Below are 107,786 nucleotides of genomic sequence, written 5' to 3'. Positions count from 1 at the left end.
AAGAGACAAAACAGATGAACATAAAGGAAGGGAAACAAAAATAATATAAAAACAGGGAGGGGTACAAAACATAAGAGACTCATAAATATGGAGAACAAACTGAGGGTTACTGGAGGGATTGTGGAAGGGGGAATGGGCTAAATAGGTAAGGGGCACTAAGGAATCTATTCCTGAAATCATTGTTGCACTATATGCTAATTTGGATGTAAATTAAAAAAAATTAAAATAAAATAAAATGAAATAAAGGTTTTCCTCCTGGGGTGCCTGGGTGGCTCAGCCAGTCAAGCATCTGACTTCGGCTCAGGTTGTGATCTTGCGGTTTGTGAGTTCGAGCCCCACATTGGGCTCTGTGCTGACAGCTCAGAGCCTGGAACCTGCTTCGGATTCTGTGTCTCCCTCTCTCTCTGCCCCTCCCATGCTCATACTCTGTCTGTATCTCTCAATAATAAATAAATGTTAAAAAAAAAATTAAAAAAAAAAGTTTTCCTCCTTTTCTGTGGTTATGGTATGCCAAAGGAAACAGCATTCACCTTTGTTACTTTAACAGGTAGGGATCTGAACACCTTACAGAAAAAGTAATATTGAAAATTGTTTAGCCCCAAAATGATCTAGGGTACTTTTTCTCCTCTGTTGGCGATCAGAGATTGCAGTAACTGGCAACAACTTGTTCCAACAATGTGAAACTGTCCAGAAAGTCCTCTTCTTCAATTCCAAATTTTGTGTACTGATGAATGTAGGCTCTGATGAAAGAAACAGAAAATGTAAAATAAAAAAAATCTCAGAGAAATTACTAACTCCTAAAATCAAACCATAAATAGAACTGTCCTAATTCATGAATAATTGAAGATGGAAGAATCTCTTAAATGTCTTATATTTGTTTCAACATTTATTCCAAAGATTAGTAAACTTTGAAAGTTTATGTCAAGCTCCCCGCCTTTTTAGTATCCAAGAGAGTGACAGTAAGAAGCACATAGGAAAAAGAAGCTTATTCAGATTTGGTTATCTAACCAAGCACATATTGAACACCCTACAGAGATGACTGGGTTCAATACAAACTCTAAAAGGTGCCTGAGAATTTTTACCTAAGGCTTGAAATGCATTAATTTAGTGCTAGGAATGAAGTGAAGTCTCCCAAGTATTTTTCAGACATTTACTTTGCAGTTATACCAGGTGGTTCTTTGAATACCCCGTACCCTCCAAATGTTCTGAGGTAGGGCAAATATTAAAAAGAATGTCAGGGGCAGACATGGATTAAATTGATGTAATAAGAGCTGCTGCCATTTAAGGGGAGTGGGAAGTGAACAAAATCAGAAAAGGACAGAGTTCACTGCTGTCCTTTTGGACGGGGCTTGTGGAATAGCCACGCGTGGAAAGGGGGAGCCCTTGGGAATCCTGGATAATCAAAGTAGAGGCCTTGCCAATTAATACGAGGAATTCTGCTTTGACAAGTAATTGTGGCAGAGGTCAGGAGACCTGATAATTCATTTCTTAGGATCAAGCAGACATTTTGTAGTGGCAAATGGAGTTAAACTTGCAATATTTCTTGCTGAACAAGATCAGGATCTCTTCCATTCTTCCAAGGATCTTATTTTGGAATACTATTTTATTGTCCCAGCCTTATAATGAAATTTCTACTTTAATTTCATTTCATTTGGAAACTACTCCTTTTATCAACAAGAGTTAACAGCAATGTGGTAGGTATTCTTACATGATTATCTCACTTAATCCTCGCTACATATCCTCTTATTTTGGACCCATTGTGCAGAAAAGAAAATGATGCCTGAAGTAACATGACTGAATTTCACACCTACAAAGTAAGCCATGCTTACTCCATGTTGTAGGTTGAATGTTTGCGTTCCCCCAAAATTCATACATTAAAATCTTACCCCCAAGGTGATAGTATTAGGAGGTGAGGCCTTTGGAAGGTGATAGGTCATGAAGGTGGAGCCCTCATGAATGGAATCAGTGCCCTTTTAAAAGAGGCCTATGAAAGATCTTTGCCTCTTTGGCCATTTGAGGACACAGGGAAAGACATCACCTATGAACCAGGAAGTAGCTCCTCAGTAGACATCAACTCTGCCAACACTATTTAATTTGGACTTCCTAGCCTCTAGAACTGTGAGAAATAAATTTCTGTTGTTTATAAGATATGCAGTCTGTGCTATTTTTGTTAGAGCAAATCAAACAGACTAAGACATTCCAGATCCTGCTTTCTGTTTTAAGATTTATATTCCTAAGGGTAGAAAGACTTGTAGATTTCTGGGCACCTGGGTGGCTCAGTCGGATAAGCATCCGACTTTTGATTTTGGTTCAGGTCATGATCTTTCAGTTTGTGAGATTAAGCCCCCCATCAGGATTTGTGCTGAGGGTACGGAGCCTGCTTGGGATTCTCTCTTTCTCTTTCTCTTTCTCTCTCTCTCTCTCTCTCTTTCTCTCTCTCCTGCCCCTCCCCTGCTCACATACACTCTCTATAAATAAATAAATAAGTAAATAAGTAAGTAAATAAATAAATAAATAATACGAAGAAAGGTTTGTAGATTTATTTTTTACTTACTTTGAAGCAAACATATTCCATGCTTTGCCCACAATTGTATCAAGTGGCTTTAGTAAGAACTGGCTATTGCTGACCAATGCTGCAGACTTCTCATATTTGCTAAATGCTCGCTGGGTTTTCCACACATTGAAAGCATTAACAGGCGCTAACCAAGAAGTATAGAGTGCTGGATCTTTAAATCCTCCTAGAGTAAAACAACATTAAGCCATTGTTCATACCATAAATCATTAATTTTGGAAACAAATTAATAAACAGATTTTTCTTATTTTAATATTTAACCAGAAATCTTTTGTTTTACCTATTTAAAACTAGTTTATAGTGCTTTTAGATAAATGACCCATAGTCATTGTAAAAAAAATAGTAGTAATTCACACCACTCAGAGAAGTATTAAGAAGAAAATTTAAGTCAACTGAACAGGTGAAATGTCACCATCCAGAGAAGATTGTGAACATTTTGTTGACCCTCTTGTGTATATAATTTTACACACACGCTGTTCTGTAATCTGTTTTCATTCACCAGTATGGTGTAAACCTCTTTTTCATGTCAATAAATATCACTCATATTTAAAGCCTTAGTATGTGAATATACCATAATTTATTTAACACATTTCCTACTGTTGGGCATTTAGGTTGTTTCCACATTTTTGTGTGAAAGATACTACAGTGAATATCTTTGCAAGAACACCTCTCTGTACCTATGTCATTTGTTGTGGGTAAATTTTTGGAAGTTTGATTACTTTATATAACCTCTTATTAATTCTCTTGATTTAGAATCTAAAATGAAGACTATGAAGAAAACGTTCTGAGGTAGGAGAAAGTATACCATCTGATGGACCTGAAATGATCTCTCTTTAGTTTTCACTTTTTTATCTAAGGTGCATTACAGGGACTAGATTATTTGGTCTTCTTTCTATCATAGCTAGAAGCAGCCAATTTGATACTGCTAAAATCATCAAATAAGGATAATACAAACCTGGAGATTCGCCATAGAAACAAATAATAAGAGTACTGCTCTTTGAACCTCCTGAAAATTTTGTAACAAAATGCTTGTCACAGAGATCCTAGTTGTGCTACATTACCTGTTATCCCCTTCTTTAGTAACAGAGCTCCCCAATTTTAACTGTGCTCATGACACCCTTGCAGCTAGTTGTAGCACAAGATTCAGTCCCAATCAAAGCTATTCAACCATGAGTGTGGTGTGCGACCCTAGGAAAAGGCAGCATACCCTCCTTTGCTCATTCCTATGTGATTTGATGGCTGAAGCTCAGATGTCTTGGACCATGAGGAGGAAGCCATGGGACACCTGGGTGGCTCAGTTGGCTGAGTGTCCTACTTTATCTCGGTCATGATCTCACGGTTTATGAATTCGGGCCACTTGTCAGGCTCTGTGCTGACAGCTCAGAGCCTGGAGCCCGCTTCAGATTCTGTCTCCCTCTCTCTGCCCTTCTCCTGCTTGCACCCTGTGTGTCTCCCTCTCAAAAATAAACATTAAAAAATTAAAAAAAAAAAAAAAAAAAAAACAAGAGGAGAAAGCCATAAGGTGAGGACAGAAAGAATTTAATCTATATCTTGTTTCAACCACTTCTATTTTTTGGTGTCCAGTTACATATTACTGATACAATGCTTACACTTTGCTACTAAAACACAGTTATTATTTTCCTTTCTTTAAAAATAAATTCAGGGGGGAGGCTGGGTGGCTCAGTCGGTTGAGCATCCAACTTCAGCTCAGGTCATGATCTCATGGTCTGTGGGTTTGAGCCCTGCATTGGGCTCTGTGATGACAGCTCAGAGCCTGGAGCCTGCTTCAGATCCTGTGTCTCCCTCTCTCTCTGCCCATCCCCCACTCATGCTCTGTCTCTCTCTGCCAAAAATAAATAAACATTAAAAAAAATTTAAAAATAGATTCAGGGACTTCCTTTTTTCCTAAAATTTTTTATTTTTTTGAGAGAGTACAAGAGGGGGAGGGGCAGAGTGAGAGGGAGACACAGAATCTGAAGCAAGGTTCCAGGCTCCAGCTGTCCACACAGAGCCTAACATTGGGCTCGAACTCATGAGATCATGACCTAAGCCAAAGTCCAACGCTTAACTGACTGAGCCACTCAGGCACCCCAGGGGAGGAACTTCCTTTAAAAAACAAATGAAAAAACGTGTATATGAGCAAAATGTACATCTTAATTTTCACCTTAACTTCTGCTTACCCAGATCTGCACTATGCACATCTTTCCCACGAAGGATGACCAAGTTAGCAATGGAAGTGTTAAAATGAAGCTCCCTGTTGAGAGACACTTTACCAAGAGTAGGAAGTCCTGATAAAGGAGGCCGAACCTGCCAATCAATACCTACCAAAGGAAAAAAAGCAAGAAATTTTATAAATCACTTTGAGCAACAAGAGAAAGATGTATTATGGCAGGTATATTTTACATATATATATATATATTTTTTCAATGTTTATTTATTTTTGGGACAGAGAGAGACAGAGCATGAACGGGGGAGGGGCAGAGAGAGAGGGAGACACACAATCGGAAACAGGCTCCAGGCTCTGAGCCATCAGCCCAGAGCCCGACGCGGGGCTCGAACTCACGGACCGCGAGATCGTGACCTGGCTGAAGTCAGACGCTTAACCGACTGCGCCACCCAGGCGCCCCATACATATATCTTTATTTGATAAGTAAAAAAAATTTTTTTTAATGTTTTTATTTATTTTTGAGAGAGAGAGACAGAGCATGAGCAGGGGAGGGGCAGAGAGAGAGGGAGACACAGGATCTGAAGCAGGCTCCAGGCTCTGAGCTGTCAGCACAGAGCCAAATGCAGGGCTCAAACCCACTAACCGTGAATCATGACCTGAGTCCAAACTGGACGCTTAACCGACTGAGCCACCCAGGCTCCCCAAAAGTCGTTTTTTTCTACTAAATGTTTAAAAATTTTTACCTGGTTGACCAAAATGATTCAAACTATTAAGTCCCGAGAAAGGGATGAAATACTCTGCATAGGGTGTTCAAGGATGGTGGTAGGTGCATACAATGGATTTCTACTCAGGAATAAAAAGAAACTACTGATACACATAACAAACAACATGGACACATCTCAAGAGCATTATGGTAAGTGAAATGAGTTTGACTCAAAAAAATTACGTACTGGATGATTCCATTTATAGGACATTCTGAAATAGGCAAAACCATGGGAACAAAATTCAAATCAGTAGTTGCCAGAGGCTGGAGTGGAGGGAAGAGACTGCCTACAAAGGAGCATGAAGGAACTTTTTGGGATGATGGAAATACTCTATCTCAGTTGTCATAGAGGTTACTATAAGTTTGTCAAAATTCATAGAACTATACACCTAAAAAGGGTGAACTTTGCTCTATATGCCTGTATGAACAAACAAAATTCATACAAAAATGTTAAGGGATATAGAAACACAAAACAAAAACAGGATTGAAAATTGACTGGTCATAGGGAAATATTAAGAAAATACTTTAAAAAGTTTTTTTTCTTAAATATTTATTTTTGAGAGAGTGAGTGCGAGCAGGGGAGGTGCAAAGAGAGAAGGGGACAGAGGATCCAAAGAGGGCTCTGCGCTGACAGCAGTGAGTCCAGTTCAGGGCTTGAACTCATGAACTGTGAGATCATTACCTGAGCTGAAGTTGGAAGCTCAAACAACCGAGCCACCCAGGTGCCCCTAAGAAAATACTCTTAAATTATACATAGGATAGGGATAAAATTCAGTGTTCATAACAGACTGATTTTCAGCAAACAGAGAAATACAACAAACCAAAAATTTTGGCATGCTGAACTCAGTAAGAAGACAAGCCAATTTAAGAATTAGAAAAATGTTTGAATAAACATTTCACCAAAAAAGATAATCAAACAACTCTACCGATCACATTAAAAGATGCTCAACATCACTGTCATTAGGAAAATGCAAATTGAGGGGCATGTGGTTGGTTCAGTCTGTTAAGTGTCTGACTCTTGATTTTGGCCTAGGTCAGGATCTCACAGTTTGTGATATCGAGCCCCACATTGGGCTCTGTGCTGACAGTGTGGAGCCAGCATGGGATTCTCTCACTCCCTCTCTCTATGCCCCTCCCCTGCTCTCTTTCTTTCCCAAAATAAATAAATAAACATTAAAAATGTAAATTGAGGGGCACCTGGGTGGCTCAGTAGGTTGAGTCCGATTTTGGCTCAGGTCACAGTCTCATGATTCATGAGTTCGAGCCCTGTGTTGGGCTCTGTGCTGACAGCTCAGAGCCTGGAGCCTCTTCGGATTCTGTGTCTCCCTCTCTCTCTGCCTCTCTCCTGCTTGTGTTCTATCTGTCTCTCCCTCTCTCAAAAACAAATAAACATTAAAAATTTAAAAAAAAATGCAAACTGAAACCACAAGGAGACACTACTTCATACCTATTAGAATGGCTATAATCAAGAAGACTAACAATATCAGATGTTGGCAAGGATGTGGAAAAACTGAAACCCTCTTAAACTGTTGGTGGGAATGTAAATGGTGCAGCCACTTTGGAAGGGTTTAGCAGTTTTACAAAATGTTAAATACATACTTATCCTTTGACCCAGCAATGCTACTCCTAGGTATATAATCAAGAGATTGATGGGGTACCTGGGTGGCTCAGTCGGTTGAGCGTCTGCCTTTGGCTCAGGTTTGTGGGTCTGAGCCCCACATCAGGATTGCTACTCTCAGCACAGAACCCACTTTGAATCCTCTGCCTCCCTCTGTCTGCCCCTCCCCCACTTTCATTCTCTCTCAAAAATAAATATTTAAAAAGTTAAAAAAAGATTAAAAACATATGTGTACACAAAAACTTGTACACAGATGCACACAGCGGCATTATTCGTAACAGATACAAAGTGAAAACAAGCCAAACGTCCAGTCAACTGTTGGACATCTAATTTTTTTTTAATTTTTTTTTTTAACGTTTATTTATTTTGAGACAGAGAGAGATAGAGCATGAACGGGGGAGGGTCAGAGAGAGAGGGAGACACAGAATCTGAAACAGGCTCCAGGCTCTGAGCTGTCAGCACAGAGCCCGACGCGGGGCTCAAACCCACGAACTGCGAGATCGTGACCTGAGCTGAAGTCGGACGCTTAGCCGAGTGAGGCACCCAGGCGCCCCTCAACTGTTGGACATCTAAATAAAACGTCATATGTCCATCTGATGGAATACTATTCAGCAATACAACAAACAGATTGAACTACTGATACATACTACAATGTGGATGAACCTCAAAGACATTAAGTGAAAAAGATCAGGCCCAAAAGACTATTTATTGTATAATTTCATTTATATGATATGTCCAAAATAGGCAGGTCTGTAAAGACAGAAAGCACACCAGTGGTCATTTGGGACGGGGGGGTAAAAATGGGAGCTGACTCCAAAATGAATACAAGGAACTTTCTGGAGTGATGGAAACGTTCTACAGTTGGCCTGTGATAATGATTGCACAACTCTGCAAAGTTATGAAAAAAATCACTGAATTGTACACTTATCATAGGTGTATGTGGTATATAAATCACACCTCAGTAAAAATATTTAAAAATTTATGACACGCTGGGGCACCTGGGTGGCTCGTTGGTTGAGCGTCAGACTTCGGCTCAGGTTATGATCTCACAGTTTGTGGGTTTGAGCCCCGCATTGGGCTCTGTGCTGACAGCTCAGAGCCTGGGGCCTGCTTCAGATTCTGTCTCCCTCTCTCTCTGCCCCTCCCCACTGACACTCGGTCTCTCGCTCTCAAAAATAAATAAAAAATTAAAAAAATTAAAAAAAAATTTATGACATGCTATAAAAGCTGTACTTGTTAGATAATTCATCACTCTATATTACTCAGAAATAAAAGGTAATAAACTCTATCTAAAAGTTACAAAAAGAAAAAAAAATGAAGCCATTCTAAAGTTAGGCCCTTGAAAAATTAATGTTCAAAAGTGAAAAGGGGGAAAAAAAAGTGAGAAGGGAAAAGTTAAGCAAATAAAATTTAAAATGAGAAGAGAAGTAACCAAAAAAAAGCATTATCGGAAATAAAAATAAATCCAGATGGGTTAAAAAATTTAAACATTAAATATAAAACTATAAAAAATGCTGGAAAATACTAAGGAATATTTTATATCTTGGGCAAAGCTCAGAATCTATAACATAGGAAGATATATGGGTTTGCTGACATAAAAATGTAAAACCTCCATATGATGAAAAATACCACACAAAAGACAAAAATGATGGACAAAAATACTTGAAACCCATGTGACAAAAAAGGGTATAAATCCATAATATTATTTTCCTTCCAAGACACCACTGATTATAAGAAAAAAGATTATCAAATTATGTCAATTATTCACTTAGATTATTAAATTTTATACTTATTGAAATAGTTCTTTTAGAGTAAATTAGGTTTGGATTTTTAAAAATTAGATCATTCTTGAACATCCGTAAAAAATATATGTAACAAAATAAATTGGTTAAAGTTTTCCTAAAATGTTTTCACATTCAGTGGCTTTATCACTTTTGACTCAGCATTAATGATGCCAATGTTTTTCACCCATTATTATTCTCTGTCCCTCCAGAACATCTTTAAAGGAATCCATGAAAACACTAAGTCACTGGCTCCTAAATTAGCTTTCCTATCCTGTGGAGCACCACTGCCTTTGACTCCTGATCAAGGAATGTTGTTAAACTTGTCTGTTCAGCATGATTAACTACCTCTTCTGTACTGTAGCATAAAACTAAAGGTTTATTTTCTAGAGAGGATATGATTGAGGGTCTCTGGTCTGGAGAACACAAGGCAGAGTTAAGGGTAAGGAACTAGACAGATCAAGCAAAACTCAGAAAAACCATGACCCCTCTCCTCCCCTCTCCCTAGAACCCTTGGGCTTTGCCTAAACCTTCTGAACAGAAAATTCAACACAGGAGACAGGCAAAGAGAATATCCAGGATGACAAGTGTACCCTGGTTAGAGAGGGCAAAAAGTCCAGATTAAAGCAGAGCAGATGGCTTTAGGAGAGATTTCTTAAAGAAGATGAAACTGATACAATATTTGAACTTATCAAGAAAAAAATTCAGGGTACCTTGGTGGCTCAGTCAACTGAACATCCAACTCTTGGTTTTGGCTCACAGTTAGTGATTTCGAGCCCCACATCAGGCTCTGTATTGACAGTGCAGAGCCTACTTGGGATTCTCTGTCTCCCTCTCTTTCTCTCTGCCCCTTCCATGGTCATGCTCTCTCTCACTCAAAAATAAATAAACATTGTTTAAAAAAGTTCTTAGGGGCGCCTGGGTGGCGCAGTCGGTTAAGCGTCCGACTTCAGCCAGGTCACGATCTCGCGGTCCGTGAGTTCGAGCCCCGCGTCGGGCTCTGGGCTGATGGCTCAGAGCCTGGAGCCTGTTTCCAATTCTGTGTCTCCCTCTCTCTCTGCCCCTCCCCCGTTCATGCTCTGTCTCTCTCTGTCCCAAAAATAAATAAAAAAAAACGTTGAAAAAAAAATTAAAAAAAAAAATAAAATAAAAAAGTTCTTAGGGTATTTCTAATACACAACTATATTTGAAAACCATATTTAAAAAAATATATAAGGGATGCCTAGCTGGCTCAGTGAGTGGAGCATGTGACTATCATGGGGATGTGAGCTTGAGCCCCATGTCGGATATAGAGATTACTTAAAAAAAGTAAAAGAACATCTTTTTTTTTTTAATTTTTTTTTTTTAATTTTTTTTTTTCAACGTTTATTTATTTTTCTTGGGACAGAGAGAGACAGAGCATGAACGGGGGAGGGGCAGAGAGAGAGGGAGACACAGAATGGGAAACAGGCTCCAGGCTCTGAGCCATCAGCCCAGAGCCCGAGGCGGGGCTCGAACTCACGGACCGCGAGATCGTGACCTGGCTGAAGTCGGACGCTTAACCGACTGTGCCACCCAGGCGCCCCTTTAATTTTTTTTTTTAACGTTTATTTATTTTTGAGACAGCATGAACAGGGGAGGGGCAGAGAGAGAAGGAGACACAGAATCGGAAGCAGGCTCCAGGCTCTGGGCCATAAAGCCCAGAGCCTGACGCGGGGCTTGAACTCACGGACCGCAAGATCGTGACCTGAGCTGAAGTCAGACGCTCAACCGACTGAGCCACCCAGGCGCCCCAAAAGAACATCTTTTAAAAAAAGAAAAAAAATTAGGTAAGTTATTCAACTTAGGACTGAATTGACAGGTACACAGAAAATGTAAGCAAACAAGAAAACAAGGCAATTATTAACTCCAGAGAAAAGAAAAAACTATACAGGAAAGGAAAAGTAATTACAGGTACTACATGGCTCAGTTGTGAATAGCATTTACTTGGTCACAATAATGTAAAGCTGAATACTGCTTTAACCCAATGATGACACTACTATGTTGGAAGGGTGGGAAGACAGAAGGGTGTTTGCAGGGTTTACATTGTGGGAAAAAGCTAAATCCTAACCTTCCACATTTTGGAAGTAAATAGGTAATACCTAAACAATTGAAAAATCAATAGATGGCAACGAAGAGATAAACACAGTAAAAGAACCAGCAAAAAAGTTTTGAAAATGGTTGCTCCTGGGAAGGAGAAAATACAGGAATTTTATGGAATGATTGTTTTAACAACTGGCTTTGTAGAATTACTTGACTCTTTAATCTATGTGCACATAATAAATTATGACACATATATAGTAGAAAACTATGTAGCCATTAAAAAGAATAAGGCATGTCCAAATTTAATGAATTGGAAAGAAGTCCACAAAATATTGTTATATTGAAAAAAAGCTATAGAGCAAAAAATACATATAATGTGATGCCACTTTTATTTAAATTTTTACGTTTATTTTTGAGAGACAGTGTGAGTGGGGGAGGAGCAAAAAGAGAGGGAGACACAGAATCCAAAGCAGGCTCAGGCTCTGTGCTGACGGCTCAAAGCCTGAGCCGTCAGCACAGAGCCTGATGCAGGGCTCGAATTCATGAACCATGAGATCATGACCTGAGCTGAAGTCAGACGTTCAACCGACTAAGCCACCCAGGTACCCCATTTTTATTTTTTTTAAAGTTTACTTATTTATATTTGATAGAGTGGAAGAGGAGTAGAAAGAGAGGGGGAGAGAGAGAATCCCAAGCAGACTCCACACTGTCTGTGCAGAGCCCCGCACAGGGCTTGATTTCACAAACCTGTGAGATTATGCATGACCTGAGCCAAAATCAAGAGTCAGGCACTTAACCAACTGAGCCACCAGGGCGCCCCAAGCATGCAATTCTTGATCTTGGGTTTGTGATATTGAGTCCCATGTTGGGGGTAGAGTTTACTTAAAACAAACAAACAAACAAACAAAATTGTAATTTAGCTTGACTCAAAGAGCTAAGCCAAAGCCATGAAAAATTATTCCCATGTCTTATATTTTCATCAGGAGACTGCCAGGATGTGCCCTGCTGAATTGTTATGGACCCATGACTTCTTTGTGCCTTCCGTTTCCCCCTTTTTAAGGGGGCTGTCTACCAGTTATGCTATGCCTGGTCCACCATGGTCTACTGATTGGAGGCAGGGGGAAGAACTGTACTCAAAGAGCTATACTCAAAAAATCTCACCTGAGGAGTGTAAATCCACCATACCTGGACCTGCTTTTAGATGATAAGATTCTGGAATTTAGCTTGATGTGCTATACGGAAATAACTTTTGAAGCCTTTGTGAGGGGTTAGGTCTATTCTCCATATGGGAAGATGTGATTTAGTAGGGGACAGAGGGTGGAGTGGTAGCCAGCCTCCAAGATGAATGCCACTGATCTTCCCTCTGATACTGAAGCCCTTGTATGGTCCCCTCCCACATGCATAGGGCTGACCTTAATAAGCAAAAGGATGGTATAGAAATGATGTCGTGTGGGGGCACCTGACTGGTTCAGTCAGAAGAGTATGTGACTCTTAATCTCAGGATCATGAGTTTAAGCCCTACATTGTGGGTAGAGATTACTTAAGTAAAAATAAAACTAGGGCACCTAGGGGGCTCAGTCCGTTAAGCGTCCAACTCTTGATTTCACCTCAGGTCATGATCTCACAGTGAGTAGGATGGAGCCCCACAGAGGGTTCTGTGCTGACAGTGTGGAGTGTCTCCCTCCCTCTCTCTCTGCCCCTCCCCTGCTTGTGTGTGTGCGTGTGTGTGTGTGTGTGTGTGTGCGCGCGCGCGCGTGTGTGTGTTTCTCTCTCAAAATAAATAAACTTTAAATTTTTTTTTTAACGTTTTATTTATTTTTGAGACAGAGAGAGACAGAGCATGAACGGGGCAGGGGCAGAGAGAGAGGGAGACACAGAATCAGAAGCAGGCTCCAGGCTCCGAGCCATCAGCCCAGAGCCCGACGCAGGGCTCGAACTCACGGACCGTGAGATCGTGACCTGAGCTGAAGTCGGATGCTTAACCGACTGAGCCACCCAGGCGCCCCTCAAAATAAATAAACTTTAAAAAAATAAAAAGGGACATTTGGGTCGCTCAGTTGGTTAAGCGTCTGACTTCAGCTCAGGTCATGATCTCATGGTTCATGAGTTCGAGCCCCATGTCGGGCTCTGTGCTGACAGCTCAGAGCCTGGAGCCTGCTTCGGATTCTGTCTCCCTCTCTCTCTGTCCCTCCGCCACTTGCCTTCTGTCTTTCTCTCTCTCTCAAATATATATAAACATTAAAAAATAAATAAAATAAATAAAACTAAAAAAAAAATAATAAAAAAGATGGCATGTGACTTCCAAAGCTAAGTCATAAAAGACACTGTAACTTCTGCCTGGCCCCCTCTGGGATCACTCATTCCTTCTGTTGCTAGGACATATGGAAACAGATAAATGGCTGATAGTGATATTAATAGGGTCAATCTTCAGATGGAGTCGTCTGGTAATATACAAAGATTTTTAAAGCTAGTTGTTTCAACCTGGTTAGTACATAAATATATTTATTCATATATCTTCACATATATGAAGATATTTATATGTTCAAAGCTCTACCTATAACTATGAAGAAATGTTGATACTCAGAGTCCCGCATGAGAAAATGACTAAGCAAACTGTGTTTTACTGACCTAAGAGAGTTCAAAGCAGTATGTCTTCTACTATACTCTGAGAAACAGTGTGTTCCTTGGGATATTAACAGGTATTACTAGAAAAATGGGTACTGAGGCCAAAAAATTGGGGAAGCATTACTTTAAGATGTGAACTTCCTATTTATCTTCAAACCTCAGACACTATAATCTAAAATCTATAAGGTTTCACTAGTAAGTAAATGTAGAAGAAATCCACTTTCATATTATTGAAACCTAAATTGTTGTTATTTGTGGTAAAATATATGCTACTAAAATAATACATAGTGGTGATTTCTAGTTAGACATGACAGACTGAACATCAGCTTGTCATAAACAAGAAAAAAGGGAAGAGAAGAGGAGACAATAGCAAAAAAACTTTGGAATCTGGAAAGCAAATGAATCAGTGGTGACTGACTTAGCAAGCAGGGGAAGCTTAGAATGTCTGCCCACAGTGGAGAGGTCCTGGGAGCAGGCCAGCCACTTCTAAAAGAGGAGAAAACAAGAGGATTTAGTTAAAAATGTGTATGAGGGGCACCTGGGTGGCTCAGTTGGTGGAGCGTCCGCCCAATTTCACCTCAGGTCATGATCTCACGGTTCATGAGTTTAAGCCCCACATCGGGCTTGCTGCTGTCAGCACAGAGCCCACTTTGGATCCTGTGTCCCCTATTTCTCTCTGCCCCTCCCCTCCCCCTCTCCTACTCATGCTCTCTCTCAAAAATAAAATAAACTTAAAAATAAATAAAAATAAAAATCTGTATGAGAAGTGGTGAGAACCCTAGACCCTTCCCCACTCCCTGCAGCAGAGGGAGTGTCCCCCCTTCATCCTAAAAGGCTTCTGCTCCAGAAAGGCTAAACCAGTCAGGCTCTGGCCTCAGTAAAACTACCTGCTGGGCCCTACGTTCCAGGCTCTGAAGGTACAACAGTAAACAAAACAGAATCCCTGCCCTAATAAAGCTTACATTCTACTAAGCTCAATGGAAGATCCACATTAAGGAATTACAGAATTCCAGGGACAAAAAGGAAATCCTAAAAGATCCAAGAGAAAACAAAACAGGATTAGGAATCAGATTGATGTGAGACTTCTCGTGCATGTGTGTGTGTGTGTGTATAGCAGTGGTATAAGAAGATTCAATTCTCAATTTCACATTAGGAAGGCAATTGGTAATATCTAAACCTAGAACACAAAATAAGTAATAATATAAGCAAGATACTTAGAAATATGGAGGCAAATTCCAGAAGAGACAGCCAAAACCATTGACAGTATTTTCATCTGGGTAGTGGGGAAGTATAGGCCAGGGAGCTGCTCTTTTCCTCATTATAAATACATACTGGACAATTACTTGGCTTTATCTAAAAAAATTGAGATATGATTTACATACGATGCAAAGTAAAGATATAAGTATACACTTAGATGAGTTTTGACTATTTGATTTTTTTTAAGTTTATTTATTTATTTTGAGAGAGAGAGTGTGTGTGTGCACAAGCTGAAGAGGGGCAGAGAGAGAGAGAGAGAGAGAGAGAGAGAGAGAGAGAGAGAGAGAGAATCCTAAGCAGGCTTGGTGCTGTCGATGAGAGGCTCATCTCACAAACCGTGAGATCATGACCTGAGCTGAAATCAAGAATCAGATGCTTAACCAAGTGAGCCACCCAGGCGCCCCTTGACTATTTGATTAAAAAAAATTTTTTTTAATATTTATTTATTTTTGAAAGAGACAGAGCATGAGTGGGGGAAGGGCAGGGAGCGAGGGAGACACAGAATCTGAAGCAGGCTCCAGGCTCCAAGCTGTCAGCAACAGAGCCTGATGTGGGGCTCAAATTCACCAACTGTGAGATCGTGACCTGGGCCAAAGTTGGATGCTTAACTGACTAAGCCACCCAGGCACCCCAGACTATTTGATCTTTAAAAAAAATTTTTTTTCTTTTAATGTTCACTTATTTTTGAGAGAGAAAGACAGAGAGAGAGGCGCAAGTAGGGGAGGGGCAGAGAGAGACAGAGACACAGAATCTGAAGCAGTCTCCAGGCTCTGAGCTGTCAGCACAGAGCCCAACGCAGTGCTCGAACTCACAAACCGTGAGATCATGACCTGAGGTGAAGTCGGACGCTTAACCAACTGAGCCACCCATGGGCCCCTGATTTTTTAAATATTATGTTCATATATTACTTTGATAAAAATAAAATAAAATAGGGGCACCTGGCTGGCTCAGTCAATTGAGTGTGCGACTCTTGACCTCAGAGTAATGAGTGCGAGCTCCCTGTTGGGTACGGAGATTACTAAAAATCAATCAATCAATCAATCAATCAATCAACAAAACTTAAAAAAATGTTAAACTCCTCTGAAAATTTTTTTCATTTTTGGTTAATGAAACTGTGCAGTGATTAAGCAGTCCTCCTGGGATGTCCTGGTAAGTTTTTGCAGGAACCTCCCTGACCAGAAGTCACCATTATTTCAACTCGCCCAAGCCAGTTTATACTGAGAACTCCAGTGCAGGCTCTTTTCCCAGTTTGTGGCTTGCATGTTTTTAAAATACCCGTTACTGGGGCGCCTGGGTGGCTCAGTCGGTTGGGAGGCCGACTTCGGCTCAGGTCATGATCTCGCGGTCCGTGAGTTCGAGCCCCGCGTCGGGCTCTGTGCTGACAGCTCGGAGCCTGGAGCCTGTTTCAGATTCTGTGTCTCCCTCTCTCTGACCCTCCCCCGTTCATGTTCTGTCTCTCTGTGTCTCAAAAATAAATAAACGTTAAAAAAATAAATAAATAAATAAATAAATAAATAAATAAATAAAAAATAAAATACCCGTTACCTTCTTCCATTTTCGAATTAGAAATGAGCATTTGTCTCAGGTGCTTGAGGAGGCCAGCCCAAGTAAACGTACTGTAAGCCAGTGAGTTCTCAGACATCTGAGGAATGTTACGAATACCCAGCATCTTGAATTCAGGATGGGGGACTAAATTCTCCATTAACTCTCCTGTAAAGAAAAAAACCTGGACTGAATTTTTAAATTCCACAATGTTTCCATTGACCCTTACACAACTATGGTTAGATGGTTTGGGGGGCCAAATATGTTTTCTCCACCAAGGCCAGAATTGCTTAAATTTAAAAATGTAAATAAAATTTCAGAGACAATGTCTATTTCAGATCACATATTTGCTTCATTTTGGCACCTATTTTAGCTTGAGTGAGAAAACATACTTTGACAAAAAGGAAACAAGAATGTAGAAGCTAAGAAACTGGAAATATGAACAAAATATGTAGCTACACCCCAGGAATCTAAGTGAGCATCAGAGCTAATATGCTTTTATCATCATTCATATCCACTAAATATTCCTTTAGAAAATTTTCTAGATCTCTTATTTATTTTATCTGGTTAAAGGATAAGCAGGGCATGTTAAAGCAAATTCTACTAGGGAAAAAAGACAAGATTAGTGATTCCTGAAGACAGGAATACACCTATCTTTAGAAACATATTTGTAATGAAACAGGATTATGGAAAAAAGCTAATTTGTTTTGCATTCAGAGCTGTTTTATATATTTTTGGGAAAAAACTTGAGAAAAGAGAAAAATATATTATTATAACAACATGAAATATAAATTTTGTAACACTGAGTGCAAACTCATCCTATATCCTAAAGAAAAGAACAAATTTTGACACAAACATCTACAAAGTTTTGCACAAATTGATCTTATGACTAGTGGACTTTCCTCTAAACATGAATCTTTTTTTTTTTTTTAATGTTTATTCATTTTGAGATGTGCACTAGGGAGCGCACAAGTTGGGGAGGGGCACAGAGAAGGAAACAGAATCCCAAGCAGGCTCTGCACCATCACAGCAGAGCCTGATGTGGGGCTCGAATTCACAAACCGTGAGATCATGACCTGAGCTGTGATCAAGAGTTGGATGCTTAACTGACTGCACCACCCAGGCACCCCTGAACATAAGAGTCCTTTAATGCAAAATACCTACAGCTGAATTTTATTGCATAGCACAAACAACAGTCAACAAATATAGCCTGAGCACTGACACATGAATGATCATTCTTTAGAAAGGTAATTAATGATCTACCTTTAAATTTTTTTATTTATTTTTATTTTTTTGAGAGTGAGAGAAAGAGCAAAGGAGGAGCAGAGGGAGGGGGAGGGAGAGAATCCCAAGCAGGCTCCATGCTCAGCACGGAGCCTGACATGGAGCTCTATCTCAGGACCCTGAGATCATGAACTGAGCTGAAATCTAGAATTGGATGCTCAAGCAACTGAGCCACCCAGCCTCCCCAACACATGAATTATTAACGGTCACAATCTACTTTTCCCTCCAGCCTTCTTGTTTACCTACTCTCATTTTTAACCATGCCAAGACCTTGTTAAGACCCTATTATGGACTGAAGGTTTGTTCCCCCCTCAAATTCATATATTTGAAATCCTAACCCCCAAGATGATGGTATGGTAAGGGTGGAATCCTCAGAAATGGGATTAGTGCCCTTCTAAAAGGGGCCCCACAGAACTCTCTAGCACCCCCTGCCATGTGAGGACACAGTGAGAAGATGGCCATCTAAGAACCAAGAAGAAGGACCTCACCAGACACTGTACCTACTGGTGCCTTGATCTTGGACTTTCCAGCCTTCAGAACCATGAGAAACAATGTTATGTTCTAAATAAGTTACTTAGTAAATAGCACTTTTGTTATAGCAACCTAAATGGACTAAGACAAACTAATCCATGGACCTCCTGCCTTCTCAGTCCATCAGTCTTCCCCTTGCTTCACTTCTTTTCTAACCCAGCTATTTGCCCCTGTCTCTTCATCAAATCTTCTTTTTTTTTTTCAACGTTTATTTATTTTTGGGACAGAGAGAGACAGAGCATGAACGGGGGAGGGGCAGAGAGAGAGGGAGACACAGAATCGGAAACAGGCTCCAGGCTCTGAGCCATCAGCCCAGAGCCCGAGGCGGGGCTCGAACTCACGGACCGCGAGATCGTGACCTGGCTGAAGTCGGACGCTTAACCGACTACGCCACCCAGGCGCCCCTTCATCAAATCTTCTTAAGTGAAAGTCCAATCTTGGACCAGCCCCACTCCTCACATTCTCTGTTGCTGTCAGAGCATTGCTGTAGAAAGTCACCCCACATCACAGACTGGGGCCCCTCAGAATTTAGATGCCCACTAATGCTGATGCTTTGTTGTAAAGGTGACATCTCCTCAAACACCTGAATGGAGCCATGTGGGTATCTGAGGTCATTTAGTACAGAGACTCTGAGGCACAACAGACATATCTGAGAAAAAGCATGGAGGCCAATGTGGCTAGAAGAGAGAGAGCAGGATATAAGGTCAAGAAAGCAATGGAAACCAGACAGAACAAAACCTTGCATGTGATTCCAATTACTTTGGCTTTAACTCTGGGTGAGATGGGAAACCTCTTGAAAGTTTTGAATAAGAGAGTAACAGGATCTAATGGGATTTAACCTTTTAGACAAGTAAAGCCAGAGTTCAGTCTGGCTGCTACACTTTAGAAAAGGCTGTGGGCTGGCAAAGGTTGAAGCGGGAAGACCAAATAAACTTCCAGCTAACTTATCACGTGACATTTCCATTAAGATACGGCAAAGGCACCTCACACTCAACATGTTTAAGACCCACCTCTTTCTTTGCCCCATACTATGCCCCACAAACCAGATCTTTTTTTAGTGTCCCCAGATCCAGCAAACATCACTACAGACTACACTGTTTTGTAACCCAGGGCCCCATGACTTATGCTCTGCACCTCCCTTTCTGTCATTTTCCGGATCCAATCCATCACCTGGTCCTCTGCATTTTATTCCACCCCCAATTTCTCTCAAATCTATCCTCTTTATCTCAATGTGTTTAGTCTCATTTAGCAAGGACCTGTTATATGAGAGGCATTGTTCTGAGGATAGCAGACACAGTGGTGAGCAAGGTAGACAAGGCCTTACTTTCACAGAGCTTCTATTCTAGTGGTTAGAAACAAAGAACAGGGGCATCTGAGTGGCTCGGTTGGTTGAGTGTCCAACTCTTGATTTCCACTCAGGTCATGATCCCAGGGTTGTGGGATAGAGCCCCGCATCAAGCTCTGTGCTGAGCCTACTTAAGATCCTCCCTCTCTCCTTCTGCCCCTGTCCCATGCTGGTGTGTGCTCTCTCTCCCTCTTGAAAGAAAGAAGGAAGGAAGGAAGGAAGGAAGGAAGGAAGGAAGGAAGGAAAGAAAGAAAGAAAGAAAGAATAAAAGAGGTAATAAATGAACAAAACAATGTCAGAAAGTAATAAATGGTGGGAAGGAAACAAACAGGATGATATTATAGGTGCTCACTCCTCAAATAGGATCATGTAAGGCCATTTTAAGAAGGTAACAGTGAGCTGAGACTTGAAAGATGAAAGGGAAATGGTCAGGAGAATACTCCTGGTAGAGGGAGAAGGAAGTTAATGAGGACAGCAAGAACGGACACCCTGGTGAGAATGAGCTGGGCTATATGATACGTAATGAGGCCCCTGAGGCTCTGTTCATGAACAGGGGAGAATGGCAGGAAAGAAGGGAAACTGGAAGACAGAAGATAAACCACATACAATGGAGGCAATTATAGACTTTCCTGTAAGAAAACTGGATCTAAGATTTAAATTAAAAAAAATTTTTTTTAAGTTTATTTATTTATTTTGAGAGAGACAGAGACAGAGTGAGCAGGGGAGGGGCAGAGACAGAGGGAGAGAGAGGATCCCAAGCAGGCTCCACATCATCAGCACAGAGCCCGATGCGGGCTTGAACCCATGAAACTGTGAGATCATGACATGAGCTGAAAAAGAGAGTCGGATGCTTAACCGACTGAACCACCTAAGTGCCCCTAAAAAACTTTTTAAAAAATTTACTTTTGAGAGACAGAGAGACAGAGACAGAGAGAGAGACAGAGAGACAGAGAGAATGAATGGGGGAGGGGGAGCAAGAGAAGGGGACAGAGGATCTGAAGTGGGCTCTGTGCTGACAGCCCGATGCAGGGCTCAAACTCTTGAACCATGAAACCATGGCCTGAGCCAAAGTCAGATGCTTAACCGACTGAGCTACCCAGGTGCCTCTGGATCTAAGATTAAAAAAAAAAAAAATTAAAAAAAATTTTTTTCAACGTTTATTCATTTTTGAGAGACAGAGAGAGACAGAGTATGAGCAGGGAAGGGGCAGAGAGAGAGGGAGACACAGAATCTGAAGCAGTCTCCAGGCTCTGAGCTGTCAGCACAGAGCCTGACACGGGGCTCGAACTCACGAACTGCGAGATCATGATCTGAGCCGAAGTCGGACACTCAACCGACTGAGCCACCCAGGAGCCCCCCTCCCCCAATTTTTTTTAATGTTTATTTATTTGAGAGAGAGAGGATGAGTGGGGGAGGGGCAGAGAGAGAGGGAGACACCGAATCTGAAGCAGGCTCCAGGCTCTGAGTTGTCAGTACAGAGCTGGACGCGGGGCTCGAACTCACAAACTGTGAAATCATGACCTGAGCCAAAGTCAGATGCTTAACCAACTGAGCCACCCAGGCCCCTGCATCTAAGATTTTAAAACTGAGTAACTGAGGGAGTGAGAAAGAAATGAGCTTCTGGGGGAAAGCTCTCTGTTTTAGACACATTATGTTTGGGATGTCCATGAAATGTGTACATATAAATGTCATACAGGAAAAGGCTACTGGATATAGAAATCTGGAGCTTAGGGAATTGGTCAGAGTTGGAGATAAACCAGCAAGTTGGAGAATACAAATGGTGTTTAAAGCCATGGAACTAGGCCAGTTATCAGGGAGAGGGTCTAAGACCAGCATTTAGAGCTTGGGAAAAAGAAAAGGAGCCAAAGGAGGAGAAAAGAAGGGAATAAAAGGTGTAGTCAGTGAGATAAAAGGAAAATGAGGAGAGGGCTGTCACAAAAGACAAAAGATTTGGAAGACCAAAGATCAGCCATGCCAAATTCTACTGATGGAAATGAGGACAACAAAGTGTCCACTAAATTTGGCAATGTGGACACACTTGTGACTTATAAAAAGCATTTTCAGAGACATGGTGGGGTAGAAACTAGATCAGAGGGGGTGAAGATGATGAGATGAGGAGGAGCTAATGACAGCAAGGACACACACCCTTGCGTTGTTTTAAAGAATAACAGAGGAATGGGTGCAATCACTAGAGGTGATGTCAAGGGAGGATTTTTTCAGTGTAAGAGATGCCCAAGAGTAGTTGTAATGGCAATAATCCAGGAAAGAGGCATAAGTTTATGACAGGGGAGGACGAGAGATGAGTGAAGAATTAAGTCCCTGAGAAGGGAGAGGGAATGGGACCCAGAAATTAAGCGAGAGAGCTGTCTTTGACAGGAGCAGGACACTTCTCCCACCGTGACACCAGGTGAAGTGCAAATTGTGAGGTGAAGTGCACAGTAAGGTTTGCACATAGTGGGGGAGTTTTTATTAATAACCATCTTTATTTTCTCAGTGCAGTTCAATGAGTTCAAACCACCACAATCTCTGCAGGGAATGACTAGACCAGCCTACAGACTCACCTCCAATCAACTATCCACAGAAGTCCAGTGGATTTTTCAAAAGGAAAAGTGATTATGTCACCAACCTGCTTAAAATCTTTCATTGGCTTCTCCCTATTCTTAGGGTAATGAGGAAGGCCTCTAAATGGCTTATGAGAATCTGTAAGGCCTACCCCTGCTCACCACTTTAGCCTTACCATTCTCTGTGCTACGGGGTCATGGGATTTCTATTTGATGTGCCAGGATTCCTTCTGCTGCAAGACCTCTGCCCATGCTGTTCCCTCCTCCTTCCCTTGGCTTAGTCATCTCCAAGTCCTTTACCAGCTTTTGGCTCAAGTGTTACTTTCTCAGGGCAGTCTTCCTTGTCCCTGCAGTCTAAGTCTGATTCCTTTGTGACACATTCTCTTGAAACTGGACTTCTTTCCTTCAGAGCACTTCAGAGTGCAGAGCACTTCAGAGACGCCTGGCTCAGTCGGTTAAGCATCCCACTCCTAACCTCAGTTTAGGTCATGCACGATTTCACAGTTGGTGAGTTCTTTAATTACACATTCTTGGTGTAATTTATTTGTTTAATGTCTTTCACATTTCACAGTGAACACAATGTCTGCATTGGCTCGCATTGGATCCCCAACATTTAGCATAGTGCCTGGCACACAGTAGGAAGTCAATAAATATTGGTTGAATGAACAGATGTGCAATACAGTAAGTACTGTAGAATGCACAGAAATTAACAAGACATGTCTCCAAGGAAGTTGCACATTAGTAGGACTACATAATATGCACATGACAGAATTCCTCTCTAAGGAAACACATGGTGTTAGTTATAGTGGTAGCATCTGGGAAAGGGTGGGAAGGACACTTACTTTTGATTGCGTATTGTTTTTCACTTGTTGAATAGGTGTGCTGTTTGTGTTACTTTTAAAGATAAACAAACACACTTAAAGAAATAATAATGGTAAAAAATATTAAGTGACGTAAAAGAGATAGAGAATGCCTTAAAGTTCAGAAAAAGAGGGTTACTTTAGGTGAAGACCTCAGTATGAAAGCTTTACAGAAAAATTATCACTTGAATTGGGACACCGAAGGATGTATAAGGTTTTAATAGAGGTGAAGAAAGGAAGGAGGAAGTGATTTCTAAGGAGAAGGAACACTGAACAAAGGGACCTGGGCTGGAAAGCACCAGACTGAAGAGAGACAGTGCAGACAGGATGAAAAGTAGGTGGGGATCCATGCAGAGGAGACAGTAGGTAATGAAGCTAGAAAGTTAGGGTTCAGGGCATAATGTGGAGGCCAGGCGAAGGAATTCTGGCAAACCTGGCCATAGGATGAGCACGAGGGAGTACAAGAATTAGATCTGCACACTGGGGAGGCTCTGTTGCAGTAAGCTTGCAAGATGGACTGCAGGGGGATGAGGCAGGTACAGGAAGGAATGCAAGGTTAGGACCACCTTCAGATAGGAATGTTGATTAGATCTAAGCTCTGTTTTTATGCCAGAGAGAGAGAGAGAGAGAGAGAGAGAGAGAGAGAGAGAGAAAGGAATAGAAAGAGGCTAGTTTGCTTTGTGTTCAGGGAGAGTATGCAGTATTAGTTGAGAGATACTGGCACCCTGAGTGAATGTCAGAGAGATAGGGAAGTAGGGGGAAGAATGCAGGCAGATGGTAGAGAAGGCACCAACAGGTCTGAACATACTGATGGGATATGAGGACAGTGGGAGAAATCCAGGTGACAGAAACTTAGGAAGAGGGAGCAGGGGAGAGAGGACAGGGGAAAAAAAAGATGGATCTATTCAGAACATTCTAAACTTGAAGAAGCCAGAAGGCAACTAAAAAAATTGGAATAGGCAACTATTTGGGAAAGACATTAGGACCGAGAAGGGTATAGACTATGGAGTTATTTGCATCTAGATGATTTGGATTGATATGGCACCACTTGATGAATAAGCTGAAAAAAGAATGATGGGTTTCTTAATGGGGTGATGAAAATGATGGTTGTAGAACTTTGTGAATATGCTAAAAAATTGAATTGTAGGGACGCCTGGCTCAGCCGGTTAAGCATCCCACTCCTAACCTCAGTTTAGGTCATGCACGATTTCACAGTTGGTGAGTTCAAGCCCCACATTAGGCTCTATGCTGATGGCGTGGAGCCTGCTTGAGATTCTCTTTCTCACTCTCTCTGCTCCTCCCCCACTTGTGCACTCGCTCTCTGTCTCTCAAAATAAATAAACTTTAATTTTTTTTAATGTGTATTTATTTTTTGAGAGAGAGAGAGAGAGAGAGAGAGCGTGAGCAGGGGAAGAGATGAGAGAAGGGGAGACACAGAATCCGAAGCAGGCTCCAGGCTCAGAGCTGATAGCACAGTGCCCAACATGGGGCTCAAACTCATGAACCGCGAGATCACAACCTCAGCCGAAGTTGGACACTCAACCAACTGAACCACTCAGGTGCCCCAAAATAAATAAACTTAAAAAAAAAAATGAATTGTACATTTTAAATGAGTGAATTATATGGTGTGTGAATTATATCTCAAAGTTGCTGTAAAAAAAAAAAAAAGAAGAAGAAAAGGATCTTGAAGAATAGAACCAATGCACATCTATCACTTCAGAAATTTAGTAACTTCTCAAAACTTCCAACTATCTAGTTGGAGAGCTAGGTAGTTCTTCAGGAAGGTTTTTGAGATGAGGGAGATCTGAGTGTATCCTCAGACAGACGGGACAAGCCAGGGAGGAATAACTGAGGCTTTCAAAACGTAAGACTTTCATACAAGTTACATACAAGAGGACAAATACCTAATGGATTTCTTCTGTAGTGATATGAGCCTTCCATAGAATAAGTAGGTTGGAACACGCTTCCCAGCTGATGTGCAAGGACTTGGTTTATATCGGTAAAGGAGATTTGCTTGATGTTCATCAGTTTTGCACAGATCTTATGAACAGCATCATTTTCATGAACGAGGAGGGCATCTGAAGATCGGTACAAGTGAGAAAGAGTCAAAATGGAGTTGTAGTTCTGAACAATAACCTGGAGAGAAAAAGGTCAGAAATAAGAAAGGCAAAAGAAAAGAGCAATTACGAGGGTAGATTGTAAGGGCATTCTGCCTGGGTTCAAATCCCAGCTCTGTCACTTTTTAGCTATATGATCTTGAACAAGTTATATAATCTCTCCATGCTTCAGTTTTCTCATTTGTACAACAGGTGTAATAATTATATCAGCTCCTAGAGTTGTATGGATTAATGACAGAATGCAAGTAAAGCACTTAAAAGAGTGTCCTGTATATAGTAAGGGCTTAATAAACAGTGACTATTACTATCATACTTTCTTCCTATAGCATTTCCTATAGTGATTTAACTCACCTCCATTTTAGAATTTCTCCTACTAGGCTGATCAACAAGAAACTAGCCTATATAGAAATTTCCTCTCAATGGAAAGAAAGGAAAATTCTTTGAAGGTTGGTAATGTCATGATGAACCCCCACATGTGGTCAAGGTCCCTCCTTTACATACTATATCCAGAGGGACTAACCCAGGAGTGGATTCCTAAGATGGTACTTTTGTGAACAATCCATTTAACTTTGCTTAAACCTTTCCAAATGAATGAGGTGTCCTTGTTTTAAAAATTCCAAAAAGTACCATATTGTATAATGAATGACTCCTGTTGTAGTAAATTAATATTTCCAAAGAAAGGGTAAAATCAATCTTTAACCTACACTTATTTCACTGCAAAGAACACAAAATATAAAATTTTCAATTAACATGTTCCTACCTCACCGGTTCCATAAGGCCATATAATCTGATTCATTTTCAAAGAGTTTGAGTAGTGATCTTGTAAATTCTGTGTAACGAAGGCTCCTAGACCTGATCCTGTGCCCCCAGCCATACTCATTATGATGAAAAAACCACTCAAACAGTCACATTTTTCCACTTCCTTCTGGATTAGGTTCATTATAGATTCTTCATGCCTGGGTCCATGAACAGAGTAACTACAACACAAAAGAAACAAATACAAACACCTTTCAGTTTAATCAGAAAGAGGCAATGCAGAGAGGAAGATACAGGATAGAGAAGGCTTTTTAAACCCATGGATGTGAACTAACTTTCATGAAAGGAACAGGGGCTCTGATTGACAAAATTTAAAATATACAAGTTAAAGGCGAATAGGATTGCGGGGAGAGTGAATTTACTGGGTACAGAAACTTATCTTTTACAGGTCATTCCTTTAGCTGAAGACTTCAATTACCAGATAGTTCTGCAAGTTTATGGTACAAAATAACATCCAACATTCATAATAATATTCCTAAAACAGTGGTTCTCAAACTTTGCTGCACATTTGAATCACCTAGGGAAGCTTTGAAAAGTTCCAACATCTGGGCTTTAGCCTAAACCAATTAAATCAAAATCTCTGGAAGTAAGAACCAGGCATTGGAATTTTCCAAAGAACCCCAGGACATACTACTGCTTTGCTGGGTTCCCTATTAGCTGGAATACCTGCCAGGTAAAGATACTGTTTTTTTTTTAAGTTTATTTATTTATTTTAAGAAACAGACAGAAAGAGATACAGCGTGTGTGTCCATGCATGCACACGTGAGGGAGGGGCAGAGAGAGGTAGAGAGACAATTCCAAGCAGGCTCCATGCTGTCAGCACAGAGCCTGATGCAGGGCTTGATCTCACGAATCGTGAGACCATGACCTGAGCTGAAATCAAGAGTCAGACGTTTAACTGAGTGACCTGGGCACCCCAAAATATTTTTTAATGAGAAGTTAGTTGGCAGAACAACATGAAAAAGTAGAAAACCTTGCTGGCAAGAGATCCCTGGTTTCATCATTACCTGGACCTGAAGCACAGACATACATGAGACAGAATAAAGAGTTTCTTCTGGATGAAGTCACATTCTACATTAAAAAAAACTTTTTTTTAAGTTTATTTATTTTTGAGAGAGAGAGAGACAGAGTACGAGCAGGAGAGGAGCAGAGAGAGAGAGAGAGATACACAGAATCAGAAGCAGGATCCAGGTTCTGAGCTGTCAGCACGGAGCCTGATGCGGGGCTCAAACCCACGAACTGTGAGATCATGACCTGAGCCGAAGTCGGACGCTTATCTAACTGAGCCACCCAGGCGTCCCTACACTCTACATTTTAAAACAGCCATTTAAAAAAAAAAAAATTTTTTTTTCATGTTTATTTATTTTTGAGACAGAGAGAGACAGAGCATGAATGGGGGAGGGCCAGAGAGAGAGGGAGATACAGAATCTGAAACAGGCTCCAGGCTCTGAGCTGTCAGCACAGAGCCCGACGCGGGGCTTGAACTTACAGACCGCGAGATCATGACCTGAGCCGAAGTCGGATGCTTAACCGACTGAGCCACCCAGGCACCCCTAAAACAGCCATTTAAAAAAAATTTTTTTTAACATTTATTCATTAAATGTTAGCAGAGCGTGAGCAGGGGAGGGGCAAGAGACGGAGGGAGACACAGAATCTGAAGCAGGCTCTAGGCTCATAGGTATCAGCACAGAGCCCAACGTGGGCCTCGAACCTATGAACCTATGAACTGTGAGATCATGACCTGAGCCGAAGTCGGATGCTCAACCACTGAGCCACCCAGGTGCCCCTAAAACAGCAATTTCAAGATTATGTGCTTGGTATATTAACTGTACAGCTATAACTAAGCTGTCCAGGTAGCTGTATCTAAACTGGAAAACATGAGGAGTTACTCTTACCCATATGCCCAGTTGTTTCCAGAACCTTGTTTCTGACAGAAGCACGAATGCTGGCCATATTTCCATCGGCCAGACTGGGCAGCCTTTGATAGTGTTTGATTGATAACTTTAGGTTCCATATCAACAAGTACAGCCCGGGCAATGGGAACTAGAGAGAGAAGAAAAACCGAAAGAAAAATATTTCATAAGTCTTATTTGGGTTCTCGCAGAGAACAAATTTCTAGGTCCAAAAAAAGAAAAAAAAAATCTAAAGGTTGAGGATAGAAAGATCTGTCACACTGCTTAGAAACTGAAGTGGGCAGCAGCAGGTATATGCAGACGGATCATAGTACTCAGCATTCTTTTTTCTTTTATTTTTATTAAAAAAATTTTTTTAATGTTTTGTTTTATATTTGAGAGAGAGAGAGAGAGAGAGACAAAGACAGAGAATGAGGAGGGGAGGGGCAGAGAGAGAGGGAGACACAGAATCCAAAGCAGGCTCCAGGGCCTGTGAGCACAGAGCCCAGTGCGGGGCTTGAACTCATGAACCGCAAGATCATGACCTGGGATGAAGTCGGATGGTTAACCAACTGAGCCACCCAGGCATCCCTTTATGTTTATTTTTTATTCTTGAGACAGAGACAGAGACAGAGCATGAGTCGGGGAGGGACAGAGAGAGAGAGAGAGGGAGACATAGAATCTGAAGCTGGCTTCAAGGCTCTGAGCTGTCAGCACAGAACCTGACGCAGGGCTTGAACTCAGGAACTGTGAGATCATGACCTGAGCCGAAGTTGGATGCTTAACCAACTGAGCCACCCAGCCACCCCATTTTTAATTTTTTTTTAATGTTTACTTGTTTTTGAGAGAGAGAGAGAGAGAGACAGAGCATGAGGGAAAGGGGCAGAGAGAGAGGGAGACACAGAATCTGAAGCAGACTCCAGGCTCTGAGCTATCAGTACAGAGCCCAACATGGGGCTCAAATCCACAACCATGAGATCATGACCTGAGCTGAAGTCGGTCTCGTAACCGACTGAGCCACCCAGGCACCTCATAATGCTAGCATTCTGCTAAGCAGGATGAATCAGTGTGGGCTAAAATGATCACTGGGTCAGGTCTACAAACATCTGTTGAGAGCTTACAATGTGCCATGTACTGTGCTGGTAACACAGAGATGAAGACAACATCAATCTGGCCCTAGAAGGACTAGTGGGAGAGATAAAACTTAATCACAGCATGACATGATAATGACTCATGACGAATCCACACTAAGAGTAGCACATTCAGAGATATAAAATACCATGGGCACAATAAGCAGCTCAGGATTGTTGAAGCACAAGACGGAGGAAGGGGTGGAGGAAGTAATGGATGGAGATGGAAAGTAGGCAGGCTCAGATCTTGGAAGTCCTGGTATGCAGTGCTAAAAACATTGAAATTTATCTTTTTTTTTTAATTTTTTTTAATGTTTATTTTTGAGACAGAGAGAGAAAGAAAGAGAGAGAGAGAGAGAGGCAGGGGGAGGGGCAGAGAGAGAGGGAGACACAGAATCCAAGCAGGCTCCATGCTCTGAGCTGTCAGCACAGAGCCTGATGCAGGGCTCAGACTCACGAACTGTGAGATCATGACCCGAGCCAAAGTCAGACGCTTAACCAACTGAGCCACCCAAGCCCCCAACTTGAAATTTATTTTTAAGGTAATGTGAAACTGCTGAAAATGTTCAAGCAGATGAGGAATAGTCAGATGACTTTTTATTCTATTTTTATTTATTAAAAAATTTTTTTTAATGTTTAATGAAAGAGAGAAAGAGAGAGAGAGAGAGAGAGAGAGAGAGAGCGAGCACAAGTGGGGGAGGGGCAGAGAGAGGGAGACACAGAATCCGAAACAGGCTCCAGGCTCTGAGCTGTCAGCACAGAGCCTGACGCAGGGCTTGAACCCAAAAGCTGTGAGATCATGACCTGAATTGAAGTCAAACACTCAACCGACTGAGCCATCCAGGTGCCCCTATTTTTATTTATTTTTTATTTTTATTTATTAAAAAAAATTTTTTTAATGTTTATTTATTTTTGACAGAGAGAAAGACAGAGCATGAGCAGGGGAGGGGCAGAGAGAGAGGGAGACACAGAATCTGAAGCAGGCTCCAGGCTCTGAGCTGTCAGCACACAGCTTGACGCGGGGCTCGAACTCACAGACTGCGAGATCATGACCTAAGCTGAAGTCGGATGCTCAACTGAATGAGCCACCGGGTGCCCCTTTTATTTATTTTTTAAGTAATCTCTACACCCAATGTGGAGCTTGACCTCATAACCCTGAGATCAAGAGTCACATGCTATACCAACTGAGCCAGCCAGTTGTCCTGTCAGGTGATTGGCTTTTTTTTAATGTTTGCTTATTTTTGAGACAGAGAGAGAGAGAGAGAGAGAGAGAGAGAGAGAGAGAGGAGTGGGGGAGGGGGAGAGAGAGAGAGGGGAGACAGAGGATCCAAAGTGGGCTCTGTACTGACAGCAGAGAACCCAATGTGGGGCTAGAACTCACAAACTGTGAGATCATGACCTGAGCTGAAGTCAGATGCTTAACAGGCTGAGCCACCTGGGCGCCCCTTGTCAGATGACTTTTTAAATACAGTAGTGTGGGGGCGCCGAGGGGGGTCAGTCAATTGAGTGTCCAACTCTTGATTTAGCTCAGGTCATGATCCCAGGGTTATGGGATTGAGTCCTGTATCAGGCTCCGTGCTGAGTGTACTTAAGATTCTCTCTCTCTAGGGGCATCTGGGTGGCTCAGTCAGTTAAGCATCCGAACTTGGCTAAGGTCATGACCTCATGGTTCACGAATTCAAGCCCTGCATCAGGCTCTGTGCTGACAGCTCAGAGCCTGGAGCCTGCTCAGATTTTGTGTCTCCTTTACTCTCTGCCCCTCCCCTGCTTGTGCTCGGTCTCTCTATCTCTCAAAAATAAACAAATATTTAAAAAATGATTCTCTCTCTCGGTCTGCCCCTCTCCCCCACTCACACTCTCTCTAAAATAACAAATAAATACAGCAGTCTGGAGAATAGATATGATAGACACAAAAGTGAAGGTAGGGAAACTAGAAGGAATGTCTTGAAACAGTCCAGGTGACAGTCCAGGTGAGAGAGGACAAGAGCCAGAACTAAGCCAATGACAGTGAAGACGGAAAGGGGAGAAGAGATATATGTAGGAGGTATATTAAGCAGATGGTTATGTTTGATAGTATGTGGGCAATCAGAGCCCAAGTTCTAAAGGAAAGATAACAAACACCCTAGCATATGGAGATGCCCAGTTTGAGGTACACAGGGGGATGCAGGTGGAGATGTCCACTAATCAGTCTGCAGCTTAAAAGAGAGGCTAGATGGGGCACCTGGGTGGCTTAGTTGGTTGAGCGTTCAACTTCAGCTCAGGTCATGAGCTCATAGCTTGTGGGTTTGAGCCCCACGTTGGGCTCTGTACCGACAGCTCAGAGCCTGGAGTCTGCTTCAGATTCTGTGTCTCCCTCTCTCTCTGCCCCTAACCCACTCGTATTCTGTCTCTGTCTCTCTCAAAAATAAATAAACATTAAAAAAAATTTTAAAGAAAAAAAAAGAGAGGCTAGGCTAGATTTGAGAGTCACTAGCGTCAAAGAAGTAGCAAATTACAACAGTAACTGAAATGGCCCAGAGAGAGCTATGTAAGTGAGGACAGAGGAGAGGGAGCCAGAGACACAACCACTGGAGAAAAAAAAAGTTCAGAGACTAAGGAGAAGGAGTTTCAAGAAGAGAGTTTTATAGTTAATGGAATAAAATCCAGGAGAAAAGTTAAGTGAATTAAGAAAAGAAAAACAGTCACTGGATCTAGTGATTAGGAGATTGAGAAGGTAAAGACATAAGAAGGAAAAAAACTGGGGCGTCTGGCTGGCTCAGTCGGTAGAGCATGTGATGCTTGATCTTGGAGTTGTGAGTTCCAGCCCCATGTTGGGGGTAGAGTTTATTGAAAAAAAATGTTTTTTCATTCCAAATGAAATTCCAAATTCTCTGTACTTTCTGTACCACCCCACAGTGCCCACACCCAAAAGGGAATAAATCTTGAAAAAAGAAAAAAAGCTATAGTCATAAGTTGTTTGGTTGGTTGTAGATTGGTGAGATCCGAGCGTGCTCATGTGCCGAGGGAAGATGCCACTGGAGAGGCAAAGGTTGTTAACACAGACACAAAGTGCTGACAGCAAAGTCATGAAAAGAGATGGGATTCAGATACCACATGGAGGACTTGGCCTTGAAGAGGTTGGTTATGTCAGAGAAAAGGAGAGGACAATGGATAGACTGACCACACATACCTCCATTTTCCTCTTCACTGAAGAATCTTTCTTTGCAAGATGCTTGATACACCTCATTCTCTCTTTTAGAGCAGAGTCCCTGGGGACAGTGTGAGTCACTATATAGAGCATCAAATACTTCAAAACCAATTTGATTGCCACACTGACCAAGTTGCACTGTTACTATTGACATGCTGAAGATGCAAACTAGGCCTCCTTCAAAAAAGTGAGCAACCTGTAATAGAAAAATATAGGCTTTGAGAACCACTACATTACTAATAAATAAGGAATGTCATATATAGTATTAATACACATCAATAAAGTATAATTTTAAAATGCCATGTATATGGTGTTATAGATGAAACAGCTTAATCATTCAAGGAAGTTGTTCTCTTTCTACACACAGTTTTGGGATTTGGAATTTACTGTACCCAAATGCATTCAGACAGCTCAATAGTTTCTGAAATCTGATTTGTATTCACTATTTCCCTAAGCATGCATTTAAAACAAAACAAAATAAAATGAATGCTAGTTGAAGGAATTCCTAGTATATACTTCACACTACAGGAACACACAGAATGCAGAAGCTAGCTCAACAATTGTACATTTAATTAACATTAATTTTCTCTTTTCTACATAATGCCTTTCTTTCTCTACCAATCACCTTCTGGCCTGGTAATGACAATAACACTTAGAAGAGTTTAGCTCAGGTAGACAGCAAGGAATACTAAGCTTGGAAAGACAGAACCAGAGGAAGTAAGGGAATAAGTCTTCTCTATTTTTAACAATGAAAAGACAATTTTTGGTAAAGACCTCACACCAGGTCTGTGCAGCACTAGAACGAACAGTGGCTTTCTAGCCAAACTGTACTTGTAAATTTTCAAATAACCCTGCAAACTAGGTATCATTATTCTCATTTTACAGATAAGGAAACCGAGGCTTTGAAAAGTTATGTGATTTTCGCAAGGCCACTGAACTATTATAGCAAACCAAGGCTCTCCCTTTCCCCACTAGCTCCAGGAGTTCCCCATAAACCCCACTCACTGACAGACCCAGAACCAGCCGTTTCGGTCCTGTTCAAACTTCAGAGAGCCAATCCCGTCATTATGCGCATGCTCCCTTTCAATACCAAAAAAAGCTACGGAGAACGAATGCGCATGTTCATAAACCAAGAGTTTTGTTGTAGGTTCCTCCCCCCTCCCCCGGTATCCAGAGGTTAATTACGCATGTTCAATTTCAATTTATCAACTTCAGACATGGTACGCATGCTCCTTGTCCATCAAAGGCTTTAGCACACAATGCGCATGACCTAGCTACCATAAGAGGCTTCGGCTGGGGTTCTGCGCATGCTTCTGCCAGTACCTGGCTCCAGGCGAAAGCTCTACGCATGTTCATTGCCCACAGTTCGGCTTCATAGAACTCTGTACGCATGCTCTAGAGCTGAACTTGAGGAGCCAGTCTAGGGCCTAAGCGCAGACGCACTAAGCCCAAGCAGCCGGTGATGGCGGCAGCAGCGGCGGTGGTTGCGGCGGGTCCGGGCCCATGAGGCGACGACGGAGGCGGGACGGCTTTTACCCAGCGCCGGACTTCCGAGACAGGGAAGCTGAGGACATGGCAGGAGTGTTTGACATAGACCTGGACCAGCCAGAGGACGCGGGCTCTGAGGATGAGCTGGAGGAGGGGGTGAGGCCCGGGGTCCCGGGGGGCCCGAGGTGACAGGGCCAGGGCGGCGGCGCGGGCCCTGGAAGCCTGGCGCTTCCGAGAGCGCGGAGACCCGAGGGGGCGCGAGTAGTCTCTTGGAGGAGCACAGGCGCCGCGCTGTATGAGACAGGGGAGCGGGCGGGGTGGATCTGGCCCTAGGTGTGAGGCCGTTCCAGGACTCGCAGGTGCAGGTCGCGCCCATAGCTCCTAATCAGCGCAGCCCGGAGCAGTCTGTTTGTGGAGTGAACGAAAAGGGCGCGTGGTCAATTCCTTGAGCTGTTGAACTTGAATGTGGCGGGGCGCGAGTGGTGTAAGCGCATGTTGGGGGGAAGGGGTGTTCGCTTACTGGGTGTCCCGTAAGTGCAGGTGAAGTGCGGAAGGGTTTTCCTTCGACTGTAAATTTCAAGTATTAAAATCTTGAGACCTCCCACAACCACCTCTCTTCTCGGCCTGTCGCTCTCTCCTAGGAAGCGCTCAGCTGTTAGAAGTGACAGCTGAAAACTTCTGTCGGGAGTAGCGCTGCCGCTGCTGTTACAGCCACCAGGAGTTTTATTTCGGGAGCAAGGGGGCTCTGCTGCATCTTCCAGGGTTTGTCTGTTTGCTTTTTTTTTTTTTAACCCCCCCACCCCCATTTCCGTGTGACTTTTTTTTTTTTTAAAGCATCTCTAACGACACACGGCATTTGTAACTTTTACCCTAGTTGAAGATGTCTACATTTTTTCAGAATACTTCGTGTAATTTTGGGGTGGAAAAAACCCAGCGTTGACAGCTGTGATTTGGTTTGCCAAAAATAAATTGCTTGAACTGAGACTTGTGAATGGTGGTGTGAGGGCTTTCCTTGCTGTAATTTAGGGTACTAAATTTAGAATTTTCCTAATGCATAGCTTGCTTTTACCTTTGCTGTCTTAATAGTTTGTTTGTTTGTTTGTTTGTTTGTTTTTAAGTTTATTTTGAGAGAGAGAATCCCAAGCAGGCTCCACACTGTCAGCTTGGAGCTGGACAGGGGGCTCAAACTCAAATGGCTAGATCATGACCTGAGCTGAAATCAAGAATCTGGTTACTTAACTGACAGAGCCACCCAGGCACCCTATTAGTTTGTTATTCTTTGTGTAATGTCATTCTTTTTTTCAAGATAAATTTATTGAAAGATCACAAATTGCACTTGATGTTCAAAAATACTGTTGTCATGCTAAATCACTTATTCTGGGCAAATGATCATCAGTGATAACCTCATGATAATTTAAATTCTAAATCCCACTGTCTAGATCAGTACATGAGTTAACCACTGGTGTCAGATGTTTGCTCTAACTATATAAGTGGCTTCCCTATTTTTCACCTGATTTTCCTCTTCCGGAAAGTAAGTTGTACCTTACTGGTTGCCAAAAACATTGGGATGTTATACATAAACAATTTTGAACATCTTAAGAAACTAAGTGGGCTAAAATATATTGTTCTTTTCATAATCAAATGAGTCTAAATAAAAATCACACAGTTTATAAGGTGGGTATTGAAAGTTGTCCTTTTTGGGGCGCCTGGGTGGCGCAGTCGGTTAAGCGTCCGACTTCAGCCAGGTCACGATCTCGCGGTCCGGGAGTTCGAGCCCCGCGTCAGGCTCTGGGCTGATGGCTCAGAGCCTGGAGCCTGTTTCCGATTCTGTGTCTCCCTCTCTCTCTGCCCCTCCCCCGTTCATGCTCTGTCTCTCTCTGTCCCAAAAATAAATAAACATTGAAAAAAAAAATTTAAAAAGAAAGTTGTCCTTTTTAATACATTTGCCTATGGAGTTAAAGTTAGCTTTTTTTTTAATTTTTAAAAAATGTTTTATTTATTTTTGAGACAGAGACAGAGCATGAGCATGGAAGGGGCAGAGAGAGAGGGAGACACAGAATCCGAAGCAGGCTCCAGGCTCTGAGCTGTCAGCACAGAGCCCAGTGTGGGACTCGAACCTACGAACCATGAGATCATGACCTGAGCCGAAGTTGGATGCTTAACCAGTTGAGCCACCCAGGCGCCCCCCCCCCCTTTTTTTAATGTTTATTTTTGAGAGAGAGAGAGAGCTTGTGGGAACGCGAGCATGAGTTGGGGAGGGGCAGAGAGAGAGGGAGACACAATCCAAAGCAGGCTCCAGGCTCTGACCTGTCAGTGCAGAGCCTGACACGGGGCTCAAATCCACAAACTGTGAGATCGTGACCTGAGCCAAAGTGGGACACTTAACTGACTGAACCATCCAGGTGCCCCCAGATTTACAAATTCCGAAAAATGAAAGAAGTTTAGATTCTTAGAAAATCTGGCCATTTGTGAATTTACTACCTTTAGTACACAAACTTTTAAAACATTGGTTCGTAACACAGTAGCCTCACTTCTTTATTTCATAGTAAGGAAACTGAGGCATAAACTAGAGAGGTGGTTACACAAGGCCACATTGGTAACTACTGGTAGTATCTTCTGACTCCTTTCAGCTTGCAAGCTTCATTGCATGGCTTCATTGCATTTACTAGTCTTTTTCATAATGTACCTCTTTGCAGTGTGTCAGAAGTTAATTCACATCCCTCCAGGCCTTGTCACTGGCTGTGTGACCTAGAATAAATTGCTTAAGCTCTCTGACACGTTTTTTTCTGTAAAATGAGGATTATGTGAGATAAAGTATATAAACTACTGTCCTCTTAAAATATTCTGGCATATTAAGCAGTTAGGTGGTTCATGGATATATAGCTTGTCAGTGTTACTCGTTGCCAAGGAACCAAACATTGAAGTTTATCCTCATCTATGCTTAGAGACTTAATAAATGCAGTTATACTAGAGGTGCATTTTTGAAACTAGTATTTTTTTTAATTATTGGTCCTATTTAGACATGTATGCCTTTTTAGATGTATTACAGTGAATTTGTATTAGGAAACCTGTGTATTTACACAGCATAGTTAATTTCTTCAGTGTGTAAAGGATGAGGCGAGTAAATGAATGCATTTATGGATAAAGCTGAATATCCGTTACCTAACTAGAAAAAGACTCTGAATACCTCAAAGGACTATGTTAAAAAGCAGTGGGTGAGAGGGTTTTTTGGGAGGAGGATAGGTGGATTTGGGTCTTTTTTGTTTGTCTGTTTTTCACTGGTGATGGTATAATTTGGAGAGAGTGAGTTGAAACTAAGGGAAAGTTTTCCTCTAGAGATTTTCATTAGGTTATGAAAATGTTGGAAACCTGTTTTCTGTGGAGACACAAAGTTAAAAGAGTAATAGAAGAGTCTAATCCTTAACTTTTACTCTACTAATTCAAAATTTGAAGTAGTCACAGAGACTGCATGAATTTCAGGTTGGGATATCAGATTTTTAGTGAGCAAAAAATTTTTAGTGCTTTGAGAACAAACTGCTATTGCAAATATTTGCAGCTATGAAAAATTACAGAATAACATCTCATCAGTTCTTATCTTGCATTGTAATAGGTTCTATAAAGCATTTTTATTTTTCTAAATTTTTTTCATGTTTATTTATTTTGAGAGAGAGTGCACACTTGCATGCATATGATTTTGGGAAGAGCAGAAGGAGAGGGAGAGAGAGAAACCCAAGCAGGTCCTGCACTGACACGGTGGAGCCTGACACAGGGCTCGATCTCAGGAACCATGAGATCATGACCTGACCCAAGATCAAGAGTTGGACACTTAACTGACCGAGCCACCCGGGAGTCCCATGGAGCACTTTTAAGTAGCTGAAGATTTTGAGCAAGGTTTATTCCTTTTCTTCCAACTCATTTTAATGACTGAATCTTATTTTATAAGGAAATGTCTGTGAACAAACAAGCAAGTGGATAAACAGTATAATGAATAACTGGATTGAGGATATTCCACCCATTCTGTTACAATTTATTTACATTTTTATAAAATGTGCTCGTTTTCATTGGGATTTTAGGCATATTAACTTGAATTTATATACAATTTTAATTTAAAACTGTGGAAATATTCTGGTGGTCTGGTTTGAATCATGTATAGTACCTTAGATGAGCAGGATTCACTTTGTCAATCATAGTGGCACACAAAAAAAGCATTGGATGGGTCATAAAGCTTAAAAAAATCTAAAGAGTTTCCTACGAAAGAGAGTTGTCAGTAAATATTACATAGTGTTAACCTGATACTTCTGATATAAGACTTTTCTAAAGGTAATGTTGAGTAGCAGAAAAGCATTGTGCCTCAAATACTTCTCCAGAAGGTAACGGTAGGAAGTTATAAACACAGATGCAGGTGGTAATACAGGCCTGGCTGGCTCCGGAAATGAAACATAGCCACAGGGCATATCCTTCTAGGTGGCTTCAAAGTCTTGGTTTATTGTTAACTACTCTGTGGTCTTTAATTTAAAATTAAGTAAAACTACCATTAAAGTAAAAACAATTATATATTACCAGTTTTATCACATGTGAGAGAAGTTAGTCTTTTGTCTTTAAAGTGAAGCCATTGTGGGTGATTATGTGAAGTACCAGAGACCAAAAAAAAAAAAAAAAACCAAAAACAAAAAACACAACAACCAAAAAACCTTTAAGCATAACTACCCCTACCCTTCCCCCCCAAGAAGAAACTATCAAGTTGAAACTGCAAGAATTTTTTTCCCTTGATACTGACCTATCCATTTGCTTCAGTTGAATACTGAAACATACATCCCTAATGTTAGACTTCATTCTGACTTGCTCACACCATGAGCAAATTTCCACTGAAATTTGCGGTTTAGGGGGCATTTAAACATCCCTTGTTTAAGAATACTATCAGTTTTCTATGTGTAGTTTGTACTGACTGGTACCTTTGAAGAAAGATGTGTTCACTTAAATATTTTTTGAATTGTTCTAAAATTATAAAGAAAAACTTCAAATCTTACCATTTTTTTAAAGTTTTTATTTTAATTCCAGTTAGTTAACCTACAGTGTAATACTAGTTTTAGGTGTACAATTTAGTGATTCAACATTTACAAAAACTTAGCATTTTTGAGAGCCCAATTAAGTTATGCCCTTTTGTATATATTGAAAGACTCATAACCAGACTATATTCAAGAATACTCATTTTAAAGCTGTGTTTTATAATATTAATAACTGAGTTCTGCAAAGTTATTTTTATAACAATTCTGTGACTTTTAGTATATTTACAGAGCTGTACAACTATCACACAATTTAGTTTTAGAACATTTTTTCTATCACCCTTGAAAGAAACTAGTCACTCCTTATTGCCACCTCTGTCCCTAGGCAACCACTGGTCTATTTCCCATCTCTATAAATTTGCCTTTTCTGGACATTCTGTATAAATGGAATCATACAGTATGTAGAGTTTTGTGTCTGGCTTCTTTCACTTAATGTTTTTGAAAATCATCCATGTCATAGTATATATATACGTACGGCCAAACAGTATTCCATTGTATGTATCAAGCACATTTTATTTATCACTTCACCAGTTGGTGTTCATTGGAGTTGTTCCCATTTTTTGGCTGTTGCGAATAGTGCTGCTATGAACAGTTGTGCCCAAGTCTTTGTGGAACATGTATTTTTATTTTTATTGATGGATACCTAGGAGTAGATTGGCTGTGTCGTATGGTAAGTCTATGTTTAATTTTTGAAGAAACTGCCAAACTTTTTTAAAGTTTATTTATTTAGAGAGAGACCACGCCTGCACCTGGGGGAAGGACAGAGTGAGGGAGAGAGAATCCCAAGCAGACTCTGCGCTGTTAGCACAGAGCCTGACACGTGGCTCATTCTCACTACCATGAGATCATGACCTGAGCCAAAATCAAGAGTCGGTTGCTTAACCAACTGAGCCACTCAGGCACCCCTAAACTGCCAAACTATTTAGGTGGTTGTACCATTTTACATTCCCCACCAGCAGTGTACAAGTGTTCCAGTTTCTCTACTTCCTTGCCAAATTTGTTTTTCTGTCTTTTTAATTATAGCCATCCTAGTGGATATGAAGGGGTATTTCAGCATAATTTTGGTTTATATTTGCATTTCTTTAATGGCAGATGATGTTGAACATCTTTTCATGTGCTTATTGACCATTTGTGTATCTTTGGAGATATACCTATGCAAATTCTAAATGATTTTTTTTGAATTAGGTTGTTTTAGATTTTGAGTTACAGAAGTTTTCATATATTGTTTTTTAAAAATGTTTATTTATGGGGCACCTGGGTGTCTCAATTGTTTGAGTGTCTGACTTTGGCTCACTGATCATGATCTCACAGTTCATGGGTTCGAGCCCCACGTCAGGCTCTGTGCTGACAGCTGGAAGCCTGGAGCCTGCTTCAGATTCTATGTCTCTCTCTCTCTCTCTCTCTCTCTCGCTCTCTCTCGCTCTCTCTCTCTGCTCCTCCCCTGCTCTATCTCTCTCTGTCTCTCAAAAATGGAATAAACATTAAAAAAATAATAAAATATTTATTTTGAGAGCAAGTACTCATGTACACACGCATGCAGGGGGGTGGGCAGAGAGAGGGAGGGAGAGAGAGAATCCCAAGCAGGCTCTGCACTGTCAGCTCAAGGCCTGACACGGGGCCAGCTGTGAGATCATAATCTGTGCTGAAATCAAGTCAGACACTTAATGGACTGAGCCACCCAAGTGCCCCTTCATATATTCTTATTCTGTGGGTTTTGCCTTTTGAAGTGCAAAAGCTTTAAATTTTGAATAAGTCCAATTTATTGATTTTTTCTTTAATTGTGCTTTTGGTGATGTGTCTTAAGAAATCATCTCCTACCCCAAGATTATGAAGATTCATTCCATCCTACGTGTCTTTTAAGAGTTTTATAGTTCTAGCTCTTACATTTAGACGTGTGATCAATTTTCAGTTAACTTTTTAGTATGGGGAAGTATGGTGTGAAGTAGGGGTCCAAAGCAATTTTTTCTCATGTGGATATCCAAATGTCCCAGTACCATTTATTGGAAGAGTGTCCCTTTTCTATTGAATTTTTTTGGCATCTTTGTAAAAAATTGGTTGACCATAGATGTAAGAGTTTATTTCTGGGCTCTGAATTCTATTTTATTGATTTATATATCTGTCCTTATCTCAGTACCACATTGTCTTAGGTGCTGTTGCTTTGTAGTACATTTTGTTTTATGTTTATTTTTGAGGGAGGGAGGGGGAGAGAAAGAGAGCACGTTGCGTGGGGGTAGGGGCAGAGAGAGAGGGAGACACAAATCTGAAAACAGCTCCAGTGTTTGAGCTGTCAGCACAGAGCCTGACTCAGAGCTGGAACCCATGAGCTGTGAGACCATGATCTGAGCTGAAGTTGGACACTCAACTGGCTGAGCCACCCAGGCACCCTTGTAGTACATTTTAAAATCAGGAAATGTCAGCTCTCCAGTTTGTTCTCCTTTTTCAAGATTGTTTTGGCTACTTTGGGTCCTTTGCATTTCTGTATGAATTTTAGGATCAGCTTAATTTCTTTAAGAAAGGAACATAGGATTTTGATAGTATTGAGTTGAATCTGTAGACCAGTTTGGTTAGTATAACTATCTTAAACAATATTAAGTCATCAGATCCATGAACATGGAGTGTCTTTTGATTTAGTTAGGTATTTATTTTTTATTTATTATTTTTTTTAAGTAGCCTCCACTGCCCAGCATGGAGCCCAACATAGGGCTTGAAGTCATGGCCCTGAGATCAAGATTTGGATGCCTAACTGACTGAGCCACCCAGGCTCCCTTCTTTAATTTTTTTCAGCAATGCTTTGTAGTTATCAAATGTACAAGTCTTACACTTCTTTTGATAAATTTTTTCTAATAGATGCTATTTTATTCTTGACTATTCTGAAGAGTTATCTTTTAATAAAAAATTTTTTTTTAAGTTTATTCATTTTTGAGAAAGAGAGACAGAGCGTGAGCAGGGGAGGGGCAGAGAGAGAGAAGGAGACACAGAATCCAAAGCAGGCTCCAGGCTCTGAGCTCTCAGCACAGAGCCCAGCATGGGGCTTGAACTCATGAACCACGAGATCATGACGTGAACCGAAGTCGGACACTTATCTGACTGAGCCACCCAGGTGCCCCTGAACAGAGTTATCTTAATTTCATTTTTGAATTGTTCATTGTTAGTGTACAGAAGGTTAGTTAAATTTTGCATCCCTTTATACTATGGTTAGAATGAATATTTGGCCAACATGACTCCTGACAATTTGAGGGTAGTGCTTAATTATTTTGCTTTGGTCAGCCACATCATACACTACAATATTGTGAACTGGTTGTGGTTGCCTTAGGCTTAGTTAGGTTGTAGTTACATAAGGCTTATAACATTGTGTTAGTTTTTGTGCTTCAGAAGCATATCAGAGTACCACTTGGTGTAAATTGTTTGATCTAGTAACTCAGAATGTGGTGCTTTAGTTTTATAATACACAAAATGTATTTTTTGAATAAATAATTTTTTTAAGTTTATTTATTTTGAGAGAGAGTGTGAGCGAGCTTGTGTGCATGAGAGAGAGCAGGAGCTGGGGAGGGGCAGAGAGAGAGGGAGGAAGAGAATCCCAGGCAGGCTCCGCACTGTCAGCATGGAGCCTGATGTGGGACTTGAACTCAAGAACCGTAAGCTCACGACCAGAGCTGAAATCAAGAGTCAGACGCTTAACCAAATGAGCCATCCAAGCGCCTCTGAATAAATGTATTTTTTAAAAAAAATTTTAATGTTTATTGATTTTTGAGAGAGAGAGAGAAGAGACAGTGTAAGCTGGGGAGGGCAGAGAGAGAGGGAGACAGAATCTGAAGCAGGTTTCAGGCTCTGAGCTGTCAGCACAGAGCCCAGTGTGGGGCTTGAACTCCTAGACTGTGAGATCATGACCTGGGCCACCCAGGTGCCCCAATAAATGTAATTTTTAAAGGAACAATCACCTGGTTTTATTTGTAGATCATTGATAAGTAGCATCTGTAGCTTAGTTGTCATAGAAAATTAAAAGTGAAGTCCCCATATTCTTGTGAACCGTATTTTATTCATCACATTTGCCTGTTATTAAAGTACTGAGAATTTTTAAGCTGGTTTATTTCATTAATTCTTCTTTAGTAGTAGGGTGAAGTGTTAAGTTTTTTTTTTTAATTTTTTTTAATGTTTATTTATATTTGTGAGAGAGAGAGAGAGAGATAGAGTGTGAGCAGGGAGGGGCAGAGAGACAGAGACACAGACTCTGAAGCAGGCTCCAGGCTCTGAGCTGTCAGCACAGACCCCTACATGGGGCTCGAACCCATAAGCTGTGAGATCATGACCTGAGCTGAAGTCAGACACTCAACTGACTGAGCCACCCAGGCACCCCTGAAGCGTTAAGTATTTTGATTTTATGTTTATGAGATAATTTATTTTTAAAACTTTAACATATTTTTCAGGGTCAGTTAAATGAAAGCATGGACCATGGGGGAGTTGGACCATATGAACTGTAAGTTTATGTGAAAAGATTTTCTTGTGCTGCCTTTCTTACAAGTAGATTTTATCAGCTCTGGTTTGTAACCATCCTGTGATTGCAATAACCTGTTCTTAATTATCTAGTCATGTATATATAGATATATATATACACATGTGCACTTGGTTTATTGAGTTTAGCACCAATATAGTAACATATCTAGTGTTTTGAGATCATATATAGATTTTGAGGAAAAGGTATTCATTCCGACTTACAGTATACTGAATATGAGTCTGAGTGGGTTAGGAATTATTATTAGTTCAATAGAGATTTTTTTTCCTTACTAAAAAATCAAATTTTTAGAAATGTCTTCCAAAGTCAAATGCTCTTATTTTGCTTGTAATACATCATTTATAAAATGATTTGTGTAATCTCAGAAGTCATTTTAGGCAAGTTCTTTTAGGTGACTGTGGTTAATACAGAACAGATTAATCTGCTCTGTACCCATCCTTAAGTAAAAACCGTAGGTTGGAGGGGAGACTGAGATCGCTCATGTAAAAAGCATTTAAGTGACAAAATAAATGCCAGTGTTGGAGTCTTTAAATCAAGCTAATAGTAGATACGGAAAGATGCATGGATACATTTTATTAGCAAGAATTTTTCTGTAGCAAAGAGACTTGAGCTAATTGGGTACTTTTAGAAAGTTCCCAGATTTTCTGAAGTTTCCAAATAAAGTTGAATAATACCTAAATCTCATGGCCATTTTGAATGAACTAAATAAGAATAACCAGAAGACTTTTTTCCTTTGTCAATATAATAAACTTGTTCTAATTTATCTTAGTTTGAGGGTGCTTAATGCTTACAAAAATAAATAATAGCACGTTCTGTAAACAAATAGATATACAGTTATCAATCCATCGTAATCTTGACCTACTATGTCACTGAATCATTAGTTTACAGAGCACAGGTAGTAAATTTGCTGTTATATGCCTTCTCCTTTTTACTTCTTTGGATTACAATTACAGTATATTAAAGACAATTTAACTTGTTGAGAATTTACTTTTGATTTTGCTTTTCTCCCCAGTGGCATGGAACATTGTGAGAAATTTGAAATTTCGGAAACTAGTGTGAACAGAGGGCCAGAAAAAATCAGACCAGAATGTTTCGAGCTACTTCGGGTACTTGGTAAAGGGGGCTATGGAAAGGTAGGAAGTATTTTTGAAATGAGCTGTTGTCTGTCTTTGGTAGATTAATTGTTACGCCCTGGTTCAGTAGTCCTCTTCAATCTTTGTTTGCTAGCTGTCAGCAGAGGGTATGATCACTTCACATGATTTTATTTGAGGGATGTAAAGAAGTTCTCTTCCTACCACCATACACATAAAAGACTGACACATAACAGGCATTCAGTCGATATTTGTTGCATAAATAAATAGGCAATTATGCCAGGCAAAGTCTATTATTAGAAGATTCCTTCCTTCCTTTGGTTAAATGGTATCCCCTGTAAGTATCCTCTTAAAAACCACTCCTTTCAACAGGCATGGCACATTAAATTGTTATCTGTTACTGAGACCTAAATCTGAATTGGTGTTCTTTGACTTGCAGTATTTGGAGCAATAGTTAGGGAAGCTGAAGAATATAAGAAGGGAGAAGAAAAATGAAGAGAACTTCTTAGTTTCATAGTTCTGCTCAAGGCTTTCTAATAAATGACCTTAACCTTTGCATGTTCTGCTCAAGAAAATTTATACCTAGGTATTCTCTATCAAAAGATAGAATTTGGATACCATTTTAGTAGTTAGGATTAAGTTTAAGAACTATTTATGCTGTTGTGTAGGTTAATTTTTTCATAGCATGACATTTGTAGTTTATTCTTAGGCTTAAGGACACATTCTAATGTGTTCTAATTATCTTGAATGTGCAACACATGCACTTAGAGTCTCATATCATTTCAGGTATTGCATGATGATGTTTTATATAGCTATATAGTTAAGAAATAGGTAAATGGTAATTCCTGTCAACTATTATTAAAGTTTTATGTGAAGCAAGGACAGAGACATTCCTGGAAGAAATTTATAAGATATTTTATAATTTTTAATTTTGGTATTATGCTTCTGCAAACTTGGATTTTATGTATGAAGTTATATAGAGTGCTCATCATTGGATGGTCACTGACCAGCTTTGCCACCAGATGTCAGCAGACCAAATAGGACGGCCCCATGTTGTGGAGGAGATTTCACTACTAAATCTTTAATACAATCTGTTCTTTTAGCTCATTTTTGTGTGTTTGTGTTACTAATTTTTATAAGAATATAAACTATTGTATTGTTTGTTTCCTATAAATAGGAATTAAGGGAGTGTGGCTAGCATAGTTTAGCTTTTAATAACACAGAAACACTTGTATTTTTTATCCAGGTTTTTCAAGTACGGAAAGTAACAGGAGCAAATACTGGGAAAATATTTGCCATGAAGGTGCTTAAAAAGGTGATTCCTTCCCTCCTCTCTCCCCTACCCCCATCTTTGTTGTCTCTCTCTCTTTTTTTTTTTTTTTTTTTTTTTTTAATTTAAAGTATGCTCCACAGCCAATGTGGGTGTTGAACTCCATGACCCTGAGATCAAGAGTTGCATGCTCCATCAACTGAGCCAGGCAGGAGTTCCCCCCTCCCCCCACCAACTTTATTCTTAATTGCTATAAAACCCACATTTTGGCCTAAAATTCTTAGTCAAGAAAATGTAATTCTAAGACAATAAGTCCTCGTAGAATATAAGATATGTTTCATTATTGTTATTCCTGTTTTATTTCTGCTTGGTGAGGGTGGAAAGGAGAGCTCTTAATTTTCCTCTGAGGTAACTCTCTTGGCTCTTTGTTCTGGTCTCCATATTTCTAAGTAATAAGCATATTCTGCTATCACTTCAGTTTTAGAATTGTGTATTGACTTCCACTCTACTCTCATTCACTTCTTCTTCCCATCCTCTTATTTGCTTCATTTTTTCTGAGTCTACTGTTGTCTTCTATACCTTCCAACAACTCTGTTCAAGCCAGTGTTCTATGGTCCCACTGTAGTAGGTAGTCTGTCAGTTCCATTTATTTTCCTGTAGATATTCCATCAGAATCTTCTGTTCCCCTGTTCCTGTCTATATTGGTAGCTCTCTAGGCATAGCTGCTGTTACTGGACTTTGATCAAATCCTTGGAATCCCCTTGGCACTGTCAGTGTTGGATTCTTTGTTTCCTGGATCCCATATCTTCCTTTTTCTTAGTTTATGCCGTTGTTCCCTCCTTTGGTGACTATCTACTAGTGGCTTCCTGAGAGAGGGTGCATGAAGGTAAAATTTTGGGGAAATATTGCATATTTGAAAATTTCCCTCTTTATACCCTTACAGTTGTTTGATTGGGTGTGGTTTTGAAGTTGAAAATCATTTTCATCCAGGATTTTGCTTTATTTCCATCTAGCCTTGAGTGTTTCTATTGAGGAGTCCCTTGCCATACTGATTCCCATTATTCCTGTAGAGGTCTATTTTTCCTTAAAGATATCTAAGATTTTCTTTTGATTTCTGTTGTTCTAAATTTTTTACAGTGATGTATTATCTTGCTTTTGATCCTTCTTATTTTATTTATTTTTATTCTTTCAATCTTAAAAGTTGAATCCTTTAGCCCTAAGGGATTTTCTTGTATAGTCTCCGATAATTTACCCCTCTGCCATTTTCTTGGATTTATAGTTAGTTGGATATTGGAACTCCTCAACTCGTCATCTGTTTTTCTTATCTTTTCCATTTCTTTGTCTTTTTGTTTACTTTCTGAGATTTTTCTAGAAATTTATTTTCTAATCCTTTTACTGATTTTTTTTTAAGCTATCATGTTTGTGGTTCCCCCGAGCTCTGTTTTTTCTTTTTATAGCATCCTTTTTTAATAAACAGAGTATTTTTTCTTATTCCTCTGACGGTATTAATGATAATTCTTTGAAATGTTCTTTTGTTCTGTGTATTGTATCTCTTTTCTAAGTTTCTGTTTTCTTTCAGTTTGATTTAGTCTTTTTCTTCCATATTAAAGGCCTTCTTTAGATGTCTGGTGTTCTTCACTGATGGTTCATATTTAAGAATAGAACTCTGAGAAGCTGATCAGAAGTTCCATCTGTGTAGGATAGTCGTGTAGTTGGCTGGCAACTGACTAAGAACCTCTAAATATTTGTCTGTAGGTCAGTTGGTACTGAGACAGATCCTCTATTCTTTTGCCTAGAAAAAGCATCCTGGAGCTGGATGAGAGAGAAGAGATAGAGATCTTACCTGTCAGCATGCAAACTTTCACTGAAGTCAAGTTTTTACTTTAGCACTTCACTCTGATCCTTCACTTTTTCTGGAGAGTACACCTTTCCAAGTGGTAGCAATCTACCTGTTTTTGGTCCTCCATCTTCTGTAGTTTCTAATGATTCTTTTTTTTTTTTTTTTCCTTCTTGCTTTTTATTTTTGTCTCTGATTTTTGAACCTGTTAGGGTTATATGGATGGAATCAACTTCTTTTGAGTTATTTCTTTGTGCAGGCATTTAGGCTTGATAATACCCTACTCTACTAAGTCATTATTGCTTTATCCTGCTCTGTTTTCACCTTTTGAGGTGTGGAGTTAGGTGCATTTCCTAGTTTTATTGAAAAAGGATTATGTGTGTTTGGTTTCTTGTTCTTTTTGTTTGGGACTGATTTCTGAAAAGATCGCACTGTCTTAAAACAAGTCTTAGTAGAAAACTATTAAAAGACAGTCAAAATGACTTTTAACAAAAATTACAGCGTTTGTAATACTGTGACCTTTATCTTCTTCCTGATTTTTACTTAAGCGGTATGCATGACTTGACTTTACAAGGTGAGGAACAAATGTTATGACCACAACTTTATTGGTGATTGTCTTTTTTTTTTTTTTAAGTTTGTTTGTTTATTTAAATAATCTCTATATAACATGGGGCTTGCATTCATGACCCCAAGATCAAGAGTCCCATACTCTTCCAACTGAGCCAGCCAGGTGCTTCTGGTGATTGTCTTTTTTTTTCTTTCTTTCTTTTTTTTTTTTTAAATGTTTGTTTATATTTGTGAGAGAGAGAGAGAGAGAGAGATCGGGGGAGGGACAGAGAGAGACGGAGACAGAATCTGAAGCAGGCTCCAGGCTCTGAGCTGTCAGCACAGAGCCCAACTCGGGGCTCAAACTCACCAGCAGTGAGTGAGATCATGACCTGAGCTGACGTCTGACCCTTAACCGACTAGGCCACCCAGGTGCTCCACTCCCCTTCCCCACTGATTGTCTTAAAGAACCAATTTAGATACTCTTTTTTTTTTTTTTTAATGTTTTATTTATTTTGAGAGAAGGCGCGTGCATACGTGCATACGTGTATGAGCGGGGCAGGGACAGAGAGGAGAGAATCCCTCTCTCTCTGGGGAGAAAGAGAATCCCAAGCAGGCTCTGTGCTGTCATTGGGGCTCGATCCCACAAACTGTGAGATTGTGACCTGAACTGAAATCAAGAGTTGGATGCTTAACTGACAGAAGCAACCAGGCGCTCCAGCAATTTAGATATTCTGAACATCAGTTTCTGTATCAATAAGTCAGAATTAATGTACTGTCTGGCTTTCCCATTGGGAACATTTTAGATTAATTATTGATCTGTAAAACCTGTTAGATATAGAATTGGAGATGGTGTAGTAATGCTTGTTCTCGGAATGTTGAAAGAAGTACTGGTCAAGATTCTTAGGTTAATTTATTCCTTTTGATATATTTTATAATCAGGGCTGACCATAATTAGTCCTAATTCTATCTTGAGTGAAGTATGTTTCTGGCATGGGTATCTTTAATGGAAAGAAGAGGATGTTGTTTTTTCTACTGATGGTGGATGGGTGCAATGTATTGGGAAATCCATAGATTTAATTATTGCTAAATGTCGGACCTCCTTTTTGGGCCCAGGCTTCTAAAACCTAACTTGTTTGCCTCTCCTTTTGCTTAGCACTCCCTCCTACTCTCAGGGTTTTTCTTTCCCTAAGCCTGGCTATAGAATCAGATATTGTCTCATTTTTTCCCCCTTGTTGCCCCTGAAAATAAGCTCACAGGGTAAATAATGAAAGAGGTTGCTAGGATTAAGTGCATAATTTTGATTCCTGACTAGCTAAGATGACTGTATGCTGCCTTTGAGTTTCTTTATTCTGACTTTATTATCCTGGAAGCAGAGCATACTAATGCTCTTGAACTCAGTATGTGGTAAGAACATCTCTTTTTCCCTCCTTGAAGATGAAATCAAAGTAGAACCAGGTGTCTTTTATCTTAAATGAGGTGTGCATTTGGACAGTCTGTCTGAATTTATCAATTATCTTGGGATTTTTTTACAGGAATGGTACCATTTGGGTATTTTCTTATGGTGGAATGTTGAGGAAAAGACTATTTCCCTTTCTTACCAGTTGCAACAAAAATGTATCCTGGAAGCAAAATACTATTGCCTATGGTATTAGTTCAGGCCACACTGTAAATTTTAGACCCTTTGGTTAAAGGCTTGTGGTTCACAGATTGGTCATATTTCTTCCATTCTTTCTTTTATTGAATCAATTGAAAACCAGCAGTGTGCCAGGCATTATGCTAGAAACTAGGATTTAGTGTTTGAGGCAGATGTAGTCTCTGCCTATCACTCTGCTTACTATATAATTCAAGGGAAAAACTGATAAGCTTATTGTTACCATTTCTCTTCTATACTGTGGTCAAAATCCTTTCTACTTTGGGGTTGGAGCCTCTCTTACCTTTTATCATTTTTTTCTTCACTCTTAAGCCTTGTCATCCTGGATGTCTTCATTCTCCTTGTATTAAGTAAGTAATCCATAGCTTGGCCTTCTAATTCCTTGATCTTAACTCCATCAGGTTTCACCTCCATTCCACTTTACCAGTCTCCATGACTGTATTCTTCATCTCTGAAGTATTGGGTTATAATAGAACAATAACTTTCTTCTTTATTCCCACAATGCATGGTCTTTGACCCTAAACCTTTTAGTCCTTTGACGTTTTTGTTTTTTTCCTGCAGTTCTTAAGCCCCTTCTTATTTCACTTTGTTTTGAATCCAGCGTAATCAGCATAATCTGCCATTTCAGTCACTTGCTAGCCCCATTGACCTTATGTTTAGGAAAGTCCTAATCTTAATCAATTTCATTGTTAATGCTCTTTTATTCCTGTATGTCAGCTGCTGGAACATTGCTGGCAAAAATCACACAAACTTGTAGGTTGCTGCTGAAACAAATTCATAGTCCCCAACCTATTTGGACCCCCAGTACTCACCAACTATTTTTTACATGTCCTTAGACAACTCCCTCCATTCTCTACAACTTTGCTATCAGTCCCTCTTTCCTCTTTTAATAGACTGCCTCTCTTTTTATTTGAGGCTGTCATATGTGATTTCCTTTTACTTCCTGTTCTGATCCCTACCCCTAATACCATATTAATCTGCATTTTCACCTGTCTTTACTTCCTTCTTTCCAGTGTTAGTGGGAAATGTATTCTTCCTTCTTTCCAAGGTTAAGCCCATTCTTTATGTTTTGGATCTCATCCCTTTTTGCCTGTATGGGGTCTTTGTCACTTCTTTCTCTCTTTCCATCCTCTATCATATCTTCTTTCTTTGTTTAAATATATTTATGTCTTTGCCATGTTTAGTAAAACAAATCCTTCGATCATATAAAGTCTCCCTATAGCTTCCACCCTCTTCGCCTTTCATACCTGAATTTCTTGAAAAGTCATGTTTTATTGTTTTTTGTTTGTTTGTTTGTTTGTTTTTACTTACTATACTTTGACTTAATGACTCTACTATTTGAATGAAAGTCTTGTTCCCTAAGTCACCACTAATCTCCTAATGGCTGAATCTAGTGGTCTTTCTTTATTTAATTCATCTTTAATTTAGCTCTCTGTTGTATTGAAGCTATTGAGCACAGCATTTTGAAACTCTCTTTCCTTGACTTCTGTGATTCTACTTTACTAATTTTTCATCTTATCTCTTAGTCTTTTGCTTCTCAGACTTTCTCATAATTTCTTATTTAAAAAATTCAAACTGGGAGGCCTGGGTGGCTCAGTCGGTTAAGCATCCGACTCTTGGTTTTGGCTCAGGTCATGATCTCATGGTTCATGAGTTCAAGCCTCTGTCAGTGCAGAGCCTGTTGGCAGGATTCTCTCTCTCGGCCTCACTGCTCCTCCCCTCCCCACCCCCCCATCTCTCTTGCTATCAAAATAAATAAACTTAAAAAACAACTTCAAACCTCCTGAGCAGTTAAGAAATAATGTATCTTTAAAATTTTTCAAACTTTCCAAAGAGTTGCTAGAATAGTACAGTGAACACCAATTAAGTTTGCCATATTTTGTCTACCCCCACTTTCTTCATCCCTTCCATGTATATGTGTATTTATGTATATTCAGAATTTTTATTTTTTTGCTGTACAATTTGAAAGTTAATTCTAGCCATCATGGTGTTTCATCTTTATTTTCTTTAATCTCTCTCTCTCTCTTTGGTTTTTAAGTTTATTTTGAGAGAGAGGGAGTGTGAGGGGAGGGGCAGAGAGAGAGAGAGAGAGAGAGAGAGAGAGGGAGGGAATCCCAAGCAGGCTTCGTGCTGTCAGCCCGATGTGGGACTCTATCTCATGAACCATGGGAACTGAGCCAAAATTAAGAGTCAGATGTTTTACTGACTAAGCCACGCAGGTGCCCCTGTATCTCTTAAGAGTAAGGGCGTTTTCATATGTAAGAGCTCAGGTCAGTTGTTTTACACAGTATCCCTTAATTTGGATATATTTCCTTGTTTACTTATAAAAACATGTACATTTTAAACTTAGGTTAAATATTTTTTGTAGGAGTATTATGTCCTCAGTGCATGGGCTCAGGAAGTACATTATGTTCTATTCTGTTATTTGGTGAAATTGAGTTTGATCACTTGGTTAAGGTGGTGTCTGACAGGCTTGCCATAGTACAGGTACCCTCTTCCCTTTGAAATTATTTACTAAAAAAAATTTTTTTTTAAATGTTTTTTTATTTTTGAGAGAGAGAGAGAGAGAGAGAGAGAGAGAGAGACAGAGCTCAAGTAGGGGAAGGGCGGAGAGAGAGACACACACAGAATCCGAAGCAGGCTCTAGGCTCTGGGCTGTCAGCACAGAGCCTGACGCGAGGCTCAAACCCACAAACCATGAGATTGTGACCTGAGCTGAAGTTGGACACTTAATTGATTGAGCCACCCAGGCACCCCTAAATTAATAAGCATCTATGGTATAGTATTTAGGGATATGAATAGTTTATTCTAATACTGTTTTTAATATTTAGCGATATGAATAGTCTATTCTAATAAATTTTTTTTAAAGTAATCTCTATGCCCAACATGGGACTCGAACTCATGACCAAGAGCTGCACGCTCCACCAACCAAGCCAGCCAGGCACCCCATCCTAATAATCTTTCATCTAGTGGTTTTTATCATCCTTTGTTTCTTACCCAAATCAAATATTACTAGGGTGATTACAAAATGGAGACTTTTCTATTTTTATTATTTTGTTTCTATATTGTCATTCTTCTATAAAGAGTTTTTCATACTTAAAAATTTTTTTTTAATTTTATTTTTTATTTTTTTAAATTTACATCCAAATTAGCATATAGTGCAACAGTGATTTCAGGAGTAGATTCCTTAGCGCCCCTTACATACTTTTTTAAATTTAATTTTTTTTTTTTTTAACGTTTACTTATTTTTGAGACAGAGACAGAGCATGAATGGGGGAGGGTCAGAGAGAGGGAGACACAGAATCTGAAACAGGCTCCAGGCTCCGAGCTGTCAGCACAGAGCCCGACGCGGGGCTCGAACCCACGGACCGCGAGATCATGACCTGAGCTGAAGTCGGCCGCTTAACCGACTGAGCCACCCAGGCGCCCCTAAATTTAATTTTTAAGAGTCAATATGGACTTTTTATTTTACCATTTCATTATTCATTTTGGTTCTCAAATTGTCTCAAATTTTGCTAGAGAGCTCTCTGTTAAGATGGGTTCTATGTCCTTTTGACATATCCTTGTCAGTTTTTTAGTACTTCCTGGTATAATAGAGTGCTCCAGATTTACCTTGCACTTTCCCTGACCCTGGTTTAGAATGATCTTTTTCTCTAAGGAACCCTGGTTTCTTTTGGTGGAGAAACCAAGATCTAGGTGCCAGCTATGCTCCTTACTACCAAGGTATCCACTCTTTCAGTGGATCGAGCAAGGAAGTTTTTGTTTTTAAATCATGGCTTCAAATTGATATTCCTAATTCCAGTCCAGTTCCATAGGGCTTTTCTTCTCTCAATCCATATTTGTATCTCTGTTTTTCCACAGTGAAAAGCTTGGTAGCAACATCAGTAAAGTTACTTATTTGCTCGGTTGTACAATACACGCATAATAGTTTGAGAAATATAATACCAATACTACCAGCAGCTACAAACCTACTAAGTGTGGTTTAAACTTTGCAGTTTTTGTTATGCTTACATATACATCATTAAGACTGCAGTGTAAAGTTATTTAAATATCATTTTTCTCCTGTGGTAAAATTGTCACTATAATTTTCAGTTACATTTTTGTATTTCTGTTTTATTCAATTTTATTTCCCTCCCCCATCCTTGTCGATTTAATTTTACTTTTGGAATGTATAAAACATTAACATGGTTCAGAATTCAAAAACCTCCATTTTATAGTCACAGTAATATATGATTTAGGTACAGAAAAAATTAATGCTAAAACCTTTGAGGTTTTACTTGGAAGGTATACTGAGAAGTCTGATTTCCCTTCTTACCTTTCTGCTTGTCATTAGCTTTTGGCTTATCTTAGTTGTGTTCATTATTAAAGATACAAGGACATACAGATATATATTCTTCTATCCTCTTTCTTACACAAAAGGTAACATACTACTGTGATACTGCTATGCTGTGTTATGCTATGCTATGCTCTTTTGCACCTTCCTTTCATAGAGCTATTCCCCATTCTTTTACACATTAGGTAGTCAATATTCTATGCATGGGCATTTCGGTTATTTCCAACCTTCTACTTTGCAGCTGATAACCTGTGTATATACTTTTTCATGTTACATGTACCAGAACTTAGTCCTATAATCTAAACAGACTTAACATGTCTAAAACAGTGCATCATTTTCCCCAATACTTTTTTCTTGACTTCCATTCCCTGTTATTGAATGATAACCATCATCTATCCTGTTACTTATGCAGAAACCATGGTATCATCATTTCTTCTCATACCTAGTTAGTCAGCAAGTGCTGATGATGCATCTTTATCTTTTTATTTTTTTCTCAACTTAATTTCCTTAGTTACAATAGGACTCTACCTAAGGTCTTACTTTGCTTAATTTACTGTACTAGCCTCCTAATTGCTCTCATTTCTTCCCGAAAATTCCACACTGCTATTAAAACTGTCTGTCTTAAAGCCAAGGGTTTTTCATTTGTCTAACCTTAATATTTCTCCTGTGCTTCTAAGATTCAAATGCTTTTGTCTAGATGCCTAGGCCTTATATTTCCTGGTCTCCACCCAGATATCCAGCCTAATTTCTAGCCCTTCTTACCATACTGAGCTACTTATAGATTCCTTAGACATGTCCTGTCAAGCCTCTTTTGCACTGGAAATGCCTTTTTTTACCCTCTACATTTCATTTTAATTATTTTTCACTGTACACCTTAGGTATTGCCCCTTCCAGGAACACTTCTTGCCAGGTCAGATGCAGTTCTCCATTCTCCCGTAGCACCTTGTGCTTACCTGCATTGACTTACCTCTCTTCCCTGGGACTTCGGACTCCTATAGGCTGGAGACTTCTGTTAGTTCTGTTTTCTTATTGCAGAGTCTCGAGCATAGTAGACATTCAATAGTTAGTGAATATATGAATAAACTTGATCTGTTTACATTTTTTAAAAAGGTATCTAGGTTTTCATTTACATGTTCACTGCAGAGAGTCTAGACAGTGCATATAAGAAGTGAATGGCTTCCATTATTCCTAGCTCCGTCTTTAGTGGGAACTATGATTAATAGTTTTAATATTGGCAAGAAAAGCACAAAATAGATTTTCCAGATACTATAAAAATGTCTACTGTTATGTTCTTATAGATCATCTCTTTTCCTTTAGGCAATGATAGTAAGAAATGCTAAAGATACAGCTCATACAAAAGCAGAACGGAATATTCTGGAGGAAGTAAAGCATCCCTTCATTGTGGATTTAATTTATGCCTTTCAGACCGGTGGAAAACTCTACCTCATCCTTGAGTATCTCAGCGGTCAGTACACTCAGTTTGGTGTAATTATTTGCATTTGCTCCAGAAACTGGGTCAAAATTATATTCCAGTGGAAAAATGTTTTCCCCAATGTGATTAAATATTCTTAAAATTGACAAATACATTGACATAAGGAATTCAGATATGACCAAATGTTTCTTTTTTGCAGAAAAATGTGAAGGAAACTTTAAAGGTTAAAGTTTTTTCCCCATCTGTAAAATTTTATCTTAATCCTTATCCCTTTGTAATCAATTACATAAATAACAAACCCCTAATTGATAGCCATCACATTGACTGCACTTGGGTAAGATACTATAATTTACATGAATCATCAAAGCATTTTTTCTAAATTGAAGTGGAAAACTTAACTGAGAGTATTGTTTAAGCTATTGAGTATTTTTGGAATTGGATCTCTAAAGAGAATAATTTTTTGGTTTAATATAGCTTTTTTGATAGACTATGAAGTTTACATTGGAAAACATCCACACTTTCTAGGATTTACCACCTCCTAGAAACTTGTTGCTTCCTTATCATTTCTAGATCACAAGTATCTATTTCCAGCAAGCACATGTGAGTTTTCTGAATAACAGATTTCACAATGGTCTGTAACATGGAACAGAAAGCTGCAGAATTTCGCTAACTTTTATGTGACTGTTGCCATTTTTTTCATTTTTTGGTAACTTTATTTTGACATAATTTCAGATTTACACAGAAAAGTTGCAGAAATAGTACAAAGACTTCTCACACATCCTTCACCTAGATATCCCAAACATTTTACCAGTTTTGTTTCATCCTTCTTTTTCTCTCTCTTTATGTGTATATATACATATTTATGTGTGTGTGTGTGTATATATATATATATGTGTGTGTGTGTGTGTGTGTGCGTGTACATATATACACACACATGTATTTGTATATATATATTTTTTCTGGACTGCTCAAGAGAGTGTTGCAGACATGATTTCCCATTGCCCCTAAATACTTCAGTGTATATTTTCTGAAATCAATGCAGTATCTTACTTAACTCTACTAAAAGGACCAAAAATAGGAAATTAACGTTGATACAGTAATATCTCTCAGTTTCCTTTAATCTGTAACAGTTCTTCATTCTTTCTTTGTCTTTCTTGACCTTAGCATTTTTGAAGCGTATAGGGCAGTTATTTTGTAGAGCACATCAATTTGGGCTTATCTGATGTTTCCTCAAGATTAGGTTCAGGTCATGCATTTTTGGGAGGACCATCGAAGTGACACTGTGTCCTTCTCTGTCAGATCAGGAGGTACATGATATTTATATCTTTGTCCCATTACTGTTGATGTTAACTTTGATCACATGTATGAGGTGGCGTCTACCAGTTTTTTCCCTGGTGAAATTTTCCCTTTGTAATGAATAAGTATCTTGAGATACTTCGGGATTATTTAAATATCTCGTCTCTCATCAAACTTTCACATACAGTTTTAGCATTCATTGATTCTTGCTTGAAACACTTAACTATGATGATTGCCAACTGATTTTTCTTATTCCATCATACCTCATTCATTTATTATTTGGCATTTTACTGTAATGAAGAACTTTCCCTTCTCTCCCATTTTAAAAATTTATTGATCTCTTCTTTGATTTACATCATTGTGGACTCATGGATTCTAAGGTTATTCAGTGGGATATAATTCTTTATTATCATTATTTATTTTAATATTCAGAATAGTGCCATGCTTTTAAGAAAGCTGCTGCCAGATTCCTCTAGATTAAGAATTCTGAAAATATGGAATAAGGGCATTTACTAATTTTAATTTGTAAGGGTGGCTCAATTATATACTGACATTTTTCTGCTTAGGTTAAACTGTTAGAGAAGCTTTAACCAAGATTTCTTTTAACCTCAGGTCTGGAATCTATAACTATTTTGAAGTTTATAGATGTAAAACCTAGAATTCCAAAACTTATATATTTCACATAAGAATAAGAACACTGCTAAAAATAGAATCCTGAGGACTTAGTTTTAAACCTATAGTTTTTAGGATCTGTTTTTTATTTTTAAGGAGCTGATGCCTTTTAATTGTGGTTAAAAGGAAAGCACAGCCCTCATTAGAAATGGGTTGGAAATGAAGATTGTTCTGTTTCTAATGTCTTTTCCTTTTCCTTACAGGAGGAGAATTATTTATGCAGTTAGAAAGAGAAGGAATATTTATGGAAGACACAGCCTGGTAAGTGAAATTTTTGTGGTTGCATGGATTCAGGTAATGATTCACATAATTAAAAGTAAAGCCCTGTTCTCACTGTGGGCAGCCAAATGATTCAATAAATTGTTCTGGAGCCAGTCAGTCACTCAGAACTTCAAGGGGGAGAAGTATCTATGGGACTGGGCAGCTTTTGGAGGTCACGTCATTCCTTTGCCCCCAGGCCTTGGGTGGAACGCTCTTCACGCCAGTCCTTAACAGAACCATTCTCACTGGGGCTTTCTTTCCTTGAATTGGTAAGCTGCCTGCCTTGGCTGTGGGTGAGTGTGGTTTTCCGGTGAAACTTTATGTGTGGAACAATGGAAAGTATCAGAAATCATCTCCTCTTTTTTTTTAGACTTTCCAGTTCCCAAGGTGCAGTCTTAGGGAGGTGATAAACCGGCACACATCATCTGTGGATTGATTCTATGGCCAGGATGGGATCTACCCTTATATTTCTTAAGATGGCATCTGCTTCAAATTAAAAATATACACATCCTTTTGTGAGAGGACAGTATTGGGTAACAATAAATCAGTTTATCCTACACATTAATTGAATAGAAAACACTTAAATGTTTTTTCTACCTTAATTACCAAACTGCATTCCATTGTTTAATTTCAGGCCTTTTCTAACACAGAAGCTGCATTTAAGAGCCTTAGGGATGAAGTGCCCTTTTTTGGAGGAGGCTCTCTGAGCCATGTTGGAGGCTGTGTTTGTGGTCCTGCTGGCTGTGAAACTGCCTCAGTCCTCTAGGACACACCCTCTCCATCCTGGAGTAATCTGCAGGATTGCAACATTGTTATGCAGCCAGTATTGCAGTGCCTTGTGCTTTTCGAATCCAGACAGGGTTGACTCAGCCCTTTATTCTTTTGAGGTAGATAAATTTGAGTGTCACACAGTTTATAGTTGTGGGCTGGCTGGCAAGAGGGAGGGCAGATACTGTGGGCATGAACTGTATATAAATAGCAGCTGTGTTAAGGGATGAGCGGGCTTCTAAGGGTCAGGTTATTTATAAGGTATCTTTTGAAACTAAGACTTAATCTCTAAGAATAACAAAGTTCCTATGTCCTGTGGGATTTTAAAATTGGGGGTGGGTGGGAGAAAATTGCTTTGATCTGAATGACTATTGGCCTAATTGCCACACAAACAGAACAAAAACCAGTGACAGTTTGGCATATTCTGGACTTCTTTGCAATTTTAGCAGTATGTTCTAATGATGAAATTAAACATAGTTTCACTAAATAAGTGAAACATAAATGTCATCATGCCTTTTGGCAGCATCCTATGCCATCTCTTTCCCCCATCCCCACCCCCATCCCCACTAATTTGGTCTTTGGTGCATGTCTATTTCTTTCAAGGAATTTTGCTCCATACATAAACTGCTTTGAGTATATTACTCTTTTTAATTTTATTAAATCACTTTTGTTTCCAGCTTTTACTTGGCAGAAATCTCCATGGCTTTGGGGCATTTACATCAAAAGGGGATCATCTACAGAGACCTGAAGCCGGAGAATATCATGCTAAATCACCAAGGTGGAGAAATACCGTAAACAATTCTATAGTAAATAATCATCTTAAAATCCTCCCTCACAGGTCATGGTCATTTTTCAAAGCCCCATAGTCACGTATCTGTTATTATACATTCCTCCTTCAGAATTTACGGCATCATAATACTTGCTGAAATTTAGGTATTTAGGTATTTGTAATTGATGAGATTAAAGGGAGTTAAGGATAATTGGCCACTCAACCCTTTTAGTTTAATCCTTGGTCTGTATAGCTTATAATTCTTTTGAAATCTTTATATATCAAAAGCCAGTCCAACTCTAATTTTGGTTTGTTCCTTAAATTGGAAAGTAAATCTTAACTCTATAAATTGGGTTTTCCTTAAGGATAAAAATACATAAATATTAGAATCAGTACTTTTTATGATAAATTTTCTTGATGCTATGAAAAAAAGGATTAGAATGGAACAAAAATATTTGATACAGCCTTGGAAAGAAAATGTTTATTGTAGGCATCGGTTTATTCTTGCTCTTGTAACAACAAACATAAAAATCAGAAAGGCTTGGGGCGCCTGGGTGGCTCAGTCGGTTAAGCGTCTGACTTCAGCTCAGGTCATGATCTCACAGTCTGTGGGTTCGAGCCCCGCATCGGACTCTGTGCTGACAGCTCAGAGCCTGGAGCCTGCTTCCAATTCTGTGTCTCCCTCTCTCTCTGCCCTTCCCCTGCTCATGCTCTGTCTCTCTCTGTCGCAAAAATAAATAAAAACATTAAAAAAAAAATTTAGAAAGGCTAATATTCTGTACAGCTATAGGTAGAGTAGACTGAGTCTTGATTACAACTGCATGCTGCTACAGACCATTCAATTTATGCAACAGTAGTATGGGCTATGTAGACTTTGTAGTTCAATCAACCAACCAGGCTGTTGGGGTGCTGGTAGCAATAGCTGATCTTTCAAGGTTTACAAAACGATACACGAGGTAGTTAAGAGTTTTAAATTCTTGGACAGGAAATGGTGTGTGGACAACTGACACTAGTATAAATCCATTTCAAACTGTGTTTTTCTTCTTTCTTTCCTTTTTTTTTTTTTTTGGAGAAATGCTGTACTTAACCAAGTATATCATGGGAATCTATGTATCTCCCTCCCTCCCTCCCAGTTCTGTTCTCATCCCCCCAAACTTGGATTCTGATTCTGAATTCTAAGGCAAAGGATAGAATAGGGAAGTGACTAGTTAACTTCTTTGATCCATAAACTTGAGTGTGTCAGTGTCAGGTAGTTCTGTGAAAATAAAGGTCATATTTCTTCTGTGTCAGAGTGAAGTACACATTTACATTTGAATCAGTAGGCCATCATTGCCTTTTCTTTTTTCTGAAACAACCCTGGAATAGTAGGGTCCCTGGGATTGTTGAACCATGGGATATCTAATAACAGTTCAGTAAAACTAAACTTGAACTGAAATGTTCTTTGTGTAAGGTAGTCAGTTTTTTACTTTCTGAGCAAGAGATGATGGTCCCATGCCATGTAGCAATTTCATTTCTTTTTCTGAACTGGCAGGATTGGCAGAATAAGCTAACTTGTTACAGTGACTTTCTGAGACCATTTTAAAAACTCTCAAGTCACAGTTCACTGTGGTAAAAGTTACATATTTGAAGTACAGGTTAACACCTCTGTTAAAAAGGTACAGCATATCTTTATTAGGGGTTGTATACTTAAGCCAGATTTTGGAGAATTTTTCCAGCGTTTACTTTCTCAGGATGGTAGAGAATTCTAGGTATAGGTAAAGCTGGAGCCTTTGGCAAAAGATGACTACACTAGCCTTGTAGGGAGTTAGCATCTCATTTTATGGATGGCACCTTGCTAGTTCTTTGTATCTTCAAAAAAATATTTAAGGCAGAAAAAGTTAATAATTAATAATCTACATTATTGTAGATTATTGTCTTGTATGATACATTCAAACACTGTACATACTTAGAATTCTCAGAATAACCATGCTATGATCTTTCATTGTAGGTCATGTGAAACTAACAGACTTTGGACTATGCAAGGAATCTATTCATGATGGAACAGTCACACACACATTTTGTGGAACAATAGAATACATGTGAGCTGCATGTTGAAAGAAATATAACTGGTTTGGGGGTAATAGCTGACTTTTACCTGGCTACGTAATAATAGTGTGCTATATTTTCGATAGCAACAATTGGCTCTGTATATTGTTTTTAAAATTCTAATTCAGATGACATGCAAATGGGTGAATTTTTTAGGAGTATTATTTTTCTCATTGTAGGGCCCCTGAAATCTTGATGAGAAGTGGCCATAATCGTGCTGTGGATTGGTGGAGTTTGGGAGCATTAATGTATGACATGCTGACTGGAGCAGTAGGTGCACAGTTAAAAGCTGCATGTATTCTGGTCTGTGCTGGGTAGTTATAAATCATTATAGGAAGAGACCTTTTCTGTGCTTTCTAAAAGTGTTACTGATGGAGTAAAAAAAAAAATTTAAAAAAATCATGCTAATAATGCTTTATTAGTAGTACTTCCCCTATACTTTTAAAAACATTTTTTTTTTAAATGATCTGCCACGGCAGTCCTGTGAAACAGGTATAAAATAGGTACTGCCCTTATTTTGTAAATAGAGAAAGTAAAGAATATAAGCACATGGCTCATATATTACCACACAAAGTTAATAGTGGAAACCCAGTTTCTTCTAGGATGTTGCTGTTTCTTCTGTCCCATTGCTTAAAAACTACAATCTTTAGCAGTCAGCCCATATCACAGCATATATTTCTGATGTCTATGCATAACTGACTAATTCAGGAAATTGATGATTTTATTTTTTTTATATGCTGATTTTTCTCACTCTCTTCTGCTCCTAGCCCCCGTTCACTGGGGAGAATAGAAAGAAAACAATTGACAAAATCCTCAAATGTAAACTCAATTTGCCTCCCTACCTCACACAAGAAGCCAGAGATCTGCTTAAAAAGGTAGGACACAAAACAATAAGCCACAACTACTGGGATTTAAATGGATATAATTGAATATACGTTTTGAATAAAGAATCATACACATATATTAAAAAAAGAAAGCCTACAGTTTTTGCAGGTAAAGTACAAATTTGTTTAAAGATTTTCTTTACTTTTTATTCCTAAACAGTGTTTAGTAGTAATTAATAAATCATATTTTCTCAAAATAGATTAGCAGTATAGACAAGCAAATTTTATAAATGAAAACTAATCAATTTGACTAAGGTTCATCAATTTTTTTCCCCCTCCCTAAAGCTGCTGAAAAGAAATGCTGCTTCTCGTCTTGGAGCTGGTCCTGGGGATGCTGGAGAAGTTCAAGTAGGGATTGATCTGTTTGGTGGTTTGAGTGGAAGATAGTGCTAATTTTATGTATTTGTGAAGCTTGTATGTAGTTGTTTAAAGTACAGCTTATTTTGTGATTGGTGTAACTTCAAATAGGCAGTTACTTTGTCAATCCAGTGAAGTCTGTTTCCCTTGATTTTTCTTTCTGGTCCTTTTTTCTAGGCTCATCCATTCTTCAGGCATATTAATTGGGAAGAACTGCTGGCTAGGAAGGTGGAACCCCCTTTTAAACCTCTGTTGGTATGTATACACGAAAGCATATTATTTGAAAGACCTCGTGCTTTTTTAGAATAAGAAAATCTCAGAGCATTCAGAAACATTTTGTTTATATTAACAATTCGGAAAACTTTGACTTCTCTTCAGAATCTTTATTCTCTGCAGTCTTTTCAAGGACTTACTACCAGTAGCAATTGATGAGTATAGGATGATTAACTTTTTTTTAATGTTTATTTTTGAGAGAGAAAGAGAAAGTATAAACAGGGGAGGGGCAGAGAAAGCGGAAGACAGAGAGTCCCAAGCAGGCTCTGCGCTGTCAATGCAAAGCCTGATGTGGGGCTCAAACCCACAAACTCTGAGGTCATGACCAGTGGCAAAGTTGTACGTTAAACCACCTGAGCCACCCAGGCACCCCTATGTTAACTATTTTTAGGTTGGTTGCTAAAGACAATTAAATATTTCAAGCAGTTGGAACATTTTTTAATTTTTTTTTATGTTTATTTATTTTTGAAGGAAAGGGAGACAGAGCATGAGTGGGGGAGGGGCAGAGAGAGAGGGCCAAGCAGGCTCCCTGCTGTCAGTGCAGAGTCCAGTGCAGGGCTCGATCCCACGAACCGTGAGATCATGACCTAAGCTGAAATCCAGAGTCAGATGCTTAACTGACTGAGCCACCCCAGGCACCACAAAAGTTTTATTTATTTAAGTAATCTGTGCATCCCACATGGGGGTTGACCTCACAATCCTGAGATCCAAGAGTCTCATGCTCTTCCAACTGAGCCAGCCAGGCGCCCCATTTTATTTGTTATTTCTAATTGAAGTTTAGTTGATGTATAATATTATATAAGTTTCAGGTACATAGCATAATCATTTAACATTTATATACATAACAAAATAGTTATCAAGGTAAGTGTGGTTACCCTCTGATTCAACCTTATTTTGAATTGAATTTTCTGGAAATTTTTTCTTAAAAATACAGCATATATGTGTATTAGTTTGCTAGGGTTGCTGTAACAAAGTACCACAGACTAGGTGGCTTAAAGCAGAAGTTTATTGTATTCCAGCTCTGGAGACTAGATGTCCAAGGTTAAGATGTTGACAGGCTTGGTTTCTTCTGAAGGCTCTGAGAAACTTCTCTTCCATTCTGCCACTCTCCTGGCTTTTGGTGGTTTGCTAATAACAATCTTTGGTGATCCTTGGCTTGTAGGCATATCACCCGATCCCTGCTTTTATGTTTGCATTTTCCTTTTATGCAGATCTGTGTCCAGATTTTCCCTTTTTATCAGGATACCACTCATACTGAATTAGGATCTTCCCTGCTCCAGAATGGCCTTATCTTAACTAATTTCATCTTCACTGACTCTCATTCCAAACAAGGTTCCATTCGGAGGTCCTGGGGGTTAGAACTTCAACATATGAATGTTGAGGGGGACATAGATCATTACAATATGTTTATGAGTAAATGGGTTAGTGTGGTCTTGTCTTTCTCCCACCTCAGAATGTGAGAAAACATAGTTTATATTTCTTGAAATGAAGGTGGAGGAGGAGGAGGATAATGATGATAATTTGGTCCTGGAGCACAGGTTAACTTGCTTTAAAATTTTCACATATACAATTGTAAGGATAATTAACCCTCATGTACCAATTGTCCAGCTTGTCAGGTCATCTTATTTAAACGTAAATATAACTGCTATGCTATCATTACAACTAAAAAGCTGACAAGTTCCCCAGTTTCTTTTGTTTTGTTTTGCTCCCCATTGGTTTGTTTCAGTGATGATTCAATCAAGGTCTATGTACAGTATGGTTATTGTGTCTCTTAGTTCTCTTTCCATCTGTAGATAATACCCACTCCCGCTCAATTCCTCTCCTGAGGACTTACTGAAGAAACTGGGTTATTTGTCCTGTAGGGTTCCTTACATTTTGATTTTGTTGATTTTTAACCCCATAGTGTCATTGACCATATTCATCTGTTCCCTGTATTTCTGAAACCTAGTAGTTAGATTTAGATGCTTAATCTGATTCTGATTAAACTTTTGATGTTGTATGTTTTGGTCATTTGTATTTTTTTTTTTTTTTTTTTTTTTTTTTTTAGTGTTAGTGGTCATTGATCATTGCCTACATCAGTAATTCTCAGCTAAGTTCAATTTGCCAAGGTTTGGAGACAAGTTGTCACAATTTGGGGAGGGGATACTACTGGAATGCAGTGGATAGAGGCCAGAGATGCTCCAGGCATCCTATATTACACAGGACAGGCCTCTACAACAAGAATTGTGAAGCCCAAGATGTCAGTAGTGTGGAGATTGAGAAACTCTAGCCTAGTTTCAAGATTTCATTAGGGGTTTGCAAAATTGTTTTATTTTAATACTATTATTCATTCTTCATTACTGAATTTATCCATAAAGAGAAACTCTTACATTTCCTACAGGAAAGGCAGGATAAATGTTTCTTTCCCAGTTTTCAAAATAGTAAATTAGTTCCGTAACATCTTCCCAATTGACCAATGAGTTCTATGATTTTTTTCAAGTATGATTATGAATTTATGCCTTTTATTTGTGTTTTAATCCATTGCACTAATCTTTAGTGATGCTCACCTTTTACCATCTTTGGACACCGGGTGCTTCTTCATATTGGTTCCTAAGCTCTTTTGACATGACCACAAAGTCTGTTGTACCAGAGAGAAAGAATTAAGGAAACAGATGTAGTTAGATTTAGGTGACATTTTTGTCAATAGTACCTGAAGCTATCTACACATTCAATGCAATCCCAATCAAAATTGCACCAGCATTCTTCTCGAAGCTAGAACAAGCAATCCTAAAATTTGTATGGAACCAGAAAAGGCCCCGAATAGCCAAAGTAATTTTGAAGAAGACCAAAGCAGGAGGCATCACAATCCCAGACTTTAGCCTCTACTACAAAGCTGTAATCATCAAGACAGCATGGTATTGACACAAAAATAGAACATAGACCAATGGAATAGAATAGAAACCCCAGAACTAGACCCACAAACGTATGGCCAACTAATCTTTGACAAAGCAGGAAAGAATATCCAATGGAAAAAAGACAGTCTCTAACAAATGGTGCTGGGAGAACTGGATGGACAGCAACATGCAGAAGGATGAAACTAGACCACTTTCTTACACCATTCACAAAAAACAAACTCAAAATGGATAAAGGACCTGAATGTGAGACAGGAAACCATCAAAACCCTAGAGGAGAAAGCAGGGAAAAACCTCTCTGACCTCAGCCGCAGCAATTTCTTACTTGACACATCCCCAAAGGCAAGGGAATTAAAAGCAAAAATGAACTATTGGGACCTCATGAAGATAAAAAGCTTCTGCACAGCAAAGGAAACAATCATCAAAACTAAAAGGCAACCAACAGAATGGGAAAAGATATTTGCAAATGACATATTGGACCAAGGGGTAGTATCCAAAATCTATAAAGAGCTCACCAAACTCCACACCCGAAAAACAAATAATCCAGTGAAGAAATGGGCAGAAACCATGAATAAACACTTCTCTAAAGAAGACATCCAGATGGCCAACAGGCACATGAAAAGATGTTCAACGTCGCTCCTCATCAGGGAAATACAAATCAAAACCACACTCAGATATCACCTCACGCCAGTCAGAGTGGCTAAAATGAACAAAACAGGAGACTATAGATGCTGGTGAGGATGTGGAGAAGTGGGAGCCCTCTTGTACTGTTGGTGGGAATGCAAACTGGTGTAGCCGCTCTGGAAAACAGTGTGGAGGTTCCTCAAAAAAATTAAAAATAGACCTACCCTATTACCCAGCAGTAGCACTACTAGGAATTTACCCAAGGGATACAGGAGTGCTGATGCATAGGGGCACTTGTACCCCCAATGTTTATAGCAGCACTTTCAACAATATACAAATTATGGAAAGAGCCTAAATGTCCATCAACCAACGAATGGATAAAGAAATTGTGGTTTATATACACGATGGAATACTACGTGGCAATGAGAAAGAATGAAATATGGCCTTTTGTAGCAACGTGGATGGAACTGGAGAGTGTTATGCTAAGTGAAATAAGTCATACGGAGAAGGACAGATTCCATATGTTTTCACTCTTATGTGGATCCTGAGAAACTTAACAAGACCATGGGAGAGGGGAAGAAAAAAAAATGGTTAGAGAGGGAGGGAGCCAAAACATAAGAGACTCCTAAAAACTGAGAACAAACTGAGGGTTTATGGGGGGTGGGAGGGCGGGGTGGGTGGGTGATGGGTATTGAGGAGGGCACCTGTTGGGATGAGCACTGGGTGTTGTATGGAAACCAATTTGACAATAAATTTCATAAAAAAAAAAAAAAAGATTTGGGTGACATTTTTCACAAGAAAATGTACTCAAACAGTAGAATGTTGTTATTTCTCCCTGAGCAGTCTAAAAGGATGAAATAAGCTATAGAAAGAAACTTTAGAGCATTTACAAATGTGTTTTGTGTTAAATCTCTGCTTCAGTAGTTTCTCAGGTTTATTATAAACCTGCAGTGGCCAACTGAGCAAATTATATCTAACAAGGAATTTAGCCAATGGACTAGGCACACTGAAGCTTTGTAAGTGGGGAAGATTGACATTCAGATTTTTTTGGAGGGGGTGGGAATGTGAGAGAGCACATGTGGGAGGAGCAGAGGGAGAGGGAAAGAGAATCCCAAGCATGTTCCATGCCAAACCCAGAGCCCAAAGCAAGGCTTGATCCCTCAACTGTGAGGTCATGACCTGGGTGGAAATAGAGAGTCAGATGCTTGGGGTGTGTGTGGGGGGGGTGCCTGGATGGCTCAGTCGGTTAAGCGTCTAACTCTTGATTCTGGCTCAGGTCATGATCTCACTTGAGCCACGCGATGGGCTCCACACTGACAGCGCAGAGCCTGCTTGGAATTCTCTTTCTTTCTCCACCCCCCCACTCTCCCCCTCTCAAAATAAGTAAACTTAAAAAAAAAAAAAAAAGCTAAAAAAAAAAAGTAAAAAGAGTTGGACACCACCCAGGTGATCTGACAGACTTTTTATAAGAATGATAAAGAATGGTAAGGGTGTACTATAATCTATTTTAATATATGTCTAAAGTTTGAAGATATAATTTGACCTTTGATACTTTCCACCTGTATTTATTCTTCAGTCTTTGCCTACTAAGAGTATTCTGATATTTTATTACAGTCAAATCCTGTGAAAAGAGTTCTATCTAGAGTCTTGTCTAATGCAAGTAATGCATTTGATCGATATATATAATACAGACATTCATCATTTTCTAATCATTTTGTTTTTTCATAAAGCAATCTGAGGAGGATGTGAGTCAGTTTGATTCAAAGTTTACACGTCAGACACCTGTTGACAGCCCAGATGACTCAACTCTCAGTGAAAGTGCCAACCAGGTCTTTCTGGTAAGTGAAAGAATTTCATATTGCCACAAGAAATTTAAGTATTAGGATGGGCCCTTTTCAATAAGAAAATTCAATTTGCTTCTTTGCAGTTCATGTAGATAACCTGAGATGCTATTTTTTATTAAGTTTTCTAACTTGCTAAATTAAAAAATTCTCATAATCCAGATTCCATTTTAGCAATTAGAATAGGACTGTATGATTCTTTGGAGTATACATGGGCCACTGACTTAAAATGATGTTTGGCTTAGCAAATCTCAATTGAAACTCACACAGTTATAACAGTAGGAGGAGAAGAGCTCACTGTAACTATTCTATTCCTGAAATAGCTACAAATTTTTGGTACTTTTTAGTGTAACTTTGTAGGGGATTTTTAACCTGTCAATAGTGAATATTTGGCATCAAAACATATTGGTTCATATGTAATAATAGTAAATAAATTAATCCTCATTGTAGAAGTTTCTGTACTGTTTTATACCTTGTCTCTTCAGGTAGAAAAACAGCTTTTAGATATTTTTTAAAGATTTTTTAGATTTTGATCAAAAACCTAATTTTGTATCTTTTTTTTTGTTGTTACTTGTCATTATCCTTTGTCATTTCTTTTTGGACTACATCTAGAGAGAGTGGAATATGGAGAAAGTAAGCATTTGGAAAGTTTTTTTTGTTTTGTTTTTTGGTTTTTTTTCTTTTTTTTCTATTTCTGAGTTTACCACATTTATCACCAACTTAATTGTCCATTTTTTTTTATACTGTTCACAGTGTAATACAGTGTTGTATATTTTGGGGTGGAGGGTAAGTTCTAAAGTTAGCATGGAATGCAAAAATTGTGTATGGTCAAAATTATTCTTAAATCACCATAGTACAGTATGGCTTTGAGTAACTAACATTCAATGATAATATTATAAGTGTATGATTAATATTATAAGTGTATGATTGTATAGTGTTATAAGAATAGAGCATATATGCAAAATATAATTTTACAGTCTTTTTAATTACATAAGAGATGAAATATGAATGAATGTTGTTAAGTTTATATCTACATGATGCAAAGTCATGGTATACTCCTTGGTAAAATATCTTGTGTTCAGTTAGTAAAGTAGACATGATTCATTTTATTTTTCTTTTCTAAATTTTTTTTTAACATTTATTTTTGAGAGACAGATACAGAGCACGAGTGAGGGAGGAACAGAGAGAGAGGGAGACACAGAACCCAAAGCAGGCTCCAGGCTCTGAGTTGTCAGCACAGAGCCTAATACAGGGCTCAAACTCATGAACCATGAGATCATGATCTGGGCCACCCAAGCACCCCAACAGGATTCATTTAAATTCTGGCATCGCTTTTTTTCCTCTTCTGTGGAATTTTGTTTTCTACTGATGTGGAGTTTATACCTTTGATTTAACATAGAGATCTTTTCCTCAGTTGGGCATTGCAGAGTTTCAACTAGTTTTACAATTTTCCCCCCATAAAAAAGTCTAGAAATGTCTTATCTCACTACAAAGAAATCCAAAGTTGTGGTGGCAAAATTTACATAACTAGGCTCTCATTGCCAGTTAAAGTATTGTTGAACTTTTCATAATTACTTAAATTGGCCAACTAATGAACATAAGAATAATTCATTTGTTAGGTTGTAGCCAGATTTCTGTATATAAAGTCAATCTCTTTAGAAATTAATAAAAATCAGTAACATCCTACTTACTTGGGGATTGTGGTTATAACAACTTCAGTTTAATAATTATTTAAATTCCTCTCACAGAATTAAAGGAAATTCAAAGATGATCAAGGTACAGCCTGGTCTTCTTGGTAGTTATGGCTTTAGTTCACTAGACTATGTGGGGAAATGGCTTCTGAAGTCCACATGTACCTGTCACAAAGTATATGCACTAGAGAATGTACCTCACTCTTTAGGACTTCACCCAAAGCCTTGTTGAGTCGTTTTACTATAATTCATATGCCTATATATAGATGACTGGAATAATAAATAAAAGGGAAGATAGATGGAGGACTGATTGATAGGACATTGGCAGCAAGAGAAAGGACAACTGGTGTGGCCTAATAGCAAGGTCCAAGAAAGAACTAAAGCTAGCAAAACTGAATAATTGAGAATTAAAAAAAAATTTTTTTTTTAATCATGAAAATATCAAATCTATCCAGTCATTGGTATAAAATCAGAAGATCACACATGCCAATTTAAAGAATTGTATTTTTACTTTGTCCTAATAATGAGAAACTGGGGAGTGATAATCTTAGTTGCTTATGTGCATGTGGCTAGAAACCCTAGAATTTTCTTTGCATATATCATATTTAATATCTTAATGTGGAGCCTACAATTTCCTGTTTTGTTCTACTCCTTTCAGTAGAGTAGAATATTCTTTGCTGGCATACGAGGCTCAATTAAATTCTGCCTTCTTGAGGTCTGTGCCTCAAGAAATGGTTGGAAAGAAGCTAACAGATGTGAAATGAGACTGGGGAGACGGGTGTATACAGAGCAGTGGTTTTAGGTGTGCATTGTTGTTTTGGTGTGTCAGAGACTGAAACTACATTTTCTTGATTTATATAACAAAATGCCATTCTGTAGTCTACTTTTTCTGTCTTTCAGGGTTTTACATATGTTGCTCCATCTGTACTTGAAAGTGTGAAAGAAAAATTTTCCTTTGAACCAAAAATCCGATCACCTCGAAGATTTATTGGCAGCCCGCGAACACCTGTCAGGTATTCAGAGTTTGTTGTTCTCACTGTCTTTCTTTCTTTCTTTTCTTTCCTTTTTTTTTTTTAACCTAGAAGAGCATCACTTAAATGTGTGCCAAGTTACATAAACAAAAGAGGTGTCATACTCTATTTGGCTAACATAAGAACAGCATCTACATCTTCATATATTGAATGCTATATAGTTTACCTTCCCTCCTGTGAAAGAAAGTAAGCTACTCTATTGGCAAATGTCTTCTTTACCCATTCATTCAACATTTATTGTGTGCCAGGGGCTGTGCTACATGCTGGGGACACGTGATTAACATAGGAATTGTCCTTGTTCTGATGAAGCTTACAATTGAGTGAGAAGAGAGTCACAATAACTAAAGAAGGAAATACAAAAAATATGTAAGCACAAGTAGTGTTCAAGTACTATTTGAAGAAAAATAGAGTGTGGTGGTAGAGAGCAGAGAATAATAACAAGGGGGCTCCTATTCATGGTTGTCAGAGAAAGGTCTCTCAGGTGAAGTAACATCTAAGAATGAAGAGAAAAAGCCACCCATACAAAAAATAGAAGTACAAGGGTGTTACAGGTACAGCAACAGCCCATGCAAAAGCCCCAAGGGAGGAAAAATCTTGGTCTTCATAATGAAAGGGTGGTCAACATTCCTGACATGTGAGTTTGTCTTAAATACATTTAAATGCAGTGGGAAGCTGTTTTAAGTAGGGAAGTACAATGACTTAAAAAAAAAAAAAAAAAAAAAGTATCATTGAGTATTTTACAAAGGCAGGTACAGAGATAAAGAGACCAGTTAGGAAATTCTAGCAGTTAGTCTAGAGGAGCAATGGCTCAAATTTAGCCTTTGTACTAATTCACACAAAAATAAAATTGAATGAAAATAAGTGTCATCCCTTTAAATGTAAGGGAAATATTTCCTGTTGAGATAATCCTTGAGATAAATGAATGATAGCTCTTCCTTGTCTTAAAGCCCAGTCAAATTTTCTCCTGGGGATTTCTGGGGAAGAGGTGCTTCAGCCAGCACAGCAAATCCTCAGACACCTGTGGAATATCCAATGGAAACAAGTGGAGTAGAGCAGATGGATGTGACGATGAGTGGGGAAGCTTCAGCACCACTTCCCATACGACAGCCGAACTCTGGGCCATACAAAAAACAAGCTTTCCCCATGATCTCCAAACGACCAGAGCACCTACGTATGAATCTATGACAGAGCAATGATTTTAATGAATTTAAGGCAAAAACAGGTGAGGAAGGGATATGTGAGCATCCTGTAAAGTGAAACAAGAAAGCTCAAAATGACAGTCTTGAAGAGTCAGTGTCATTACATTGAACACTTTGGACAGAGGAAAAATAAACATGGATTTTAAAAAAATCAATCAATGGTGCAAAAAAAAAAAAAACAAAAACGTAAGCATAATAGTATTGTGGAACTCTTAGGCACATCAATTGATTCCTAGCGACATCTTCTCAACCTTATCAAGGATTTTCATGTTGATGGCTCAAAACTGACAGTATTAAGGGTAGGATGTTGCTTCTGAATCACTGTTGAGTTCTGATTGTGTCGAAGAAGGGTTATCCTTTCATTAGGCAAAGTATGAAATTGCCTGTAATACTTGCAACTAAGGACAAATTAGCATGCAAGCTTGTTCAAACTTTTCCAGCAACATGGAATCAAAGACAAAAGAAACTTAACAGTTGATGTTTTACGTGCAAACAACCTGAATCTTTTTTTTATATAAATATATATTTTTCAAATAGATTTTTGATTCAGCTCATTATGGAAAACATCCCAACTTTAAAATGCAAAATTATTGGTTGGTGTGAAGAAAGCCAGACAACTTCTGTTTCTTCTCTTGGTGAAACAATAAAAATGCAAATGAATCATTGTTAACCACAGCTGTGGCTATTTTGAGGGATTGGGGTGGACATGGGGTTTATTTTCAGTAACCCAGCTGCAATACCTGTCTGTAATACTAGGAAAAAAAAAATCTATTTAATCATTTCTACTTGCAGTACTGCTATGTGCTAAGCTTAACTGGAAGCTTTGGAATGGGCATAATTTGTATGTCCTACATTGCATCCTTGACCTGGGCCTGCATTGCACTGGAAAAATATCGCCCCCTGTTCTTATACCAGTATTTGGTTCAAGACGCCAAATATTTTCAGCCTATGGCTGAAGAAGGATGGAAAAGAGGATAAAATACATACTGAGGGCAGTAAAGTGAGGGAGAGAGGGAGATCCAGGGGAAGAGGGTGTTATCATGTTCCACTCTCTATGTCTAATCTCTTTACAGCAAATTGTTAAGATTTTAAGTTTTACTTTTAACTGTTTTTGCTGTCTACCTTCCTTACATTTTTTTCCTCAGCAGTTTCAAAAGGAAAAAGAGTTTCTTCTATACTGGGGCTACATTTTTTGATTGTAAAAACATTTGATGGCCTTTTGATGAATGTCTTCCACAGTGAATAAGAAAACATAGTGGTTTAATTTAGGAAACATGTGAACAAGACATTATGTTTTTGAAATTGTAACAAAATCTACATAAGTGATATACAGGTACAAAGAATAAAAATAAAGGTAACTTTACCTTTCTTAAATACTTCCTGCCTTAAAGAGCGCATTTCCATGACTTTAGCTGGTGAAAGGGTTTAATATCTGCAGAGCTTTATAAAAATACATTTCAGTGCATACTGGTATAATAGATGATCATGCAGTTGAGTCTTATCACCTCCTTTTGTTATAATGTCTTCTGAGTGTGCAAAGTCAATTTGTAATATTTTGCAACCCTACAATTTTTTTAAATAGTTGCTGCTTGCTATGTTCTTCAAACCTTTTTGAGCCATAGGATCCAAGCCATAAGATTCTTTATGCATGTTGAATTCAGTCAGAAAAGAGGAAAGCTTTGCTTATTTAAATGGCAATTCAAGTGAGATGAGATGAAATCCTATGACACTGAGCAAAATAGAACCACAAAAAGTGATTGGAAATATACCTTTTCAATTTTGGCAATAAATGAAGAAATTGGTAACAGTTCATCTTTGGACAGAAAGCCTTTTATTTTTTTATTATTTTTTTTTATTTTATCACTTCCTCTAGACCTCCTCCTCCCTTATTGCAGCAGCCTACTGAGAACTTTGTAACTGTAGCTAGTAAATTAGAAGCTACAATAAATGATAAGGGCAGAAATTGTACTTAACGTGCAGAGCTTTGTTCTATGACAGTTGATGTCTGAAAAAACAGAACCCAAAAACTATGGTGATAAGTATAGACTTTTCTTTCAGACTGTAAATGACTTGTGCTACTCTGATACTTGTTTTCAAATGTGTTTACTAACTGTAGTGTTGACTGCCTAACCAAATTCCAGCAAAATTTTTACACTAAAATATTCCTCCTCAGTCCTATTTGCTAGTAACATTTGCACTGTGATTGGCTGGCTATATAACCACCCCATAGTTAAACTATTTTCGTAATTAGCACTGCCAGCAGTAGTGGCACACACCGCAAATTTTCTGCATAAAATGCATTAATTACATATTTACCATCCATACAAATAGTTTTCAGACTTAATATTGAGTGAAATTAATTTCCTGTGCTGAGGCAAGTTCACTGAAACATTGTTTCATAAATGGATATCCCTACTCTGACTGTGAAACATGTCAAGTGCCACTTTTAGTGTCACAGACAGAAAGCACACACCTATGCAATATGGCTTACCCTATATTTATTTGTAAAAATCCAAGCATAGTTCAAAATGTATGATGTCAATATTATTAGTCTTAAGTTTCTAAGAGGATTCTTTATGATTATTCCAGGTAAGTGTATAAAAGAGATTAAGTGCTTTCCTTTCATCACTCGATTATTTTCTTTAAAACCAGCTATTACAGGATATTTTTTTACTTTATACATGTTGTTTTTTAATTAAAATATAATCACTGAGAACTGAACTCTACTAATTTTGATTTTATAAGGTTTGTAGCATTACAGAATAAACTGGGATTTATAAACCAGCTGTGATTAACAATGTAAAGAATTATTGAACTTGAACCAGATATTTTGGAAAATTATATTATTTCTTTTTCCCCTTTATGGTCTCACGTAATTTGAATCCTTCAAGGAGACTTTTTTCCATACTATTTTTTGAGATAGAAGATAATTGGGGGGGTGGGAGGTAAGAATGCATGTATGATACTCCATAAATTCAACATTCTTTAATAAATGATTATAAGCAATACGCATCTTCGATAGTATCAGTATACTGAGCCTTCAGTTTTATTTTAGTTTAAAGAAAGATTTTTTTTTAATGTTTATTTTTGAGGGAGAGAGAGAGAGTGCGAGTGGGGCAGGGGCAGAGAGAGAGGGAGACACAGAATCTGAAGCAGGCTCCAGGCTCTGAGCTATCAGCACAGACTGTGCTGACAGTCACATGACAGTCTGTCATGAACTCACAAACTGTGAGATCATGACCTGAGCTGAAGTCGGATGCTTAACCAACTGGGCCACCCAGGCGCCCTGAGCCTTCAATTTTATATTTAATGTAGGACCTATTTTGGTTAGTCAGTCATGTGGTTCCTAGTCTACAAGGGTTAGATCTAAGAATATTCCCATGAGAAATGTTGAATTTATGAAGAATGGATTTTGAGGCTTTGAAAATGGTTAATTTCTCAAAAACATCAGTATCCAAACATCTACCCTTTTTCATAGGAGTAGACACTAGTAAGCTGGACAAAATAATCATAAAAGTATTTGTCACACCGTGACCTGTGGTCTGTTACTGATTGATATAAAACTTTTGTGTGTGATTCTTAATTTATCACTACAGCACAAATGTTATCTCAGTGGATTATTTGAAGTAACATCTGAAAAATGGGTTCATCTGTGTTCTTTAATTATTTTATTCCTGTCCCAAGTTGGCTTTGCATCTATCAGAGTAAATATTAAGCTGCCTTATTAGGAGTGCTATGAGGGTAACACATTTTTCTGCTTTTCATCTTGTATTTAGTTTACTGTATTAAGTATTTGATTTTGGATTGAATGAATGTAAATAGAAATTAAATGCAAATTTGAATGAACATAAAATAGAAGTGATTTTTTTTTTTAATCCTAAGATAGGAAGAAATAACTATCAGGTGCACAAATGGTTTCAATAATTATTTTCATTAATATACCAGATATGTTCAGGTTCTCATATTTAGTAAACTACTTATATATATGAGGACTAACAGTTGTAAAAACATTCTGCTGAGAAATTGAAGCTACTTAAATATATAACAAGTTTTAGTACTAATATATATTAGATGTTACACACTTGTAATTTCCAAGTTCTGTCCAATAGTTGAATTGGTTGCTTAAAAAAAAGCTCATGTGAAAAATTATGTGAAACTAGTTTCATTACAGATACACTAGGAAGACTTTCTTGTCCTAACAAGTTTGTTCAGCCACACTTGTCAACTACATTTGATTATTGGGTGTGTATGTGCTACATAATGTCATGCCCCAAATCTGTTTTTAACTAATGTCTCAACATATCTAGTGTAAGATGGGTGTTTTGTATAAGCCACTTATTTGAGGCAATTCTATCACACTTGGATGATTTCTCTATATAAGTTCTCAAACTGACTTTTTTATTAAACATAGTTGCAGCTCCTTTTTTTTTTTTTTTTTTTTTTGAGAGAATGTGAGCAGGGGAGGGACAGAAAAAAGGGGGAGAGAATCCCAGGTAGTCAGTGCAGAGCTTGACACAGGGCTCAAATTCACCAACTGTGAGGTCATAACCTGCACTGAAACCAAGAGTTGGACTGAACCACCCTGGTGCCCCATAGAGTTGCAGCTCTTAATGCTGATAAAACGATCTTTAAGAGGGTGTGATCTGAGTTCGCAGAATAACTGGGTTTTTGAATCCCTATTCCCATTTTTGAGGTGAAAGACTTTAAGTAGAGAAATGCTTCCAGTTCATCAGTGTTATTGGTAGATGGCATAGCTCTCCTATTACATTTCCCCCCCCCTTTTAAATTCATATGAACTGCTTTCTTGTTAATTCATTAAGAACAAAAATCCATCTGCCTATCATGGACCTCCTTTTTATTAAATCATCTTAAGAAACAAAGCTATCCATATAGCCACAGAGTAAGAAGAGTAGGTATTTTAATAGGGTTGAAATAACCCATGTAGTAAGATGTTATTCTTGTGTTCATGATAGGAATTCAACACACCTATCTTTCGCACCCAAATTCTAATCTCAAATTGTCTTTCTCACCTATCTCCTACTGTATACCTAAATAACTGTTGGCTCACCACAGTCAAGAAGGTGATTTAAGGCCAAATAAGCTTATTTCAATATTTGCAACTGTTCTCAAATTAGGTAATAGGTTTAAATATGTCATCACTGAATAGAAACAGTTGTACTTATAACCTGGCAGTATTTACCTATAGGAAAAATAGTTACAGGCTTTCTAATGTTCTTGTGTCAATTTGGGTGGCCATACAGGCATGAAAGTGGCTTTATCTGTAGCTGGTTGGTTACTATCCTTATATTAATCCATATTCTGGTTCAGACTTTGTCTTAATACTGCCAGATTTGTTTTCTACCTCCCAGCTCCTCCTTTCTACTATTTTTTCCTTGCGTGCAAACTGATTAATGGTAATTGAAAAAATGGGCAGAAGTTATACTCTAGATGTAACTAGCCTTTCATACTTCTGTTATAGATTTGATTCTGCCTTAAAGGTTTCATGGGGAGAGAGCAAATGCCTCATTCCCTTTTCCATTACCCTGCACAAATACCTAGAGGCAAATAAGCCACACTATCCAAAGCTTTTGGTGCAAGCCTCTGAGTGCAAACTTTAATCTCCCAAGTAACAGTGACTTAAGCATAAGATTCCAAAACTCTTTGGAGAAGATTAGTTATAAGGGGAATTCTTCTGTAAGAGTTTGAGTGGGTCTTATTTGTCATATTATTGAAATCATCAGTGGAGCCAGCTATTTGTAATTCATGTCAATTATTTTAATAGTTACTTCAAGATAGTTCATGGCACTATACAAAAAGCAAGATCATGAACATTAAAGCTGACAGAAGGATTGTATGTATGAGGTCCACAATGAGTTCAAATAATCTATTCTCGATTGCTGATCATCTTACAGAGAACAATACAGTATTAAAATATATCATCCTCAGTAAATTTAATCTTCACTTAGAAAATCTGATTGTTTACAGGTAAAAAATAGTATTTAGAACTTTCATTTAAAAATACAAATTTTATGAAAATTTAAGAATTTTTAGAATGGGAATTATAAAAGTCAATGCTAAAGAAAATTCTACTTTCAGATAATGTGTATCTTAAAATATTATGAAAAATATTCTTTATTCTGAAAACAATGTCAGGAAAGAATACCTGAGTTCCTCTAAAATCACTAGTTTTAGTTACCCAATTGACATTTTGGTAACATTAATGAGAAAACATTCACAATTTAACACTGCAACCACCTGTCAAATAATTAGGACAGGATAAATGTTCCATATTCATTAGGTTGAACATTACTTACATATTTTTTAAAACATAAGGTTCTTTCATTTAATCTCTTGATAAATTAGATTACACACTTAAGTCTTACTATAATAGTCTAAAATCATTTGGAAACATTTTCCTTAATGTCTAGTCCTGAAAACCCATTCTAATGTCTTTATCAATAGTCAGTGTAACCAAATAAAATTAGTGTTTTGTGGCCTTCATAGTTTATACAACTTAGTATATCTGAAGGTGGGATGAAGTGGCTCCATCTTTCCATTTGTTTATATGGTCTGAGATCACAGTTCTGCACAGTGGACATGTTTTCTCTCGATTAAACCATAAGGTAATGCATTCTTCACAAAATATATGCTGTAAAGGAATTAAGAATTAGATTTTATACTTAACATTTTAATTTTAAAATCATCACATTATAGAATCATACTTTAGAGCTGAAAGGAATTTTGGAGAGCACTAATCCCTTCATTTTACAAATGAGAAAACAAAGTACGACATTCAAGAACACAAAGTGGTATTAGTGGTAGAGCCACTAGTGTTCTTTTGACTATACTATTCAACTACTTTTAATAAGATATAAGCTATCCCTGGGTAATAACTTTAAGATCAAGTATTATGACCTCCTGTCTTAAAGTGTTTGAGAATAACTGCCATAAAGTATAGGAAAGGGACTTACACAATCCAATAACAAATGCTGGTATTCTTAAAGACTAGTAACCAGTTGTTAAGAGTAGCCTGTTTTCAAGTCATTTTCGTATCCAGTCTGCCCTCTGAATTATTTTTCCCCCACATACCCTCCTCTGCATACAAATCATTAGAACATAAGGAACAAGGTTTAGCTAATCTACCAAACCCCTGATTATAGGTAAGAAATTTCTAGTATGTGCCCTGAATGCTACTTTATGCTAAACATTGCAGATTTTTCCTTGTAGCTAACATAAATATGACAGAGAAATGCTGTATTTGGTATGCTTAACAAATCTACTTACCTGACAGATGAGCAGAACTGGTTTTTGAAATTCAGCTTGACATACTGAGCAAATATCATCCACATCTGAACACTGTCTCTTGCTGGCAGCCACTCCATAACTCTGTGAAGATAAAAAGTTCTGTTTATCTACAAATCTTTCTTTCCTGTTCCTCAAATACATAGGTGATGCTGTATTTCTCAAATCTCCCTTGAACTAGGCATTTGAAAACTCTGCCGAAGGATACAAACATTTCAAAACTGAACTACGTATGCAGAACCATGTGTGTCTTGGATTGCATGCACCAAGATGAACTCATTAGATACACAATAGGATCTTGGAAGATGGTTATATTTATTGGATTCCCACATGATAGTGCTAGAAATTCAACGGACTTAAGAGACTAAGCAATCTGAAATATGATTACTATAAAGTCTACATTCATGTATTATGTGGCCCATATTGCCAAATAACCCACATATTACCTATAGCAGTGGTTCAAAAGAGTCCATTCAGAGCTTGGCTGCCTGAATGTAACCCGTGTGGAGATAGCTTTAAAAATAGATTTCTGTGCTCCACACTGGAGATTGACTCAATAGGTCCAAACATACTGTTCTAATAAGACCCAGGAGTCTAATATTTTAAAGTTCTCTAGGTGAATTGAACGTAAAGTTTTGGGGACCACTGAACATGTCCTGTTACTAAATTTAAAAATAATTTGAATTGTCATCCTTAATTATCACAAGTCAGAGAACACTTAGTACTAGGAAAAAATAAAATTTTACAAAAGAACCAGTATTGCAAAATGTCACAGATAGAGTTGTACTGTCAAAACTAACAGACTAACACAATTTCTTAAATTTCCTTTTCTCCTACTACAGTCCTTAAAAGTTTTTGATCTCTTTAAGATCTTAATAACTTCCTCACCAAATTCAATAGAATGTAGTCATTAACCAGACGTGAGAAGATTTTACAAATGAGATCACCTTTTTGTAGAAATGAGGAAAGGGTGGCTGAAGAGAAGTAAGTACACCCAAGTTCAGTTATGGTAATGAGAGCAAAGCATGACTTGACTCAACAACCTAAAGCTAGGATCTAAACTTCTTTCACTAAATACTGAGAGTTAACAAAATCAAACTAAAACTCAAAGGATAAAAATATTTAAAAGTAAGATTTCTGTTTTGGGTCTGGTGATGTTCAAGATTCCAGAAACAAATCAGGATACTGATGGATGATCCTGGTGCCAATTTACCTTCATTAAAATGTCATTTAGCAGAGACACAGAAGCTGACAGCTTTTAAAACAGCACTCCTCGGGCACCTGGGTGGCTCAGTCAGTTGAGTGTCTGATTCTTGGTTTCGGCTCATGTCATGATCTCATGGAGGTCGAGCCCCACATGAGGCTCTGTGCTGGCAGTGCAGAGCCAGCTTGATCTCCTCTCTCTCCCTCTTTCTCTGCCCCTCCCCTGCTCGCTCTCTCAAAAATAAACAAACTTAAAAACAAAACAGCACTCCTGTCTGGGATTTTGCAGACTCCCTTCAGGTGAAGACTCCTCTTAATGGTGATTGCCATTTCTCTGGCAAAGTTAAGGAACATGTGTATACGTGTATTCCTGAGAGACTCAAGAATAAATCAAAGAGTATCAATGACTATGATTTCTCTTTATGCCTTACAGAGAAAGAATATCAAAGTATTTTAGCACAAGCGTTACTAAATTATAGTAAAATGGCTGGTACTCCTATAATCAATTGAATAAACTCCATCAAAATGGAATTCTCAATTTTATTATATCTTGTCTAAAGAGAGAAGTCTGAATAGGATGCAGCAAAACTTGTTATTAAATTACTAGCTCTAGGGGCACCTCGCTGGCTTAGCTGGTTGAACATGCAACTCTTGATCTTGGATTTGTGAGCTCACTTTAAAAATGAAAAACATTACTAGTTCTATCTAGCCAAAGAGTGTCCACATATAAATACTGAGAATCTTTGAGACTACTACATAGCAAATGAGCCTCTCTCTGCAATTTGTAACATCAGTGGAATCACGTAATAATCAAGTTTATAGTTGACACTGGAGTCTCAACTTATTGTTAAATAAATGAGAACTTACTTGAGAACTTGTGCATACAGAATTGACTACTGGTGGGGAAATTTTTTCAGTAAGAAAATTTCAAGGGATATTTTTGGTAATGAGTTTTTCTCAAATTAACAATGAGCACTCTTACAGGAGCTGAATAAGAACTTAATGGAAGTACACAAACCCACCACTTGTGAATTTTTTAAAAAGGAAGAGGAACAAAAGTTCATGACAAGATTTTTATGGGAATGTATATAAATCCTTACATCAAGTGATTTGAAGGGCAAGAGGCATATTCGAAAATATAGGCACTGCATCAACTGTAAGGTAGTTGTCAACATGCAAGTCATAGAGGGGTGTCTGGATGGCTCAGTCAGTTAAGCATCCGGCTCTTAATTAGGCTCAGGTCATGATCTCAGGGTTCATGAGATCAAGCCTGGCATCAGGCTCTATGCTGATAGCACAGAACTACTTGGGATGCTCTCTCTGTCCCTTCCCCATATGCACACATGTTTTCTTTCTCTCTCTCTCTCTCTCTCTCTCTCTCTCTCTCTCAAAATAAGCATTAAAAAAAAAAAGGAACTGACTATAGCCCCATGTGCCAGAGTACTAAAAAAGCATGTAATTATGAAATCCACACCTTTTTTTTTTTTAAAGTAAGCTCTACACCCAACGTGGAGCTTGAACTCAAGAACTAAGATCAAGAGTCACATGCTCTACAAACTGAGGCCGCCAAGTGCCCCATGAAATCCATACTTGTAAAATTATGAACTAAAACATTTTTATAATGAAGAAAGGTACGGGCGCCTGGGTGGCTCAGTCAGTTGAGCAGTTAACTTCAGTTCGACTTTGGCTCAGGTCATGATCTCATGGTTCGTGAGTTCGAGGTGCGTATCAGGCTTGCTCTTGTTAGTGCAGAGCCTAGTTCAGATCCTCTGTTCCCCCTCTCTCTCTGCCCCTGCCCCACTTGCACTCTTTCACTCAAAAATAAATAAACCTTAAAAAGAAGAAGAAGAAGAAGAAGAAGAAGAAGAAGAAGAAGAAGAAAGGTAAAAAGTGTTTTTAACTGATAAAAAGTACTTACTGGTCGTGTAAAAAATATTTGCAAAACCCGTCGGAAAGTTCTCAGATGTCCAAAAAAGTCCAAAAGCTGAAAGAGGAAGTAAGAATTCCTGAATTCAAAGAGCCCTATCTGTTAAATCTAAAGGGGTGCCAGGGTGGCTTGGTCAGTTAAACGCCTGACTTTGGCTCAGGTCACGATCTGGAGGTTCATGGCTTCAAGCTCCCCATCAGACTCTGTGCTGACACCTCAGAGCCTGGAGCCTTCTTCTGATTCTGTCTCCCTCCCTCTCTGCCTCTCCCCTCTTCTCATGTGCATGCTCTCTCTCTCTCAAAAATATACATTAAAAGGCGCCTGGGTGGCTCAGTTGGTTGAGTGTCTGACTTCGGCTCAGGTCATGATCTCATGGTTCTTGAGTCAGAGCCCCACGTGGGACTCTGTGCTGACAGCTTGAGCCTGGAGCCTGCTTTGGATTCTGTGTGTGTGTCTCTCTCTCTCTGCCCCTCCCCCACTCATGTTCTGTCTCTCAAAAATAAATAAATGTTAAAAATTTTTTTTTTAATCTATACATATACATTTAAAAATTTTTTTTAAAAACCCCAGAGATTAAAGCTCAAATCCCATCATATCAAATACTGGTATTAACGTAATGCTCATTGCGTATTCACTTCACTGTAAATATATCTAAAGTCCAATTATGGAATATTTTACTCCATTTACTGATTTCAGCCAAGTTTTTATCTTCCACTCCTCTCCACCCATTTGCCCATCCTCCCATCCCTTTTATAGATTTCAGTCAACTCTTGACCAAAATGAAGTACATTTGAATAGAGTTACAATTTAGTTAAGACAAATATAACTGTCAAAGACCAGGCACTTTTAAAGTAGCTTTTTAAAAGTTTCATATTAATTTGAGGGGAGGAGGATAGTATTTTTGTGTATGACAGATGCTACTGTTGGGGATGAATATGTTCTATTCTACCCATGCTATCTGGAGCTCCACTGTCCCAATCAAATGTAAGAACCACTAGATTATAAGATAAAGACATATATTTCCATTTTTCCATTTCTAAACAGATACAGAACATGTCATTACTTCAAACTAGTGATATAAACTATAAAACAGTCAAGGGGAAAAGCAGTAGTATGTAAAATCTGTCATCATCATATGAATGATACAATGACAAGATTTATAACATTACCTACTTTTAGTATGAGGTAGAGTAAAGCCAGCAATATCCCAAGACTCCGTCTAGTCACATTACCAAACTCCCCATAGCTTATAAAGTAACGAAACCAAACTGGTATGGGAACAAAAGTTCGGTAATACTGACATAATTCTTCTAAAAGCATATACCAGTAACCCTAAAAAGAAAGGAAAAAGAAAACAGGGCTATATAAGCTACTTACATAGCACAAATATTTCATATTGGATTGAGATCATCATGAGTATATAGCACAACTCGATTATAAAATTTTTACTGAATATGAGAAAAAACACATGAAAAACTGCCTGTAGTCAGTTATAAATAACTAATTGATAAAGCCCTGGAGGAGAATAGAAGTACAAATCTAAATAGTATTTTTCTATATGCGATGTGAGGATTATTCTGAAGCAATGTAATTCTGATTTTACAGAATTTGGTATAGATTATTTAAGTTCAGGTCTTTGAACAAATGGTCTCTAGTCTAAGGTAATACAGATAATTAAAATTAGGTTATTTAGAAAACTGAAAAGTTATAAAAGAGTCATTTCAACAAAGACTAGTATTAATGTGGTTTGCTAATATTGTTCCAATAAAACATGTTTCTTACCTTGGATTTAAAAGGCATGATGAAAGAAGGCATCAACAAAATAAGGCATTTTAAGCCCATGAAGAGGAATTTCAGAATGAAGTCTGTAATTCCAACAATCCAAAGTACTTCCCAGAAGCTTGAATGGTCCAAAGTAGGATTTAAAAAAATTAAGCTACCAAGAGAAAAACATCAAAACTTACCAAAACAATATACAAAGGTCAAGTTTTGATAGGGGGTTTTAAATTTGCTACCAAGTATTTTACTTTGATATGTAAAAAATGTGAGTTTGGCAAGATATTAGAGTTCATGTGAAGATCATTTTGCTTAAAGGGACTTTTCAAATGTTTGAATTTCAAATCTTTCCTCCATAGAATAAAGAAAAAGAACAGTCTAGCATGTCATCGCTGGAAAGCTACCCTGTAATCTAAAGAATTCACTAAATACTAGATGTCCACCATTCTCTTCTCAACCAGTTCCAATCAGGGTTCCATCTCCTTTCCACTGAATTGCTTTTGTCAAGATCACCAATTCCTTCTGTCTTGCTAAACTCAAAATTCACTTCTCGTTTTCCATCTTCCCTCCCTGAATTATTTTCTTCTTAGACTTCTAACATCACACTTTCCTAGTTATTCTCATTATGTAACTGATGGTTCCTTAAATATCCTTTGCTGCTCCTCCTCTGATTAATGTCCAGTCCTGGGCCCTCTCCTCTGTCTACACTTTCTTTCCCTGATTAGTCTTGGTGAATTCCATGGTTTTTAGGTCTATCAACCATATGCTGGATACCACCAAAATTTAAAGCCCTAACTTTGACAATGAGCTCATGACATATAGCTACAATCACTTTAAGAGTTCTACATGGCCTCTCAAACTTTACATGTTCAAAGCAAAACTGATCTTCCCCTCAAAATCAGTTCTCTTTCCAGTGTTTCCTAGCCCATAAATGAACCACCACCCAGCCAGTTGCTAAAACTAAATCCCAGGGGTCATCCTGGATTCTTACCTCCCATCAACACACCCAATCCAATTTGAGTGGTATTGGTTCCCTCTATACACTATTTCCTAGATTTGTCCCATCTCTCCCAACTCTGCTAAAACCAGGACTTCTAATCATCGGATTAAAGCTAAAAATTAAGAACACTTCCATCTGACCTGGAAACTTAACAACTATCCTTTAGTAAGTCTTCTTGCTTCTAGAAACAAAGATCATGTGTTCTTACCCCCCCCCCACACACACACAAGTAACTAAGTGACAGACATGTTAATTAGCTTGATTGTGATAATCATTTCACAATGCATATATATGTCAAAACATGTTTACATCCTGAATACATACAATTTTGTCAAAAATAAATAAAAATTTAAAAAGACCGCCACCAACACCTAACGGTGTTTAAAACCACTGATTATATAAGTAAAAATTTAAGTATCAAAAACTAAAATAGTGAGTACCTGCTATGAGCAAAGGCACTTAGTATACAAATCTGAGTAAGTCACTTAGAGCTATTATCTTGGAAGGAGAGGGACCAGTAAAAATTGAACTCTAACAAGAAGTATGTGTAAGTTAAGATATATACAAAGTGCTATGGAATAAATTTTTACATAAAAAATATGATTGTGTATTTGTACCTCAAATTACCTGTAATAAAGTGACTGAGAATGAAAAGTGTAATATAAAAGAACAGAAGATCCTGCTAAGAATACCAGTAACCAAGCACACTGAATCTTGGAGCACCTTTCCTGAAAAATAAACAATTTTATAATTTGTTATTATGAATTATGCCAGAGTTATAAATATCATTTAACTATTTTACTTTAATGACTAATTTGTGAACTTAGAACATTTTAGTAGATTAATCTTAATAAAAATATAAATTGTACATCATTGCACCCTATGAATCTTTAGTGAACAAAACAGAATATTTAAACAAATTTTTAAATTAGTTTTCTTCACTATATAAAAACAATACTCACATTACCCAGGTTTCAAAGAAGCCAAATCTACAAAATGACATAAAAGAACCATCCAAGTACAAACTTTACCTCTACTTCCTATTTTTGCCTCCCTGACAAAACCGAACTTTAAAAAATGCTAGGTTGTCAGGACTTATAAAAATAACTAAAGGGGCGCCTGGGTGGCGCAGTCGGTTAAGCGTCCGACTTCAGCCAGGTCACGATCTCGCGGTCCGTGAGTTCGAGCCCCGCGTCGGGCTCTGGGCTGATGGCTCAGAGCCTGGAGCCTGTTTCCGATTCTGTGTCTCCCTCTCTTTCTGCCCCTCCCCCGTTCATGCTCTGTCTCTCTCTGTCCCAAAAATAAATAAACGTTGAAAAAAAAAAAAAACTAAAAATTTTCAGTTCAGTAATATTTTAACAAGGTAATTTGCTATTAATCTCACTTTTAAAATTGTCTTAATTACTAGTTTAATTTAAACCCCGAATTAAATTTTTATGGTTTGGTAGATTCTAACTACAAATATCCAGGTCAGAATGCTGATCCTTTACACAGATACAGCCCTTTAAAGTTGCCTGAAGGTGAAATTTTATAAACTAATCCTATTTTTTTCTGGTAACTTATATGACTAATAGTTTATAATTTATATTATGGGAAAACTTCTTGGGCTTAATTTTCTTTAAAAAAGGGAGCCCTAATAGTTCGATACCTGTACATTTTATTGAACTATTTTAGATCTTCTAGGGCAACAGGTGAAGTTTTTAATGATGGTAAAATTTACTCAAAATATGAAGGCACTTAACAAATCAGATCAAATAGTGCATTCTAAACCTTTTAATCTTATCTAGTTTCTATCAGGGACTCAACATACAAAGAAAATAAGGTGAAATAATTTATCATCAGGACAGATCATTTAGATAACAAAATTTAATATATCATGGATGCTATAACATGTTTGTCAAGAAAATGATCTTAATTCCTATTTCTCTCAAAAGTGAGTATATAATAAATTGTACAGAGAGAAACATTTAATGTTTTTTTAAGTTACTTGTTATACTTACTCTTAGAAAAACCTGATTTACAATGCTTTTGTTTGCATACATAAAAGTTGTAAGCAGCCCAATTCCAAGAGAAATTCCTGTTAGGAAATAAGTTCCAGTTAATTGAAAGAAAAAAAAAATCCAAGAGTTAACACAATAACATGAATTTACAGGAAACATACAATTTTCAAAGCTAACAAAATACAGAGGTTCAAGGAGATTACCAATAAGGAAATAAAATTAACTGAATTTTGCAATGAAACAATGCAATGTTTTATTATACCCTACCTGTTATATGCTGCATAACAAGTTTGACACCCAGAATCAAAATATATGGAAGACTTTTGTGCAACCACTTGAAGAGATATCGGAATTCTGAGAAAGAGCTACTACCATGATCTCCAGACTCTGTGGCAGTATCATCAGACTGCCTTGCTTCATTGTGGGAGTGACTCCGTAAGCGACTATGTATACATCCATGAGTACAGCTATGGACACTTGACCTTATATTTCTGGAGCTTGGATTTTCAGCACATTCTTTAGGTATGGAGTTTATCTGGATATGAACATCTCCAGAATGAAGACAAGAACCTTCTCCTGTCAATCTTGTATGAACACATTGGGAAGCTGAGGCATCCTCACTGCCTGCAGCTCCTGGAGGGCTGTGCAGTTGGCTACAGTTGGCTTGCATGACCCTTGAATAGTTTTTCTGTGATCCAGATTTCTTTGCTTCAGGGCTTGGTCTCCTAAAAATAAAAAATCAGAAAATATTCTAAGTGAACAATTAAATACAGGCAATATATTGTTCAGTAGGAATCCTTTATTCACTACAGGGCAGGCCAATAGTCCCAGTAGATGAATTATCTTCAGGTTGTCTATCACTTTTAACTAGACATCCCTCTTCCCTTAATGTCAAGGCTCTGCTGCAGTACTCAAACTATTTTTTAGGGAACATCTGCTACAAACAAAATTGAGCTTCAGATGCCCCTTCTCTAATGACAGAAGGAAACAGCAAAATAGTCAAAGTATGGGTGCCCAGCAGATGTTAATAATGTACTAATACTCATTCATACTTGGATACTTCAGGACATTTACTCTGCCCAACTGGAGCAGTTTCATCTCTGGTGGAGATTCTACATTTCCTAAGAGTAAACAGTATTTTTTAATGCTTTGAAAGGCTAAGGAGAAAAAAAACATTAAATCTTAATGCCTTTTAAAGTATCATCATGGATGGGGCGCCTGGGTGGCTCAGTCAGTTGAGCGTTGGACTTCAGCTCAGGTCATGATCTCATGGGTTCATGAGTTCAAGCCCTGTGTTGGGCTCTGTGCTGACAGCTCGGAGCCTGGAGCCTTTTTTGGATTTTGTGTCTTCCTCTCTCTGCCCCTCCGCTGCTCGTATGCTCTCTCTCGCTCTCTCTCTCGCTTTCAAAAATAAACATTAAAAAAAAATTTTTTTAAGTATCATCATGGAGAACTAATAATAAACATTTCACTTAAGTGACCTACAGATTTCGGTTTATGCTGAAATAGCTTTCCCAAGGCTGAAGATTTCTAATGATTAATACCAAAAGTATTATCTTCCCCCAGAAAAGAATGCTACCCAAACACCTTTAAATTTGGGACACTTGGGGAGTCGCTATGTAATTGCCAGGTAGGTAACTCTTTAGTCTGTGTAAAGATCATTATATAGTCTGCCCATTAAAAATGCCACCATTGGGGCGCCTGGGTGGCTCAGTCGGTTGAGCGTCCAACTTCGGCTCAGGTCATGATCTCATGGCTCGTGAGTTCGAGCCCGCGTTGGGCTCTGTGCTGACAGCTCAGAGCCTGGAGCCTACTTCGGATTCTGTGTCTCCCTCTCTCTCTGCCCCTCCCCCACTCACGCTCTGTCTCTGTCTCTCTCAAAAATAAATAAACATTCAAAAAAAATTTTTAAATTAAAATAAAATAAAACAAAAATAAAAATGCCACCATCATTGGGGGTTGGGAGGTGGGAAAGAAAAAGGACACTGGCTGGAAAGGATCCCTAAATTACCAGTGTGGCAGTCTTCGAAGATGCCAGAGTCGTAATGACAGCAGACGACACGCTGAGCCTTATCCCAGACTGCCGTTTCTATAGGAGGTAGCTAGGATTAATGTCAGGATATGTTCTGCCATTCTATTTCTTTCTGAAGTCTAACTTTTTTTTTTCCAATTACTGTAAGGTGGTGTGGTTTTTAAATGATTTTCACTAAAGCTTTTCACCGATGCTCTGAAGCCACAGGTGCTATTTATTCCCTCAAACCTCCGAAGACTGACGTTGGACGGGACAATTTCTGTATCTTTTCCCATAAATAAAAACGTAGAACCTTCCCACTTTCCTCCAAGCACAAGCAAGAAAGCGGACGAAAAAGTAAGAAAAATAAACGCACAAAACTCTTCCGGAATCCCCAGGACAGAGTTTTCCACCCACGTTCGAGCTTCGAGTACCTCACTTATTCTCCCAGAGCCCATTCGCCTTGGCCCCTCGCTTCCTCGGCCCGCTTCCCCCAGGCCTTACCTCTCATGACGAAGAGTGAACGGTAGTCCCGGCAGCGACTGCGGGAACAGCGGGAGACCCCTCCTCGAGGCCTTCGGTCAAGGCCATCACCTTCAAACCCCACCACCGGCAAACCCAACCGAGCTCGCTGGTGGCGGCGGCGCGCGCGCTCCCTGGACGTCCTCACGCGCGCGTGCCCGCTCCCCGCGCAACGCGTCCTAGGACTGGCTGCGCCAGCGACGCCGCCTGTGGGTGGTGGCTGTAGAGAGGAGTGGGTGCTGTCTGGGGACTTCCTGCAGGCGTCTGCATTAAACAATAAGCGGCCGTCACCTATGTGCGTATTTCTGTGTAATCCGCCACATGCCTCAGAGATCTGGACGTTTCGAGATTAAACATATTTTGGCTTCGGGAACCTGCCCTCGGAGGAGAGGCCTGACGTTGGTGGTTGCCCTAGGCCGGCCCCAGCTAGTCCCGTGGGGTCCTGGGCGCCTCTCCTCTGGAGGCAGGCCACCCCCCTGGTCCGCTTCGCGCTCGTCTCCTGGGACCTGAGTTGGAGGAGCCACGTCTGCAAGGGGCTCGGGCGTCTCTAGAAGAGCGGGGCGGAGCGAGAGCTTTCGGGTTTGGCGAGCTTAAGCCCTGACAGAGTTGTGGCTGGGCGGTGAAGTTTTAAGTGAACTGGGTTTTCGTTACGATCCTAAAGTTGCACTGTGTGAACTAGGCTCTGCCAGAATCCGAGCAGAGAAGCAAAGAAGTCGGAAAGAGATTTGGCGGTGGAAGTGGGAGATTTAAAAACGGTCTTGTATGAGGTATAATAGGAACTCTGCTATTTTCGCTCTAAGTTCTAAAATGAAAAGTTTTTTTAAGAAAAAGTTTAAACAGGGGCGCCTGGGTGGCGCAGTCGGTTAAGCGTCCGACTTCAGCCAGGTCACGATCTCGCGCTCCGTGAGTTCGAGCCCCGCGTCGGGCTCTGGGCTGATGGCTCAGAGCCTGGAGCCTGTTTCCGATTCTGTGTCTCCCTCTCTCTCTGCCCCTCCCCCGTTCATGCTCTGTCTCTCTCTGTCCCAAAAATAAATAAACGTTGAAAAAAAAAATTTAAAAAAAAGAAAAAGTTTAAACAAAAGAAACGAAAAAGCCCACCTCTTGAGCCCTGGCCAAAATATATCTTAAATGATATTAAATGTATTCCGTGAATCTCCCCCATCTCCTCACAGCGATCAAAAGCCTTTACATTCTGAACCGAAAGCTTCTTACCTTTAATTTATAGAAATTGACGTCAAGTAAATAATAGTCTTTCTCCAGTCTCGAAATTAAATATTCCATACCAAGTGCACTGAACTTACTTGGCAAGGGCTTTTCTTTCCTCACTACAAGAGACAATAAATGTGCACATATATATGTTATGTGTTGACCATCTAGTGGAAAAAGTGGTACTTTGTCTTTTTATTGGTCACTACCTGATTTAAAATCATTCACAACGTTGCCCAAGTTAGTTTAGTGGTTTGTACTTTCTGAGGCTCCTTAATCATGAGCTTCTTTGCACTTTATTTTTTCCTGTATCAGAATACAACTGAGTCCAGTGTTTAACCTCAATTATGCACTTCGAGGCTGTAACATAAATTAGATTAGTTCTATCACCAAAGTATTTGCCTTGGTTAGAGAGGCACTCTCTACTCCCCCTTCCCCCCTCCCCTGCCATTGGCATTAGATCTGCTTCTTACTGTTGATTAAGATACTGGGTTGTGTGTGTGTGTGTGTGTATGTGTGTGTGTGTGTGTGTGTGTGTGTGTGTTTTAAACAAAAGTCTTCCTGACAAATTAGGTTTCTGGGTCAGTAAGTCTGTCTTAGCCCATTTGAGCTGCAAAGCTATAAACAACAAATTTATTTCTCACAGTTCAGGAGCCTACGAAGTCCAGCATCAAGGTTCTGGCAGATTTGGTGTCTGGTAAGTACTTGTTTCCTTCAGTATCTGTTTCCTAGTCTTTTTGCTGTGCCCTCATATGGTGGAAGGGTAGAAGGAGCTCTTTGGAATCTCGTTCATAAGAGCTCTGCCCTCATGACGTAATCACCTACCTTCACCTCCTAATACCATCACATTGGGCGTTAGGATTTCAGTGTATGAATTTTGCAAAGGACACAAAAACTAGGACTGTAGCAAAGGCTGAGGGCCAGGCTCTGGACTGCAGTGAATTTTTCAAGGAGACTTATTTGTGTATATATTCTCTCATTCCAGCGACAATACAACATGGATATTTTTACTTTAAACTTTAAAATGTATGATAATTTAGGGAAAGAGAAAGAGAGTCAGTCTTACTTAATCCAGCTATAGCTACAATGTGGCATCAATCTGTTTTAGTACATTGATAGTTTTAGTACATTAGGTACATTTTAAATTTAGTACATTTATACACCCCACTGTTAAATTCTCATTTTAACATATTCATAACACATTACAGATGTATTAGTACAGATTGAAAGTTTAGTATACTTGGAACTACATTCTACTCAAACAACTTCACTGAAAAGTAACGTTTGAAGAAGAGTACTGAATTGATGACAGTATTTGACAATGAAAGACTTATCTCATAAATTTTCTTTCCACTAGCATCTAGAATGTTGGAAATGAATTAATCAATTAAACAGCATTTAATGAGTACTTACTAAATGTCAATAATTGTTCTAAATGTTGGAGAGATAGATATTTTAAAAGGTATAGTCCCTCTCCCACAGTGAAGTAAGTAGGTAGACAAGACTCTAAACAAATAATTATAGTGTACTGGAATAAACACTATAATTGAAGGTTGTAGGAGATGCAATGGAAGCAAGAAATGGAGCATTTAACTTTGTCGGGCAGGACCTGCTTCATTAAATTTGTGGTGTTTGAGATGAATCTTGAAGAATGTGTTGAAATTTGGTAGGATACAAGCAGTAACAGGACATTCCAGATAGAAACAACATTAGGTGGAAAGGCATGGTATTGAAATACTATGGCCCTTTGAAGGACTTAGTTTTTTGTTTCTGAAAGAGTAGGGTGCATATGAGGGAATAGTAAGAGTAAGTAACATTTTAATAGTAAGAGTAAGTAAGATTTTGTGGATCTCATTTAGGAATTCATTCCATAGTTTATTCTAATGGCAAAAGGAAAACTATTGAGTTTTAAGCAGCAGAGGTTTTTTATGGTTTTTTTTTTTTTGTTTTTATTTGTGTTTAGAGAGAGAGACAGAGCATGAGTCTGGAAGGGTCAGAGACAGAGGGAGACACAGAATCTGAAGCAAGCTCCAGGCTTCGAGCTGCCAGCACAGAGCCCGACATGGGGCTCGAACCCACAGACCACAAGATCATGACCCGAGCCGAAGACAGACACTTAACTGACTGAGCCACCCAGCACCCTGAAATAGCAGAGTTTTGTGACAAGATTTGCATTTTCTGAAAAATTCACATGCTGATCATTTATAGCAATACAAGCTCAGTTAGGAGATTATTCCGAATAGTTGGAAGTAGGAGATGAGAAGCTCTTAAACTCCTCAGTAAAATGGGATTCATGAGATTGGAGGGGTTAAAAGGAGATAGAATCATAGAATCATAGGATTAAGTGTAAATTGTTGCAGTTATGCCTTCCTTCTCAAGCCAATTGTTCATGCCCACCTATTCCATACTCTTGGGTAGTCCCCTCCCAGACGGACTAACTCATGTGACTTGCTGTGGCCATTGGGATAATAGCAGTTGTAATTTAGCAGGGACTTGAAGGATGTTTGCACATTTGGGACTTGCCGTTTTATTGTTGACAACCCTTCTGCCACCATGTAATCAAATCAGTCTTGCTTCCTAGAAGATGAAGGACCACTTGGAGAGAGGCCCCAAGTGTCCCAGCTATCTCAACCTTCCCATTTGAGGCCCCAAACATATGTGTGAGGCCATCCTAGACTGTCCAGCCCCAACTAAGATGGTTCAGACCAGAAGAATCAGCTAGTCAACCCACAGAATCACAGGACATAATAAATATTTACTTTTAAGCCCTCAGATTTGGAGCAGTTTGTTTCATAACAAAAGTTAACTGATACCCTAAACGACCACATAGATGTGGATTGGATAAGAAGTCATCTAAGATGAATCTCTCCTTTGTAGCTTGAGTGGGTGGATAAATCAATATTGGAAAGCTATGAATATTAGAACAAGTAAATTGGTGGTATTACCAAAGATAATGAGAAATATGTATTTTTAAAGACAAGTTTTGGGAGGGATAACAATAAATTCAGTTGTGGAAATAGAATCTTAGGAGTTCTTGGAATATACAGGTGAAGATATCCATTGATATAAAGATCTGGAGATCATAACTTTGGAGTAAAAGCCGTGGCTTTGAATGACATTGACCAATTCTCATTTATTAGTTTTGGGAGCTTTCTTTGTAGATTCCTTAATATTCTGTACTTAGACATTGTTGTTTATTACCAGATACAGCTTCTAACTTTCTAATCTGTATGCTTTTTATTTCTTATTGTATTGGTTTGAACTGCCATTACATGTTGAATAGGAATGGTGAGAGTAGATGTCCTAGTCCTGTTCCTGATTTTAGGGAGAAAACAGGAAAAGTAGTCTTTTACTATTAAGTGTTACCTATAGTTTTTTGGGTTTTTTTTTTGTAGGTGTCATTTTTTTCAAGTTAGGAAGTTCCCTTCTTTTCTTAGATTACTAAGAGTTTTTATCATGAATAGATGTTGAATTCTGCCAAATGCTTTTCCTGCCTTTATTGAGAAATCAGTTTTTCTTCTTTAGTCTGTTAATATGATGAATTATGTCAGTTAATTTTTAAATGTTGACTCAGCCTTGAATTTCCAGAATAAAACACATTAGGTTGTAGTATATTATCTTTTTCACATGTTGCATTTTTTTAAACTAATATTTTGTGGTGGATTTTTGCATCTATGTTTATGGGAGGTATTGCCTTTCTTATAATGTGTTTATCTGGCTTTGGTAACAGGGATGTGTTTCTGAATTGGAAATGTTTCCCCTTTTCCTGTTTTCAGAAAAGGTTGTATAGATTTAGTATTATTTCTTACACTATGATTTGGTAGATTAATGGTGAAGCCACTTGGCATAGAATTTTCTTTATAGAGAAGTTTTAAATTACAGATTTAATTGCTTTAATATTTACAGGATTATTCAGGTTATGTATTTCTTCCTAAGTGAGCTTTGGTAATTTGTGTTTATGGATTAATTGTGTAATATTCTCTTAAATATCTGTAGTGTCTGTGATGATGTTACCCTTTCATTCCTAATTTTGGTAATTTGTGTCTTGTTTTTTTGTTTTTTGGGTTTTTTTTTTTTTTTTGGTCAGTATTGCTAGAAGTTTCTAGATTTTGTTAGTATTTTCAATAAAATTTGTTTTATTTTGGTATTACTTCTTTTTCTCTGATGTTTTCCTATTTTGAACTTTACTGATTTCTGCTCTTTATTATTTCTCATCTGTTTTGTATTTACTCTTTATATGGTTTCTAAAGGTAGAAGTTTGTTTGTTTGTTTTTAAGTAGGCTTTCTGCCCAATGTGGGGCTTGAATTCATGACACTGAGATTAAGAGCCTCATGTTCTATTGACTTAGCCAGTTAGGCACCCCTCTAAAGGTAGAAGTTTAGATCATTGATTTGGGATCTTATTTTTTGACATGAGCATGTAATTTTATGCATTTCCTTCTAAGCACTGCTTTGGCTGAAGCTCATAAATTTTGATATGTTGTATTTTTATCTGAATTCCGTTCAAAATATTTTCTAGTTTCCCTGTGTTGTTGTCTTTGACCCATGGGTTACTAGAAGTGTGTTAATTTTCAAATATTTGTGACTTTTCTAGATATCTTTCTGTTATTTGTTTCTCATTTAATTCTGATATATTCAGTGAATGTACTTTCTATGATTTCAATTCTTTAGATTTTGTGTTATGACCTAGAATATCATATGTCTTTTTAAAAATATTTTATTTTTAAGTAATCTCTACACCCAACATGGGGCTGGAACCCCAAGATCAAGAGTCACATGTTGTGCCAATCAAGCCAGCGAGGCACCCCTAGAATATCATATGTCTTGGTAAATGTTCCAGGTACACTTGAAAAGAATATATCTTCTGCTCTTGTTAAGGTAGAGTGTTCTACAAATGTTTTAGGTCAGGGTGGTTGATGGTGTTGTTCAGGTCTTCTCAATCTTTGCTAACTTTCTATCTACTTATTCTGTCCATTGCTGAGAGAAGTCTCCAGCACCTGGGTAGCTCAGTTAAGCATCTGACTTGGGCTCAGGTCATGATCTCACGGTCCATGAGTTCAAGTCCCACGTTGGGTGAGCTCCAGTCCCACTTCAGGTGAGCTCATGCCCTGCTTCAGATGAGCATGGGCACCACTTTGGGTGAGCATGGGTCCTTCTTTGGGTGAGCATGAACCCCGCTTCATGTAAACATGAGCCCCGCTTCAGGTGAGCCCCACTTCTCTCTCTCTCTCTCTCTGTCCCTCATGGGAGAGTCTCTCTCTTTCTCTCTCTCTCTCTCTCTCCCCCTCTCTCTCTCTGCTTACTTGTATCCCCTATGTCTCTCTCAAAAAAAAAAAAAAAAAGAAACATTGAAGTCTCCAAGTATAATAATAAATATGTTTATCTTTCCAACTCTTTAGTTTTTGCTTCATGTATTTTGAAGATACATATTTTTTTAATTTTTTAACGTTTATTTATTTTTGAGACAGAGAGAGACAGGGCATGAATAGGGGAGGGTCAGAGTGAGAGGGAGACACAGAATCCGAAGCAGGCTCCAGGCTCTGAGCTGTCAGCACAGAGCCTGACACGGGGCTCAAACTCACAGACTGTGAGATCATGACCTGAGCCGAAGTCGGACGCTTAACCGACTGAGCCACCCAGGTGCCCCTGAAGATGTATTTTTAGGTCCATACACAATTACAATTTTTTTCACACTTACAATTCTTATGTCTTCTTGGCAAATTGATCCTTTTAACATTGTTTAACATTGTATAATATCCCTCTTTATCCATGGTGATATGTAGCAGCTCCACTTCTTTTGACTAGTGTTTTTCCCATCCTTTTACTCCTAATCTATCAATAGGTTGCTTATTTTATTTTAGTTGAATCTTCAAAAAAAAAAAAAAAAACCTCATTCTGACAACTTTTTCTTTTAATTGGTATGTTTCGACTATTTACATTTAGTGTAATAATTGATGCTGTTGGACTTAGGTTACCCTTTTATTAATTGTTTTCTGTTTGTGTCTTCTTTTTAATTTTTCTCTTTCACCTTTTCTGCCTTCTTTTAGATTGTGTGGATACTTTTAGTATTCCATTATAGTTTATCTATTAGTTTTTTGATTATTTGTTTAAAAAATTTTTTTTAATGTTTATTTATTTTTGAGAGAGAGAGAGAGTGTGAGCAGGGGAGGGGCAGAGAGAGAGGGAGACACAGAATCTGAAGCAGGCTCCAGGCTCTGAGCTCTCAGCACAGAGCCCAACATGGGGCTCAAACTCATGAGCTACAACATCATGACCTGAGCTGAAGTCAGCCACCCAACCAACTGAGCCACCCAGGTGCCCCTGGTTATCTGTTTAGAAACACTTTTTCATTTTCTAATTTTTAGTTGTGATAAAATACACATAACATAAAGTTTAATATTTTTAACTATTTAACTATTAACTATTTTTAGGTGTATAGTTCAGTATTGTTAAGTATATTCACACTGTTGTGCAACCATTCCTCAGAACTTATCCATCTTGTGAAACTGAAACCCATTAAGTAATAACTCCCCATTTTCCTTCTTCCCAAGCTCTGGCAAACACCATTCTACGTTCTGTTCCTATGAATTTGACTCCTCTAGATACATCATACAAATGGATTTATACATTATTTGTCTTTGTGACTGGCTTATTTCACATGGCGTAATATCCTCATAGTTCCTTTATGTTGTAGCAGGTATTAGAATTTACTTCCTTTTTAAGGCTGAATAATAATCCACTTTGTATACCACATTTTGTTTATTCATTCATCTGCTGATGGACACTTGGTTCCTTCCACCTTTAGGCTATTTTGAATAATCTGCCATAAATATGGGTATACAACTATCTCTTTGAGATTCAGCTTTCAGTTATTTTGGATATATCCCAGAAGTGGAATTATTATATCAATTTTTAATTTTTTGAGGAACTGCCATACTGTTTTCCTTAGCAACTACACTATTTTACATTATCTCCAACAGTATACCAGAATTTTAATTTCTCTACATCTTCACCACACCTGTTATTTTTTCCCTTTATTTCTTCCCTCCTTCCTTTTTAAAATAGCCATTTTGTTAGATGTGAGGTGATATCCCTTGTTGTTTTCTTTTATACAGCTTTATTGAAATATAGTTGACATGTAATCATTATGGTTTGATTTGCATTTCCATAATGATTAATGATGTTGAGCATCTTTTCATATGCTTATGTTAGCCATTTGTATATGTTCTTGGAGATAATTGTTTTTAATGGTTCTTTTTTTTTTTTTTATAAATTTTTTTTTTTTCAACGTTTATTTATTTTTGGGACAGAGAGAGACGGAGCATGAACGGGGGAGGGGCAGAGAGAGAGGGAGACACAGAATCAGAAACAGGCTCCAGGCTCCGAGCCATCAGCCCAGAGCCTGATGCGGGGCTCGAACTCACGGACCGCGAGATCGTGACCTGGTTGAAGTCGGACGCTTAACCGACTGCGCCACCCAGGCGCCCTTAATGGTTCTTTTAATGATTATACTATACATCCCTAACCTTTCACAGTTTACTTCAAGTAAAATGTCAGAATCTTATGTCCGTATAGGTGCCTTTGTTTTCCTCCCTTCTGATTATCATGTTGATTGCATTTCTGTCATTTGAAAACTACATCAAATGATGTTATGATTTTTGCTTATAATAGTCATACAGATTTTAGAGAAATTTAGTGAAAAAATAGTCTTTTATATTTATCTACCTATTTAGATTTATTTTGCTTTTCTTTCATTCCTAAAGTTCTAAGTTTTCTTCTTAAGGGAATCTTAGGGAATCAAAAGGGTATCATTTCCCTTTGTCTTGAAGAACTTCTATTTCTATTAGTGCAGGGCTCCTGGAAATGTATTCTCTTAGTTTTCCTTATTCTTATTATTCTTATTCTCATTAATGAAAGATGCTTTGGTTGGTAACTAATTTTGGTTAGATAGTTTCAGCATTTTACAGATACCTCATTGTTTTTACTCTCCAAGGTTTCTAATGAGAAACCCATAGTCATTCAAATCTTTGTTCCTTTGTATGTTATGTCTTATTTTCCTCTAGCTGGTCTCAAGATTTTTTTCTTTATCTTGAGTTTCTAGCAATTTTTGTTGTTGTTTAATTGAGGTATAATTGACATACGACATTATTGTTAGTTTCAGGTGTACAACGCAATGACTCAGTATTTGTATATCCAGCAATTTTATAATGATGTCTTTGGGAGTGTTTTTTTGTGAGTTTATCCTGTTTGAGATTCACTCAGATTCAAGAATCTCAGTGGATCTGTAAATTTACATCTTTTACTAAATTTTGTGGAGTTTTTGGTAATTATGTCTTCAACAACATTTTTTTTGTGTGCTCCAATCTCTCCTACAGTAGGTTGACTAATGGCTACCAAAGGATATCAAGACTTAATCCTAGAACTTAAAATATTACTTTATTTGGAAAGAGGGTCTTTGCTAATGTAATTAAGTTAGGGATTTTTGAGATAAGGCAGTTACGTTGGATTTTTTAAGTGGGCCCTAAATGCCATCACAAGTGTCCTTATAAGAGAGAAGCAAAGGAGATAACACAAAGAGGAGAGGGCAGTGTGAAGATGGAGTAGAGGGAGAAATGACCACAAAGGTAAGGAATGCTGATAGCTACCAGAAGCCAGAAGTGGGCAAAGAATGGATTCTCTCCTAGAACCTCCAGAGGAATTGCAGCCCTTCTGACACCTTAATTTCAGACTTCTGGCTTCCAGAACAGTGAGAAAATGGTTTCTGTTGTTTTAAGGCACATAGTTTGTGGTAATTTGATATAGCATCAACGGGAAAGTAATATACCTCCAATGTACCTTTACATAGAAACTAATGTACCTTTCTGGAACTCCAGTGAATGAATGTTAGACCATGTGATACTGTCCCACAGGACCCAGAGGCTGTCTTCATTTTCTTTTCAATCTTTCTTCCCCCCTCTATTCTTCAGACTAGATAGTTTCTGTTGGTGTATCTTCAAGTTCCTCTATCACCTTTATCCTATTATTGATCTTATCCAGTGAAATTTTTTATTTTGATATATTTCTCAGTTTTATAATTTCTATTGGTTTCTTTTCCATAATTTCTTTTTCTCTGCTGAGAACTTCTGTCTTTCCATTTTTAAGCATGTTTACTTCTATCTTACAGAGCATAATGATAATAACAATGTGATATAATAACAAATATATATTTGGTTTCTGCCCCTGGTTCCTGATAGAGCTTCTAAAACCATTTTAATTTCCTGACCGATGGGAGTGATAGGAATATCTTACACAGAGGTTTAAACCCTTTGGAATTTCCTGGGTGATAGGAGCATCCTTTGTTCTAATGAGGTGACTCTTGGTTAGCTCCTGGATAGTTTCAGGATTGGGGCTGGTCATCAGAAATACCAAGCCATGATTAGTTTAGTCCTTTCAGTCCTACCCTCCATCCTCAGGAAAGGGAAGAAAAGATGGAGACTGAGGTAACATTGAATCATACCTACATGATGGAGCCTCCATACAAATCCCTAAACTACAAGGAGAGCTTCCGGGTTGCTGTACACATCCACTTGGCAGGAAGGTGGTGTATCCCAATCCCGTGGAAGCAGATGCTCCTACACATGGGACCTTTTTAGACTTCACCCTGTTTACCTCCTCATCTGGCTGCTTGTATTCATTATAACATCCTTTATAAAAAACTGGTAAACATAAGTAAATCTGTCCTGGAGTTTTGTAAGCCATTCAAGCAAATTCCTAATTCTGAGGGGATGATTATAGGCCCCCTTAACTTTGTAGCCAAGTCAGACAAAAATCTGGGCCCCTTGGGGACTCACTTGTTACTTGTGACTGGCATCTGAATTGAGGGTAGTCTTATGGGACTGAGTCTTTAAGTCTGTGGAGTCTGACATTAAGTTATAGGATACCCAGTTGTTATCCAGAGTTGGAAAATTAGGTGATGTGCTTAAAAAAAAAAATCTTCATACACTTGGTGTCAGAAGTGTTCTCTGGGCAGAGAAACAGTTTTTCCTTTAGTTGGTGTTAGAGAAATGAGATTTGCTAAAATGGCCCTTGGCTCAAGGAAACATGTGGTGTATGAAGAGAAAGGATGAAAGGATGGGGATGAGGAACCTCTGATCCCAGGATGGCTACCTAATTACCCATGGTATGAAACTGCAGCTGCACTGCAATCAGTTACTAAAGGTAAAAATTACCATTGGAATTTAGAAATGATGGTAGACCCAACCCCTGTAGAGTTGGCTTACTGTGGATATGTAAGGAAATGTAAAATAATAAGAAACATATTAACTGTACAATCCCTTGGTTATTGTTATCTGTAATATCTAAAGTGAAAGAAAGTGTAGTTAGGCTTTGATTCTAGACCAAGCTCAGATTTTGATTGGTGTGAGCTTCGTCCACTAGCCTCAGAGCTGCCCACAAAGGGAAAAAATATGCCAGAACAAAAGAAATTGCCTCTAATACCTCTGGTTGCCAACAAGGTAGTCAACATGGGGGGAAGGCAAAACCAAGAAACTACTGAGAACAGTGGGTATAGTGTAGGATTTGTCTCATTTTGTAGGTCAGTATCATCAGCTTTCTGAAGAACCTTTACTCAAATGGATTGTAAGAGTAACTAAATTAGGAGAAGTATCTTTGGTTTTAAATACTGCTGAGTGGAAGAGTTTGTTTGGGTTGGTACAGGACCCAAAGCTCACTGTTAAACAATCACAGATGGCTATACATGATTCAGACACACAGGTGGTTATTCCCAAGGGAACATTCATCCTGGTGGACTGGTTAAAAGCCACTGTGAAGTGTGTTTGTCTGAGAAAGCGGGGGACTGTCTAACTCCTCCTATAATTGCCAAGTGGAACCAATCCCAAATGAAGCAGCTGATGTGCTTTGTATGCAAGCCATGTGGGACTGGATCTGTGATGACTGGTATATTCACTTGATGAATATGCTCATTACTCAAGTTATGGTAGATGCTGTGATTAGGGAGGCCTCTGTTGTAGGGGCACTCCATGTAACTTTACTGTTGCAAAAATCAAACAACATGATGAAAAGTCCTATCAGATTTGCTGTATGAGCTTCCCAGTGTAAGTTTTACTGAAAACAAGATCTTTAAAGTAATTAACAAGAAAAGCAGGGAAAGACAGAGGGGAGAGTCAGGGGACTTGTCTCAGCAGAGTGGAAGTTTATGGATGGTTATTGAGAAAAGGGAGGAGTGTGGTGGACACTGATGATGTTGAAACAAAGGTGTTGATACAGCACTATCAAAGTTGGGTGGACCAGTGGGATTCCCGATTAGTCCCTCAATGTTGAAAGGCCCCAAACAAGTCTGCTTCATTTACCTCAATTTGGAGGAACTTAAAAAGCTAGAAGGTATAGATTACAATGAAAAACCCTACCCAGAATTGCTTGGGGTGATGGTTAGCTGTATTAATCAAGGTGAAGATTTAACTCTAGGGGCCCAAATCCTCTGGCCCAACCCCTGAAGCCATATGGACTTGTGTGGGTAATGTGATCAGGGGATAGAGAAATTTCTGGTACTCCTTTGCAACAGAGCTCCATGCACTGTGCTATGGAAACATGTTTATGAAGTCCTAACTTGGACTACAGTCAGATTGAGAAAATATATGAGTTGATGGGATTATAAAAATTAGAATGTTGAAGCAGGCTTTATGTAAAGAAATTGTGTCTCCTCTATCTGAATGTTTTATAGGAATGAATATTAGGTATGACTGGGGAACACCTTCCATAGTTCATGTTATAAAACCAGAACCTGTTAATGAAATCTGAATGGAAGCTACAGCTAAGAATGTAAAGGCTGATGGGATTAAGGTGAAAGTTTGGAGGAGAATTGATGTTTCAACAGGCCTTATGTGAAGTGATTGTGCCTCTACCTGATTGCATTATGGGGATGAATATCATATCTGATTGGGGAATATTTCAGCTACCTATTATTATAAAATAGAAGACATATAAATCTGCCCTTCAAGCAATATTAATTGGACATGCTAAATGAAAATTAATGTTTGCATGAATCCAAACAATATAAAGTAGAAGCTGGAGTGCTGATATGGACAAATTCTTTGTGCAGTAACTGTATGTGGAGCATTCAGTGGGGCTTATCACAAAAGCCTAGGAGCACCTCTTAGCACTGACTATAGGGACTTTGGTCTGGAGAATTTCCCTTTGAAGGGCAATTAGTAGGTTACTATCAGACATTAATTAAAATGGCCATTGTGGGGTGTCTGGGTGGCTCAGATGGTTGAGCATCCAGCTCTTGATTTTGGCTCAGGTCATGGTCTCACAGTCGTGGGATCGAGCCCTGTATCAGGCTCTATGTTGCGTGTGGAGCCTGCTTGAGATCCTTTTTCTCTATCCCTCTGCCCACCCCCCACCCCACTTCATGCATACACGTGTGCTCTCTCACTCTCTCAAGAAAAAAAAACCAAAACACTGCCTTGTGACTAAAGACATAAAATAATCTTGAAACCTAAAATGCCTTTGATGTCTTGGTTGATGTTGGAAAAACACTATACTGGGGAAGGCAGTGCCCAGAACAGTTCCATAATAAAATGGAAATGGTTTATTCAGGGTCATGCCACCTGTGGAATGCAAGGATGATGTATTCACAAGTAGGGGGCCTCTTTTCCCCTAGGCCTGACTTTGAAACTGTGTGAGGAGCTGCCAGATTCTGTCATCACTTGGATTGTGCCCAATAAACATCTCTCAGCTGACCAACAAATATCTCCTTGGTTCATGGATGGTAGTTGTAAAGTAAATGGACAACATTCTGTTTGGAAAACCACCACTCTGATCTGGAAGATAAAAATCAGCTAGGTGGGCTGATTTGTATACTGTTTTCTCAGCAGTGGTGGAAGAATTAAACACTGAATGATAACAATCTCTGTATTTCATTTTTTACCAACTAATGGATGATGGCCAATGAAAACCTGATACTCTGGATCCTATTAAAATCCTCTGAAGAATATTGATTTTTATTGTTGTCTTCAGCAGTCAGTTATCTTGGTTGGATTGAGACTGCAAAGTCTATTTTGACTTTTTTTCCCTTATGGATTCTAATGTTAGGACAGTTTCCAAGGCCTATGCAGTGTTCTTTTAGATCTGTCCTACATTTGTACTACTCAGGGGCTAGTCTTGGAATTGTGCTTTGCTTTATATTGCCATTCAGTTCTCAAGGAATTTACTATGCTGCTTTGGGGTGTTCTGTGTATGTGTACTTCAGAAGTGAGCTCTGGATATATTCTGATTTGTGCACAGAACTAAGAGAACCCTTCTCCAGCTCTCTCCTCTGTGAGATTCTCTTCAGCCTCCTGCCTCTGTCCTACAGGTGGAATGATGGGTTGTATTCTCTAGGGGTTTTACTTGCCCGTGCCACAGCAAGAGGGAAAAATGGGGTTTCTTCCCCACAACTCTTTAAAATCCAGGGACCCATTTTCTGTTTCTCTGTCTATAAAGACAGGGTTGTTTTTTTTATGAGTTGTAGCTGCCACAGCCTCGCTGGGCACCCACACGCCTGTAAAATTCTCTCTCCAACCACCCCCATTCCCGACACACACACACACACACACACACACACACACACACACACACGTGAAGCTCTCTCTCATATGGACCCCTCTTCCAATTTGATTCTTGTCCCCAATACTGCTCTTGTTTACCTTTTCAGAATGCTCAGGTAGTGGCTTTTGTGTTTCATCCAGAGTGTTTAGTTATAATCAGCAGTGGAGACAGATGTTAGTGGACTATTCCTTGGCTGGCACTGGAATCTCTGAATACTTATTTCTTAAATTAGCTATTTAATATCTGTCTCTTCTACTATACTCAATGTCAATAAGGACTATTTTCGTTTTATTACTGTATCCCCATGACTAGTACAGTTCTTAGCATAAACTAAGAACTCAATAAATATTTATTGAACATATGAATGAATGGACACTTTTCAGATCTCATCTTACTTGACGTTTTTGTAGCATTCTACACTATGGATTGTTCTCACCTGGAATCTTTTTTCCCTAGGCTCCCATATTATTAAAGTCTACTGGTTTCCCCATTTGTCTAGCCTTCCTTTGTAGGTAAGTTGCTATTTCTTTATGAACCTTGCAGCTTTAGAAATTACTTTTGAAAAGGGGGCACCTACATAGTCTGCTCATATAGGCACACATAAATTCTTACTAATAAATTCTCAGTCACCATTTCATCATTTTAGAACCAAACAGATATTTGTTAACTGCATAGTGGCCCTCCTTTGCTATCTATCTTATTTCTGTTACTAGGCCCCATATAACTCTTTTTTCCCCTGCTTATCTAGTTTATTTCCTACACAATTCTTGCTAGAGTATAATTTTCTAAAATTTAAAAACATGACTCTTGGGGTGCCTGGGTGGCTGAGTCAGTTCAGTGTCTGACTCTTGATTTCGGTTCAAGTCATGACTCAACGTTTTGTGACCGAGCCCTGTGTTGGGCTCCGTGCTGACAGTGAAAAGCCTGCTTAGGATTCTCTCTCTCCCTTTCTCTCTGTCCCTTCCCCACTCACATTCTCTCCCTCAAACTAAATAAACAAAAAAACCCACATTGCTCATTCAAATATAAAAGGAAGATATTTCTAATATTTTATTCAACTCATTAATTAATGAGAACATGTAAGATATTAAGACTGGTTGAAAGAGAAATTCAAGGGACAGAGAATTTATATAGTCAAAGGAATGCTGAAATAAATTTGTCAGTAGAGGCAAATTTCTGCATGGCAAGAGATATAAAATGTTACATCTCAGGTTATGTTTTTTCTAGATGGAAAACAAATCTCTGCCAGGAGATTTGTATTTATATGACTAAGAACAGGAATCATTTGCATTGCTCATCTGCAATTGCTTTGTTACCATTTACCTGTAAGTTAACCACTACCCCTGTAAAGTTGTAAAATAGCCTACGCAATAGAAAGTCAAATCAAGATGCACATCCCTATACAATCAGGTAATTCCCAGAGGGTCTGCTAAATTATATCTTGCATTCCAGTGGAAGGATCCCAGTAATTTCTGCCTATTTCCAAGTTTTGAATGTTTTTTCTTAAGGCTCTTTACCCTGACAAGAAAACTTTATTTTTGCTTTTCTATAGCACCAGTCCCCTTTTCATCAGAATGGTTTTTTTTCCCTTCCTTGTGCCCAGTTATTTCTCTTACTTTATTTAAATCTTGGCTCCATCTTGCTTCCTTTGAACACAAATTTTTGGTCTTCCTTCTGTCACCCTTATGTGATGTGGCTGATCCTCAGTTCACTTGCTAAACATTTAGAGAGTAATTAGGAGTGTTAGTTTTTTATTTTAAGGTACAGTAAGGTGGTATTATTTTTATTAAAAGTGGTCTTTATTCGGGCCCCTGGGTGGCTCAGTTGGTTAAGCGTCCAGCTTCAGCCCAGGTCATGATTCTGTGCTTTGTGGGTTTGAGCCCTGCATCCGGCTCTGTGCTGACAGCTTGGAGCCTGGAGCCTGCTTCAAATTCTGTATCTCTCTCTCTCTCTCTCTCTCTCTGCCCCTCCCCTGTTTGCACTCCATCTCTCTGTCTCCCCAAAATAAATAAATATTTAAAAAAATTTTTTAAATGGTCTTTATTGGTTTGGTGTGTGTGTATATATATATATACACACACACACACACACACACACACATATATATATATATATATATATATATATATATATATATTCTCAGTTTTACTTTAAGCTCCTGGTGTAAATTACAAATGATGTGGGTTTTATTCTTTTTTTGTTTCTTGGTATAGAAATTGTATCCATTAATTCAGGGATGTAAATACATAGTACTTGTGTTATCACTTTACCTACCTATACCTATGGCAGATAATTGACAGTGATACCAAACTCATTCTTATTCAGTCTGAACTCAGCCTCAGATTCATTTGTAATATGTAAGTCCAGCCATTCACTATCAATCAGTTGAAGTCGATACAAGGTGAACATGTGTTAAATAATACTTTTAGGAAAAATGTCATAGAGCAGTCTGGTTTAGAGTTGGCATGTAGGGAGGTAATCTTTGTCTCTCTTTCAAAATAAAAATACCTTTGTTATAAGGTAATTAGTTGTATAAAGTTGATTATAATCTTAAAAAGTATGTTTTCCTTAATACAAATCAAAACCATAATATACTACCTTAATCCAGTGAGAATGGCTAGAAACAAAAAGATAAGAAATAACAAGTGTTGGCAAGGATGTGGAGAAAACAAAATCCTCATGCACTGTTGGGAATATGAATGTAAATTGGTGCAGCCACTGTGGAAAACTATGGAGGTTCCTCAAAAAATTAAAAATAGAAATGTATGATCCAAAAATTCCACTACTGGGTATTTACCCAAAGAAAACAAAAACACTAATTCAAAAAGATATATGCACCCCTATGTTTATTGCAGCATTATTTAAAATAGCCAAGATCTCTGGGGCGCCTGAATGGCTCTAGTTGGTTAAGCATTTGGCTCTTGATCTCAACTCTGGTGTTGATCTCATGGTCGTGAGTTCAAGCCTTACATTGGGCTCTGCACTGGGCATGAAGCCTACTTAAATAAATATAAATAAATGAAAGAAAAGAAAATAGCCAAGATCTGGAAGCAACCCAAGTGTTCATCGATTGATGAATGATTAAAGAAGATGTGGTGTATATATACAATGAAACATTACTCACCTGTAAAAAAGAATGAGGTATTGCTATTTCTGGCAGTATGAATGGACTTAGAGGGTATTATGCTAAGTGAAATAAATCAGACGGAGAAAGACAGATACCACATGATTTTACTTACATGTGAAATCTAAAAGACAAAACAAAAAGCAGAATCAG

At 38.6% G+C, this 107,786-nt stretch overlaps 3 protein-coding genes and 1 long non-coding RNA gene across 8 annotated transcripts; 2 read left to right on the top strand and 2 right to left on the bottom strand.

The window, feature by feature from the left end:
* Window positions 1-424: 424 nt before the first annotated feature.
* Window positions 425-33,201, bottom strand: TUBD1 (tubulin delta 1). Its single transcript, XM_047081736.1, has 9 exons — window positions 33,123-33,201; window positions 32,092-32,305; window positions 27,796-27,943; window positions 25,845-26,061; window positions 24,872-25,103; window positions 16,390-16,554; window positions 4,753-4,893; window positions 2,555-2,738; window positions 425-740 (listed from the first exon to the last, which is right to left on the bottom strand). Exons 2-9 carry the CDS (start codon window positions 32,261-32,263, stop codon window positions 638-640), a joined length of 1,362 nt encoding a protein of 453 aa, XP_046937692.1. The 5' UTR covers window positions 32,264-32,305; window positions 33,123-33,201; the 3' UTR covers window positions 425-637.
* Window positions 33,202-33,541: 340 nt separating this feature from the next.
* Window positions 33,542-72,645, top strand: RPS6KB1 (ribosomal protein S6 kinase B1). Of its 4 annotated transcripts, none has more exons than XM_047080930.1 (15): window positions 33,545-33,753; window positions 43,085-43,134; window positions 44,183-44,303; window positions 45,508-45,576; window positions 55,219-55,366; window positions 57,505-57,562; window positions 59,008-59,108; window positions 61,087-61,177; window positions 61,364-61,454; window positions 61,952-62,059; window positions 62,354-62,416; window positions 62,603-62,680; window positions 67,944-68,051; window positions 70,646-70,758; window positions 71,706-71,817. In XM_047080930.1, exons 1-15 carry the CDS (start codon window positions 33,613-33,615, stop codon window positions 71,719-71,721), a joined length of 1,356 nt encoding a protein of 451 aa, XP_046936886.1. In that variant the 5' UTR covers window positions 33,545-33,612; the 3' UTR covers window positions 71,722-71,817. The 4 variants fall into 4 exon arrangements, with proteins under 4 accessions (XP_046936887.1, XP_046936886.1, XP_046936888.1 ...); XM_047080929.1 differs by having other exon boundaries at window positions 33,546-33,753; window positions 71,724-72,645; XM_047080931.1 differs by lacking the exons at window positions 59,008-59,108; window positions 61,087-61,177; window positions 61,364-61,454; ... (4 more) ...; window positions 70,646-70,758; window positions 71,706-71,817 and adding exons at window positions 57,759-57,831; window positions 57,933-58,449 and having other exon boundaries at window positions 33,542-33,753.
* A 5,083-nt stretch (window positions 72,646-77,728) lies between these two features.
* RNFT1 (ring finger protein, transmembrane 1) lies at window positions 77,729-89,852 on the bottom strand. 2 transcript variants are annotated; one of them, XM_047080933.1, is made up of 9 exons: window positions 89,699-89,850; window positions 87,451-87,908; window positions 87,184-87,260; window positions 85,811-85,911; window positions 84,190-84,343; window positions 83,581-83,739; window positions 82,399-82,464; window positions 79,260-79,361; window positions 77,729-78,624 (listed from the first exon to the last, which is right to left on the bottom strand). In XM_047080933.1, exons 2-9 carry the CDS (start codon window positions 87,851-87,853, stop codon window positions 78,490-78,492), a joined length of 1,197 nt encoding a protein of 398 aa, XP_046936889.1. In that variant the 5' UTR covers window positions 87,854-87,908; window positions 89,699-89,850; the 3' UTR covers window positions 77,729-78,489. The 2 variants fall into 2 exon arrangements, with proteins under 2 accessions (XP_046936889.1, XP_046936890.1); XM_047080934.1 differs by lacking the exon at window positions 83,581-83,739 and having other exon boundaries at window positions 89,699-89,852.
* A 174-nt stretch (window positions 89,853-90,026) lies between these two features.
* On the top strand, window positions 90,027-92,915 carry LOC124513166 (uncharacterized). Its single transcript, XR_006962309.1, has 3 exons — window positions 90,027-90,483; window positions 91,569-91,619; window positions 92,886-92,915. It is a non-coding gene; the product is annotated as an uncharacterized LOC124513166 (long non-coding RNA).
* Window positions 92,916-107,786: the final 14,871 nt, after the last annotated feature.

This window comes from Lynx rufus, unplaced genomic scaffold, assembly GCF_022079265.1.
Source record: "Lynx rufus isolate CCGP_SWC_20201006 ecotype Redwood Valley unplaced genomic scaffold, mLynRuf1.p SCAF_18, whole genome shotgun sequence".
In the NCBI taxonomy this organism is placed as follows: domain Eukaryota; kingdom Metazoa; phylum Chordata; class Mammalia; order Carnivora; family Felidae; genus Lynx; species Lynx rufus.
This window is presented reverse-complemented; position numbering and strand designations above follow the sequence as displayed.

Bases quoted from the DNA above. Each gene is read 5' to 3' on its own strand.
- RNFT1 (XM_047080933.1), bottom strand. From the start codon at position 87,853: ATGCAAGCCAACTGTAGCCAACTGCACAGCCCTCCAGGAGCTGCAGGC. The intron at 82,465-83,580 runs GTAGGTAATGTT...TTCCTCTTTCAG, and splicing joins TACTCTACCTCATACTAAAA to CTTTTGGACTTTTTTGGACA. The intron at 78,625-79,259 runs GTAAGTAGATTT...ATTCCTTTACAG, and splicing joins CAGTTCTGCTCATCTGTCAG to CATATATTTTGTGAAGAATG.
- TUBD1 (XM_047081736.1), bottom strand. From the start codon at position 32,263: ATGTCAATAGTAACAGTGCAACTTGGTCAGTGTGGCAATCAAATTGGT. The intron at 27,944-32,091 runs GTATGTGTGGTC...TTCTCTCTCTAG, and splicing joins CAGTGAAGAGGAAAATGGAG to TTCCCATTGCCCGGGCTGTA. The intron at 2,739-4,752 runs GTAAGCAGAAGT...GTTTTACTCTAG, and splicing joins TGTGCATAGTGCAGATCTGG to GAGGATTTAAAGATCCAGCA.
- RPS6KB1 (XM_047080929.1), top strand. From the start codon at position 33,613: ATGAGGCGACGACGGAGGCGGGACGGCTTTTACCCAGCGCCGGACTTC. The intron at 57,563-59,007 runs GTAAGTGAAATT...TTTTGTTTCCAG, and splicing joins TTTATGGAAGACACAGCCTG to CTTTTACTTGGCAGAAATCT. The intron at 59,109-61,086 runs GTGGAGAAATAC...CTTTCATTGTAG, and splicing joins TATCATGCTAAATCACCAAG to GTCATGTGAAACTAACAGAC.